This window comes from Conger conger, chromosome 14 (assembly GCF_963514075.1).
Source record: "Conger conger chromosome 14, fConCon1.1, whole genome shotgun sequence".
In the NCBI taxonomy this organism is placed as follows: Eukaryota; Metazoa; Chordata; class Actinopteri; order Anguilliformes; family Congridae; genus Conger; species Conger conger.
The window spans coordinates 21,201,103-21,325,847 of record NC_083773.1 but is presented as its reverse complement, the minus strand read 5'-3'; the positions used below and the strand labels follow the sequence as shown (position 1 = coordinate 21,325,847).

Below are 124,745 nucleotides of genomic sequence, written 5' to 3'. Positions count from 1 at the left end.
GAATTAGTCGTGTAATTTATGCCACAATAAGATTATACACAGCCGTTGGGCCCTTGAGCAAGGCCCTTAACTCTGCATTGCTCCAGGTGAGGATTGTCTCCTGCTTAGTCTAATCAACTCTATGGCACTCTGGATAACAGCGTCTGCTAAAATGCCATTAATGTAAAGTAATGCCATTTGCATCATACATTGAGGGTGACATTGGCTCAGATGGTAAGAGCAGTCTGGGGGTTGTTGGTTTGATCCCACCCTGGGTGTGTCTAAACGAAGACACCTAACCCCCAAATGCTCTTGACGAGCTGGTCGGTGCCTTGCATGGCAGCCAATGACCATTGGTGTGTGAGTGTGTGTATTAATGGGTGAATGAGAAGCATCAATTGCACTTTGGATAAAGGCACTATATAAATGTCAACCATTTTCCATTCATAAGGCAGTTTTATATAAGTTTAGTGCACAAAATGACTGTCTTAAGTGTTTTATTCTTAAGAGTCTTAAGACTTAAGATCGTATTTTTTCCTTCAAGTAGAGAGCTTGCTTGTTTAAAGTTACTGTTTGCTTGACAAATGAAATTCTCTCACCCCATTGGCATATCTTAAAATTAGTCAAACCTCACTGGCAATGTTTTTGTGTTATTCAGCAAAAAAGTAAAAGAAATAAGATTAAATCTCAATATAAGACTAAAATACTTGGCAAGATACTGACTTTTAGTTTTTTTTTTGTAGTGCGTGTCTTTCACAGCAGACTAATTTGGTCATGGAATCCATAGCATCCCTCAGCCCTAGACCTCCCTAATGGAGGCCTCATTATGGATGACTCCCAGCAATTACACAAACCCGGGCAGGTCTCCCACAGCCTTACCTCACGTTTTAATCGTGTTCTCTACATAAATGTGGCTTAATGACAGTTAAGCGAACATGCCTTAACTCATTCACCCCGAACGGCTGCACACAAAGCCTGCCAGTGAGCTGCAGAACCTTCGTGTTCGCGTCGAGTCGAGTCCCTCTTGACAAGGAATTTCCCATGGCTCGGGCTATCAGCAGCAGACGAGCTGAGTGATTGCAATTATATCTACTCAGCTGCTAACGGCTGCTTTTTTCCTCCGGTCTGAAGGAAGCCCATGAATGGACCCATTGTGAGTATGTGATGATTCTGCCAGCTCGCAATTGTGCAAACCAGCATAGTTTGTCTTGTAGCTTTAACGCAGCCTTAATTAGCGAATTCCTGCTTCCCAACACTTCCACAGAGAGGCCTGCACAGAAACCTCTCAGATAAGAGAAGTTCTGGGAGTGTTTGACATTTGGCAATGCCTCCCTCAATGACCTTATATTCTTGGGGTCCTTTGCGTCCAGTTTATATTACATGTAGAAACATTTCAGTTTATTAGATTCTTGAACACAACACAAAAGCGAGTGGTATAATAGCCTATGCCAGTGAACTGATCTGTAAGACTGAATATTTTTTGATATCAGTTGCATTTTTTGTTTTATAAAACAAATCCACTGTCAGATTACCATAATTTACCTGTGCTGTGGGCCCCCTCACAGTTTCTGATGAGAACATCCCTTGAATAACTCATCTTATTGTCAGCGAGGTTACCCCTCGACAGCGATCTCCTCCACTGGAAACACTTGTCATGCTTTAACCTTTTTCATGGCGGCCATTTTATTCCAAACAGCCTCTCGTCGTCTCTTGCTTATTGATATCAGGCCTTCGATAGACCCGTTGCCATGGGTACCACTGCAGTCCCTCACGTTGAGGCCTGGTAGGAGGAATAAATGGATCACATGCATTATGCCCACCCCCTACCCCCATTACCCCCACCCCCTCCAGCCAGGCCTTATTTAGTGTGGGAGGCTAATAAATGCACGCTGCCAATGCTCTCAAAGCTTATTACAGTCTCCAGATCTGTGAAAGTCTGGAATGAGGAAAGTACACAAGAGCACAGGCATTTGATTCTCCTATAAAGTGTCTTATGAGTAGGAGGTACAAGTCATTTCAGGCTGCGACGCTTACATGGACCAAATTCCAGTGAAAGGACTCCATTTCAGTATCTCAATGCTCAAATGGGAAAGGTCAGCAGAGTTATTTCAGGTACCTTAATTTCAGCCATTATAGCCCTTTATGTGAGAGGTTGCCGGTTTGATCCCCACTGTGGTATACTTGTGCATTTCCACATCAAAATGGATTGAAGTTTCCAGATGACAGTTTAAAGAAACCAGAAATCCAAGCAATTTTGTACATTATACTTTAGGTGCATTATACTTTAAAGAACCCAGGTTAAGTTTGACAGCAATTAGTGTGATGAACTGAGCACTGTACCACCAAGCATTAGACTGTGCCATTGTATGGTCTTGAGGTCTGACATTGTAAGTGCATTATGAAATCCTAAGCTCTTAGCTGAATTGAAGGTGTTTTAATACTCAATACACACATTGAGCGATACACATTAAAGCATTCCAACCAGGCCAATCGGTTAATCACTGGTAAGTAATAACAGGATTGGCTCTGACTTAAGTGTTCGATGTTGCCTTTTATCATTCACTGGAAATGGAAAGGTGAAGAAAAAATAGTTTTCTGTTTAGCTTTAATGCTTTTTAAATTTGAACACATTTCTACGACAACCTAACCACCGTTCGGAGGTTATCCACCCCCCTGCCTCTGTAAGACATGCGTTTATCTGATAATGAGATAATGAGATGGCTGATTGCCGCAGCCGTTTCCCACAGGGAGGGGGACATTTTGTTTGGTGCCTCGTTCCTCAGAGCTGGACAGGGCACTGCACAAGGCCCAATCCGGAGCCATCGGTTTGAGATCAGTATCGTGTTATAATGGGGCGGCAGGCTCCGAGACTCACTGCTGGGAACCCAAACGCCGCACTGGAATGCAGACCTGAATCAATGTCATAATTACGGCCAATTACACATCCCACAGGGAGACATCCATTCAGCAAGCCTAATACTCCTAATATGTCCAATTGAAAACCGAATCATTTTTTGTTTCTCCATTAGTTGTGCTTGTTTGATTCCTTGTTTGTGATGGATGAAGCCATTTTGTCTTCATGAATGGCTATTAACATGCCAAAAAAACAACCAAAAAAAAAACAGGTCCGGTTTCCATCTTGGTTTTATTATTATTATAAATCAAAGTTATATAAAAAAAAAGTTTAAAGTTTACAATCATATGATTGAAGGTCCAAGAGGCACATAATCCACTACAGGAATAAATAATGTCACTATTGCTTTTTTTTATTATTAAACTTCAGATATTTGATTAAATGAGCAAATGGGTGCAACACAGGCTTACAATGCCTGCAATGCAGGGCAACACAAAGAGCAACTAAATTTAAACATTCCTGTGTATATTACAGTGGGTAAACTGGTATGTGTATATTACAGTATCTTCTGAGACGAGTTGACAAGTGCAGAAAACAGTGTGCGTACTGTTTTTCTCAGTGAGTGAGTTCAGTCTGGATGTGATTTATTGAACAAGCAGGGGGTTTTTGCCCTGGGTGTATTACATAGCTTACACACAGATAATTATTCAGCAGGTTATGTCACGGTGCGGTCCAGGTTGAGTGTCTTGCTGACAGACACAAGTTTCTGAAAACTGAACCTGCAGCCTGCTGTGAGGTAAAACTTCTGTGCCGTACAGAACGGTATACAGTGCAAAAAACAAAAAAAGAAGTATTTAGTCATATTTAGATGTAATCATATTTGTATTACTTCTTTGCTAAATAAGACGAACATATTGCCAATGAGGTTACTATTTTTACCTCAAGGAGAAACTGACTACGGCAGTGAAAGTGTTCAGCAACTATTTTAATTCAAGATAGTGTCAAGATTATGGCCGGGGAGTTAGTAGACAAAGCAATCCTTAGCAGTGGCACCAGGCATTCACCCAAACCTAAATCAGGTTCAGCCGTGCCACGTGTCTGACCCCCATGGCCCACGCCCTGGAGAATACGGAGCCTGTGACTGCTAACCTCATTACACAGGGCCTCAGACCTGCACCCTCCCGAAAAACAGCGTTTCCAGGGCGGACGAACAGACGGGCCAAGCCGCAGAAGAATGGCGCTAATAACGGTAAATCTCCCCCTGCTCATTATCTCTGACTCTGAGTGATAAGAGACAGGGCGGTGTCGAGAGCGAGACTCCGGACCCCTGGGTCCCGTCTCAACGCCGGACTGGAGAGGAGAGGTGTCTGTTGATGTACGAAACGCTAATCCCAGACTGGCAAAGACCACAGGCGCACAGAGACAGACAGGGATGGGGGGGGGGGGGGGGGGGGGGAGGGTGGTCCTCCTTCCAGTAGGAATATAATGGTCATTTTTCACTGCGTCTCCCCCGCTCCACGAGGCTCCGGATCAGGAGAGACGAGCCGCTCGGCCCCCCCTCGTCTGACCTGCGAGACGGGCCGGCGGGATGATCCGGGTCAGCGGGCGGAGGGGCGGGGAGGGGGCGCGCAAAACCCAGAGAAATCACCTTCAGCTCCTCTGGCGTCAGCCATGCCATTTCCGCAGCAGCGGTGAAAAATCAGAGCTGGGGCAGGAGAGGAACCGTCGTCTTTCATCTCAGAACTACATCTGGTCCGACTGGCACAAACCGCCAACCAGGGAACATTCTCTCCAGGTCAAAGTACAAACACAGCTGTTGGACATTAGTATCAGACTTAAGGTTAGGAGCACAGAAAATGTGTCTTACGCAAGTTACCGGCATGAAAACCAGCTTCTGTCCGTTGTCTTCTTTTACAATTGCCCCAATAGCAACTCTTACAATGCTACAAGGAGGTTCTATGAGAACATGACCAAAGTGGTCAGATAGTCTTAGGAACTAACCGTGTATTGGTCTGATGCCTTTGAATGTCAAATTGTAATTTCAAGTAGATTAACAATATTACTTGAATTGTATGAACTAGGTTTCCCAAATTATTATTCTCATTGAATATTCAGAGTGAATCCCTAGCAGCTTTTAATGCTTTGGGTCTGGACTTGGAAACTGCATTCCCTGGTGGATACAGGATACTGTATGTATGAGACTTCCTGTAATATGCACATCTATGCATTCTTATAAACCATGTGAAGAATTGTCATTTAAAGGTACAATAGGTACGTTTTTTGTGTTAAAACATTGTTACAAGACTATTATAAATGTTTGTAGTCCTTAAATTTGGGTTTTAAACTATGCAGTTGATGGGCTGGCACTCTGTACCAAAACATCATATAACTGTACAATAATTCAAGCTCATTGGTTGAAAATTGGTTCTAATTGCCACAGCCAATGGTGTTTCAATGTCAGCACGTTCACAGAGAAGGGGTGGGATAAACAGTGTTGTGGTTTGAGCGTGTTTGTTGCTGCAATTCCTCTCTTGACCATTAGAAGTCTGAAATTACCTATTGTACCTTTAAACCTGATTGTTCACAATCTTGTGAACTCATTGGCAGAGGAAGAGGAAGGCTTTGACAAATCAGGCTTAAGCATCTTATTCCAGCATGAATGGGAAAATTTTGCTGCTATTGACTTCACCAAGTGCATCACTAACACAATGATGTCCCCCATGATTATACACAAACCAGTTCCATGAAATTTGATGAGAATTTTCATACGGCATTCCAGTCTGATTAAACCACTGTCCCCCATCTAGGTAACATTGAAAAGGACTCTTGGCTTCATGGTTGATTGGTTTTTGCTCACCCCCCTCCCTCCCTTTCTTCCTTGTAAACTCATCATTTGCTTCTGGAATGCAGTGCCGCTTTGACACCACTTTGTTCAGCTCTCATCCGTCTTGCATACCACCGCCCAGCCCCCACTCCTCACTCTTTTGCTTGCTGCCATGCTAAGACCCCAGCTTGGAAGCATCCAACCCTGTTAAAATTAGAGAGCACATTCCAGTCTTGTTTCAGTACTGCAATCCTGTTTGGAGGTGCCATCCAGGAGACCCTGACCAACAGGGTAGAATTCTGAATCTCCTCCTCAGACTTCATTGCTCACACATTTCTCCCAAAAACGTCATGCATGTCTCGTGTGCTTTCCATGAATATGGCCATCACCTTGCACTGACTGTATGGTTTCAGACAAGAGCACATGAGTGCAAGATACGATCAACCGCATGTTTGCATCATTGTCAAAGTTCTTAAGGGTAATAAATGGCCTGGTCTGCTAACAATATGGTCAGGATTACATGGTTGAATCCATGGGCCTTTTTTCTATATAGACAGGCATCAGTGATTGATGGAAAATCACTGTGGTTGTCTTAGTTGTTTTGTGGCCTGACTAAAACAGGTTCTCAGAAAACCATGTATAATGAAATAAGAATAAGGTATAAAGATGCCCAAACTTTCCACAATTTACAGGGGCCTGTAAATTGTTCTGTGGACATCAATTTACATAACAGCATTATAATATGTGCCCAGCTCATTAACGTCAGTCTGGGTAAACCAGAATCTAATCTACAGGAATCTAATCTAATATCTGATGAGATGCAATCTAATCACAGCTCGTATAGTTTGCAAATGGAGGATGAATTGAGTGGAGATGAATGGTGATGAACAGAATTGCACATAGCTGTATTTGAAGGACACCGTGATCCCTGTTTTATGTCCAGTCGTATTTTTCTCAACGTATAACATGTTATTCTGTGTTAATTATCCGAAGGGTCTCTGTGGAAAGCGCACATATTTCAACAGTGTTTACATAGTATTTTGCTGTCCGTGACAGGAGTCTCTGGGATAAGATGTGAGTGGGAGACTGCTGCAACCAAAGACCTTAACTTAACCTTGTGCTATCTAGAATACTCATTCAATTTCATATGAATGTGCGTTTTAAAAGGAAACCGTCATTTCACCTTCTCCAATCACTTCCTATGCATAGACGCAGTGGAAAAAAATATCCCAAATCCTTTGGCAGTCAAATAAACTCATTTCTAAAAAAATCCAATATTTGTGGACATAATTCTTGGAAGGCGGGACAGGTTTACAGTCTCTCGTTGGCAGAATAAATTCCTGAAATAAACTTTCCAGGCTCCGGGAGTGAAAACAACTCCCCCTTCTTTTGTCAAAAGCAGCCAAGCTCTACCCCGATATTCATCAGTGGGGATAACCTTTGACCCCCCGAATCATATGACATTGAGTGCGAGAGATCCCGGTGTAGCCAGACAGTCTGACTGAGGCAGTGTCTCCACGATGTCACTTCATGTTTGCATTGTAAACATGTCTCCCCCCACCGCCCCCCTACCACATTTCCAAATCCCAAGGAGAGGGCCCCTCTTCTGAGAGGTCGGCTCTCAGGGAATACACGAAACTCTTAGTGCCCAGCAATTATGAGCAGTTAGGCTCTGACAGAGGGTTTTCACACTGTGTGACAGCCTTAAATGGCTGCTGACAAACCTATTTTCCTTTTTCCCCCCACCTTCCCCCACCCCCACATTCTCTCCTTGCTCCTTTCCTGCCTGTCTCCATCTCCTTGACAGAGATTCCTAGTTGCTGCCAAAAAGGATTTGCCGTATTATTTTGAATTGGGGTGGGGTCGATGATTCATAAGAAGAACTCAAGTATTCATAGTTTAAACTCTTAGTGTTGTCTGAAACGGGGTTCTACGGTCTTGGAGCTTGTTAGCAGGCCGTGATAGTGATAGTTATGTTATCACCCCTGTTATACACTCACTGGGCACTTTATTAGGAACACTGTACCAATACTGTGTAGGGCCTCCCTTTCCTCCCAAAACAGCCTCAATTCTTCATGGCATGGATTCCATAAGATGTTGAAAACATTCCTTTCAGATTTTGTTCCCGGTTGACATGATTCCATCACAAAATTTCTGCAGATTTGTCAGCTGCACATTCATGCTGTGAATCTCCCATTCTTCCACATCCCAAAGGTGTTCTTTTGGATTCAGATGCGGTGACTGGGAAGGCCACTGAAGAACATTGAACTCACTATTATGTTCATGAAACCATTTGTTTGAAACTTGGTTTGTGATATTGTGCATTATCATGCTGGAAGTAACCATTAGAAGATGGGTACACTGTGGCCATGAAGGGATGCACATGGTCAGCAACAATACAGAAATAGGCTGTGACATTCAAGCGATGATTGATTGGTATTAACGGGCTCAAATTGCGCCACAAAAACATTCCCCACACCATTACACCACCGCCAACAGCCTGACCTGTTGGCCCAAGGCAAGTTGGGTCCATGGAGTCATGCTGTTGTTGCCAAATTCTGACCCTAACATTTGTATGCCCAGCATTAGCTTTCTGTGGAAAAGCTAACATGGTCTTCTGCTGCTGAAGCAAAGTTTGACATGTTGTGCATTCTGAGATGCTTTTCTGCTCACCACCATTGTACAGAGTGGTGTTCTGATTTACCGTAGCCTTTCTGTCAGCTCTAACCAGTCTGGCCATTCTCCATTGACTACTCATCAAGGCTTTTCCGTCTGCAGAACGGCTGCTCACTGGATGTTTTTCGTTTTTTTCCGCACCATTCCGAGTAAACTCTAGAGACTGTTGTGTGTGAAAATCCCATGACATCAGCATTTACAGAAATACTCAAACCAGCCCAACACCTTAGAGTGCAATACAGTTACTGGTTTTATGGTGAGTACTGTAGGCTACATCCCTGAAAGCTGTGGCTCTCCTTTTGCAAGAGTGGCACAGTAATACCTTGAGGGTTTAATGGCAACGATGGGGAAACGATGACAAAAATGATGCATTTCCATTCTGCGCAAGAAAACATTGAAATCTGTGTTGGCGCTTTAGCAATGCAAACCCTTTTTTAGAAGAGAAAAAAAAGTGAGAATGAATGAGTGCTCACCCAGTGCGGTCTCAGACTGCGGTCGGCTGCCTGCTGGGTAGCCGTGCTAAAAGGAGAGATGCATTAAACTCGGTCTGGAGCCTTAATAACGGAGCCATCATTCACTGCTGCGTACCACCAAGCCAACAAAACGCAAAACTTTAATAAGTTTCCCCCTGACTGAACCGTATTCATTTTCTACCGGCATTAACAAAAACATCCTGTGGCTTTGACATTCCGCTTAAATTATTCCTGTATTTACGGGAACGCTGAGCCAACGGGGTCCCAGGAGCAGCCCGAGACATGCCACTGCATCGGAATTAGCGCCACACATGAGCCAACAAGCTGATACGTACATACAGGTGAAATCCCAGAACATTAATTCTGTAATTAAAGCCTTACAGAAATAATGGCATGCACAGGACTGTTTTTTTGCAGCTTTCTGCGAGCTTATGAAATGACAGGAACTGGATCAGTGCTGAAACTTGTTATGTGGCAAACGTGGCGAGAAATCGGAACCCCAGGGCCCTCAGGACGAAATGGGGCAAAAAGGTTTTCAGTACAGAGCAATTCAGGCTCCGAACCCATAGCACAGATTGTCCTTGAACAGAAATGATTCAATTCCTATTGGAATAATTCGGGAACATTAATTAATAAAGACCCTACTGTATAAATTGGTGGCAGAATTTAGGTCACACATAACGGCATTAACCTTTGAGTAATCATTCATTGTCCAAATGCAGTTCTTCTCATGCTTGGGACATTAAGGGCAGCATGCAGGGTGTATAGTAAACACTGGGGATACACTTCCTATGGTTTAATTTACCCAGTTGTAGCGATGGTACATATGAATGCTGGGGTTTCCAGTTGCATCTGTGGTACATATGAGTACGTTCTGCTCTGATTAAGGAAGTATTTGCCTTCCAGCTCAACTGTTGAACATTTGCTCTCTGAGCAGACCGTGATTGGTCAGGATTTGACATTTCCCAAGTTCCACACAGTAGCAGTCAGACAAGGCGAATCACAATCAGCTGACTGCACAAGATCTTTAGGGCTGCAAGATCCTATTCAGTCTGACAGACAAGTGGCATTTAAACAGCTAGTGGAGGGATGGGAGAGGCAGGGTAGAAGAGGTTACCCTGCCAAAAAAAAACACAGCTCAAGCTAGGTTTTGAAACTGCTGATAGCTGGTTGACCAGTTCAGACCAACTGCATACTCAACATGGTTTCACCAGCTCAAGCTATATTTTGAAACCGCTGGTCATAGCTGGATTTTACACCAGGGATAACATTGGAAAGCTGGCAGAAGAACATGGATGAAGAAGAAAGGACTGAGGTTGAGGAGAGGAGAGGAGAAGAGAGATACAGCAGGGCAGCGTAAGCTTGAGCTGCCGGGCAGGGTGAAGACGAAAGCCGGGAGCTCTGAGGCGGGTGGGGGGAGGGGGGTGGATTCGTAGACAAGTCTCTGGGACTGATTATACACACGGGCGCCCCTCAGGCTGGGCCATGGACAAGCAGGGGAGCAGCAGAGTGTTACTAATAAGGCCGTGACTGTTACGTGGGCTGACAGCGGGAGAATGGGAGGAGAGTGCCTGGCTCCAGAACGCTTAGTCAAGCAGAAAGCTCCCAGGCTCCAGGGTCAGAGCAGGTCAAGTGATTTGGCACCTTGGGTGTTTTAAAGCCATTTACAAGAGGCAGGAGGATTTATGGGATTTATGGTACTTCAGTCCAGCTTGCGGTTTTGGTATGACCTTGTTCTAGGTGGTCTTGCTGTCTGATTTACTCAGACTCTATCAAACATAATTGAGATGTTTTCATGCTTGCCCTTACCCATATACGACATGGGGGCGACATGGCTCAGGCAGTAAGAGCAGTCGTCTGGCAGTCGGAGGGTTGCTGGTTCGATCCCCCGCCCGGGCTGTGTCGAAGTGTCCCTGAGCAAGACACCTAACCCCCAAATGCTCCTGACGAGCTGGTCGGCGCCTTGCATGGCAGCCAATCGCCATCGGTGTGTGAGTGTGTGTATGAATGGGTGAATGAGAAGCATCAATTGTACAGCGCTTTGGATAAAGGTGCTATATAAATGCCATATACAGCACTATACATATACTCGCACTGTACAATAAAAATTGTGGTTCAAGACATTTAATTGCTCTACAGGGAAGAGGCTAAATGAAATAATAGGTGCCATTTGAAGAGAATTCTGAAAGACAGAGGAGTCCACTAATACAGGGGTAACAAAAACTAAAAGAAGAGCAATAATCTCATCTCCAGCTTCTCTTTTTAACAACTCTTCTAACAGCTTCTCTTTAACAGCTCGTTCTTCAGTTGCCCTCTTTTCGTTCAATCACACGGCTTTTACACGATACCAAACATTTGGGCAGAGAGTACTCAGACGTATCTGCCAAAATTCCCACATGCAAGATCACTCAAGCTAATGAGCTGACAAATATCATGGTCTTAAGACACCTGTGGCTGATCAAACACAGGTGAGCTATATCAAACTGGCTCTGTCCAATTAGCACCAATAGCAAGGAAGTTGCCCTTCCCACCAAGTGTAGACTTCAGGAAACTCATTTTGATTTCAATTTCTCCCCCTGCCAAATTTTCACTATAGCTGCAATACACAATAAACAAACAAGTAGTATATCTACAGTCACACAAGGGTAGTTTCCCCAGTATACAACATAAATGGCAGTTTAAAGGTATAATAGGTAAGATTTTTGTGTTAAAATATTGTTACAAGACCATTGTAAATCCCTTCCTATCATTGAAAAAGGCTCACTGACATGTTGACTCACCCTCTACCTGGGTTTATAGTCTTTAAATTAGGGTTTCAAAATATGCAGTTGACGGGCCAGCACTCTGTACCAAAACATCTATTGCTGTACAACAATTGAAGTTCATTGGTTGAAAATTGGTTCTAATTGCCACAGCCAATGGCGTTTCAACTTCAGCGTGTTCACAGAGAAGGGGTGGAATAAACAGTGTTGTGGTTTGAGCGTGTTTGTTGCTGCAATTCCTCTCTTCACCGTTTAAAATCCAAAATGACCTATTATACCTTAAACATTTAATTCCACTACAGAGAAAAAGCAAAATTCAGTAATTTGCCACTTGAAGAGTTATGGCCAATGGTGCCCGCTGAATAGGGATAATATAACAAATGAAAAACTGAGCATCTTCTCTAGATTTAATTTATAACTGAAATCTTTGTGTTTGTTATTTAAACAGTTTTTTCAGTTTCTCACATTATTTACTCAAAGTTTTCAACAAGAAGCTTCTGCCACTACCCCTACATGCAATACCACTCTCAACCAGGTGAGCTGCCTGAAAGTCTGGCTTTTATCACCTCTGGCTGATCAAACGCATAGGGGGCCCAATCACCCTGGGTCTCCCCAATCAGCCCTATAAGTGGGGAAGTGTCTCTGCCCACCATTTGCAGACATGGGGAAAAACAGCCAGAGAATTTCGCCACATTTCCAATTTGAAGGAACAAGAGCTACGGTCTTTATCCATAACTGCATGCACACATACTAAATGTGCTCACAAACACAACAAAATTGTTTGTATCTTTACTTAATTTACTACTGCAATACAGCATAATAAAAAACCCACGAAATGTATATTTTCACAATATCATTGATAGCGATATCAGAGAAACACAAACACACAAAATGCAATTAAATCTGGATGATACTCTATGAGACAGGGACATGCAGTTTGAGCAGGTATGGTAGGTGTGATGAAAATTCTGCACAAAATTAATAATTTATACATGTGTTCATATACAATGGTATTTTCACAGCACATTTTCTGCATACATATCTTCATCAGTTACATGCATGTTATTGTGCATTGAGATACAGTATGTGGTTAATCACTTTGTGCACATTCCCCATCTGGCAACCTTTGTCCATTTTTGCAGTGTTCTACTTTGTAGCACTGGGCTTCACCACTTACTGTACGTATCTCTACTAACCAGCTACCTGAATCATGTAATGAGCTTAATTTTTATCCTAAATCCCCTGACATCCCAAGCCAGTGTCAAAGAACTAGTGGCAACCAAGGCCGACAGTCAGATCGCTTTGATTCACCTCATGTCGCCCATATAAAAAACGCCACAAAGACTACAGCTGATGGTCGACATGCACATACTGCATGTTCTGTGATTGTGTGTATTCTGTATTCGCAATTTTTAAAAAAATAAAACTGAAAAATCTAGGCTTGTGAGAAGATGAATGAAAATAAAGTAGTGTTTGGCCGTCATTTTCAGGCGACTCAGAATCTGAAGAACATGTTAAATGCAAAAGAAATGTGACTCACTGTAGTACACATACTTAAACATGGAATCATTCACTCTTATATGTTTTCTGCACTCTAAGGTATGTAATATTTTGTTACGAGGGAATTTAAACACACAATTTCATTGTCTATTACTCCCAATGCAACTGTAACAATATAAAAATGGCCACAATTGAAATGTTACAATGTTAAATGTTATATATTGTAAAGGTTAAATTAAATATAAACCCTGCTGAAAAAGCTTAACATAATTTAGCTGTTTGACCTTTTCAAACCAGCTCCCTGCTTGACATGGTTTGACCATCTCAAGCTATGTTTTGAAACAACTAGTAGCTTGTTGACCAGCTACCAGCTCAGACAAGCTACAAGCACTAGCTCATACCCAGCTAGATCAGCATATAACCAGCTTGACCAGCTCAACTTTTGAGCTGGCCAAGCTAGCATAGCTGGATTTTACAGCAGGGAAATATTGCAAGCAGGAATACATACATCATGTTTGCATAATCCTTGAGTCTGTACTTCTTTCTGCTTCTGATTCACTCCCCAAAATACAGTACATGTTAATATAGCTAGTACTTGCTTTAGTCACGTGAATGAGTCAGCAAAAAGCTTCTAATAACCAGTGGAAAACAAAAATTATGACTCTACGCGATTTAGAATGTAATCATCCAATCACAAGCCTTAAGTCAAGGGCCTACATAGGGGCGTAATCGTGATTTAGCACTAATAAAGAGAGGCAGTTTGGATTTATATGTTGAACTGGGTTGCAGCCTTTGCTTTTAATGAGGAACTAGGGAACTATGGTTTGTCTTTCTGTTGCTGTGTTTGACAAGGCGTAAGATGCACAACCAATTTGTCACTGTTTATCCCTGTTTTTATAAAGGGCATACGGAAAAAAAGTGCAATGACCAACCAGTTTAGCATGAAATGAAAAGCAACAATGTGTGCCTCTGGCTGCTTCCATAACCGTTTTGGTATTTTGAGACAATAACAATGTTGTTTCAAGACATGACAATTGGATATATTTAATGGCGCATCATTCAGTTAACACAGTGTAGACTGTTCATTAAATACCAATATTCACTATTCTATGTTTATGAATTAGACATTGAAAGGGTTAGGGTTAGGGTTAGGGTTATATGTTGTAATGATTTCATAGGATAATAATTTCATATGATTTCTCTAAATAGACACCTATATACGTTCTACTATAACATCTTTTAAACTGGAAATATGTAAGATTCTCTTTTTTGGTTGTTTTCTGCCTTGCATTGGAATAGCATTGCAAATCCAAGGTAACCTTTCAAATATCAACCATCGCCCATATTATGACACAACTAAATAGTCACACACACAAAAAACATCAACGGCCCTGACACACAAAGCCTTCCAGAGCTGTTGAGTGTCGGTGGCTAAACATCGGCCATCGTTTCTGCGGTGTGTCCCACTCCATAGGCACTAATTGGTTGACTGGCTGTTCAGCTTATCGAATCAGTGCACAAGAAGAGATATGGAAGTGAGCAAAGCAAGTAAACATAATATTTGATGGTAAGGTTGATAAGTTCTTTCAACATGTGGAACTGAACAGGAATTCCATCCATCCATCCATTATCTTAACCCGCTTATCCTGAACAGGGTCGCAGGGGGGCTGGAGCCTATCCCAGCATACATTGGGCGAAAGGCACGAATACACCCTGGACAGGTCGCCAGTCCATCACAGGGCACACGCACCATTCACTCACACACTCATACCTATGGGCAATTTAGACTCTCCAATCAGCCTAACCTGCATGTCTTTGGACTGTGGGAGGAAAACGGAGTACCCAGAGGAAACCCACGCAGACACGGGGAGAACATGCAAACTCCACACAGAGAGGCCCCGGCCGACAGGGATTCGAACCCAGGACCTCCTTGCTGTGAGGCAACAGTGCTACCCACTGCACCATCCATGCCGCCCTGAACAGGAATTCTTAAAATTGAATTAATTCTAGCTTTCAAACCAAATTTGGGAAAGCCCCATTTTTTTAAAGTCACATTTATTAGCAATGCTACAATAGTCATAAACAAACCAAAGTATATTCCCTGTCATATTCTACTTTTTTAAGCACACCTGAATCTTTAGGAACTATTGTGTGGTCATTCTCAATTTCCGGTTTCACTGGGGTATAAATATCAGGTGACACATAGGCTAAAACCCCTTAGTCATCCATCAACAGGGTGGAAGATCAACCTTCATACATCAATGGCTACGGAAAAATAGCTTGTTGTCTTTAACAACCTATTTCCATAATTCGATGAAGAGGTTTAAAGCAAATGGAGCTGTGAAGATCCTGGCTGGAAGAGGCAGCCATTGTTGTTTTGTTTTCGGTTTTTTCCCCCCTACGCACAGTGGAGAAGCACATCTTTTTCTCATTCTTTTTGGTGAATTGCTGAAAGTGGTTGCATCTTGGGGTCACCATGTTTCAAAAAGTACAATTAGATGCCTGCTCCAGGCCAACAAGCTGTTCAGAAGGCTTGCCAGAAGGAAGCCTTTGCTGTCATCATGCCACAAACATAAGTGCCTGGAGTTTGCCAAATGTTACTGGAATCTAGATTGAATCTGGGTGCTATGGTAAAACAAGATTAAAATGAAGCCTTTTGGATGTGCAACAGTGCATTTGGCTTAATGAGAGGTGTAGTTGTGTGGAGGATAACCTTATCTCCCCTGTGAAGAGCGGTAATGGAGCTGCAATGTCGTGGGGCTGTTTTTTCCTCCAAAGACCCTGAGAACCTTGCTAGGATACATGGCGTCATAGACTCCTCAAATACCAGGATATTTTGGACCAAAGTCTGGCTGCCTCTGCTAAAATAGGCTAAAAGTACCCCTATTCCCTGTTCTCAACCCCATTGGAAATCTGTGGTGTGAGCTAAATAGTCCCTAAGCAAGGACCAAGGACTCTGGAGAGATGTATGGATGTATTGTGGAATGGCCTCAATATTACTCATCAAACAACCCTATCAACATAATCAATGGTTCATGTTCACATTTTATTCTGATTGCAAAGCCTTAAGCTTCTAATGTGCTCTCTGCATGTGTGGAGGAGCCATTGCAGTAGGACCCTACATGCCTCCAGTGCAATCATCAACGCCTGCCCTGGTTTTCTTTTCTCCCGGGTAATTGATGTTCGGCCAGACTGTCTTCACACCTGACTCCCAGGTAAAGGCAGGGTGGAAACTCAGCAGTTCTCGGCCCTCGAGGATCATCATATGATGATCCCTGGTCTCGGCCTTGGAAACAGTGTGCTAACAATTGATAACTTAACTGACACTCTAGGAACACATCAAACACCAGCAGACAGAGGCCTTCCTGGATTTGAATTTGAGTCCTGTGAAGGGGCTAAAGTGGCAGTATCTATGGAGACATGTTGGGACATTTACCCACCATCCCCCTGGCAGACCAAAGCCTCCCCTCTCCCTGGAGACTAAGTCACAGTCAGTTCCTGACATAACCCAGACTGGAGTGAGCACACTGTGGACCTGGGGGCCCAGTCTGAACCCCTGTTTATTTTTGCTTTTGTAAAATGTACTGGTGACTATAATACAGTCCATATTTGACTATGCTGTTTAATTAATACTGGTCTGGATTGTACATCACCTGACAGTTATATACATTATGTGCAAGTGCTTGTTGAGAATAGTTTTTATCCAGCATTTTACCATGTTCCATTTCAAAATAGGCATTGATTCAAAATATTTTATTGCAGTTTGGCTGGGCTTTCAGACTTGAGCATAAATCCTATGTGCAGTGATCCACCTGAAGGACAAATGCTTTCCTAAATGTACAGAACATTTTGCCGTAATCAGACTGGCCAATACATTTGACCAATTATTCTAAATGGGGAGGGTAGAACTGTGTGAAATAAAGCAGCCTTAAGTCATTTTAATTGATTGTTCATTCTATTGTTCTAGGCTTTAAACGGTCCAATTAAATAAACTCATATGGGTCAATTTTCATATGCATTCATATTACGTACTTGTTTTCAACACTAAATCCTTGTGGTTATTTGTATCATAGCTATTTGATAAAGGTCTTAGCCCTATTTATTTTGACAAATGTTTTATTTTCCTCAAGTACCTTTATCCTATTTGTCCAATGAGAATAATCTTTGCTGTTCATTATGAAAATGTTTTGCTCTGGTGTTTTATAGCTATCTGTCTATCTTTCACATTTTCCTTCAGTAATCATATCAAACACTTTCTATACAGAAAAAAACCTAATAAAACTATAGTATGCGGTGTGATAACCTCATTAGAGAATAGCAATCACATTTGTCATTATAGGTATATGGGTGCCCCAGCATCTTTATTCCCTCTTAGGGAGCCAGTGGAGTCGACTGGTTCATGTGCCGTGTTCTACAGAGCCTGCACTGCCACCTAATGACCAGTGCCCTGTAGTTGCATGTTCTGAGCCTCATAAAACACTGGGGCTCTTCAAGACCAGGCTTGATACAGTGTTCGATTTTTAGGCAAACTAGGCAGTAGGTACACTTAAGGGTAGGAAAAAGCGAACATTCCTGGGCTGAATGGCCCGTTCTTGCCATTACCTTATGTTATGTTATGTTATGTTATGTTATGTTATGTTATATGACCATCTTGAAATTACCAGCAACCAGCTGTATTAAAACTAGAGCTGGTCAAACCGTGTTGAGTGTGCAGCTGTTCTGAACTGGTCGACCAGTTACCAGCTGCTTCAAAACCTAGCTTGAGCTGTTTTTTCAGCAGGGCTGGCTTCTGTATGATGGAGACCGCGATGAGATTAACCTCTGGCTTTAATCGACTTTAGTCTGGCCTTTAGCCCCTCCTGATATTTTATTTTCTGAGCCAGTCTCAGTCTCCTCAGCTACGCTGTCAACCAGCTACAGCAAGTTTCAGGGAAATATTAGATTGGAAGCAATTCAGTTCTCTTGAGAATGGAAGTAGAGAAAGGTGGTAGAAAACAAACCCAAAAAATGTCATAGAAACTGTAGACACTGCACGAGGGGGGCCCAGCAAATGGGGTGTAACTATTTTTAATTTGTCACAAATATTGGGTGGGCCTCCCAATATATTTTGTCCCGGGCCTCAGAATTCATAGCTGCAGCCCTGCAAGTGAGTTTAAAAAACAAGACTATAACAGAGCAACAGCCCCACCTGCTGACCTCAATGCCAGGCTAATGTCAACGCACGCTCTCATTTGCAGGAAAAGCATATAAAATAGATCAAATTAAAGTTTCAGTTCATGAAAGATGGTGAGAAAAAAACAGTACTTCCCCGATAGTGCAATCAAAAAAGCCTTTATTCAGTATCCAGAGTGTTTGTGCTCTTTGCATTTTATACACAAATACAATCACACAAATTATGGTGTTCACCATGTGAAACATCCTAAGAATACCTTGAACTTTTGACTTCAGAGTTTTGGCCTGAGAATATCCACTGCACCATGATGAATGTCAAGAGCAAACGTTAGAAAAGACCCCCATGTGAGCTAGTTATGTGCAGCTTCCAGAAAGTTCTCCAACTACTCCTGGGTATTATGGTGCTGAAACAGATGTCAGGGTCACCAGCAGAATGACCTACCATCCAATAAGACTTTTCACCGCCATCAAGCTCCGTATTGCCATCACTTACATTGCCCTATGAAATGATGCCTAACTATTGTTGGCAAACGGTGTTTATAGTGGAAAAGGGCAATTACAGGCCACCAATTCATGTCAATGAAAGAGCGCTCACAATAAGTCCTCTATTTCAGTTATATAACTGTAATACAGCTCTTTTGATGTGGCATGCTTTTTTCTACAGACTTTGGAAACTGTGTGCAAGATTCCCCTCTGTTAACTGTGGATTCTTAGGAAGAGATTTTTATCTTGTAAGAGAACAGTTTATTTTTCCTTCAATATTATTTGGAATACAATGACTTTTTATTCAGATATTTTCAGACTTATATATAGTTGAATGGATTCTGTAGTGAGCCTTTGGGACCATAGAAAAAAATATTGGCTTGTTTGTTTCCTTACGGAAATGAAAAATGTCTTGAAGTATCTGAAGAACATGAGAGATTTATAAAAGTCTCTCCGTATTGTGGTGGTCAGCGCCCCAGGGAAACAGCTGTGCTGAATTATTTATTTTTTGGCGGATCAAAAGTTCATCCACTGTACACTCGAACAGTTCAATGAAGTGTATGTTTTAAATCCACACACCATAGACTAAACACAGCTACAAAGACTCCATCGGAATTTTAATAAATAAACAGAGAAGTATTGGAAAAAGACCTGCTTGGCTTTTCTTGCTTAAAGTTCCGACATTAATATTTTACACTGATATTTACTTAAATCTGTAAATATTCCCTATCCCTAAAGTATATTCCCCTAAAGCTAAACATATTTATTAAGCAGAAATCTATATTTCCGTACAATAGTACATGTAAAAGGATATTAAACCACCTGTGGCACTGTATGTCACATTTACCCTAATAGGTAATCGTATCTTAATCTTATATTAATTTCACCTTAATTTCATAATTCAAATATGTTTGCAAAATATATTAACACTTCACAATGGATTGCATTTAAAAAGAAATTATTGGCATCATCAGTATTGCAGCCTACTATGTTTACTTATGTTTAAATGTTCTGCTGAGAAATGTATCACTACATTTTTAAAAAACCCACATATTTACAGCATTGCGTATATTATTCACATTGTTTATAATATTACTGTACAATTTGAATATTGCATATTCCATATTTGCATGGGAAGGTCAGTTTATTTACCACAAAAAAAAATGAATCAACAGTGAAGAAAGCAGTTAATGGAATTGTGGAGATTGTGGTGTGGTTGTCATGCCATAAAAAGTCTACCAGTGAGACACGAGGTTCACATAAAAGCCGATTATGTGCTGTAGAAATTTTTCCCTGTGGAATATATACTCATCACACTGTGGAAAAGCAGTTGGCTTGTTGGCTGCATGGATATTTAGTGGCTGGTAAACAGGAGTTTCCAACCAGTGCTGAGAAAGTATGTCTCATGTGGATAGACTTAAACAAAAAAGCCTGGGCAAGACCGAAAAAAAAAAATACCATCTGGTTTGGTTGTCAGGAAAAGCTTGAGTTGCAGTTAGCTGAGCAACAGATGACAACGGCAGAAAATGCAGAAACAAGAAGGAACTGGAATCCTTTAATCTGTCTACCTTCAAAGAACGGTAACAAAAAAGTATGTAGTTTCTATTCTGGCCTTAACTTGCTTTTAAAAGTCAGTTTTTCACAAGTTTTCTTTGCTTTTAAAGTTCAAATTAAAAGTGACCAGACCAAAAACTGCCGTCTTACAGTAGACTGCTTTTCTAACTTATTTAGCAGGTGTCCTCATCCAGAGAGACATAACCTTCTTGAATAAAATATAGCTCAAAACACTTTGCACTATGAGTAATGCCTGGGCAACTATGCTATGTCATGGTGATGGATTATGATGACAGGTTACCGTAAACCTTGCTTGGAAATATTTGTATTGGACTTGAAAGAAATTACTTGTGTGCAAGTTTCTTCACTCTTTTGCATAAACACTTTTCATTCTTGTAATCTGTCTTATGTAAACATTTAAGTGAGTGAAGCAGGACATGTATAAAGCTCTGTTACATTTTCTGATCTGATTGGCAAAGGCATCTGCACACACACACACACACACACACACACACACAATGTATTTACCTGCATTGCTGTTTGTAACACTGAAATAAAAGTAGAACAAGCCAGGTGATGTGAAGTTTTTTTTTACCATCTGCTGACATCTGCTGAAGAGATTAGTACACGTGTAGTAGCATGGGGGGGGGGGGGGGGTGTTGAATTGGGAGGGCGGAATGAACAAACAGTTGTGTCAGAGGAGAGAAGCCCCTCCCACCCCACTGGTGAAGCATTCTTGCCGAGCGAGTGAGAGTGAAAGTGGTTCCTCTCTCTTTCTCTCCCTCTCATACACTCATACGCTCTCCTGCAGGAGGACAGACCCATCGCCTCTGACCACAGCCCCCCCCTGCCCTTCCTCACCATGAGAGCCGCCCTCCTGCTCCTCCTCGTCATCACCAGCCTTCTCTGCCTCGCCAGGGCCCAGAACCAAGCTCTGATGGACTACCTGGAACAGAGGCTGCTGGCCATTGAGGTAAGAGCTCTTCCCAGCTAGACCCTTGGATCCCATTAGCTGGCTAGGGTGGGCTGGATTGGCAAACACTGTGGGTTGAGCAAGCGTCCAATCAAATGCAGATGTTGAGGGGGGAAATGGGGTCAAAGGGTACTGTGATCCAGCTTGATATTATTCATGCATTCTCATGCTGTTCATCAAGTGCTGTTAAGCATACACAGGTTTGAGAAAAGAGGAGGATTGTACTTTTGATGCAGTGGAAGTCTGGAGGGGTTTGTATCGGAGCTGGTCACCCTCTAATCTGTGCAGTGCATGGGGTTTGTTCCGCTGTGGAGTCGGAGGTATACCTTCGACTGTTTCTCTGTGGTTACAGAGCAGGGAGCTGTGCAGTTGCAGTGCTCTGCTGAATGTGATTGTGGTTGTATTATCAGCCTTGCGGGGCCGCTTCTCGAAACGCTCCCCAGCTTGTGAGCCACGTCCTGCTGGCTCTCATAACTTGGCCCCTTGTTCTCCACAAACATCTGTTACCTGGGGAAAAGACCTGCCTCTTTGTAGGCTGATGGTGTGCTTATATGTCCGTAAACATGTTGATTCATGAAATTGCTTGCAAGTGCCCTTTTCTTTTAATCCGATCAAGTGACTCAGACAAATCCAAACCTGTTAATGCTGCACCAAGCTTCCTCTGACTGAAGTGTACAGTTTGGTTTAACTCAATGCCAGAATCAAATTCTCTTGACAGTTAACTCCCAGTTAAGTTATTCTCACTGTTTTATTGCAGGGTATTTAAGTCTAAAGAACACTTAAAATGTTATTATAAGTTCAAGCCATTCATGACCATTTTCTTGGCCTTGAGCAACACATTTAAGTCAACAAAAGCTGCCATGGCATTTCCTGCATAGCACATTAATTTGAGGTGCCACTCACACCTTCTTTGCCTGGCTCACATTACCCCAACCAATTTGTCGCCCTGAATCCCAGCTGGCGAGTCATAACACGACCTCTGTACTAGATGTAATAGATGTTTTGTACAGTTTTGTACTCAGGTTACCAATGCCAAAATCACTCATTTCTGACCCACTAATCGATGTAATATCGACCTTCATGACCGATGTTGATTAGAGGTCTAACCAATGTCAAAATATTTGATGGGTAGTGTCTCATACCCTACAGCCTCAGTTCCTTAACCTCACGGACCATAAATATTGCAGCATTTATTGAAACCGTAGTATAACCAGATTTTTGTGTACAGGGACATACAGTGTATTTGTATTTGGATTGTGACACAATTTCTATGTTTAAAAAGGGTTGTAATTCCAACACAGATCACCCGATATGGATGTCAAATTAAAGTCTGCACTTTAACCTCATGATTATTATTTCATTTCAAATCCAATGTGTTGGAATACAGAGCCAAAGGAACAGAAATTGTTCCAACTCTCCAAATACTTATGGACGGCTCTATATATATGCTCTCCCCACAGAACCGCATCTCCACTTGGCACGAGCAGACCAACCGCTACGCCCATGAGCTGCGGGAGTTTAAGCAGCAGATGGTGGGTCTGCTGGAGAACCAGGACAAGGACCGGGAATTCATGCGCACCGAGCTGAGCGGGGTGGGGACGCGAGTGGACCGCATGGAGAGGGAGATGGACTACCTGGAGACCCAGAACGGGGCGCAGCCCTGCGTGGATGTGGACGAGAAGCTGGTGGAGCAGGAGGTTACTGTCGTCAAGGAGAAGAACAAGGCCAAGTACTCCAAGCTCACAGGTGAACCTGAGGTTTTGAAACAGCTGGTGGCTGATTGACCAGCTACTGGCTCAGACAAGCTACCAGCTCTAGCTGGTTGACCAGCTCAAACCCAGCTAGACCAGCTTGCACATGCTGATTGACCAGCTTATACCCAATTAGACCAGTTTAGACAAGCTGGTCAAGCTGGCATAGCTGGATTTTACAACAAGGTTGTTAAAAATTCCCATACGACGGAAAAATATCATATACATATTAGGTCGAATTAAGAACAGTTAATAGCTTCTTACAATGCAGAGGTTGAAACTGTGGTTTAAAAAATGTATACAGAGGGGGTCCCAGGACTTAGTTTGAGAGCATCTGTGCTGAACTAAAGAGGTAGCATGATGATTTGGTTAATTTCCAGTCCTCCATAGTTTCAAACAGGAAGAGTGGATTTTCCATGCATTCCTTGTGCTTCCGTTTCGAATCAGCTGGCCTACGGAAAATCAACCGAACCCTGCTTTTGGTGGTTGATTGACGTTAAGAGCATGTGTTTCATACATCTCCCCAAAGCCTCGCTCAAATTAATCAGCAGCATGGAGAACCGGCTGGAGGCCACATTTATATACGTAACTTCTTTTCTTTTCAGCGAGAATCTGCTGACTTTGACCGCGTTCCTCCTCGAAAGAGACTTGGCTGGCTGTGTGTGGGTGTAGTTAGCACAACAAAATTAGACATCTCACCAACCTTGGCTGTCTCTTTACTATTCCGTTTACAACTGGAAAAATGGGAACAAAAGCCCTACTGAGTGCCTCAGTCGAGACACAGTAATGGAACATTATGTCAGCTCTGAAATGGCTTCCTTACTTGTGTACTATTTAAAGACTTGACATTACCTTTTCCTGGATGAAGGCTGTCCAGGTGATTTTGTGCAACCCAGTTATTTTGCATGCATATTTTAGGCATGTAGCAGATGTATTTTCCAGAAAAACTCACAGTTTGTGTTTGTATTTTTAACCCTTGAAGAGTAGGTTTTTTTAATGTTTTTTTTTTTCATTCTTACTCTGTTTTAGAACTTCATTGCTTTCAAAAGCCAGTAGTATTTGGTATTTGCCAATACCTCAGTTGGGCTCGAAAAATACTGACTGAGCTCCCCACAATATCCCTTCTTCTTTTATTCATCTTTATATCTGTCAGTTATCTTTAAAAAAATCATGTGATATAAACCTCTTATTTCAGAATGCTGTGTCAGCAGTTTGACTTCTATTGATAATCAGAGGTGGGAAATCCAGGTTCAGAAAGTAGTCCTCCCCAGTATTTTGTTCCAGTCACATTGGTTTGATAATCAATACGATTTGTCAGCCAGGAGGTAGAACTAATTAGTTAAATTAGCTGGCTGGGTTCATGGGTGAAACACATGGCAGAAGTTTTACTTTCTTAAACCTGGGCTTTCCACCTCTGTTGATAATCTACACAGTACACCAAGACCATTCCTGGGCGCTGGGGAAACATTGTCACCATATTGATATCGTCTTGCTTTCCCAGAATGCCGGGACATGATCTCCAGCATCAAGGCCATGAAGATCCTGAAACGTGTGGGCGCACCCAAAGGCATGTGGACCAAGGACACGGGAAGCAGCTCTGCCCGGGTCTACATCTTTAACGGGACCAGCGAGGACACGCTATACGAGTTCAGCTCTGTCCGGGACTTCACCGCGTCCTCCGGGCTGTCCCGAGGGAAGGCCATCCAGCTCCCGCACCCCTGGGGTGGCACCGGCCACACCATCTACAACGGCTACGCCTATTACGTGAGGGAGGGGGACGAGTTCCAGGTCATTAAGTACGACCTGCGGAACGGGTCCGTGGTGGACAGCGTCGTGTTCCCGGCCCGAGACCACGTCCCCGTGTACAGCCTCACTCCCGAAACCTACATCGACCTGGCGGCCGATGAGGAGGGCCTCTGGGCCATCTACGCCACCCGGGAGAACGAGAACAGCATCTGCCTGGCCAAGGTGGACCCCGTGACGCTGGACATCGTGCAGATGTGGGACACGCCCTGCCCCCGGGAGAACGCCGAGGCGGCCTTCGTCATCTGCGGGACGGTGTACGTGGTCTACAACACCCAGCTGGCCAGCCGCTCGCGCGTGCAGTGCGTCTTCGACGTCAGCGACATGGTGACCAATGACGACGCTCCGCTGGTCTACTTCCCCAAGCGCTACGGGGCCCATTCCAGCCTAAAGTACAACCCCCTGGAGCAGCTGATCTACGCCTGGGACGACGGCTACCAGATTCTGTACAAGCTGGCCATGAAGAAGAAGCTGGAGGTGTGAAGTAGACCCCCAAGTTTGTGCTGGTATAATGAGTCACGGTCCCCCTAAACCAGGTGTTTAAACTAAATTCCCAAGGGGCCACAGTGTCTGTGGGTTTTTCTGGTTTCCAGTCAACTGCCAATTAAGGCCTTGAGAACAAGGTGTGTGGATTATTTAGCTAATCAATGACTTAAATGAACACCCCAAAAACCAGCAGACACTGTGACCCTCAAAGACTGGAGTTAGGCACTTGTGCCTTAAGCCATCAAGGATCTGGGCTATGTGGCTTATCTTCTAGTCTAAATGTCCTGCTCTTTCTTTACAACCTTACTGTGAGACTCAAATGTTATTGGGTTTTATTTTCCCAAATACAGTAGCAGACCCTTTAGGTACCTTTCACTGAAAATATAAATGTATATATTTTTTAACATCCTCAGATATATTTAGGAATACTACCTTTTTTCTTGGGTAAGGGAGCACAGATACTGTATGTTATTAAAAGATTAATGTACGTATTTTTTAGATGGACAAGGACTGTTTAAGGGGTCCAGCTACAGAAACTGGCAGCTGCAGCGACATTACAGCACTCATTCATAGTTTATTCCAGTAGTTTTTTCCTTACTGTAAAATCTTGAGAGAAAAAACTAAACCGTGTTATATTTTCCCACTGTGTCAGCATCACAATTTTCGTTCATGTTATTTAAAGGTCAGCTGCCTCTGCCATATGACTGATCTATGCAGATGGAATGCAGTATGCAGAAAATTGCAGTATCATATCTTATCCCATGCCATTTATATTAATATGGTGTATTCCACTATCTTTCAGCAACCAAAAATGTCTAAGTAACAAAAGTTTCATGATTCTTTTAAAACTTGCATCATACAATTTGTGCTTATACTGTACACAAGCTCGTCAAAATAAACAACCATTCCTGAATCCTCCCTTGCGTTCTTGCCTTTGAAAAAAGCGGGAGATGTAGGGACAGGACCCGAGAGGATGTTCTGCTAAGATGCACAATGATTCCCTGAACTTACGAAACCTTTAGCTCATTATACAAGATTGTTCAACTCAAGCTCCCAGTGGCCATCATGAAGAGTGCTTTCAAGCAACACTCAAAAATTGATCTCCTCAAACAATTTTATATCCAGGCTGTGGTAAGCTTTATACACACACAGTGACACACACACATACACACACACAAGCTACAACAGCTTGGACATTACTGGGCATATTCTCTACATGATAAATCTGCAGGCTGCACAAAGAAGGAGCAACATTACTCCTGGAACTTGCCAAATGTCCTTGCTTTATCAAAAGAAGATCCATTTATAAATTGCATTATAAATGGACACAGCGCCCCATCTGCTCATCTGAAATGCAATAGAAACAATGTTCAGACCATCAATCACAATGCCTGTGCGGAGATATGCAAAAAGCAATCTGAATGACTCACATCACGCGGTGCCTGGAGTGGAATCGGAACTGGAAGGACATCAGAAGTCAAATGTCTGCAGTGACCGTCATTTACAATCTCATTTCAAGATCAGAAAAAATAAAAAATAAAAAAAACCCAGCCTAATCATTAGTTTAATCACGTTCCTCAACAGCATTTTAAAGTCTTCAGCTTACCTAATCTGAATTTTGGAGTCGCTTTAGTTTACAGAAAGTAACATTAAGTCTTCTTTCAGATGAAAATGCACCATCTGTAGATAAATGTCTTCCTTTGCAGTCAATCTCATCCCCCACATGGCATCACAGATGAAAATGATGGCATCATAATTTCTATGCAGATGTGTTTTGAATGTATTAACTCAGTCTTTATATATTTTGTTGAATTAAAACAATCAATTAACAAAATGTATGGGGTAATAAACAATCTGCATAAAAAGTTTCACTGTGCACTATAATGCTGATCAGCTAAAAAGATAAGTCTGGTTCATAAATTCCTCTAAGCAGTTGGGATTTTTTTTTGACCCACAGCAAGTAAGCAGTATTTTCCCCTTGACTTTAATTTTAATATTTTCTGTCCCTACTGCTGAGTAGAATATTAAGTGATGAAGTAGTGTGCCTTCACTTCAAAGTCAATCCGCATGAGTCGAAGCTTCACTTATAGCAAGTGGATAATTGATAGGGACGATTAACATTTCACAATGGGACAATTGTTTAACAAGAGGTTTGAGAGTAATCTGACCTTATAGTTCTAGAAATCTTAAGTCAGGGCTTTTTACAGGCCCCAGTTATGAATGCCCCTGCGTAATGTAATGAAATATTGATATCACTGCCATTACTGTACGTCTGTTCCATTTTCACATTGCCAAAGATAATGTGATAGAACTTCTTAGAAGATGAATTGTTCACAATTGAGAAGTTTGGCTGACCTGGCCTTTCCTGGACATAACAGTTTGCATCATTGACATACACTGCTTCTCCTGCTAGAATGTCGATATTTTTTTCCCTTCATTATTTCCAGCGGATCTGAGAATGGTATGACACTCTCAGTGCTACTGAATGCACTGCTGAGTGTCTCATTGCATTGCTGAGTGCCTCATTGCTACTGAATGCATTGCTGAGTGCCTCATTGCTACTGAATGCACTGCTGAGTGCCTCATTGCTACTGAATGCACTGCTTTGTGTCTCATTGCTACTGAATGCATTGCTGAGTGTCTCAGTGCTACTGAATGCATTGCTGAGTGTCTCAGTGCTACTGAATGCATTGCTGAGTGTCTCATTGCTACTGAATGCACTGCTGAGTGTCTCATTGCTACTGAATGCACTGCTTTGTGTCTCATTGCTACTGAATGCATTGCTGAGTGTCTCAGTGCTACTGAATGCATTGCTGAGTGTCTCAGTGCTACTGAATGCATTGCTGAGTGTCTCGGTGCTACTGAATGCATTGCTGAGTGTCTCATTGCTACTGAATGCATTGCTGAGTGTCTCATTGCTACTGAATGCATTGCTGAGTGTCTCATTGCTACTGAATGCACTGCTGAGTGTCTCATTGCTACTGAATGCATTGCTGAGTGTCTCATTGCTACTGAATGCATTGCTGAGTGTCGCAGTGCTACTGAATGCATTGCTGAGTGTCTCAGTGCTACTGAATGCATTGTTGAGTGTCTCATTGCATTGCTGAGTGTCCCAGTGCTACTGAATGCATTGCTTGGTGTCTCATTGCTACTGAATGCACTGCTGAGTGTCTCATTGCTACTGAATGCATTGCTGAGTGCCTCATTGCTACTGAATGCACTGCTGAGTGTCTCATTGCTACTGAATGCACTGCTTTGTGTCTCATTGCTACTGAATGCATTGCTGAGTGTCTCATTGCTACTGAATGCATTGCTGAGTGTCTCAGTGCTACTGAATGCATTGCTGAGTGTCTCATTGCTACTGAATGCATTGCTGAGTGTCTCAGTGCTACTGAATGCATTGCTGAGTGTCTCGGTGCTACTGAATGCATTGCTGAGTGTCTCGGTGCTACTGAATGCATTGCTGAGTGTCTCATTGCTACTGAATGCATTGCTGAGTGTCTCATTGCTACTGAATGCACTGCTGAGTGTCTCATTGCTACTGAATGCATTGCTGAGTGTCTCATTGCTACTGAATGCATTGCTGAGTGTCGCAGTGCTACTGAATGCATTGCTGAGTGTCTCAGTGCTACTGAATGCATTGTTGAGTGTCTCATTGCATTGCTGAGTGTCCCAGTGCTACTGAATGCATTGCTGAGTGTCTCATTGCTACTGAATGCACTGCTGAGTGTCTCATTGCTACTGAATGCATTGCTGAGTGTCTCATTGCTACTGAATGCATTGCTGAGTGTCGCAGTGCTACTGAATGCATTGCTGAGTGTCTCAGTGCTACTGAATGCATTGCTGAGTGTCTCGGTGCTACTGAATGCATTGCTGAGTGTCTCATTGCTACTGAATGCACTGCTGAGTGTCTCATTGCTACCGAATGCACTACTGAGTGTCTCATTGCTACTGAATGCATTGCTGAGTGTCTCATTGCTACTGAATGCATTGCTGAGTGTCGCAGTGCTACTGAATGCATTGCTGAGTGTCGCAGTGCTACTGAATGCATTGCTGAGTGTCTCAGTGCTACTGAATGCATTGTTGAGTGTCTCATTGCATTGCTGAGTGTCTCAGTGCTATTGAATGCACTGCTGAGTGTCTCAGTGCTACTGAATGCATTGCTGTGTGTCTCATTGCTACTGAATGCATTGCAGAGTGTCTCATTGCTACTGAATGCACTGCTGAGTGTGTCATTGCTACTGAATGCATTGCTTGGTGTCTCATTGCTACTGAATGCATTGCTTGGTGTCTCATTGCTACTGAATGCACTGCTGAGTGTCTCAGTGCTACTGAATGCACTGCTTTGTGTCTCATTGCTACTGAATGCATTGCTTGGTGTCTCATTGCTACTGAATGCACTGCTGAGTGTCTCAGTGCTACTGAATGCACTGCTTTGTGTCTCATTGCTACTGAATGCATTGCTGAGTGTCTCAGTGCTACTGAATGCATTGCTGAGTGTCTCAGTGCTACTGAATGCATTGCGGAGTGTCTCATTGCTACTGAAGGCACTGCTGAGTGTGTCATTGCTACTGAATGCATTGCTTGGTGTCTCATTGCTACTGAATGCATTGCTTGGTGTCTCATTGCTACTGAATGCACTGCTGTGTGTCTCATTGCTACTGAATGCACTGCTGAGTGTCTCAGTGCTACTGAATGCATTGCTGACTGTCTCAGTGCTACTGAATGCATTGCTGAGTGTCTCATTGCTACTGAATGCATTGCTGAGTGTCTCAGTGCTACTGAATGCATTGCTGAGTGTCTCATTGCTACTGAATGCACTGCTTTGTGTCTCATTGCTACTGAATGCATTGCTGAGTGTCTCATTGCAACTGAATTCATTGCTTGGTGTCTCAGTGCTACTGAATGCATTGCTGAGTGTCTCAGTGCTACTGAATGCATTGCTTGGTGCCTCAGTGCTACTGAATGCATTGCTTGGTGTCTCAGTGCTACTGAATGCACTGCTTTGTGTCTCATTGCTACTGAATGCATTGCTTGGTGTCTCAGTGCTACTGAATGCATTGCTTGGTGTCTCATTGCTACTGAATGCACTGCTTTGTGTCTCATTGCTACTGAATGCATTGCTGAGTGTCTCAGTGCTACTGAATGCATTGCTGAGTGTCTCAGTGCTACTGAATGCATTGCTGAGTGTCTCAGTGCTACTGAATGCATTCCTGAGTGTCTCAGTGCTACTGAATGCATTGCTGAGTGTCTCAGTGCTACTGAATGCATTGCGGAGTGTCTCATTGCTACTGAAGGCACTGCTGAGTGTGTCATTGCTACTGAATGCATTGCTTGGTGTCTCATTGCTACTGAATGCATTGCTTGGTGTCTCATTGCTACTGAATGCACTGCTGTGTGTCTCATTGCTACTGAATGCACTGCTGAGTGTCTCAGTGCTACTGAATGCACTGCTTTATGTCTCATTGCTACTGAATGCATTGCTTGGTGTCTCATTGCTACTGAATGCATTGCTGAGTGTCTCATTGCTACTGAATGCATTGCTGAGTGTCGCAGTGCTACTGAATGCATTGCTGAGTGTCGCAGTGCTACTGAATGCATTGCTGAGTGTCTCAGTGCTACTGAATGCATTGTTGAGTGTCTCATTGCATTGCTGAGTGTCTCAGTGCTATTGAATGCACTGCTGAGTGTCTCAGTGCTACTGAATGCATTGCTGTGTGTCTCATTGCTACTGAATGCATTGCAGAGTGTCTCATTGCTACTGAATGCACTGCTGAGTGTGTCATTGCTACTGAATGCATTGCTTGGTGTCTCATTGCTACTGAATGCATTGCTTGGTGTCTCATTGCTACTGAATGCACTGCTGAGTGTCTCAGTGCTACTGAATGCACTGCTTTGTGTCTCATTGCTACTGAATGCATTGCTTGGTGTCTCATTGCTACTGAATGCACTGCTGAGTGTCTCAGTGCTACTGAATGCACTGCTTTGTGTCTCATTGCTACTGAATGCATTGCTGAGTGTCTCATTGCTACTGAATGCACTGCTGAGTGTCTCATTGCTACTGAATGCATTGCTGAGTGTCGCAGTGCTACTGAATGCATTGCTGTGTGTCTCATTGCTACTGAATGCATTGCAGAGTGTCTCATTGCTACTGAATGCACTGCTGAGTGTGTCATTGCTACTGAATGCATTGCTTGGTGTCTCATTGCTACTGAATGCATTGCTTGGTGTCTCATTGCTACTGAATGCATTGCTGAGTGTCTCATTGCTACTGAATGCATTGCTGAGTGTCTCAGTGCTACTGAATGCATTGCTTGGTGTCTCATTGCTACTGAATGCACTGCTTTGTGTCTCATTGCTACTGAATGCATTGCTGAGTGTCTCATTGCAACTGAATTCATTGCTTGGTGTCTCAGTGCTACTGAATGCATTGCTGAGTGTCTCAGTGCTACTGAATGCATTGCTTGGTGTCTCATTGCTACTGAATGCATTGCTGAGTGTCGCAGTGCTACTGAATGCATTCCTGAGTGTCTCAGTGCTACTGAATGCATTGCTGAGTGTCTCAGTGCTACTGAATGCATTGCGGAGTGTCTCATTGCTACTGAAGGCACTGCTGAGTGTGTCATTGCTACTGAATGCATTGCTTGGTGTCTCATTGCTACTGAATGCTTTGCTTGGTGTCTCATTGCTACTGAATGCACTGCTGTGTGTCTCATTGCTACGGAATGCACTGCTGAGTGTCTCATTGCTACTGAATGCATTGCTGAGTGTCTCAGTGCTACTGAATGCATTGCTTGGTGTCTCAGTGCTACTGAATGCACTGCTTTGTGTCTCATTGCTACTGAATGCATTGCTGAGTGTCTCATTGCAACTGAATTCATTGCTTGGTGTCTCAGTGCTACTGAATGCATTGCTTGGTGCCTCAGTGCTACTGAATGCATTGCTTGGTGTCTCAGTGCTACTGAATGCACTGCTTTATGTCTCATTGCTACTGAATGCATTGCTTGGTGTCTCAGTGCTACTGAATGCATTGCTGAGTGTCGCAGTGCTACTGAATGCATTGCTGAGTGTCTCAGTGCTACTGAATGCATTGTTGAGTGTCTCATTGCATTGCTGAGTGTCTCAGTGCTATTGAATGCACTGCTGAGTGTCTCAGTGCTACTGAATGCATTGCTGTGTGTCTCATTGCTACTGAATGCACTGCTGAGTGTGTCATTGCTACTGAATGCATTGCTTGGTGTCTCATTGCTACTGAATGCATTGCTTGGTGTCTCATTGCTACTGAATGCACTGCTGAGTGTCTCAGTGCTACTGAATGCACTGCTTTGTGTCTCATTGCTACTGAATGCATTGCTTGGTGTCTCAGTGCTACTGAATGCATTGCTTGGTGTCTCATTGCTACTGAATGCACTGCTGAGTGTCTCAGTGCTACTGAATGCACTGCTTTGTGTCTCATTGCTACTGAATGCATTGCTGAGTGTCTCAGTGCTACTGAATGCATTGTTTGTGTCTCATTGCTACTGAATGCATTGCTTGGTGTCTCATTGCTACTGAATGCACTGCTGAGTGTCTCAGTGCTACTGAATGCACTGCTTTGTGTCTCATTGCTACTGAATGCATTGCTGAGTGTCTCAGTGCTACTGAATGCATTGCTGAGTGTCTCAGTGCTACTGAATGCATTGCTGAGTGTCTCAGTGCTACTGAATGCATTCCTGAGTATCTCAGTGCTACTGAATGCATTGCTGAGTGTCTCAGTGCTACTGAATGCATTGCGGAGTGTCTCATTGCTACTGAAGGCACTGCTGAGTGTGTCATTGCTACTGAATGCATTGCTTGGTGTCTCATTGCTACTGAATGCATTGCTTGGTGTCTCATTGCTACTGAATGCACTGCTGTGTGTCTCATTGCTACTGAATGCACTGCTGAGTGTCTCAGTGCTACTGAATGCATTGCTGAGTGTCTCAGTGCTACTGAATGCATTGCTGAGTGTCTCATTGCTACTGAATGCATTGCTGAGTGTCTCAGTGCTACTGAATGCATTGCTGAGTGTCTCATTGCTACTGAATGCACTGCTTTGTGTCTCATTGCTACTGAATGCATTGCTGAGTGTCTCATTGCAACTGAATTCATTGCTTGGTGTCTCAGTGCTACTGAATGCATTGCTGAGTGTCTCAGTGCTACTGAATGCATTGCTTGGTGCCTCAGTGCTACTGAATGCATTGCTTGGTGTCTCAGTGCTACTGAATGCACTGCTTTGTGTCTGATTGCTACTGAATGCATTGCTTGGTGTCTCAGTGCTACTGAATGCATTGCTTGGTGTCTCATTGCTACTGAATGCACTGCTGAGTGTCTCAGTGCTACTGAATGCACTGCTTTGTGTCTCATTGCTACTGAATGCATTGCTGAGTGTCTCAGTGCTACTGAATGCATTGCTGAGTGTCTCAGTGCTACTGAATGCATTCCTGAGTGTCTCAGTGCTACTGAATGCATTGCTGAGTGTCTCAGTGCTACTGAATGCATTGCGGAGTGTCTCATTGCTACTGAAGGCACTGCTGAGTGTGTCATTGCTACTGAATGCATTGCTTGGTGTCTCATTGCTACTGAATGCATTGCTTGGTGTCTCATTGCTACTGAATGCACTGCTGTGTGTCTCATTGCTACTGAATGCACTGCTGAGTGTCTCATTGCTACTGAATGCATTGCTGAGTGTCTCAGTGCTACTGAATGCATTGCTTGGTGTCTCAGTGCTACTGAATGCACTTCTTTGTGTCTCATTGCTACTGAATGCATTGCTGAGTGTCTCATTGCAACTGAATTCATTGCTTGGTGTCTCAGTGCTACTGAATGCATTGCTTGGTGCCTCAGTGCTACTGAATGCATTGCTTGGTGTCTCAGTGCTACTGAATGCACTGCTTTATGTCTCATTGCTACTGAATGCATTGCTTGGTGTCTCAGTGCTACTGAATGCATTGCTTGGTGTCTCTTTGCTACTGAATGCATTGCTGAGTGTCTCAGTGCTACTGAATGCATTGCTTGGTGTCTCAGTGCTACTGAATGCATTGCTGAGTGTCGCAGTGCTACTGAATGCATTGCTGAGTGTCTCAGTGCTACTGAATGCATTGTTGAGTGTCTCATTGCATTGCTGAGTGTCTCAGTGCTATTGAATGCACTGCTTTGTGTCTCAGTGCTACTGAATGCATTGCTTGGTGTCTCAGTGCTACTGAATGCATTGCTGAGTGTGTCATTGCTACTGAATGCATTGCTTGGTGTCTCATTGCTACTGAATGCATTGCTTGGTGTCTCATTGCTACTGAATGCACTGCTGAGTGTCTCAGTGCTACTGAATGCACTGCTTTGTGTCTCATTGCTACTGAATGCATTGCTTGGTGTCTCAGTGCTACTGAATGCATTGCTTGGTGTCTCATTGCTACTGAATGCACTGCTGAGTGTCTCAGTGCTACTGAATGCACTGCTTTGTGTCTCATTGCTACTGAATGCATTGCTGAGTGTCTCAGTGCTACTGAATGCATTGCTGAGTGTCTCAGTGCTACTGAATGCATTCCTGAGTGTCTCAGTGCTACTGAATGCATTGCTGAGTGTCTCAGTGCTACTGAATGCATTGCGGAGTGTCTCATTGCTACTGAAGGCACTGCTGAGTGTGTCATTGCTACTGAATGCATTGCTTGGTGTCTCATTGCTACTGAATGCACTGCTGTGTGTCTCATTGCTACTGAATGCACTGCTGAGTGTCTCATTGCTACTGAATGCATTGCTGAGTGTCTCAGTGCTACTGAATGCATTGCTTGGTGTCTCAGTGCTACTGAATGCACTGCTTTGTGTCTCATTGCTACTGAATGCATTGCTGAGTGTCTCATTGCAACTGAATTCATTGCTTGGTGTCTCAGTGCTACTGAATGCATTGATTGGTGCCTCAGTGCTACTGAATGCATTGCTGAGTGTCTCAGTGCTACTGAATGCATTGCTTGGTGTCTCAGTGCTACTGAATGCATTGCTTGGTGTCTCTTTGCTACTGAATGCATTGCTGAGTGTCTCAGTGCTACTGAATGCATTGCTTGGTGTCTCAGTGCTACTGAATGCATTGCTGAGTGTCTCATTGCTACTGAATGCATTGCTTGGTGTCCCATTGCTACTGAATGCATTGCTGGGTGTCTTGTTGCTACTGAATGCACCGCGGAGTGTCTCATTGCTGCTGAATGCATTGCTTGGTGTCCCATTGCTACTGAATGCATTGCTTGGTGTCTCAGTGCTACTGAATGCATTGCTTGGTGTCTCATTGCTACTGAATGCATTGCTGAGTGTCTCAGTGCTACTGAATGCATTGCTTGGTGTCTCAGTGCTACTGAATGCATTGCTGAGTGTCTCATTGCTACTGAATGCATTGCTTGGTGTCCCATTGCTACTGAATGCATTGCTGGGTGTCTCGTTGCTACTGAGTGCACCGCGGAGTGTCCCATTGCTACTGAATGCATTGCTGGGTATCTCGTTGCTACTGAATGCATTGCTGAGTGTCTCATTGCTACTGAATGCACTGCTGAGTGTCTCAGTGCTACTGAATGCACTGCTGAGTGTCTCAGTGCTACTGAATGCATTGCTGAGTGTCTCAGTGCCATGTTCATGTCTTCAGAGCTCAGTCATTCTTTACTCTGATGTCATCTTCACTCTCCTGATGTACACAGCCCTATGAGCAAAATCCAGAATCTACATTGGGGTGGAAAGCTAGTGTAGGTTGAGAGACTAGGACTAGCTTAACTCCACTGTAGACCAGGTTTTGCCAAACGATGTTTTCAACCTTCCAATGACATTGCACCACAAAACTCTGTGTCCATTTTGATGTGTTCTATCATTCCTGAACTACACTATTCCCATCACTATTTAGTTAAATTTTTAAAATATGTCCGTCATGTCTCTACCCTGCTTTTGGTCATGTACTGATTGCTGCACCTCTATTTCCTTGCCATCTAATAATAATAATAATAATAATAATAATAATAATAATAATAATAATAGTAATAATAATAATAATAATAATAATAATAATAATAATAATAATAATAATATATCAACTTCAAGTGTATGAAAACAACAAAAGCAACGAAATAAAACAAAGGCAAAACCGTTCAAATAAAGCAAGACATGGCAATAACAGACAAGGTCAAAAAGAAGCTAAAGATAAAAAATGGAGGAAAAATGTTGGAATTCAATCAAAGGTGATGAATAAAAAATTAAAAGTAACTCCACAGGGGATTGCAGTGTTATAAGCAAGTCGATAAAAGTGTGTATGAGTGTTTTTAAAAAATGCTTTAAAAGAGGTCAGAGAGGCAGCTGTTTTGATCTCTCTACATCAACGCTGTTAGCACAGAGTAAACCAACTATGTTATTTAAATTCTAACAGAATTTAAACAAGTCATACAGGGACAAACTTCACTTGTAGAGAACATAACAGTTTGCTGCATGCCATTGTATTCTGAGATCTGTGTATTTCCTAAAATTCAGTCGATAATTTGCTTGAACTTTCCCTCATCTATCTCTTCACTCTTTAACTCAGGGTTACTGGTGCTAGCCTCTGTTTATGCAAAGCTAGAAAGTGATACCCACACACTGCTGTTAATTTATATAATTACTGCTGGTAATATATTTATTTACCTAGCACCTGCGCTAAATACTTTGGATAGTTATATTCGCATCCCTCTTCTTATCCAACATTTAATGCACTCAACATCGCTCGATTCATCTACCATAGCCAACACTGTCCGCATCATTCAGCTAGCGCTCTCATCAGTTTGGAATTGTTGTGCACATTAATCGCCATTTAATTGTTACAAAATGGGGGGTTCCATTATTTTTATTCAGTGTAATTATTCATTCAACAGTCGCAATGTAATCTTGAATTTCATCAGCCTTCAGAAAAAGACAGAGCAGAATAGATGTTTTTTTTACAACTGGTAAATTTACTGTTACATCTTTAAAATACAAGGCGATGTTTTCAAACGAATATATTACAAATACAAATTTTCAATACAAAAGGTTGCCTGGGAAAAGCACATATATATTAGACTATATTCAGAAACACAAAGCACAATAATAATTCAAGCATTAAGGGTTGAAAACAGTCTGAACAATCTGAGCCAACAGAGAGAATGCTCTTCACTGGGAAACACAACGTACAAGGAACAAGGAAATAAGGAAACATGGAAAACAAAGTATACATTTTCATAAAACCAGGGGCCGGTATCTGATCTATTTTTTAATTAGTGTACAACAATGTAAAATTGTATGTGAAACACAAAAATTGTTCAGAACTGATGTTAACCGAAACATGTTTCAAAATGTGCACACTGCCTATGTTCAGCAGTCCGAGTTAAACGTTAGAGCTTCCTAATGCGATATTGACCTCCCGCTCACCCCACCCAAAAGCACATATATCTATATTATGTATATACAATGTGTGCGGTAGGGCAGGCTGGAGAATCGTTCTGCTAGATGCCGCACCGAGAGAGCCAGCATTGAACCCCCCTTTAGCATCAAAAGTGGTAGCACAAATCCTCTCTTTGTCAACGTCTTATTAACCCATAGCGGACTTTGAATTTCAGATCACGTTCGATTCGACCTGCAGTAGTGAGCGTGTGACCCTACCTCCTCCGCACCCCCTCCTGCTCTCGGAATATCTCGCAGGAATCTGGGATCGAAAGGGGAATTTCACAAGCCTTGCTTCTGTCAGCACTTCTCGCTCTGAAAAACCATTCGAGGGGCTTTTGTTGAAGAGGCCCTTGAAGTGGTTCTGAAGTTCAGTGGAAGAAGCATTAAAAAAATATTGTGAAGGTATTGAAAGCAGATCGACAATTTCAAACACATAAGTTAAGGAGGTGAGCCACACCGCATATGCGGCCATATCTGCGAGGTACTGTAATCCCTGTGCTGCATGTCCTTCTCTAGAAATTCACTCCGGCAAAACTTGACCGAGGATTTAAAGAGCCGCTTTTTGATTAAAGTATTTTTAGTCCCAGATTATGGAATGTCTACATCCGTGTAATATCCCAATATCCATCTGATCGCCGACATGGGGATGAAACCCCTGGCCCTTCCTGTCGGAAAACATATTGGTTTAACTTCACAAGGAAAATCCTGCAGAAAAGGTTAAAGCGTTTTCTGTTGTTCATACAAAATCTTCGCAAAAAAAGGTTCAGGTTCATTGTTTAAAACGCTTACAAAGGGTTCACACAGTTTCTGTATCAAGCAGTTTTTAGAAAAAAAAAAAAAAAACATATTTCAAGAGGATTAGAAAGACTTCTAAACACTTGGCATCAGTCACTCAAATTCACACAATATGTTGTTGATGGGTAACAGTATGCTTTTCCGGTAAATGTTCCGATAGGTGCAGGACTATTCAGAATGCAACAGATGCAGTACAGGGGTTGAATTACACGTTCAGATGTGTCCGCATATGAGAGCAGTTATGAGTTGGTTTACGTATAGTAGTTCAGGCCTAGTTAATATAATTTAGCAAGTAAATTATAAAAAGAATGGGATAATATATTTTAAAAAACACACTAAAAGATGCCATGGCTTTATAAATAAATAAATAAATAAATACTTACATACATACATACATAAATGTCACATGGCATTATGCGAACAATGAATGGGCATCGTCAACAAAGATATCTATCTGCAGACACATAACAAATATTTATTTTTTGCCGTGGACAAGATTGTGCTATTCTGCAGAAAAATGAGAAAAACACAACTGATGCTGACACAACCAGTCAAGTGAGCAGAGAACCAAAGCAGAGACGCCAATCCAGCAAACATGAACTGCTTTGTCAGGGTTTGTCCTAATCTTCCTCAACAAAGAGGTAAATCTGTGACTGCTCTGATAATAACCATACAATCCCTGCTCTTGTTCTCATCTGTTTGCAAAATCAAGACATTTCACAATGATCAGGAACATGTAAACACAGCTTATCCCTATCATCATACACTGCTACACAGAAATGCTGTTTCTGTAGTTTTCTTTTTTATTATTATTATTATTATTATTATTATTATTATTATCTTTTTTGAGCAAATCAGATTTTGGAATTGCATTCATTCAAATTGATCATAGTAAAATGTCCAGTGTTAATTATACAGAGTACACAGAGTACATACTTCACATACAGAGCATAGACTGTACATATCGCCCCTATTGGACTCATATAAACTCTGTAAGAGTCCATTCATTGCTAAAGATTCACACAGATTTAAACATTTGGTGTAAAGATGAGTCCAGTACAGCACGTACTCTCTTAGAGTTGATTTAACACTGAACATTTTACAATGTGTTCCTGCCCTTTCACAGTACAATGAGTAGTGCACTTTCCTGTGCGTACTCATCCCTCAAACCCCTTATTAGCCTGTTGGTGTCTCTCTCCCTTCCCCCCTGCGGCCCACCAGCTGAGCTGCATGCCCATGATGCCCAGCAAGCGCCGGACCCCCGGTGTGTCTGCCCAAACGGAGGAGTCACCCTCTCACAGTGGGGCGGGATAACCCTCCTTCCCCGGGCGAGGCGATGCCCAATTATGTGCAGCCCTGTGGGGCGACCCCCTGCGGTTGGCATCGGCATGGTTACGGACCATGGCATGGTAGCTCAGCTGGGTATGCAAATATGTGCTAATATGCGGATTAGTGAAATAGAGTTTTTGTGATTTTCTGTATTTAATAGAACAACTTGAGAGGGAATTATCATAAAATTATACGCATAACATACGTTTTTTTAAAATGGTTATTTTGGTGCACATCCTTTATTATCCATCCATCCATCCATTATCTCAACCCGCTTATCCTCAACAGGGTCGCAGGGGGGCTGGAGCCTATCCCAGCATACATTGGGAGAAAGGCAGGAATACACCCTGGACAGGTCGCCAGTCCATCACAGGGCACACACACCATTCACTCACACACTCATACCTATGGGCAATTTAGACTCTCCAATCGGCCTAACCTGCATGTCTTTGGACTGTGGGAGGAAACCGGAGTACCCAGAGGAAACCCACGCAGACACAGGGAGAACATGCAAACTCCGCACAGAGAGGCCCCGGCCAACGGGGATTAGAACCCAGGACCTCCTTGCTGTGATGCGGCAGTGCTACCCACTGCACCATCCGTGCCGCCTATCCTTTATTATACAAACTTAAATTTAAATATTTGTATTACATATTGTGTTATTGAACTGAATGCTTTACTTGGCACACTTCAACCCTTGAAACCGCTATTAATATTCTTTTTATTTCTTTCATACACTGCTCTCAAAGCTAGTTACCACTACTTTCACAAGAGGAATAATACAAAAAAAACATCTCTACTCTGCCAAAAAGAGTTCTCAGATACTTAAAAAAACATTTCCAGACGAAGTGTACTGTAATCCAATTTGGCTTGGCTCAGTCCTAAGCGTCCCAAGAATTGGAAAGGTCTGTTTTTCCTTTCCCGAAACTGGACGTCCCACAGAAGCGTTAAGGCGGCTCTTAGAGACAGGAGGAGATGTGCATGTGAGGAGGCCGGGCCTCGCGCAGTCAGACGGACAGACTGCAGACAGGAGGAGATGTGCTGACTCAGCAGGAGGTGGAGCAGGTGGTAGAGGCTGAGCTCTCCCTCAGGGGCTGGACGGGGGTCTGGGCGAGGGACAGGAGCCCTGGCTGTCAAAGCTAGCAGTGCGGGCCTTCCACTGGAAAAACACACACACACACACACACACACACACATACACACATACACACATGCGCACACACACACACACGCGCACACACACACACACACACACATACACACACGCGCACACACACACACACACACACACACACATCCACAAACACGTGTGGACACACGCAGACACACGGAAACAGGCAAACACACACACCCGCACACACACACACACATCACATCCACAAACACATGCATGCACACACACATACACACACGTTTTTCAGGATCAGCTTTCATAAAAATGAATGATACAAAGACACAAACTGGGCTTGATGTGCTTGATGGATCTTTTTGTTGGTATCCTTTCAGCAACTGGGGCAAATTCTTAACACATTAAATTTAAATAAATGTTTTCTTCAGGGTGAAATTCAATGAAGACATTCAAATGTAATTCTGTGCTCTCTACAACAAAGTGCCATCTGTTTTTTGTTCATAATATTCATTGCATTAATAATGGCTATCCCCAAAGGTGTCATCACAGCATAAAATTTATCTAAAATTATTTTCAAAATATGTGAACTATTTTCAGTTGGTCTTACTTTACGCAATTACATTACAGTTGCTTAATTCATGAGTTGTCTGACACATGGTTCGCTGTGAAAGATAGGAGTAAAGATGAAAATCAGAAGCACTGGGCAGGAAATATACATTGTATTGTTTGTGTTGTATTGGATATCATACAATACAAACAACTACCACTCATTTGTAAAGCAGAAATTCTGTAGATAGAGCTGCTGAGTTAAGATGGAAATGCTTTCGTAGTCGTATAAGAGAAGTATATTACGCACCTCTTTTTCAGACTTCTTGACCTCCAGCAGAGGGTGCCAGTGAGCAATGGGTTTGCGGGGGTAGGCCAGCATCTCGTTCCAGTGGTCCCGGCCCAGTCCTTCCGCGTTGCTCCCGACTCGGTTCACCCCGATGATTTCATTGTGCCCCACCCTTCACATACACAATCATGAAACGTGTTCAGAACATTATTCCAGAGAAATATTCATGTCCTGCACTTGCTGCTGTTTTGCCAATGTCTGTTATCATTGCCCCAGTGTGAATGTTACATGGGTGAGTTTGCTTTGCTGTCCTTAATGCGTCTGTGTGGAGTGCGAGTGGCAGGGTGAATTATATGAACACAACACCATCACCACGTTGCATGGAGAAGGAATCATGACCAGAAATGCACAGAGCAGGATTTGCATAAACAGTATCACTGTCAGCTTATATTTGAAGACGCCTCTTGCATCTTAAATATAAAGCACAGCTGCTTAACACGTTAAAGTTAAGAATACTGTTCAATAGGGTGACCATATGCTGATTTTCAAAAAAGAGCATGTTGTTCATTTATATACAGTATGGCTTATGCAATGTGCAAGCCTAAATCCTTAACATTTTTGACAAGTCCCTCCCAGAGAAATATGTTCAGTCTCAAAAAGATACTGTTTATGTATGTGTCTGGGGAAAAATAGGACACTGGCCAGGGCAGTAACTGTTATTCTTAGTTTTATCTTTTCATAATAGTTATCTGTTATAAAGAATACGTTTTGGTGTATGTATTCTTTTATCCAGATCACCTGATGGTAACTGTGAAAGAATGGTGTAGGCAGCGGATCACATGCTCACAGGTCATAGTCCATGACGGAGATGTGGAGGCAGACTTGGTCCATGTTCTCCGGGGGGATGTCGAAGATGATGGCCTCGTTGTACGTGGGGTTCAGCGTGTTCTTTTTAATGGTGGTCTTCTTCTTTTTCAAGCGTCTCCCATCACATATGAGGGACACTTTCACATAGGGGTCTGTCAATCAGAGAATGCCAGTCAGTTATGTAACTGTACAGTGCATTACCGGCATTAAAGATACACTCTTATCCAGAGCACATCACAATTTTACAATTTTAAGCAATTCAAGCTTAGCACTCTGTTCAAGGGTACAACAGTGCTGCCCTATGTCGGAATGAAACCCGCAACCCTTTGGTCTGAAGTGAAGGTCTTGACAGAACTGCAGGGGTGTTACAGGAAGGGCGGGGGTGGGATGGGTTGTTAGGGGGGTGTGCTGCTGTCTACACAACCAGGGTGGGGGTTGGGGGGGGGGTGTAATTTCACCCGTAGCCCACCTAAAGACACGCTATGAGAGAATGTGTGATAGTCTCATCAGTGCCTTTTCCAGAACTGAAAATATTTTTCCTTCCCATTTTCCAGTTGAGTGTAAATAACTTTCACAAAATGTTTCCGTTTAGTTGATATTAATGGTGTTCATTATGAGAAGGCACACGGAGCTGGACGGTCAGATGAAGCATTGCTATATTTGTTTAGTTTTTTTTCAGCTTGATGAACAGGTGGTTTGGATGAATCAATGACATCAAAATGGAATGTGTTATGCAAAACCGCACTGGGTGACAAATATGTGTCATGCAAAAATTGATTAAACACACTTCACAGTGGTAAATGAATAGCCTAGCAGAACCATTACGCGTTTGTTATTCTATTGAAATGCTAGTAAGACATATGCTATCATACTTTCTGAAAATATGCATAAAATAGGGAAGCTTTTGCTGTGAGATTGAATTGCTTCAGGGCACCATCTAATAGCTATGGTTTATTTCTCATAAATCTTATTCAATTGCCCGTGGGAACTGTCAAATCTTCAAAGGAGATATTTTATCTGTGAAATGACAATGTCAGAACAGAATGGAAATACACTTTTAGTGATGGGGATGTAAGAATTAAATTTATGTTATATTTGAAATTGAAATGACTAAAATGAAGAGTTTGTGAAATAGACCAGGAGAAGGCATGTGAATAGCAAATGTACACAGGCTCTGTTTAATGTTTATTTTCTTACAGGTTAATGTAATGCTTTATGAAAGATTTCACAATTTACTGTAAATCTATTGTAAGTTAAATGCATTTAATCAAACAGTACTTGCTCTCTGGTATTGGACGACGTTGATATACTTAGCAAAGATATACATTTTCATCATAACGTGATCTTTCAATATGGCAACTGAGTAACAAAAGTAATACTCACCTTCAAATGATAATACATGAGTAAATCATTATACAGTACATTAGCAGATAATTTGTTGGAAGATTAATGACATGCTCCTCTTTGTTCTTGCATATTGTTTTCATTCCATTTCATTTCATTTTTTATTACACTTTCCTATCGCTTCTACAGCTGTCGAATACAAGACATACACCCACTGGCATATGCACAGACTCTCTTACTCTCTCTCTCTCTCTCTTTCTCTCTCTCACACACACACTCTCTCTCTCTCTAGAGCTCTCTCATGCTCTCCATCTCACCGCCTGTATTTAGCAGTACCTGAGTATCCTGTGATGTCCATGGCTTTCAGGTTCCTGCACTTGATGACAGTGAGTGTGAGCCGCCCTGCCGTGGGCAGGTAGCAGAGCGAGAACATGATCTCCCCCAGGTCCACACTCTCCTGTGGGACAAAATGGCTGCCATGAGCTCATTCATGTGAAAGACACAGAGTGAGAACATGATCTCCCCAGGTCCACACTCTCCTGTGGGACAAAATGGCTGCCATGAGCTCATTCATGTGAAAGACTGAGTGAGAACATGATCACCCCCAGGTCCACACTCTCCTGTGGGACAAAATGGTTGCCATGAACTCACATTGGTGAAAGACTCAGCGAAAAATTGATCTCCCCCAGATCCACATTATCATGTGGGACAAAATGGCTGCCATGAGCTCATGTGAAAGACACAGAGTGAGAACATGACCTCCCCCAGATCCACATTATCATGTGGGACAAAGTGGCTGCTATGAGCTCATTAATGTGAAAGACACAAAGTGAGAACATGATCTCCCCCAGGTCCACACTCTCCTGTGAGACAAAATGGCTGCCATGAGCTCATGTGAAAGACACAGAGTGAGAACATGACCTCCCCCAGATCCAGATTATCATGTGGGACAAATTGGCTGCTATGAGCTCATTAATGTGAAAGACAGAGTGAGAACATGGTCTCCCCCAGGTCCACTCTCTCCTGTGGGACAAAATGGCTGCCATGAAAGACACTGTGCTTTGTTGTACAGGGAAAACACAGAAAGAAACAAGATGGAGGTCATGCATCACAATGAACATTTTTGTGGTGAAACACAGTCAAGGCTTTCAAGTGAAAACCCAGCTACATTTTGTGGAAAGTTTTCTAACCAATTAGGATGTAGCCATTCGCTTTGACCTATATTTGGGTTAACCTAGTTCATTTTTGTCAAAACTTCTCTAAACCTAGATTTCCACCCCTCTAGATTGCGGAGGAAATCACAGAAAGGAACAAGATGACGCTCACGTAACCTTGTTCTTTGGTTGTTGTGCTTCAATAAGTGGGAACTTTCTTTTCCTAACTGGCGATGCATTACATTGATTTTGTGCACTGGCAGCCAAACATGTTGCATGAGCTGGTAATGTTTGCTTCAATTTGGTGTAGACAAAGCATATTAACCACGATGTCTTTGAACACTGTCTGAGGGTTTTTCTCCCCTCTGGGGAGTTTGTTTCCCGTCATGTGCTTGCTATTCTGGGATTCAGGCCTGGTGTTTGCCCTCTTTATTCTGTTTGTGTAAGGGTTCACCTGGGCCCTTCCAGCCTCTTTGGGTTTACTCAGTAAAGATTGTTTTTGACCTCACTCCTTGCCTGTGTTCCTGCACTTGGGACCACCTTCCTGAGTTTCCCCCCATGATATTTTGTCCTTTTAGCCTTCTCTGTTAAGCGTCTTTGTGTCTGTTTTCTATAAAAAGCGCCGTACAAATAAAATTGAATTGAACTGAACCGCAGTCACACCACAATCAAAGGCAGCAATGACATAATAATAATATAAATGTCAAACATTCTCTTCCTCAAAATGGATGAAGTTGTTCAGGTCTTCTCATGGAACATTGTTGAAGTACAGTAGTCAGGCAGTTAAACAGCATAGGTAGATGGCTGCATAGGTAGATTCTTTCCACTCTGGATGTCGTTTGTTTTCACCTATCAAAGGGGTCTGGTGGAGCTGTTCTGGGGTTAATGTTTAGGGTCAGGATGTTGTCATAGAAACCAATTAATAATAAGCTGGTGGAAAGCCCATGTCTTGAGAGTTCTCATTACAAAGCACTGTCCTGGTATTTCCATCTGTAGCAGGTAGAAAATGCTTTCACATAATCTTTTTGACACAAACTAATGTTGACACATCAGGTCAACAAAACATCTATAAGCCCTTATACAGAAACAAGTATGGTACATTTAGTTTGACTGAAAAAAAGCATCTTGATTTTACATCCAGTACTTAGCTTGAGGAATTTGTGCTTCTGGTGCTCTGAAACAAATTATTAATGGTGATTTTTTTAAATCACTTGAAATGCAGCTTGTGGCATTAGTTCCATTTATTCTGTATTTGAATTATATTAAGCACACTTTAAAGAGTTTATGATCCTTAACTTGTTGACAATTGCTGCATTACAAAATAATAGAAAATAACATGTACTGTATTATACTATGATGTCTTTGCTCCAGCCAGGTGATAAGGCCAGTTTATCTGACAGTTTCATAAACATGTTTGTTGATAAGATTGAAACTAAATTGAATAGATGGGTTCCCTCAAGCAGAACTATCCTCGATTTACCATAGAATTGAGCTGCCTAACCCAGTTCCTGGACATCTACCAACCCTAACAAAGCACACACCATTCAACAGCTAGCTATTTAGCTGCCAGTGGAATCGAGTGTGCCAAATTAGCCTTACCCTTCAGTATTTTCTGTTTTTTAATTACTTTCATTATTACTATCAGTCCTTCCGCAGCTAACTGTACAAAAGGACAAGCTCAACCACAACCTAACTCAACGCACTGTTTAACCTCATGTAACCCTGTTTCCTCAAACGAGGACTTTACATTTTGGCTTCTCTGTGCTCTATAGAGTATTTCTCTGAACATAAGGGACATTCAATTAAAATTAAACATTTTGTAAAAATAATACAGTTCTCTGCAACATGTTTTTGTCATCCAAGGCACTTGTATTATGTCACAAAAAAAATGTAATATACTTGAGCTTTTTTCTCCTGGGTCTCAGGAGGCTAAGGGTGGCTTTGCCAATTCCAGCAATCGTTTTGCTGCAATGAATAAATTAGAAAAACTAAATTAAAATCTGTGTACTCTTCTGTGCTACCTCACAGTTACCTACAGAATAGAATGTGCTTCTCTGCGCTTCCCTGTGCTTGACTGACAGGAATCCCCGTCTCAAAGCCTGTCATACGCAGCTCCAGAGAGGTCATTCATCATCCTGAACGTGACAGCCGTCACTCAGAAAAACATCTGCTGAGCGAGGAAGACAAAGTGGGGCAAACAAAAGAGCCTTACCTGACCGGCAGGAAACGGTGAACTGATATTTACAGTTATACGCAGAAGTATAGGGTCAGTGGCACCATCTTTGTAATTTGTGTGGGGCTGTAATTCCTACACAGATCACCCCGTATGGATTTAAACACCCTCAAAGTACAGCTGGCAGTCTGCACTTTAGCCTCATAGTCATGGTTTTATTTCAAATCCAATGTGCTGGAATACAGAGCCAAAACAATGCTTTTGCATTTTGCTGTATATATACACTCACCAAGCAATTTATTACGTATTTATTAGACTTATTTTTTAGACTTCTACTGCTGTAGCCTATCCACTTACAGTTATGATGTGTTGTGTGTGCCGAGATGCTTTTCTTTATACCACTGTTGTAATGTGTGGTTATTTGCGTTACTTACAAATTCCTGTCAGTTTTGATGAGTCTGGCCATTCTCCTCTGATGTGCAGAACTGCTGCTCACTGGATTATTCTTTTTTTTTTTTTGCACCATTCTTTGCAAACTCTAGAAACTAGTGTGAATGAAAATTGCAGATCAGCAGTATCTGAGATACTGAAACCACCCTGTCTGCCATCAACAATTATTCCACGGTCAAAGTCACTTAGATCACATTTTATCCCCATTCCGATGGTTGAAATCAACATTAACTGAAGCTCCTGACCCGTATCTGCATGATTGTATGCTTTGCACTGTTGCCACACAATTGGCTGATTAGATAATCGGATGAACATGTAGGTGTAAAGTAAAATTTTTCCTAATAAAGTGTTCAGTGAGTGTATATTTTTAAATGCACTCTGTGGTCTATTGCTCTTTAGTTGAGCAGATCCTCCAGAGATTTTTGTTTTTGATGGATTGTTATGTCCGCCTCTGTTTCCTCTGAAATGCTTATCTTCAGAACTTCAATGTTTATGTGACAGAAGTGGACCTCTCAAGTGTTTTCTTATTTCCTTTCCTTTCGTTTCGTTTCCTTTTTTCATCCCTCTTTCTGTTGCTCTTCCATGAACTCCAAACAGTTCCTTTCATCACAAGTAAACAAGCATTGCTTACGGTAACCCTCTGCACCCCTGCTCTCTCATACGAGCTATGAGGGTTCCAGTCCAACACTCCTGCTCTCTCATACGGCCTATGAGGGTTCCAGTCCAACACTCCTGCTCTCTCATACGGCCTATGAGGGTTCCAGTCCAACACTCCTGCTCTCTCATACGGCCTATGAGGGTTCCAGTCCAACACTCCTGCTCTCTCATACGGCCGATGAGGGTTCCAGTCCAACACTCCTGCTCTCTCATACGGCCTATGAGGGTTCCAGTCCCCAACACTCCTGCTCTCTCATACGGCCTATGAGGGTTCCAGTCCCCAACACTCCTGCTCTCTCATACGGCCTATGAGGGTTCCAGTCCAACACTCCTGCTTTCTCATACAAGCTATGAGGGTTCCAGTCCCCAACACTCCTGCTCTCTCATACGGCCTATGAGGGTTCCAGTCCAACACTCCTGCTCTCTCATACGGCCTATGAGGGTTCCAGTCCCCAACACTCCTGCTCTCTCATACGGCCTATGAGGGTTCCAGTCCCCAACACTCCTGCTCTCTCATACGGCCTATGAGGGTTCCAGTCCAACACTCCTGCTTTCTCATACAAGCTATGAGGGTTCCAGTCCAACACTCCTGCTTTCTCATACGGCCTATGAGGGTTCCAGTCCAACACTCCTGCTTTCTCATACAAGCTATGAGGGTTCCAGTCCAACACTCCTGCTTTCTCATACGGCCTATGAGGGTTCCAGTCCAACACTCCTGCTCTCTCATATGGGCTATGAGGGTTCCAGTCAAACTGCTGTATTGTTACGCACAATGTTTGTGTGTTTTGATTGACACCTGCTTGCTTGGCCCGGGTCAGTGTCTTAAATCGGTTCTCAATCACTTTTACCTTGTTAAATAAAGGTTAAATAAAAATACATAAATAAACTACACTCATTGAGCAATTTATTAGGAAGACCTTTACACCAGCTTGTTAAAATATTTATGCGAGAATGTTGCAAAAAACAAAAAACATCCAGTGAGCAGCAGTTCTGCGGACAAAAATGCATTGTTAATGAGAGAGGTCAGAAGCTGACAGGAAGGTGACAGCAATGCAAATAACCACGTATTACAACCGTGGTATGCAGAAGAGCATCTCTGAACACACAATGTGTGAGTGTGTAAGTGTGTAAGTGGATAGGCTTCGGCAGCAGAAGAGCAATAAGTCTAAAAAAATATGTCTGATAAATACCTCAAAAAGTTCTCACTCACTCACATTTCTTTCATTTATATTAGAGATAATCAAACATCAAAATCCCTTTTCTTTTTTAAAATGTGTGTTTCTGAAAGTCTTTTGTTTTTTTTCAGTGCCGTGGTGGTATAATTGAAACCACCACCCCTCAACAGTGTCTGCATTAAAACCAGTGACCATGACCAAGCACGGTCACAGGCGTAATGCACACATTATTGCAGACTGAATTGTAGCAAATAAACCGTAACCTTTGCGTTTTAGCTGCAATTTGCGGCTTAATTGTTTTTCAATTAACTATCACCATTGTTCATTAAAAGCAATATATCTGAGAAATGGCTACAGCTATTGGTCTCTGCCATAACTACAAGATTGCTAGAAGGCCGTGTCAAAGCTCTGTGCCACTTAATGAATAGGGGACTGCAGCAATGCAGATAGAAAGGAATTCATTTTGCAGAGTAATAATCTGCTCATAAAATATATGGGATTTAGAAATCTACAAAAAGTGACTGGTGAGGAAATATTTCTTTGTCAATTTACTCATATATAATACTGAAACAGACAGTCAGAATTAATTGTACTTTAAGAGTGAGGATCTATCATTCCTTATATTAGATTAAATTATTGTTATTATGTTTCACGAAATGAAACTGTTAAAATTAAGCCATAAATCTTTTGTATCCCTGTTTTTCTATGATGGGTCTAGAACAGTATTTTTACAGTATTTCTTCATGGGAATTCTTACATTTTGCTAAGTTTCCAGTAATGTTAATGTATGCCTTCACTGGGGTAGCTCAGAAACAGTGATGGTATTGTGTTATGTAAATGGCTGATAAATTGTAAGGTCTTCTTACACTGGTGGCGTACTGAATATCCTTCCAGACGAACGTCTCTCTGCTGAGGTCTGACGTTTCAAACAGGTTCTCCAGTATTACTTCTCCGATCATGTCGTGGCGGGAGAAACGGTCAAAGTCGAAAACGCTCATGTGGAGCTTCCGCCCGCCCAGCTCCTCGTAGGGCACGGGGAACTGGAAGGACTCGTCGAAAGTGGGATTGAGGGTCTTGCGGTGTACCCTCGTCTGGAACTTCTGCTTGCGGTCGGGGAGCAGGTAGATCTTCACGTAGGGGTCGGAGCTGCCGCAGAAGTCCTTGGCGGGCAGGTCGAAGGCCTTGAGGACGTTGACGAGCAGGGCCTCGTTCTCGTAGTCGTACTTGAGGGAGAAGTTGATGCGGCCGCAGTCCTTGCTGTTGTCCTTAGACGTCTCCTCCGCGTCCAGAGACTTCTGCTTGTACAGCTCGGGCTTGATGCCCCCGATGCTGGTGGGCTGCTCGTCCGCATCCAGGTACTCACTGCCTCGGTCCAGGCTGGTCACATGGTGCATCTGTCTGGGGAGGTGCCTCTTGAAGGAGCTGTGTCTGGTGAGAGAGGAAGAGGAAGGGCAATATTTAGGGTATTGGTCGAGGTAGGTTGGTATATGACATAGGTTTAGGTGGGTATATCTCCCAGGGCATCACTAAATGTACCATTGACATTTCACTCTTGGTGGATTTTGCATGTGTCGACAATTCCATATCTGCGTACTGAATATGGTTTTATTTTGAGGCTGGATGATGAATGTAGTATTTGAAACTGTGGGGAGAGAACCTCTAGAGAAATAACAATAACAAATTAAAGTTAACTTTATTGTCATTCCACAATATGTAGGACATACAGGGCAGTAAAATAACATTTCTCCAGGACCAGGGTATAACGTGAAGGACATGGACTACTGCTGCTATTACTATGACTGCAGCTGTAACTGCGATACTAAAACGTTAACAGTACAAATAAAGTTAACAGTGCAGTGCAGGTAAAAGTTACAGTCTGGAGAGGGAGAAAATTGAAGAAATCTTTTTCCTTGTACAGTACAAGAGTTTACCTCTTGACTGAACGCTTAATGTTGCGTTTCTTGTTTTTCACCTGTTTCTTTGACGTGCTGTGACAATTCCCAAAACAGCCTTAAACATTATCCTTGATGTCAGCCAGGGAGGACTGGTTTTAGCCTCAAAATGAAGCCATAGTTTCAGCACATCCTGACCTTACCATGACATCAAACAAATAAAAAGATTTACTTGACACAAGCTGCCGTTTTCAATGTGCTGAGGTTGGACGCAGTGGCAAGTGCTGTAATATGTTGTGATCATTTTCCTGACTAATCTTGGCTAATGTCAGAAAATAATCAGAGCTACACTTCAAGCAGTCAATTACTGGCTGGTCTGATTTATTTCAGGCTTGCCATCCTGTCATCTGCAAAGCAATCATACTGCTACACGAGGTATTTAATTGGACAGGCAGAGACCGCTCGACTTGCATTTTAAAAGCATTTCATTTGTTATGAATTCATTCAATTATTGTACATTTGTGTCTTGGTTAGTATAATTGGTCATACATTGAACAGAGGACAAAGTTGCTCTGCCCATTGCAAAACTGTACTGCCTGAAATAAAACTGATTGCTGTTTGCCTCCGGTTTCCTCCCACAGTCTAAGGACATGCAGGTTAGAATAATTGGAGACTCTGAAATGTCCAGAGGTAGTGTTTGAGTGAATGGTGTGTGGGCCCTGCGATAGATTGATGACTTGTTCGGGGTGTATTCCTGCCTCTCGCTCACTGCATATGAATAGGCTTCAGCCCCCAACCCCAACCCCCCATGACCCTGAGGAATAAGCAGGTTAGATAATGGTTGGATAGATGGGTAACTGTAAATCTAATCATTGTGGCTATACTTGCCATATTTACAATTATTTCAAATGTTTCTCCATATACAGCAGCTGTACCGCGGCGCAAGTAGCAGTCAGGTTAGTCGCCTTTGTAGTCCTAATAGCTTCGTAGTTGTACAGAAATGAGCTTTCAGGCTTCCTCTGTTTCATCATTATAATGACTCGATGCTAAGTCATGGGTACCTGCTACTAATGCAACCCCAAGGTCTCCGAGAATAATGCATGAAAGGCATGCACTGAGCGTTGCAGCATAATCGTTGGATGGCCTGGCCTTTCCGTTGATGAATTCTAACAATTAAAGTGACTTTGGCTCTCGTCATTATTAATTCATATTCATATTCCATTAGGAGCTAAGTTTGTTCTTTTAAAAGTTAGAAAAATAATTTCACTTAAGTGCCGTAAAAATGAAACGCAGCGCGAGTATTGGCTTGGACATGTTTATAAAGTACCTGGCCATGGTGACACTGATTTATCTTTTTAATTCTCCTCCAATTTTAGAATGTCCTGTTGTTGTTATTGTAGTTATTGGAAGCCTGACCCATCACTACAATGCTTCCATCAGTTATAGGGGGGTACACTAGCATACTCCTGCACCCTCCAACCCCCCCACCCCACCACTTCTCACTCCCCAGGTCACTGACGCCATTGCCGGGCAGCCTGGCTGTTGGGCTGGTTTTCTGGTGCAGGAAGACCATAATAGCCCAATCAACAAGACAAGTGACTTTTGGGGCGTTGAGGATTTCAGGGTGCAGCTTACTAAAACCCATCCTCTCTGGCTGACACCAAGGTTAATGTTTAAGGCTGTTTTGGGAATTGAATTGTACAGCACATCAAATAAACAGGTGCAAAACACAAAACACAACATTAAGTGTTCAGTCAAGGGGTACGCTCTTGTGCTATACAAGAAAATATTCATTCTCATGAAATATTTCTTCAATTTTCTTCTTTTCTGGACATTAATGTGTTGTTTCTCAGGAGGTTTTCTCCCCACAGCTTCAAAAACTTCATACAGCCTCAAATTTCCTGACAATTTATTGGCAAAACTCAAGTTGAGGACAAACAGTGGAAAACTGAAATTGATATGGCCACACAGAGGCACACAACATTGATCACTTTTTCCAAACCAATCCTTTGGACAGCATAAATCCTTCATCCAGCACTGTAGCAGGTAATGACTTTGATAAAACTCTCCACTGGATAATAATAAATAATCCACTTGATGGTGCCAGGAGCCATTCTCAGATTAAATTCTCTTTGTGACGGTATTGGATCGCGTAAAGCTACCTCAGTCAGCGATATCTGTCAATGGTATCAGAATCGCAGCCAGAAATGGATCAAAAAGACTATCTTCATAGTGATGGTTCATATCCAAAAACAGGATGTATCCGTGTGGTACATACTGTATAACTGTATTGTGTACTGTACATTGATTACATGATATAATATAAAATTACTACTGTACATATGCAGTTAAATGTTAAGTAAATGTTAAAGTCTCGCACATAAACACTTTGGAAGTATCAGACCTGTAAAATTTGTCCTTTCAAATTTGTCCACAGACCAGAGAACACAAAAATCCTAGTATCAACAAAGTTATCTGCTCCCTGTGAATACTGCACAATATAAGCGTCTTTCCCAAAAAAAAAAGAAAAAAACAAAGATGAAAACATGACGGGGGAGGCCCACAGATGGCCGTGGCCCCACGTGGCTGCCGAGCGCTCTTGCCAGCAGCCGGCTCTGGGCGGGGCCCCGCATGGCTGCTGCGCGCTCGGGCCGGGGGCCCACCTGTTTGAGGACGCGGGCTCGGTGGTCTGGCGGGACATGCGCGTGCGCCGCAGGAAGTGGTCCTTCATGGAGAGCTGCACGTCGGCCGGGATGTCGGGCGAGGTGTGGCTGATCTTCACCGCCGCCTCCAGGATGCTCACGGAGTGGGCGGGGTCCTTCAGCTTCTCCGCCGCCATGGTGTCGGAGAGGGGGGGGCCTCTGTGGAAGCCGGCCGGGCTCAGGGCGCTGACGCTGGGGGGCAGGGGCTTGTCACGCCAGGGCACCCAGCACAGCTTCCAGGATGCGAAGATGATGACCCCCAGCAGGGCCAGGCCACACCCGAAAAACACAACCAGGAAGAGGCTGAACGAGAGATCTGGAGGGGAGAGAAAACAAGAACCGTGATTGGAGGATTGGAGGAGGGAGGTAGACACTGGGTATACTGAGATGTGATGATGAAAGGGTCAATGAGAGGGAGAGAAAGAACAAAAGAGAAAGAGAAAGAAAAGGAGAAAGAAAGATAGAGATACCGTAGGCCTTAAAGCCTTGAAAGCTATATCATTTTATTTCAAACAGGAGCAGATTTCAAGGTGACTGGTTTGTGCCTTTTGAGCTGGGCTGATTGAGTTTCCAGTAACACGTAAGAGGTAGTTCACATGATTGACCTTCTCCCAGTGAGGCAATTGTATATTTTTTCCCAAGACTGTAATGGGATTTGGTAGCAACTGATAGGTGTGCAACAGTCAAGTTGTCACACATACAATATTTAACAACTGAAAACAAAGCTGTTTTTACCACATGTACAGCAGCATGTGAAATGATTACATATATTTACGAACATAAGAGACACAAATTGCATCAAAGTGAAAAATCCGTCCCCACTCTGCAATCAATTGATGAATAAAGTGCCGAACACCAGTCATACCCAGCAGACCATACAGTTCTCCTGGAGCTGAGTTTGAGAACCATGTCTTAAACACATACAATGTTGGATGATTGACGTTATTTTAAAATATAATTCCATGTACAGCTCAAGACCTGGTAATTACAACTCTTTCATGACAGCTGAAATGTAGTCGCATTAATTCCACAGAGTACTTACCAAAGGAAGAATGCTGATGGATTATTAATATTCTAGCCCATATGTGCACTTATTTGAACACATTGGCTTTCAAGACACACACACACACGGGGGCACACATGCACGCACACACACACACAGGTGCACACACACACACACACACACACACTCACACATCACCCTAACTGACTGAACAGGCCTGGAGCTGAACATTAGCATAACTATTGTACAATAGACACACAAGGAGCCATCGAACTAGCGCAACATGAAAATAAGTAGGCATTATGCATTCATACAGTTTATGTCTCTGTGCATAATAAAATATATTGTCACACCATGGATATCATATCCGCGTTAGCTTTTCTAATCCTTGCTGGAGATTTAAAAAATAATAATAATATGAAATCATTCTCCAGCCAGGCTGCCCAGCCTCTCTTGAGTAAACAATACCCTGATGGCATTGTATTGCTTTAGGATGGTTGAAGTTCGACTTGCAAATGATGTTTGAATATGATTACAGCTCTACTCATAAAAACGGGAACATAGACTGTTTTCAAATGGACCACAGCCACTTGGGAAAGGCATTGTTGTCTCGGTGTTTCTGCCCAAAGTAGCATTTCTGGTGAAAACATGTGACAGATGAATGTGATTATGTGTTTGCAGAGGCCAGAAGGGGAAATGTAACATGACCATAAATAATGGGATAGAACAGATATCCATTCAAACTCTGATGTGCTCCACCATCACTGGCATCTTTAAGTGGGAGGATTGATGAAGTTTAAAGGTACAATAAGTAATTTCGGACTTCCAACGGTCAAGAGAGGAATTGCAGCAACAAACACCCTCAAACCACAACACTGTTTATCCCTCCTCCTTCTCTGTGAGCGCGCTGATGTTGGAACCCCCCCACACTAACTGTATATTTTGGAACCCAAATTTAAGAACTATAAACACAGGCAGAGGGTGAGTCAATATGTCAGTGAGCCTTTTTCAATGATAGAAGGGATTTACAATGGTCTTGCAACAGTGTTTAACCTAAAAATTGTATTGTACCTTTAATTGAATATGCATAATATATAAACATGGAATTTTCCCTGCAGTCTAAGTTTCATAGATAAATTACGTTTACAGTGAGTAACATATAGGTTAATGGACATTAATAAGCAGCATATTCTACAGTATATTGAACCATCTAGGAATATTTCCATTGACAAAAGGGGAATTTTACATGTACTACTGGGAAACTGCTTCAAAAAAATGCCTCAGATTTCTTATTCATTGCAGGAATGCAGCTCAGTCAGTGGAGACTTTCACTGAGAAGATAATCTCTTAACTCCACTAAGGATTCAGTGTCCAGATTCTTCATCCAAGGATGGCTCTCCAAAAATCCACAGTAAATTGAGCTGGTGGTGTGAAGAATTATCTTAGCCTTACTGGAAATGGGATTTTTTGAGAGAGCGAGAATTGATGCCCCCACTGGGATATTTTGGGGGCACTTTCTTTAGATATTATTATGGCATTACTTTCTGTGAAAATACTGTCTGTGCTGTGGAAAGCTACTGACACTGCACGCTGCAGTGCTGACTGAAAGGATCTGGATGCTTTCTGACCTCCTTATTCGCTTATTTTTGAATTCATTCATTTCTATTGATGCTCATGCAATTTTGTATTTATATAATAATTCAGACCAGTGGCAGATAAAGAAAACAAACAAAGGAAAAGAGATATAGAGGTCAGAGTGCATTTGAAAGGCAAATTATTTCCTTTAATCCTGTCATTCACAGAATGGACAACCAGGTGTTCTCAATGCAATGCTATTATTGTAAAGAAAGTACAAATAACATACAGTATCCTGGGTTCATTTAACTCTAAAAGAAGACATACTGTATGAGTCAAATAGGGACCATGCACTACTGTATGTAAGAATTGATTTAACACTAAATACTATTATACCTATGACATTTATATCCCGAAATGAAAGAGAGAATACAGCTGAAGGTACCATGGTGCCATATAGAAGACAGGGGTCTGCAGTTACTCTGCTGTCCTCAAACAGTGGGAAGCTCATATCACCATCAGGGGTCACAACAGTCAGGAGGCGTGACCCGGAAGTACTAATCACAGAGCTCAAACCAACAAGCCAACTGGATCCAAAAGGTGAGCTGAGACGGCTCCAGGCACGGCTCTAGGTGCTGTAGGTAAAATGGCTAACCCAGGGTGTGGGGTGGGGTTGGGCTGGGCCGGAGGCATGCTGGAGAAAGAGTTTGCGGAGCCGTGTGGCATCCATCTGGATGGATGGCATCCTAGGCTACCGCTAATATCGCCTATGACTACAATCAGCCCTATGGTACAATATGATTGAGCATGTTCTGAAACTATCTTTATTCGGTTTAGCAGGCTGCCAATAATCCACGTCCACATCCATGTAGGCTAAGAACTGGGATTGAATCTTTAGGCAGTGAAACAGTGATTTCTCAGCTTGTATGGTGTGTCTGTGCCAAGTCGAACAATTCTGACATGGCATAATCAAAGTACACTTGGAAAAAATCATTCCTGATGCATTAAACATGAGGTACTTAATTTCCTCCCCTGTCCCAGTCCATCAGTACCATCAGAGGGTGAGTGGAATAACAAATGAAACAGACTAGAACAAATTTCAGATGACCACTTTGTCAAAAACTGAAAATGAAAAATTTCAAATAACAGCTGATCTCCAAAGTGAAGCACTGCCACGGCTATGCCGATGTGTATGACTATAAATAATATTCTGTGCTGTGAATAATAAAGTCTGTGGCTATCTCACATTTCCAAAAAGAAGCCCGTATTATAATTATACACAAACACAACTGCCATATAATTCATAATAAATTGCTTCATAATCCGTTAGTGCTGCTTTCTAATGGCGGTGTAATTTCATGCCGCAGAAAGATACCCAGACCTGTACTGTCTTTTCAGTGCTAGGCATCGCCCCCATTTGTCAATATGAGATTAAATATACATGAGAGAGACGCAAGGTTACTTAGCCATTGCGTGGCTGCAGGTTTAACATATTCACTAAATGACCTGAAGTCATCTCAGACTCAAGCCTGTTTATACATTCCCAGTTGCAGGCAGTCATTAATAATCAGTTCATGACATTATAAATAAGGCATAATCCTGGGTGGCAGTTTTTAGGGGGTTCAGACCTAAAGACCTACAGGATTTGTAGCACTCCCCTCCTTTGAGTTTGAACAAATGTTTACAGTAGAGGTGAAAAATAAGTGTTTTTTCCTTATCATTTTCTAAAATGTTGTCCTGTACAAACATCCAAATTGAAAGTTACTTCATCATTGTAGTAAATACAATTATCTTCTACACGTCATGTGGTGTGTAAAATACAGTACGAATTTAAACACGGCATATTTCTGCTAATATTAAGGAATATCTGTCTTGCTATGACTGGACGATATGGCCAAAATTATATTATATTTTTCATATTATTGACGGTATGATAGTATGTATTTGGTATGTATCACATCACATTTTTTAAATGAAATGATGCACTTTATCATACCACTACAATGTGTAATTTAATAATTATTGGATGAAGAACAATAAAATGCCCAAAACTGCATACCGTTCATACCGCTGTGCCTAAAAGTAAGGTACACTGCCCAGCCCAAGTCTTCTGCTACATGTTTCAGCATGTTTTTGTGTCTCTCAGCAAATTAAGAAACTGTCAAACAGCAAATCTGACACCACTACAACTCTCGCATGCCCAAGACAGCGTGTCTCTGTAAAATCATGGGGGGTGACTTGTGATGTTTCGACAGCTAATCGGTGTTAAAACGATATAAACGCGAGCGTTCTCACTGCACTCGGAGCAGAATGAAATAAGCACATTTTAATTTTCTCTTATTCTCTCTAGTGGAAAGATCTGCCAAAGCCAGACCCAGGAAGGGTTCTGCGGGACCAATAAATCTAATTAATCTTGTTTTTAAGCCAAACTCAGAGAGCAAAGCGCGGACTCCGGGGCCACTGCACAGGTCTTCCCACCTGGTTTCCATAGAAACCTGGCTATTAAACTAAATGTGCAATCTCCGTCGAACATAAATTGTCACATACTGTAAGAAACGCATGCAACTATAAATACATTCTCGCAGCGAGCGAAGATGTTGGTGCAGTAGATGATGCACGTACATGATGCAGGTGAGCAGTGCATTATGGTACGGTGATGCGGCTGTGGACCTGCATGGGCGGGGAGAGAGGAGGTCATCGGGCAGTGCGGTGTGGGAACGCATCTGCAGGATCCGCCCAATTAAAACTCCAGAACAATTAGCACAATACTTAGGGCTTTTGGGATGAGTAAGGGCTCCAGACTTGCTGAAGGTAGAGATGGCGGTTGCTAGGAGAAATGACATCACCATACAATGGGAGGAGGGGCTTTGTGGTGAATAAATCTTCTGCTTAAATCTTCTGCACTGTACAATTTATTCAACAAGGTCTACATTACTACATTTGATGATATGATATGATATGATATGATATGATATGATATGATATGATATGGTATGATATGATATGATCTTTTATTATATTATATTATATTATATTATATTATATTATATTATATCATATTATATTATATTATATTATATTATATTATATTATTTTATATTATATCTAAAATCTGCTATAATATAATGTTAGATCTTGGGTGTCTATAGACAGCCGTGCACTGAGATGATGGAATATGCTGCTGAATCTTTCGGCATCATCTGCACACCGTGGTCTGAATTCCCAGGAGCAGAAGAAGAGGAAGGCGGAATAGGAAGTGATCGCCTCTTTGAGAGGAGATCCGACCTCTCATTTCATCCTTTTGTCAATGTCAATTTGCCTCAACCGCAGCCCGTCTCCTGTCAGAGACCAGTTCACAACACAGGGAGCGCTCTATAGCCTGCTACCCTCAGAAAGATTGGATTGGAGAAAGAAAAGTGATGAATTTCCGGAATTCTATTCATTACAATGTGCCATTCAGCAGGCAGGCTCATCAAGATGTACACAAGTTATATTTTTACACCCCATCCATTTATTCCATTTACACCGCTGGATATTTATGGAAGCAATTCAGGTTGCTGTGAAGTATCTTATTCAAAGGCACAATGGCAATGCCACACCTGGGAATCAAACCTGCAGCCACTGATTGCCCACCATGCTGAGGGCAATTTTTGGAGAGAGTGGGTTTGGAGGGGGGTTTGGAACATTGAGTCATATGGTTTGGAGAGAGGACTTCTGTAAACTTCACGTAATGTAATCCCAGCCTGCTTTCTTACAGTATTTCTTTTTACAGTATCACTTATTTCACTTACTTACACAGGTACAAAATTCAGGACTGAAAGTGAGACTGAGACAGAAGTGACAGTGTTTTATATTCCAGAACTGGGCTTGTTAGGCTGCAGTTTTTATTCCGGTGTGGAGCTCTGCTATCATGCCACTTAACAAGGTATGTTTGCCTCAGTAAACATTTGGCTGTGTCACTGGATAATGTATGGAAGGAAGAATAGACTATATAAGATCCTGTGAATGGAATAAAATATAATGAATACACACACACAGTTAAAACAGCAAGTATAAAATGAAGAAGAATCTTGAAATTGGCACAGAGCAGTTGTTAGGACTGTTGTCTCACAGCAAGAAGGTCCCTGGTTTGAATTCTGGCCAGGTCCTTTCTTCGTAGAATTTGTATGTTCTCCCTGGGTCTACGTGGGTTTTCTCCGGGTACATCAGCTTCCTACCACAGTCCAGAGACATGCAAGTTAGGCTAACTGGAGACTCTAATTAGCCCATACTGCAGTTATGATTGAAGTAGGAAATGGTGTGTGGACCCTGCGGTGGATTAGCCACCTGTCCAGGGTGTATTCCTGCCTCTCACCCAGTGCATGCAGGGATAGGTTCCAGACTCCCCGAACCGTACAAGGAATAAGCGCGTTAGATAATGGATGGATGGACAGTGTCATTTCACGATTGGGAACTAGGCAGTAATGGTTTGTAACCTGAAGTAAAGGGTTGCAGGTTTCATTCCCAGGCAGGACATAGCCACCGGGCCCTTGTGCATGGCATTACTTCAGCACATCCTGCTGCTGTATGAATGGATACTGTGCAAATACAATGAAAAGGTAGTGTGATCCGCTCTGGAAAAGAGGGTCTGTTGAATGCACGGAAAGCAATAAATCAAATTACTCTACAAAAGACGACGTCGTCAGTATCACACATGTGCAAACAACTGTGGAGCAGATGAAAAATGGTAAAGCGGCACATACCATACATTCATTTTTGTATCACATTGCTGCAGTAACATTCATTAACAAAACCAAAAAGTTTACTAAATTGTATATGAAAGCACTAACACATAAAACAAGGGAACATTATAGATGCAGCACCAGGCCTTGTGCATGCCCATACTGCACTCATCTCACTGTGCCAAATGTCTCTGCTGGCACTGAGGGAATCCTTCTACACTGATGATGCTAAAAAAGAGCAAAAACAAAGTTTTGATTTACAGCGTAGTGTAATGTAATCTAATATTACACTCCAGTACGTTGTATGGGAAGGTTCTATTTCATTGCACTCCATTGTCAGCAATTATTTGCTCATAATTTGACGGAATGCACAGATTGGCTGACCCACAGGGCGATGCGCAGGGCTCTGTGTTCAGTCAGGTGTGCGCAGGGCTCTGTGTTCAGTCAGGCGTGCGCAGGGCTCTGTGTTCAGTCAGGTGTGCGTAGGGCTCTGTGTTCAGTCAGGCGTGCGTAGGGCTCTGTGTTCAGTCAGGCGTGCGTAGGGCTCTGTGTTCAGTCAGGCGTCCGTAGGGCTCTGTGTTCAGTCAGGCGTCCGTAGGGCTCTGTGTTCAGTCAGGCGTCCGTAGGGCTCTGTGTTCAGTCAGGTGTGCGTAGGGCTCTGTGTTCAGGCCGTCAGACGCACGTAGGGCTCTGTGTTCAGTCAGGCGTCCGTAGAGCTCTGTGTTCAGTCAGGCGTGCGTAGGGCTCTGTGTTCAGTCAGGCGTCCATAGGGCTCTGTGTTCAGTCAGGCGTGCGTAGGGCTCTGTGTTCAGTCAGGCGTGCGTAGGGCTCTGTGTTCAGTCCGGTGTGCGTAGGGCTCTGTGTTCAGTCAGGCGTGCGTAGGGCTCTGTGTTCAGTCCGGTGTGCGTAGGGCTCTGTGTTCAGTCAGGTGTGCGTAGGGCTCTGTGTTCAGTCAGGCGTCTGTAGGGCTCTGTGTTCAGGCTGTCAGACGCACGTAGGGCTCTGTGTTCAGTCAGGCGTGCGTAGGGCTCTGTGTTCAGTCAGGCGTCCGTAGGGCTCTGTGTTCAGTCCGGTGTGCGTAGGGCTCTGTGTTCAGTCAGGCGTGCGTAGGGCTCTGTGTTCAGTCAGGCGTGCGTAGGGCTCTGTGTTCAGTCAGGCGTGCGTAGGGCTCTGTGTTCAGTCAGGCGTGCGTAGGGCTCTGTGTTCAGTCAGGCGTGCGTAGGGCTCTGTGTTCAGGCCGTCAGACGCACGTAGGGCTCTGTGTTCAGTCAGGCGTGCGTAGGGCTCTGTGTTCAGTCAGGTGTGCGTAGGGCTCTGTGTTCAGTCCGGTGTGCGTAGGGCTCTGTGTTCAGTCAGACGCACGTAGGGCTCTGTGTTCAGTCCGGTGTGCGTAGGGCTCTGTGTTCAGTCAGGTGTGCGTAGGGCTCTGTGTTCAGTCAGGCGTCCGTAGGGCTCTGTGTTCAGTCAGGCGTGCGTAGGGCTCTGTGTTCAGTCAGGCGTGCGTAGGGCTCTGTGTTCAGTCAGGCGTGCATAGGGCTCTGTGTTCAGTCAGGCGTGCGTAGGGCTCTGTGTTTAGTCCGGTTGCGTAGGGCTCTGTGTTCAGTCAGGCGTGCGTAGGGCTCTGTGTTCAGGCCGACAGGCGTGCGTAGGGCTCTGTGTTCAGGCAGACGCATGTCATGTACTACTGGGGGTGTGTTGGGCACCACACTGCAGTTTTGGAGCAGCACATTGCCATTTTGGTGTCAGTGCAGCCTATGATTCATGCCTACACTGCCTGCCTTCTCTGACAATGTCTATGTCTAAGTTATAGTCCTGTATACGGTGAGTAGCTCATTTAAGGGCTCAAGCAGTGCACGCATTATCATTACCACTTCAAAAGCCAATCAACCGTTTTCATGGATCATATGCTGTCGAATTTGACTTTCATGCAAATCCCCCAAGCAGTAAAAATGCATACGTTGCAATTATTTTTCATTGTCTCTTTCATTTTTTATCAACTTAATTCTTGTATTTATTTCTGTTTTTAATTGTTTATGGCTATTTGTATGAGTCTTGGGGGTACAATATTCCATTATTTTTCTTACACCCATCTGTGATGAGTAGAATGACAGTATATGTACACACCCAGAACTTGAACGATCTTTTCATTTTTATTATGTGACTGTCGACAAAATTAATATGTGCACCATGACGCACACAGACAAACATTGGTGTGAATGTCTGTTTCTCCATAAAAGGCTTACTGATTGGCTAATTAGGCTGATTACATCTACATATGTACTGTATTAGGCCTAATATTCCAGTTAGCAAAAGCCAGAATCTCCACATTTAATGACAAAAACTGAGATATGCTTAGGTGATTTTTTTGGTTTTTGGATTCATCGTGATGAAAAGGCCCCAGTGCTGAAATGTAAGTGGTTAAGTATTTCCATTCATAGGCTAGATGAGCTACTTTGTGCCTAGAGTGAGGTGGAAGTGTTGCCACTAGAAATGTTGGCTGAAGGTAGCTATATTAGCCAGCGCTACACTTGAGAGCACTTTGGTCCTGAGCCCAGCTGCATATTCAGACTGCATTTGTCTGTGCCAAGGGAAATGCCTCTCCCCACACACACACACACACACACCCATATCGTCAATAGCTGCCCCTCTACCATCGATTACAAAATGAATATATCATGAGATGCCATAAAAACTCATTCCGCCCCCTTAGCTTTAGGCCAGGTCAGAGCTCAATCAACATTATTCACCGCCATCTTTTAGCTTCTCTCCTCCAAGATGGCCATTAGGAGTTCTGAAAACAGTCTGACACGCTTTCCCCCAGTTTATTTACAAATAAATACACCCAGGGTGGACGTGGGCCAGGGGTGTGGAGCTGGAGGCCTGCAGGACTGCAGTGTCGGCAGGTTTGTGTGGCTCGCTTTCAATTATGCAGGGAATTAAGGTCTCGTGTGGATTCTTTAGCCAATCAATGGGTTTAAATGAATGCCCATGACACGGCGGCCCTCCAGGACTGGGGGTCTGGCTGCTGTGGTGGGGGCGTAGGTCTGGGGGTTGGTCAGGTCTGGGGTCAGTATGCCTGAAGCAGCAAGTTGAGACTTAATGAGTGGAAACATGGACCCCAAGCTGCGCTTCTGTAGACCAGGGCACACGGAGGTGAGTATTCAGCAGAAAGCAGGCTATTGTGAGGGTGTTGCCACGTGCCTTCTGGGGAAGGAATTAGCAGTCGATACAACATGGCTTCCACTGCCATTCTGAGAGCCGTGAAGTGATATGTGCATCCTTTTTTTTTTATTTTTTTATTACTGTGTGATTTTTAGTTTGAACAAAACATCTGTGGATCTGTGGTTGTGTCTGGGTGAGCTGTACAGGGCACTGCATGTCCTGCATCCTACAAACATGAATTTGTCTTTAGTCTCAAAGCTGATACATTTAACATATATACGGTATAGCCAAACAATGACGCTTCTCTACCTGAACTCCTGCTGCAGGAAAATCTGTTGTGAGCTGATAATTAAAAGGAATACAATCTGCCAGCTTCTACCTGTGAATTTGCTTAACACGTTTATGTTCAGGCTCCCCGCCTGCAGATAGCCTGGTGGGCTGGGTCCTAAAGCCCTCCAAATTCTATATACAATACCAAATGTATACTATACTGTATAAACTTTCATATAAATATGCACTAGTGTATAGCACAAATCTCCCATGCTGCTTTACTCATTGATTCCACAAATTGTTTTCCATTTAGCTTAGATTCATATTCCGCAGGCAAATTTCTAGTTTTATTAATTTATCTGCAGTGGCTCAAGGTCTCAGCTGGGGTATTTTGTAACGTATCCACTGTAGAATACAAGGTGGCATTGCCTCTAAGGCCAGGGGGAGGCTTTAGTATTGTAATCCATTCTTGCTTGGATTACTTAACTCCTCATGCATCATACATAGAGGGTGAGGCTGGGAGAGTGCTTAACTCACCGAGGAAATGAAATGTGCATTTAACCGATGTCATTCTACAGGAGACCTTTTTCTAATTTAAGTGCTGCCACGGCTAAGCAAGCATTTTACCACACTTGTTGAGGACATATTCAGGCAATTTACAAACCAGGAATAATGTATGTGAAGGCATTTCCAGCTTTGATAGAGCAACAATGAAAAATGACCAGCCAGCTGAGAAATAGGCTTTGCTATTGATGGCAATGAATAACTTTGCTGTTCTCATTTTATTTTGCTGTGCAATATAAGCAAATTGATTTGTTTATACAAGAATTACCAGGCAAGACGTATATATTGAAAATGGTTTGTTTGTTTATTTATTCTAATTGTATTTGAGAGACGTAATGGCATGAAAGCTTGATTTTTTTTTAAGCAGGACAAAAAATACTGGCAATTCAAAAATTATAATTGTAATACATTGAGCCCTCAGGGCTGCAAACAAAATAAAATGATACCCTAAAATTTCCAATACTCATACAAATAAGGGTAAGGGAGCGGATTGCTGATGAAGATTGTGTCTGTGTTCATATATTTTGAAAAAATAGTGATTTATAAGATTTATACTACAAACATTGTAAATGTGCGGAAGCCTTGCCAGAATTGTGCCGTGCATCCATATTTTATTTCAAGCTTTGCATCAGCTATTTTTACTCTGTTGTTTGTCCTTTACTTTGAATAATCATGGTAAATTTACCACAATACACCCTAAAGCCTATATAAATGAACATTACATCTGCAAACTACATCGTATGATCAAATGTCACAATACAGAAATTTTGAAACTGTTATTTTGACTTTACAATTGAGAAAAACGCTATTTATATCTGAATATACTATGACACTGTAATAAGTGTTATCGCATTGGCCTTGAAATACAATATAATGCACATTGATTGAACCGGGTCAGGAATGTATGTGCAATCATTTGGTGGGTTGAATGTTTTTGGCACTTGTCTGCTCTCAGCAAACTGATACTGCACTTTGGTTGCTAGGAAGACAACATTTAACAGCTAAAACTACTTTTGAATTCTGCCCTTAGTTCTCTGTTATTAAAGCATCCCTATGGCAGGACTGCATCAATATGCTGTATGTGTGTGGGACACCACTGCTCCTGTGGCTGTTTTCTTCAAGAGATGGAAGAATGAAGTCTTTAAAAGCGGAGGCTATTTCTTTATGACAACTTAAAGGGAACATCTATCATGGCTATAATGAATCTGGGCACAGAAATCTCCCCAAAACTAGTGCACCACAAAATGGGGCTGACAAGGAAAAATAGCTGGTGAGAGAAACTGCTGACAGTGGTTCTCCTGAAGCTACGGCCCTTGTGACCCCGCTGACAATAAGGTAAAAGGAACCTCTGTTCCTCTGTGACACACCGCAGTTTTCCTGTAATTTACAGAGAAGCAATTACCCTGATTGCAAAACAGCAATGCCCCCCCAACGTTGCTAGCCATGACCACCATATAGTCTTTCCAAACACACCTGTTTTTTTACTTGTCCCTAGTGTGTGAAATGTTCATTTTGTTCAACAAGTGTGTCTTGTTCACAAAGTATCTTTTCATTGCACCAGGCTGCTATGCAAAGGCCAACATTACATCTGAGCTGCTAATCTAGAGGATGGTTTCAAAAATAAACAACACATCAGTAAAGATGTGTGGTGATGAGAACTTAGTTTGCACTCAAGCCATTGTGATAACACATAATCTTTGGTCTCCAGCAATGCTATAACAATGGCTCTCCCAGGCTTGAGTAAGACACACTGGCTGGAACACACAATAATGTGTGCGTGTGTGTGTGTTGTGTACGCATGCATGTCCAATATATAGGCAACAATGCTGTTTATCACTGGCTTAAGATACCTGAATGCAATCTAGCATCTGCAAGTGTTTGACTTATCCATCCATTCACTGGGATAAGCAAAATGCATAGCAGAAAATGACTCGTAATTTCATCATTAGCTTGCTGGTAAAGCTGTTCCTCTTTGCTCTGGATACTATTATGCTAAATAAATCTTCAGCGGACAGCATCCCTATACTCTACAGGTAGAGCTCATCATAAATCAGTGAGAAAGTATTGCTTTCCCACCGAAAGGAAATAAATAATTATCAAGAGACCTGCTTCATGGAGACAATGTGATGGGAAAAGGGTCTCCAATGCATGAGGCACAATGCACTACTCAATTCTGTTCAGTTCCATACTGTGGGGCAATTCACTGGCTCACCTTTTGAGCCTGAGAGAATGTGACCAATTAGCATGTGCACCGGTGGAGTGTGCAGAGTTCACCTTGAAGATATGAAAGTGCTGTAGGCTTAACCCTCTATGGTGCAAGATCACAAATTCACACAGGATGTGACTGGAATACTTTCACCTGAACACTATAATGCTGACTTTACTATCACTGCTGGCCTTGAAAGCAATGGAGTTCAAGAACGCTGACTTAGAATTGTGAAAAAGCATTCCACAAAACCTACTCTTCAAATTGTTGACTGTGGTGGACACTGAGCCAGAAACACATGTATATAAAATATATGATTCAAATTCAATTTTATTTATACAGCGCTTTTTACAATGAGGTTTTACAGAGTAACAGAGGGGAAGGAAAAAAGGGGAAATACCAGCCCTGAGCCCCCAGACAGCACATGGGGCAAAAAAAAACTCACTCGTGGGAAGAAAAGCACTTGATGTCCAAGACATAAAAAATGAACAGTATATATAGTGATAAAAATTTAGTGCACAGTTCATCCATATTGAAATGTACCTGAGCTGTATGTGTTCTTCACTGCAGTACCTGCAATACACTGTATACTTATTACATAACAATGTGAAACGTGAACCTGTGGGAGTTGGCAGTGCAAAAGCCTTTGTACACAAGCTTGCTCAAACAGAGGTAATTACGTGATTCCATTATAAGGCTGCATTACTCAACATCAATATTTAAAACAATGCCGTTTTATCCACGGCCGGGTTCTTGCTCCAGTCCTTGCTCGCTACTGTACGTACAATTTCAATCCGTCATCTTACGCGCGTAAACTGCGTGTCCGATATCTTCGGCTGAGGCGGCTTGTGTTTTTAGCACTGGCCATATTATCTCTGACTGGGTGATTTTCACCATCGGTGCGTGTCGCTGAAGCGCTCTGCTCGCCGATGTAGCAGTCTGTCCCTGGGACACTATCCCACTCCCTGCAGTCTCCGCTGCTGCTTCCCTCGCTCGCGTGCCAGAACCGCTACGCCTCGTCGTTGGGTATTTGCGTCACGTCAGTACGGACGGGATTATAGTGCGCTTCTGCTCGGCCAATACTACAACACTTCAGCCGGAATGAAACATCAAGGAAACAGCGAGGCAAACATTGCAGTTAAACCCCTGTCAAGTGAAGCAGCACTGTTAAAAACACTTTGGCTACTTTGTCTGTAACTGAAACATGGAACATATACTGTAAGATTCACTTCTCCTAACTGTTCAAGAGACTCTCTGTTCTTCATTTGGATTTACCTAGCTGTGCAGGAAAAAAAACTACATCTCTTACTTGATAGAAAGTCAAATGGGAAGGCATTAACGCAAACCTACAACCTTTAAAACCAATGCTCCTAAGATATATTGACAGATAATGATGCAGTCAATTCCACGTCTAAAAGTAACACTTTAGACGCAGAGACCCAGTAATCACATGGTGCACTGATCCATTGTATACGTATGTAAATATCCCAGGTTTTAAACACAAATAAAAAAACAGCAAGAAATGTATAACTAGGTACCAAATTAAATATTTTCATGAATGTTCTTACCAATTCAGCATTTGCAGAAAGTGAATTTTAGCTACCATTTAAGGCATGATACACAGAAATGTTTTCAAAACTTAGACTTGATACGTATGCACTTATATCGCTTTTGGATACTCATACAACAAACACAATGGCCTCTGTGGTCATTGTTAGTCATTTTTCTTAACATACTATTTTTAGTCTTTGATCAAATAAAGCCTTAATGAACCGTTCAGTGCATTTTCAGTTCATGTGGCAGTTCCTTTACAGAAAGCTATGTTTGCTCAGGCAAGTGCGTACGTTGTCAACACCCATTTAGTCATCCGTTATCTAACCCTAGGGTTACAGTGGAGGGTGGGGGTTCTGCGGCCTATCCCAGCATGCATTGGGCAAGAGGCCATAACCCCCCTGGACAGTTCACCAATCCTTTACCACCAATGCACCTGCCACAACAGCAGTTTGTTCTTGTGGAACTGAATGGGAATCTGAACGGACATACCTATCACCTGAGTTCTGAAATCAGTGAGTGATCATACTCTATATATGTGCCACCACCTCTGAATGCTGCTATGAAGTGTTCAACTGTTAAGGTCCACCAAGTGAACAGAGGATAAAGTAAACGTACGTTATGTTCTCTTCACAACTGACAACAATGAACGATGTTACCAAAAAAGAGGTGTAGGGGGCATACAGTTTTATTCTTTGGCTTTCTTGGTGATTTCTTGAACTGTTCACTCGTTCTACAATACTGTACGTCTTGGCTGATAGGGTGGGTTCTATAAACAGAATGAGCTGTCTGAATGATTTAAATATCAGCGATTACACGTAGCATCTGTGGAGCAATTAGCGGGGGAAAAACAGGCCCTGTGGTTGTACAGGAAACATCTTGTCAGAGACAGCTGCTGTGACGTTGTCGGCCGGTCATCTGTCACTGGCTGTTGGCATTCCCTCTCTCAAGATTGGCTGGTGACGAATGACTCTCAGTGCCATTCTGGCTGACAAATTTTCAGAATTTTGCCAAATTGAACCACAGCTGATAGGTGCTCACAAGCGTAGTTATCTTAGTTCATAAGCGCCAGCCGCCCACGCAGGAGATGCACCAACGCACCACAGTGTCTACTGGATACCTGCAGGCTATAAGTCCCTTAGGGATGATTTCACACACATCTGGCCTGGAACAAATGGAGTTCTGCATGGAGAATTTCCATTCAAGATTTAATTTAGTCTTGGACTAGGCTTAATCTGTGTCTGTGAAACTGGCCCATAGTGCATACAAAGCCTTTACATTTCCACAAATTGTCAACTTATATGTTTAGAGCTATAATGAGGTTTAGGGTCCTATTCATAAATACAACAGCTGCTCTCACATACAGTACCTGTGTCCTTACCACACCACCTCTACCACCGGGGAAGAGGACACGCATCACAGATAGTGGAGTTCCAGGGGATCATTATTCCTGCTGTCCAGTAATCTGATCTTTCCCAGATTTTCCTGTAGGCCGTCACTCCGGCAGCCATCCTGCTGCATCCCTCCATCCCATTTTCAAAATTAATTTCACAACATCCAGCTGAATCCATACATGAATAATCAATAATTATTGAACCGCTGAGATACGGATGCTTCCTCTCGATACATAAAAAGCCTCCGTCCTACACAAAGACAAATAATATTAGAGTTACTTAATGCCTTTTTATGCCTGTCTGAAGCTTGTTGAGTACATCTCATGGCTCAGAACGAAAGCATTTTCAAAAACTAATTGCATTTCGGAGCCACGTGCAGTAAATCATGTGGCAACGGCAGGAAGGGAAGTTAGCGCGCGGCGTATGCTAGCTACTGAACAAGCAACTGCAGAAGGTAGGAAATCTCCCGTGCCAATGCAACAACAGTTAAACCCAGAGCCCAACATGCATAAAACATCAGAGACATTTTCTATGCTTTGTGCAGCACAGGAAGTAAAACACACAACTCTCTGTCAGATTTATTATGGAGCCACCTGTGTAAGAATCATTTCTGAGCAGACACAGATACTGTGTTTTCCATTGCAACAGGCTTCTCGGGCTTTCTTCCACAGCATTATGTGTTTGTTTTTTCGTACAGTGATCAACACATCCTCCACATTACAGCGACCAAGAGGCAGATCTGCACAACAGCTGTCAAAACGAAGGTTATTTTTACTGACTTCAGAATAATTGGCTTTCCCCAGGGGCGTTCACAGACTCACATCTCTCATTTGTCTGGGAAAGGTGTGCCCGAGCAGCGCATTGCTAATTAGGCCCGGGTTCACAGGGTCTTTTTTTCTCCACGCACCGACCGGAGCGAGCACTTAAAACAACGCCCCCCGGCGCCCGGGGCCTCCGCGGGCCGGAGCCTGTCGACGGGCGTCAGGGAGCCGGCCCTGGCCGCTCTGCCAGCCCGCCGCAGAACAATGGGGTCTGCATGGGGTTCAGCTGACTACAGCACCGCTACAGAGAGGGGTGATGAGTGACGGCCCATCACTGGCTGCGTCAGAGCCAGAGACAGAGAGAGAGAGAGAGAGAGAGAGAGAGAGAGAGAGAGAGAGAGAGAGAGAGAGAGAGAGATGGAGAGAGGGAGAGAGAAAGAGAGAGAGAGAGGGAGAGAGAGAGAGAGAGAGAGAGAGATGGAGAGACAGAGAGAGAGGGAGAGATAGAGATGGAGAGAGGGAGAGAGAAAGAGAGGGAGAGATTGAGAGATGGAAAGAGGGAGAAATAAGAGAGGGAGATAGAGAGTGGGAGAAACTGAGGGACAGAGGAAGGAAGAGAATGAGGGAGATGGGGAGAGGGAGAGATTAAAAGAGATAGAGAGAATATGTGAGAGAGAGAAAGAGAGAGAGAGGAGTGAGAGAGAGAGAGAGAGAAAGCAATAACAGCAATAATGGTAGGGCAAGAAGATGAGCCCAGATGGATCTCCCTCACACCCTCAGATCTCACTAACTCCTTTCAGTGGCTGAGCTCACACACATGAATGAATGTTTGTCCATCCTTCCACCCATGTTCAATCTGAAGATATTAGAGAAGTGTGTGTATGAGAGAGAGAGAGAGAGAGAGAGAGAGCCTCCTGTTCTCTGCTCCATTCAGAAAGGTTTGTCTTGGACCTGCACAGCTGCAATGAAAGGGATGCACTGTGGCTTTGAGCCAAGCGGAGAATCCAGCCGCTCCTCCCGCTGGTTCCTCACACAGACCCTGCAGCGGCTTTGCAGCAGCGACCCTTGATTGAACCACCATATATTTCATTTAAGTTGATGAAATCGGACCCGCGGATTTCCGCCCAGCGCGGCATATGAGGCAGTCAGCAGTAAGGAGAACCTCTCCAATGCATCAGATCAGATGTGTGTAACCCAAGCACATGCAGCCTAGTACGTTAATATCACTCATCTTCCATCTCTATCAAATTACACACAACCAACCTCTGCCCAGAAGACATAAAGCCATATAAGTTTGAAATAATCAGCCTACAATAAAGTTAAAGTACAGTAATAGGCTTGAGTAGGCAGGCAGAATAAGACTAAGAATGAAAGAAATGTCCAGTGATGGGCTAAATTTAAAACGAGACCCTCTTTAACAGTTGCAGGCAACCAGACACGCACACTTTAAGTAGTTTTTTAAAAATCATACATAGTTTCTTGCAGCAGAAGAGAAATTTGTGAATGAAAGCGCATTGGAGACCATAAAAGCAGTGCAGAGAGTATCACTGCAGACAATAGTGTAATCTCCAGTTTTCTGAAAATTCTCATATAAAAACCATGAAAGTCAACCAGGAAACTGGACATTCGTTGGGAGGGTGGAAAAGCCACGGCCTCAGCCGTCCAGGTCACAAACTGCCCCCAAGTTTCACCTCACCCCCCCACCCCTCACCTCCTGGATCCCCCACATCCCCCCCCCTGTTTTCCCCAAACCAGCCTAACGTACTCTGCTGCCCAAAACTGATGGACTGACCAGGTTAGAAAGTAACATCTACACTCACCGGAGATGGGCACTCTGCTCCTGCTCCTGATTCTGCTGGCTCCTCACCCTCCCCTGCCCATGCACTGAGTGAGCTACCGCAGCCACAACACCGTTTCTATGGTACTGTACTGTGAGCGAGCGAGCCAGAGAGAGAGAGAGAGAGAGAGAGAGAGGCAGAGGGAGAGAGGAAGACTGGGAGAGAGACTGAGAGGGAGAGAGAGGGTCTGAGGGAGAGGGAGAGATTGTGAGAGGTATAGTGAGAGAGAAAGTGTGAGATAGAGGGAGAGATTGAAAGACAGTGTGTGAGAGATTGAGAGTGAGAAAGCGTTGTGAGAAAGAGGGAGAGAGAGATCAGAGCAAGAGAGAGACTGTGAGAGTGTGTGCGAGAGGGAGAGGCAGTGCGTGAGAGAAAGAGTGAGTGAGAGAGTGAGACAGTGTGAGAGAAAACAGTAACTGACTGTGTTGTGTGCGAGAGAGAGAGAGAGAGAGAGAGAGAGAGAGAGAGAGAGTGACGGTGAGATACAGTAGCAGTAAGTATCAGGGGGCTGATGCCTTCGCCCATCCTGGACAGCAGTCACAAACGGTTCATAAATAACCGGGCGCGAGTCCCTGCTGGCACTACAGCAGTACGGAGCCTGAGCGAGTCCAGTCCCCACTCCTCACCTCTCCCCCCCCTCCGCTCTCATTAAGACCAGCCATCCTTTATTCCTCTCCTTTGTGTGCGCAGGGGAAGGCAAGCAGCATTTTTATTCACTTCATGTTCAGAAAACACAGAAGAAGAACAAGAGAGGCGACCGCGCTAGTGGACGTGCATGAATATTAATGTGAACGTTTTCATGAATATAAAAAAAAAAAGAAAGGAAGTAATAATCATAAATCGCAATTGTGAATAGATGCCCTGAGATTAGGTACTAGGTTTGTGTTGATAAGTAAGCAAAAGAAGTTAAGGCAGTGTGTGTGTTGTGTGTGTGTTTGTGTGTGTGTGTGTGGTGCATGCGCATGTGTGTGTGTGTATGAGAGAGAGACTGTGAGAGAGAGAGAGAGAGAGAGAGAGAAAGAGAAAGAGAGAGAGAAGTGTGCCTGTGCGGACTGGGCTAGTAAAAGTGCCTTTTTGATGAGGGGAATTGAACACGGGGGCCATTATGCCTATAGATTGGTTAGCGGTGGTGTTGTGCGCGTGTATGCTGAACCGCACAGCGCGGTATCATTGATTTAATGCGCTTCATGGCGAATAGCGCCTCAGCCTGTGGCATCGGCCGTGCGATTTTCAGTGCTTTCCCCAGCGGAAAGATAGCGTTCCCGCACAGCGTACTTCAACACAGATTAGCATCAGTGTTTTTTCCAACCGCACAGAGCCAGGGAACGCCGCAGGGGTGGGGGTTGGGTTGGGTTGGTTGGGTTGGGGGGGGGGGGGGGGGGGGGGGGGGGGGGCAGGCATGCCACGGGCCCTGACTCTGGTCATCTTGCCCGTGTGTAATATGCACCGCATTAAACAGACCACATGGGGAATTGCACTAATCAATACAAAGCAATTGTGCGCTGAGAAAATAGTATTGATTCATACAAAATAAGATATTAAACACTGCCACATCTTCCAATGAAATCATCTCTGACTGCGGCAGACTGAACTGCATTTGCATGATTGGATGATTCCGAGGGTGTGTGTGTGTGTGTGTGTGTGTGTGTGGAGGGGGGGAGGGGGGGGCTGAAAAGGGGGATGATTGAATCTATACTAATAAGAAGTGGCGAAATAGAACATTAATGCACAGCAGAACATATGCTAATGCTCAGAGATCCTGGTTCCACGCGTACACCGTCCCAAATGTTGGCCAACATTGTTTATATCTGCAGCGGAAAGACCTCCAGCATTTAGCAATTAAACTGACCGCTTTTACGGCACATATCGCAGGAGAAGGTGCATTTCCGCTCCGGATAATCCCGTTGCACTTTACGCTGTATCTCGCAACATTCAGTCACAACGAGGCTGATGTTTATCTCGTCGCACGCATTGCTGTGCTGTGTCTACACATTAACAACAATCGTCCTCCTTCTTTTTCCCCATTCTCTCCTACCTTGCTGCAAAGAAACACACCCTTGCTTGTTATTTAAACAACAGCAGGACATCTGTACCAGTCCATTGTTGAGGCCGAGTGTAAAATAAAAGCAGAATCCATTCCAGTGAACAGCTTTACATACCCTCCTGGATGGAGGGTGTTGAACGGACACTGTTGCATGACACTGTTTTTCATGTCCAGGGTAGGTGTGCTCCTTCAATTGCCCCTGACCAAGGCATTGGCCTCACAACTGCACTGCCAGCTGGCCCACTGCTCCTAGGTGACTAGAATGGGTCAAATGCAGAGGACAAATTACCTCACTGGGGGTTCAATTAAGTATATCTCATATTATATCTCTGACTCCTTGCTCCACCCATTGGAGGACGCATTGGAAAGGAGGCTAGGAAATGGTGTGAAGATGGAGGAATGGAGGAAACATGTATTTGGCAAATGGAATGTCCTTTCTCTTTCAAGGGTTATTTTGAAGCCGTGTCAATTACAGATGGGAAGAGATGGATCCACAGGTTGAGCATTTTAAACTTCCGCAAGGGTTTCCTGGCTCTAGAATCTTTCAGGAGCCTCCTTGCTCCTTGCTCCTACCTTTTCAGTGAGCATTTAATGGGGTGGGATATCCTGGGGGCAACATTGGCTCATTGGCAACATTGGCTCTGGCAGTTGGAGGGCTGCTTCGAAGTGTCCCTAAGCAAGACATCTAACACTCCAACTGCTGAGCTGGTTGGTGCCTTGCATGGCAGCCAATCGCTGTTGGCATGTGTGAATGGGTGAATGAGAAGCATCAATTGTACAGAGCTTTGTATAAAGGCCCTATATAAATGCAGACATTTATTTAAAGATGGCGGAACTCAATCGATTTCTGGATCAGTCGAGGATCGAGGAGACTGGGATGAATAAAGATTATTCTACTTATCTGCGTCTGTGGCTTATTCATCCATCCATCCATCCATTCATCCATTATCTGAACCCGCTTATCCTGATCAGGGTCGCAGGGGGGCTGAAGCCTATCCCAGCATACATTGGGCGAAAGGCAGGAATACACCCTGGACAGGTCGCCAGTCCATCGCAGGGCACACACACCATTCACTCACACACTCATACCTACGGGCAATTTAGACTCTCCAATCAGCCTAACGTGCATGTCTTTGGACTGTGGGAGGAAACCGGAGTACCCGGAGGAAACCCACGCAGACACGGGGAGAACATGCAAACTCCGCACAGAGAGGCCCCGGCCGACGGGGATTCGAACCCAGGACCTCCTTGCTGTGAGGCGGCAGTGCTACCCACTGCACCATCCGTGCCGCCTGGCTTATTCATGCTTCACATTAAAAAAAAAAAATTTAACAAACATCGAAATTTTAAATTTGTGTCTATTGGATGTGGGTTCAACTACAACTTGTTATAATGTATTCCAAATATTCTACAGTAAATAACACTGTAATGATCACAGTGACAGAAACAAATGCTACTAAATTATTCAGTTTCAAGGCTGTCCCATTGAGCGATTTGCACAGCTTGTTCTTGTGTTGCAGGAATAGTTTTATTATTTACTTTGTAGCAATGGCTCCATATCCTTATGAACATTTTTTATCAAAATAAATCCCCAATGGAAGCAGCATTGCCTTTATAGTGTAGCTAGGTTACAGTAGGTACACATTAGGTACACTTTCGTGGTAGGAAAAGGCAAGCACATGCATTCTGTAGTCCAAGACATAACAGCATTATGGCCCAATATCTAAAATATATAAAGCATTGCGAATATTCAATGTAAATGCCTCATGAATGCTTTATGAAACAGAATAAATACATATTGATAACATCCGCATTTATGAAATAAGATGGTCCTCCAGGGGAGGATTATCTCCTGCTTAGTCTAATCAACTGTACGTCGCTCTGGATAAGAGCGTCTGCCAAATGCCAGTAATGTATATGATTTTCCTCAAGATATTCGGAAGAACCCGGGTATTCTGTCAATGGCAAAAGTCAGGTGTCTGCTATCTGGTGTATGACTGTGGGTTTCATTTACTGTAATGGATATAAATGCACATTCATGCCTGCATTCATTTTAATCTGATTGTTTTTGCCAGACAAGGCTAGTTCAAGGCTAACTGAGTTTCAAGGCACTGCTGGGCTTGACTGTAGATTGTTATGTTTTGTGGATGTTTTTTCCCTTCGTCTTCTTTGGAGCCCAAGGTACTGAAGAGACAGAATTGTTACAAGTGACTTGGTGGTGAAGAAATAATTGCAAAGGAAAGACTATAGACAGGAAAAAAGGCTGTTTTTTTCAACAGCAGTCATGGAAACAGGCTTACCAGCCGCCGTTGCGGACTGTGTTGATGCCTTCACATTGATGAACAGTCAGCTTGGTCTTCCTTACTTTCTCATCAGGCTGAAAATGGTCTCTGAATATCAAGTCTCTCAGCAGTTTGAGATTATAGCCCATGCCTGTTCCAGTAACGGCATAAAGCCTGTGAATTTTGACGGCGAACACACACTAACTCGTGGGAAGCTAACAGAAATACAACCGCTTCTTTTTTTTTCCTTGTCAAATAAAATTTCTGTACATTTGCTCGTTCTTGACTCGAAGCAGTCCCTGAAAAGCTAATCGGATCTTCGATTAAGATCCTGTGTGATTGTTTCTGTCAGCATTCGGTGTGCGAGGTGTGCCCTGCAGCACACGGAACAAAACAGGAAGCGCGGCACACGGAGGAACTGCTGCTTATACGCGTCTGTGTCAACACTCAACGCAAAGAGACGGAGAGGGGTGTGGTGGAGGCTAACGGACCTGGGGGGGCTCAGGGAGACAGGTCTGGAGTGTATGTGAAGCACCCCCCCTCACCCTCCCCCCTGACATTAATCTTTCTAATCTACTGTACATCAATTCCAGGTTGTCACTTCCTGGTGTAAGCCCAGGTTGATCTCTCTGCCATCGCCTGTCTCACTTCCTGGTGTAAGGCCAGGTTGGTCTCTCTGGCATCGCCTGTCTCACTTCCTGGTGAAAGCCCAGGTTGGTCTCTCTGCCATCGCCTGTCTCACTTCCTGGTGTAAGCCCAGGTTGGTCTCTCTGCCATCGCCTGTCTCACTTCCTGGTGAAAGCCCAGGTTGGTCTCTCTGCCATCGCCTGTCTCACTTTCTGGTGTAAGCCCAGGTTGGTCTCTCTGCCATCGCCTGTCTCACTTCCTGGTGAAAGCCCAGGTTGGTCTCTCTGCCATCGCCTGTCTCACTTCCTGGTGAAAGCCTAGGTTGGTCTCTCTGCCATCGCCTGTCTCACTTCCTGGTGAAAGCCCAGGTTGGTCTCTCCGCCATCGCCTGTCTCACTTCCTGGTGAAAGCCCAGGTTGGTCTCTCTGCCATCGCCTGTCTCACTTCCTGGTATAAGCCCAGGTTGGTCTCTCTGCCATCGCCAGTCTCATTTCCTGGTGTAAGCCCAGGTTGGTCTCTCTGCATCCCCTGTCTCACTTTCTGGTGTACTTCCACTGGGAAAATGTGGACCATAGTAATCCAGCTTCAGACACGATCGAGTTCCTCCGGGCCAAGTCAGCAGAAGAAATCAAAATCAAAATCTGCTCGTCGTCATCCAAAGGTGGTTTCAAGGAGATTTAGCAGAGCTGTTGCAAATCTCCTCTATCCATCCAAGACCCTGCATGGGACCAGTCCATTTGCGTTGGGAGACAACCAGGGAAGGAGGCTTTACAGGAAATTATTTTGGCTGTGTTTGTGGAATTTAGCCTGTTATTATTCAACATTATTCTTGGAATAATTCCCCTCTTTGTCTCAGGGATGTAGTTGTACACGGTGATGCAATGATGCCAAAATGTGTGTTAGCAAAGAAAGTACTCTTGGCCTATATATACAGCTCTCGATTTGTAGCTCTTCATTTATTTGCAATAAATCTATTTTTGGGTGTTTTCAGGTCTGTGAAAACATGTTAAATGTGCAATAGGGCACTCAGCTGTTACCAACCATCCTACGTATAACCCAAGTGGAAGGAATTGGCTTGAGCCTCTGCTTAAGTCCATAGTTTTTGTGCACCCAAATTCCTCAGATTTTGTCTGTGACTAAGGCTTTGGCATTAACAGTGGTGCAGGAACCCTAAAAAGAATATGGAATTTTGTCAGCCTTTTGCAAGGCTTAAGTAATACCTAGCGACACAGTATACATCAAGCCAAACCAGGTAACAGTTAATACTAACATGAAGGAGATTTGATCCTGATCAACAATGACTGAAATAAGAGTACGCTGACAACCCCCCCCCCCCCAATCACACACACACACACACACACACACACACACACACTTTCAAAACATAACAAAACATTTTCAGTCATACGCAGACACAAAACATGTTGCTTCAAAGATATGCTCATACATTGAACTGAACTGAAAGCAGAGCCTAGCACTGGGGATAATAAACCACAACATAACTATTACAATCAAAGTGACTGTTACATAAAAACACATCATGCAAAGAATATCACCTTTAAACTGGTGAATGCAAGCACAGAGCCAATCTACAAAACCAAATACGGCACTATAGAATGAAAAGCCAAAAATAAAACTGGTGATAGAGTATCACGCATATTTAATGATTGCCTGAACACCTTAAATATGCCAACTCCATGGTGTCTAAGAAGTACATTGCAAATGCGTAAAAAAAGACTATGAGTCAGAGGGGAAAGCAGATTAATTAATTAACGGCTGAATCATATTATTTTAGAGAAAATCATTTTAAAACACTGGGTTATAGCGTCAAATTTAAGCTAATAGCAGTCATTAAATGATGTGGTGTAAAATGGATGCCGTGTCATATCATCAAGTATTTAATGGCTTCATAATACAAATGCAAATTTCCTCATTTTAAGCATTATAATGGATAATGGATCTTTGCAACAAGCAAGGACCGATTTGATGTAAGCATTAAAATCAGTAAGCCACAGATGCTCATGTGTGTTTCACAAACCATTGACGCCGTGATTTTTTTCAATGAAATGAGAAATCCTTCATCAACAACAAAAAATAACAAAAACAACAACAGCAGAGTGAATGAGAGAGAAGGAGAGTTTACTGTATTCGTTACTGCCTGTTTGTTATGTTTGTTATGTATGTGTATGTGTTGGCAATGTATGCGTACCCTTACCATGCCGATAAAGCTTATTTGAATTGAGCTGAATTAAATTGAGAGAAAGAGAGAGCATTTCAAGCACTGACCAGTTAATACAGCCCCATTTGTAGGAAAAAAAGGAAGGAATACCTCAGGGTTTGGGCTAAAGAGGTGAGATGGAGCCTGCGAGATTCAGCAACAGAAAGACGGCAGGATACAGTAACAAGAGAACCTGCAGGCTGATGCTTCACCCGCAGTCACAAATGATTCATATACTATAACCATATAAATAAAATAAAAAACTACAACGATACAAAACACAGATGCATGTACTCTAGCCAGGAAGCGGTCACACAGCGTTGTGAGACAGGCAGCCCGCAGCAGCGTCCTGTATGGGGAGAAATCGGTTCACCTGGGAGCAGCAGTGGCACCTCCCTGCCCCCAGGCTAACCCCGGCACATTAAAATGCACGGCGCGTTCACGGGGCTGACCGCACTGACCCCCGCAGCCGGCCTTAATGGAGAACCGCGCTCTCCGTGTGATATTACATTTTTACATCGCAGTTTTTAATTATGTTTCCTGCCCTCCCCTCTGCCATGGCCGGTTCGCGAGCGTTAATCCAACACAGCGGCCCACGACTTGAAAGGACTCTCCAAACTGAATGCAATTCAAAAGCCCATTACACCCAGAACGGGAGCAAAGAATAGCTTTCCCCCATTTTCTCTTATTTATATATTTTGTGAAAAGTACCTTTCTTTTAAAAATAGGGGCAATGTTTTCATACTACAGTACAGTGAAAGGCTACCCTGGGCAGAAACCACTGTACAACATTTTAATGCAGAACAGGAACTCTGTGACAGTAGGAGAAATAGATGTTTTATAGAGAAATACCGTATGTTATAAAATACTATACAAAATAGGAATTGTCTTTACATCATATAGAATAATGAATATGTCGTACACCATGTCACCATTCAAATATAGCAATATTGAGCAACACATTCAACTTACATAACAAGACTGTTATAAGGTGTGATTTTGCCCTCCTACTGTACAGTGCAGGAGATAAAGTGAAATGTTACTTTCATTTAAACCATATGGTGTACATGTGTGAGTGTCACATTATCATGGGCTGTTAAATGACTCAGTCCTCATCTTTGGGTTTAATTAGATGCATCGCAGAGGGTCACCTTGAGATAATGGCATGCCCAATGACACATTGATATTTGAAACATGCAGAACTGCCAGGGAACTTTTTTAAATGACAAAAAGGTCCCAAGGGGAACCATTAATTATTCATGAATGAGGTATTTTGCAATTGGAGATACAGTAAGAATAGTGACATCATTCCCCACTGGTCTGTGATGTGAATGGTATATGCTGTGGTAGAGGAGGACAATGATATTCATATATTTAAACCAATCACAAGATTGGCTTCAGTGCTGTCATCTCTGTCCAGGAAATATCAGCGCAACAAGATGGGGGTAGAGGCGACACGGATGGTGCAGTGGGTAGCACTGCCGCCTCACAGCAAGGGGTTCGAATCCCCGTCGGCTGGGCCCTCTCTGTGCGGAGTTTGCATGTTCTCCCCGTGTCTGCGTGGGTTTCCTCCGGGTACTCTGGTTTCCTCCCACAGTCCAAAGATATGCAGGTTAGGCTGATTGGAGAGTCTAAATTGCCCATAGGTGTGAGTGTGTGAATGAATGGTGTGTGTGCCCTGTGATGGACTGGCGACCTGTCCATGGTGTATTCCTGCCTTTTGCCCAATGTATGCTGGGATAGGCTCCAGCCCCCCTGCGACCCTGTTCAGGATAAGCAGGTTCAGATAATGGATGGATGGATGGAAGATGAGGGTAACATTTCGGACAAGGCTGCCCAACCTTGAAAACCTACAGGACAGTAGATATCCAGGAACAGGGTTCAGCAGCCCTGATTTGGTGATTTGGAGAATATGCTTGGAACAGTAGCCAGTTACAGCCCAGTAGCCATTACATTACATTACATTATTGGCATTTGGCAGACGCTCTTATCCAGAGCGACGTACAACAAAGTGCATACCCATAACCAGGGATAAGTTCGCTGAAAGACCCTAGAGGTAAGTACAATTTCAACTGCTACCTGTACAACAAAGATAAGGACAAGGGCCATTTTTTTTTTTTTTTTTTTTTTTTTTTTTTTGAACAAACAAACAGAGCAAAAGTCACCAAAGTTAACTATCCAAACACTGCTTACCTAGCCAACTAAAATACTGATACACAAGTCACAGAGACAACAATTAAGGTTCACAGGGAGGTAGGGAGGGATGGGGAGAGGTGCTGTTTGAAGAGGTGTGTCTTCAGCTTGCGCTTGAAGGTGGGGAGGGATTCTATAGTTCTGACCTCAACGGGGAGTTCGTTCCACCACCGTGGAGCCAGAACAGACAGTAGTCGTGAGCGTGAGGTGGAGGTTCTGAGAGGGGGAGGTGCCAAGCGGCCTGTGGAGGCTGAACGAAGAGGTCTGGCAGGGGTGTAGGGTCTGATGATTTTTTGCAGATAAGCTGGGGAAGACCCTTTAACTGCTTGGAAGGCTAGCACCAATGTTTTGAATTTGATGCGAGCCATGACAGGCAGCCAGTGGAGGGAAGTAAGCAGGGGGGTGACGTGTGAGTATTTGGGAAGGTTGAAGACCAGACGAGCTGCTGCATTCTGGATGAGTTGGAGGGGTCTGATGGCAGACGCTGGGAGGCCAGCCAAGAGGGAATTGCAGTAGTCCAGGCGGGACAGAACCATCGCTTGGACCAGGAGCTGGGTCGAGTAGGGGGTGAGAAAGGGGCGGATTCTCCGTATGTTGTATAGGAAGAACCTGCAAGATCGGGTCACCGCCGCAATGTTCTCGGAAAGGGACAGTCTGCTGTCCATCACCACGCCGAGGTTCCTTGCACTGGGTGACGGCGTGAGTGTGGTATCCCCGAGGGAAATGGAGAGATCCAGATGGGGAGAGGTATTAGCAGGGATGAATATCATTTCAGTTTTACCTGGGTTGAGCTTTAGATGGTGGTTGTCCATCCAGCTCTGGATGTCCCTCAGGCAAGCAGAGATACGGGCTGAAACCTGCGTATCAGACGGCGGGAACGAGACGAAGAGTTGGGTATCGTCCGCATAGCAGTGGTAGGATAGCCCATGTGCAGTGATCACAGGGCCAAGGGAGCGAGTGTAGAGAGAAAAAAGTAGCCAGCTGTCCAAATTATCATCTGTCATTGTGTCTAATGATAGGTGGCAGTGTAGCATGATGGGTAGGGAATTGCAAATACAAGGTAATATTTTCAATTCCCACATGGAGCACTGCTGTTATACCCTTGTGGAAGATACTTCATCTGAATTGCTTCAGTAAGTATCCATCTATATTACCTATGTGATGTGTGGTGAGCATTCTGGTACAAAATGGCTGCCGTTGCATCACCCAGCTGGATGCTACACATCGGTGAGGGTTGAGCTGAGTTTCCCCCTCAAGTGTTGTGGGTGGCCGGCTGGTGAGAAAAGCGCTATATAAATGGAAGGAATTCATTAATAATGAATATATGAATGCATTGTATGTAAAATAATGTAAATAACTGCCAAAATAAAGAAAATGCTTGAGTAAATAAGGAATGCAGAGTATATTGAAAACAGGTGCTTCCACTCAGGTGTGGTTCCTCAGTTAATTAAGCGATAAACATGTCAGGTTGGGCAGAGAGGGCTGTTGTTTTGGCCGCCATGACAGTGAAAGAGGGGTGGATGGCGGGGCATGCCTGGCGCTCCAGTGACTGAGACTGCTGGACTTGCAGATGTGTCCTGTGGAACAGTAGCTAGGATGATGTTGGCATTGAAGTCTGAGGGAAAGACATCATTAGGGGCGATTGAGCGTGAAAGCACAAGGTTACAAGATAATCCAGCAGTAGCGTATTTGGAGAATGAAGACTGCTTTGAGACAACCAACAATGTCTTCTCACATGGTAATATTGAGCAAAAGATTAAATTAAATTTTAAAGATGCTTTTTAGTATTTTAGATGCTTGCTCTCTAACTCGTTACACATCATCAAATTTGAATACGGGGCTGAAATGTCGCACCCGACACGACTAGTTTAAAACCTCACATAAAGGAGGAATTCACGAACACATTGAATGAAGATTGCAACAATCAAATGGTTTTTTTTCCATATGAAAAAATTATGATTGACACTTTAAATATTATCAGAAAACTTAAGGTTGTGCTATAATGTATGGTACCCAAAAACAGATATCGTCCTATTTTTTGATATTGCCATATAACAAAATCAACATCAGTGGAAAATTTCTGTCACTGCCTGTCTGGGTGGGTAGTTTTAGTTACATGTCACTCAAGTGTCACTCAAGTGAATTAATATTGCAACTTCAAATGTTTATTTTTTAATATGAAACTATTATGGATGGACACGTTAAGAAGACGTGAGGTTGTGCCATACTGTCTGCAAATTCAGTGGCACCTAAGAACAAACATACTGTATATTGCCATATAACAAAATACGCATCTGTGTGAAAGGCGTTAAGCCGCTGCCTGTCTGGGTGGGTCGTCTTAGTTACCTGTCACTCAAGCGAGCCGGTAGCGGGCATAATCAGGGATGAAATGTCCGAGTGGCACTTGTCGCGTAGTCTGTGGCCAAAATTAGATTTGTCAAGCAGGGGGTGATTTTGATGCGCCTCACCTTCCCCGGCACGTCCCCTCTCAAACCGCACCCACCCCCCCACCCCCCAGCGCAGACTCTTATTCAATTTAAAGGCGAGCCCTGGACATTTTCTGAATTGCCCTTGCGTCTCCTCCCCCCTCCTCAGGCCAGTGGCTTTTAACGGCGCTTCACCAAAACCCAGCAAACACCGCACAATGGATTCCAGGAAATTGGACCGATAAAGACTTTAGCGGCAACCGAGCGGGGCGTTATGCACGGCATTCTGGGATACTGTTTACCCAGCCTGCGCCAAAACAGCGGAGCCCAGGGGGGTTGCAGTCCTTCTTTGTGCTTGTGGCGTGGCTGGCAGCCAGCGGTTTCACAGCTGAAAAGAGCACAAGGGCCTATTAACCAAATGCCTGTTCCCTGTATCGCCACGTCATTTCTGATGTTGCCAATATGAAGCACATATGAATGTGAAATGAATTCAGCAGATAATGAGTGCAGCATAATGCTTTTACAGACGGTTACAATGTGTTTGGTTCAGGGGTGGGTGTCTTCTGATATCATTTTAATTTTCATTTTTGTCACTGCATGACCAGCCAGATTTCTATGCTACACACATGCATACACACACACTATCTTTCTCACACTCTCTCTCACTAACTCACTCACTCACTCACTCACTCATTCAGAGTCACTCGAATGTACCTTCCCAAGGGTCCTGAGTGAGGTTTGGGTTTGACTTGCTGAATCTTTCATGCAGGACCCATGTTCACCCAATTAATGAAAAGGTGTTGTGAGGCACTGGCCTCTCTTCATCAATCTTCCACCCAGCTGCTGGAGAACTGAGACAAGTCTGGTATTGATGCCAGCCACCGCCTAATGTATTTATACAATCATTAAAGTGTGAATATCCCCACTTAAAGGCAAAACCATTGATCAGCCACTGGCCAACAAATGTGTTTTATATAATTTGTGTCCTGGTGAGTTAGGGGCCTCATCTTATAAGTCACACAGGGAATACCTGTCACCAATAAAACGTCTCCTGTGGCTCCGTTCCCCTTCATGAAATTGCCATTTTGGACAATATAAGTAGAATCAGTAGGATGTCATCCGTATTGAGTAAACAGATAATAACCTGTGGAGTTTCTAGTGTATAATATCATGCTAAAGAAAAATATGCACTATAAGCAGTGGTTTCTTGCGGGTTGGGTTTGCTACTTATCAAGCAAATGAACACAGTAAAATAAAAATGTTGTGTATTAATTCAACTCCAACAACTCATATGAGGCCACTCTGGCTATAGTGTTATAAGTTATAAATTATAAGTTGAGCCACTATTCATGTGGTAGTTCAAATAGTACTACAGCTACAATTATCTCCTCCTCCATCAAATGTTAAGCAGTTGTTTGAAGTCAGCCCAGACACCTTGATAAGCAAATCATATTCCATGTGAACTTACGCAACAAGTGATAAGGCACCACCACATTTTTTGACCCATCTGGTTCCACCATGGTTCCGGGGCCACCTCTGCGCCCACCTGTCTGGTAATGAACAGATCCATAAGAAAATATTTGGCCTCCAAATCCGAACAGCTGGTAAACCCAGCAAGCCCTTCCGTGCGACTGAGAAAGCCTGCTGAATTATTCACGGGCACAAGGGGACGGTAATCTGCAGTTGAGGAGACAGAGTGCGCTCCAGTTCTCGGAGGATGTACGTATAAATACTGCATCTTGGCTGTTTTCTGGGCGGCTGTACCGCGGCGCAAGGTTTCATTAATTCATGGAAAGATATTGCAGCAGTAGCGCTGGGGCTGAGGCGCCGGTCTCTTTACGGTTTGTAGCACTTTAGATCGTACCCAAACAAACTCATTATCTGTGCTACAGCAGATGTGCTTTTCATTACTCATGAAGTTAAATGTAAAATGAAAAAAAAAGTACAACTTCCAAAATGGAGACTTGAATCTGCGGTTGACTCTCCTCGTGATTGATGGTGGAAGATTTAGAAAGCTCTGGTAGCATCTGAGAGGTGTAATTGAGTTACGATGACTTTATGATGAACCTCCAAACTCCCTCGAATCCAAATCCAGCCCTGGTTTTCTTTCCTCCCAGGTAATTATCTGAAAATCTAGTGCTACTGATTGCCCAGATTTCACACCTGACTCCCAGGTAAAGGGAGGGTGGAAAACCAGCAGTTCTCAGCCCTCGAGGACCGGGTTGATGATCCCTGCCCTAGGTATTCTTTTAAATATTTATTTTCCATACAAATGGGGCTGTATTAATTGGTCGGTGCTTGAAATGCTAGAATGATCTGTCCAAGTGGGCCACCCACGGGAGTGCATAGCTCATTAGACTGAACTTTGTGTTTGAGTGCTGGAGGAGCTAACACCCCTCCCCCTTCCCCACTGTCTATTGACCTTTCTCAATCAGATAACCGATGTGACCGCATGCTTCTCCCAGCTACTTTATAGAAAATACACACTGCAACAAGAAATGCAAAATCATATTTTTGTTTGAAATGTGCAGTGCTAACATACTGCTATTTTGTTCTGTGGTAACTTCTTTTGTTTCCGAACAGGTTGCCAAGTAAATCGCTTAAGTAAAATGGTTAGAAGGATGTTGCAAACAAGATCACGGCATTGAGGGGAATTATCCAAAACAAATTGTTTAGCCCTGGCTTGATAAACAATGACTGCACGACCCATTATCCATCCACACTAATAGGAACAACAAGCTGACTTAAAGCACCTTAATTAATGACCCAATTCTAGGCAACGGTCATGTCCACTCTGCCCAAGGTGTCTAGCCTGATGTAATTCAGCTGGTGGAGTAAAGAGAATTAAAATCATGTTAAACAGGGGCCTCTTACTCTGAATCGGCTCCTGCTGAACCGTGAACTCTGAGACTCCTGAGTATACAGTACCTTCATGGGAAAATACAAACAAACTACAGTAGGTACAGTACATACACTCACTGAGTACTTCATTAGGTCGACCTGTTTTTACTTTAATGCAAATATTTAATCACCCAATCATGTGGCAGCAATTAAATGCATAAAAGCATGCAGACGTGGTCAAGAGGTTCAGCTGTTTTTGAGACCAAATGTCAAGATACACACCAGGAAATGTGATCTATTGATTGTTGGTGCCAAAGAGGGTGGTTTGGACAACTCGGTGCCTACAGTTACCAGGCCTTTCGAGGCTGCTGTCTAATGCTAAATGCTAACTGCATTCCAGCCAGTCTAATTCTATGTGCCTTTCCTTACAGAGGTAGCGCATAGCATATATGAGACTCTTTTCACAGACAACTTCACAGGGACGAGCTGGACATGAGAGGCGGTTGAGCACACAGAGCTCAGGGAAATGCACTCTGTTTAATGGACAGGGGAGACTGACGTTTCAACAACATCAAACAACGCCCTCAGAGATTGTTCTCTTTTCGCTGGCTTGTAGCACATGGGTATTCTCCTTTCTGTACCTTATAGCATGTCCTTTCTGTGGGAAAATTACACTAGGTATATCGGGGGTTCAAAGAAAGATGGATGCTCTATTTGTCCTATGCACCTCCAGTTGAAAATGGCTTTCCACCCCAACCAACAGACTCATATGGCCATACAATCCCTGTCTGTAATTGGAGGACAATCAGCATGGCTATCAGGAACCCAATTCCCTTTCCCCCACAGGTGTTCTGTGTTGTATTGTAATGAAGCGTCAGGTTAAGATGGGCTGCTGCCAGGGTCATATGTGTTATGTGGGTGTAATGTTGACTTAATGTGGAAGGCAGTGCGGCCCCATGATTCTTTGCTGATGTGCGTACGGTCACTTGGAAAAACAACGGGCTCAAAAGCCCCAGAAACACATCAGTGCAGTGTGGTTCATGTGCAGTAGTCTGAGTAATGATCCCTGAAACAGAATGACAACCAAGTCTGTTTTTAGAGCTGTACAAATAAAGTACTGTAGGCTACATTTTTCTTGGATTTTCCACAGTACCACATTTAAAATATCCATATCCAAAAAGTAACTACTACTCCATAGTAAAGCACCTCTAAGATGCGGTGATGTATTTGATGAATCATATGAGGATATAAAAATGAACGATGAGTGCTGCCCATTCAGCTAAACTAGGCTCAAATGAATATTCTTTACCAAGGTGGCATTTATGAATATGATTATGCTCTGTTGGCATACTGTGTGTGTGTGTGTGTGTGTGTGTGTGCATGCGTGTGTGTGTGTGTGCGTGCGTTTGCGTGTGTGCGCGCGTGTGTGTGTGTTTGCGTGCACATGTGCTCATTTTGTTGTGTTCCTTTAATTGAGGAATTATGCTGCAGGGGTTCTTCATATTCATCTAAATGCTTAGATCATCGATAAAATCTTCCATATATTCCCAGCCCTCTCTCTCCCCCAAATGCCAGACTCATCCAAATTGGATGGGAAAAGTCCTTAGTTTTCATTACAAATTCTCCCGGCCCAAAAAAACAAAAACAAAAGAGCATCGTCTGTTTAACCTGTGTGTGGCGGGAGTGGTTCGTGTCACCGTGCCGATGACAGAGATTGACGTTTCGTGTCTTTGCTGTTCGGAGGGCCTCTCAGCGCACCGAGGGCCGAGACGGTGACACAGAGTGACAGGAAGTCCTGCGTCTCCGCGTGCCACACGGATTCCCCGGGCGATCATCCATCTTGGCTCAAACAGTGCCTGGATGCAAGCACCATCGCCTGCCAACAACAGGGGTTCTCAGGAAACTCGATCCTGTCACGCCCTAGACCTCTTTTTTCATTGAATGTTTTCAGTGTTTTTTTTACATTCACCACACTATGAGAATATTTATATATTACAAGCTAGTTAAATACTGTAAGCTAATCAACCTATTTACTGTGATAGATGCTTAATTATATTTGTTGCCATCCATTTTACCCTTACTTTACACTGGGCCAGCCAGTGGAATATAGTCTTCCCCTCCAAGGTCAGGTTCCTCCTGAGATTTCTACCCATCAGGGAGTTTTTTCTTTTCTTTTTCATGCTAAAATGATATACACTCTGGTTGTTTATCCATATGGATAGTCAAGGCATTTTCAGTAGTCCTGGCAGTAACTTGTTGTACGATTTATGTGGCTTGAGCAAACTACAAGACAGAAATAAGCAGGGTGCCATGAACTTTATGCTGTGCCATTTTAAAAAAAGGAAAATTAACCATTCAGCTTCTCCTATTTATTTGGATTTGGGGATTTTGTATGGAATTTCTCATGTCCGGGGGAAGAGGAAGGTATGTGATGACAGTCGAATGGATGAACATGAAGAATCCGTCACCTGATAATGCACACACACACACTCCCACACACACACACACATACACACACACTCCCACACACACACACACACATACACACACACTCCCACACACACACACAAACACACACGCACACACACACACACACACACACACTCCCAGACACTCACACACACACACACTCACTCACACACTCACTCACTCACACTCATACACACACATGCACACACACACGTACGCACAGACACTAACACACACACATGCACACACACTCACACACATGCCACATGCGCGCACACACACACACACACATGCACAGACACTCACACACACATGCACACACATATACACACACACATGCACACACACACGCACGCACACACACTCACACCCACACATGCACAGACTGGACATGCATTAAACAATGCCCCCGTTTGCTGTTAGGATGTATTACAATGATAAGCCATGGTAAATCCAGCCACAGTGCCAGAGAAATTTGGATGAAGGTTCACCCACTGGCCTTGTGAAAGTTTTAGAAACCTACTGTATAGTAAAAAAAAAAAAACAGCATTAAGTGCCATATATTTTCTGTGTCATTTAACCAGTAATGTGCCACTGAATGATATGTAGCTCCTTTTGGATATAGCAACATACAGAAGGTCAATATTGTATGTTTTATAGCTGGGTAATTTAAACCATCGTTTCCAGTAAAACAGCTATGAGTCAACCCTAAATCTGTCACTCGTTTACAACTGAAATACAGATTTCAAAAGACATTCAGCAGTTGGAGTCACGGGTCATTTATTTAATAGAAGGATTCAGGTCTGAAAAGCTGTTTAATTAAACCAGTAAGAAATTATAAATGGATCATTGACTGAATTCATTTAAATAAGTTCTTATTAATTGCACAGAAAATTGTTTCTTGAAAATTACTCTGAATGAAGGCCTATATACAATAAGTGAAAAACTGATTACAAGACATATTCCTTTAAAATGAAGACTGGGATAAATTTTTGTACCACCCAAATAGTATACAGCTCATTATCCGTTTAACCCTTTAGTCTTTGGAATGCTTTTTTCCCCAATTCTAAGTCAGTGTTCTAGTACTGCAGTTGAAATTGTACTTCCCTCTAGGGTTTTTCAGCAAACTTATCCCTGGTTATGGGTATGCACTTTGTTGTACGTCGCTCTGGATAAGAGCGTCTGCCAAATGCCAATAATGTAATGTAATGTAATGTACTCTATGGATTCCATTTACCAGTGTATCAATTACCATATCATCATTTGAATGTTCAGTTATTAACATTCTAATTGCATACTGTATTTGTGATCTTACACCAAGATCACAAATATGTGATTCAAATGATCTCACCTGAACATGCTAATGCTGATGTAGTAATCACTACTGGTAATTTAAACCAATGGAGTTCTAGAATGCTAATAGATAAAAAATAAATAAAACATTCCAAAAAACCTACTCTTCAATGGGTTAATTGTATGATAATTTTGAACAGCCTGGGCCTGTAATGAAAGTATAACGTACCTGTACAAAAACATTTTTTGTTTTCATTCCAGCATTTTCAATCACATGGCCGCACTGTAAATATTGATAAACTTAATTGATTTATTGATCAGCTGGAAGCAGCCATGAGTTTCACAGAAAAAAGCTCAATCAGAATTAATTAAAGGGAACATGGAGCTGTATAACTAAATATAGAAATGTACTATCTTTCGTTATAATTTAATATGCAATCGATCTGAACCTGTAATTATTTTCTGTCTTCGGGAAAAAGTGTAAATGTATTTGAACATTTAAGTCAATGACGATGATTGTGTAAAAGTGTGCGATTAGAATGATCTGAACTGAACGATCTCGTGCTGATGTAAGAATCTTACATGTAAGAATGTAAGAAAACAAAGTTCTGGAATACTGGCTTATAATTAAAAAAAATTTTTAACATTCCAAAAAAAAAAAAGAATTCTGCAAACAATATAACACAGCATAGCATAGCGTAGCATAACATAACAATAGCATTTTCCTACCACAGAAAGGGTACCAAGTGCTCACCGTTTCCCTAAAGGAATTCATGCATCCAACCAAACACTCCTTTATATTAAGCAATGAAGTTTATTGGCTCTGAACGTATGTAAGTCCTGAAATCTGGAGTACTCCTCCCTGAGTGAATCGCCCACCTTTATCGGTACCTCTGGGACAGACAGCCAGCAAAGTAGCGTGCATTATTTCCTCCTCCCCCTGGTGTCTTGTAATGCCTTAGTGTCTTGTAGTACCATTTTACTCATTTTATTACTGCACCACACTCAGCTTTCAAGAGTTACACTTTTTACTGCAACGCCTGAGAAATAGGAGCGTTACTTCCCTATTACTGTAGCCGTGCGCTCTTCTGTTTGACACCAGAGCTTACAGTGCTAGGAACCTGTCCTATAAAGCCTTCCCTATAAAAAAAATAATAATCACCCTCTGCAATGAAACACCACGTCCGCCAACGGGAAAAAGTACAGAGCAGCAGACTGCTCTGCGAGATGAAAGATAAAAAAACCTGTTTGCTGATTCCACTCAGCCCTCCACGCTAAGAGTCTCCGCGGCAACGGAGTAGCAGAGCGTTGTTCTAAGACTGCTGAGAAAAGCAACTTTTATCTTTTTTTTTTTTCATTATTTTTTATGATTAGAGTTTCCGAGTTGTGGTGTCACCTGATCCGTTGAGGCTGGAGCTCCGGTTGGTCAGCAGGAGGAGGAATTCCTGGCAGGTGTTGGGGTCCAGGAGGGGGTTGTCCTCCAGGCAAAGGTCAACGATGAGGGCCAGGGCTTTCTGACAGCGCGTGCCGTACTGCTCTCCGCCGGACCCCATCGCCCAAGCCGCATCGTCCGCTTCCCGCTTACGAGCCAGAACGAGGGAGCGTGCTCACACACACCGCTCCGGATCAGAGACAGACTCCACTTGTGCTTCCTCCTCGTTTGCTCCTGTTCTCATCCCCCGATCCCCAGGGTGGGTGTGTGTGTGTGCGCGTGTGTAGGTCCGTGGGGGGCTAATGAATCATCTGAACTCCCCTCCAGGTACTCCAGAGGAATTGCCTCACATGAATTTTACAGTCAGTTCCGAAACGAAGCTACAGATCCAAACGAGCCCGCTGGCTGGGCTATAACTGCTGCACGTGCGCGCCAGTGTCAGGGAACCCGGCCTGTATCTACACACTCTCTCTCTCCCTCTCTCTCTCTTTCTCTTTGTGTCCCTCTCTCTTTCTCTCTTTCTCTCTCCTTCTCTCTGTCCCACTCGCTCTCTCTCTCCCTCCCTCTCCCTGATGTGAGTGTTATAATATCCCTCCAGGCCCCCTCCATGCATTATGTGTGTGTGTGTGTGTGTGTGTGTCTGTCTGTCTGTCTGTCTGTCTGTCTGTGTGTGTGTCTGTCAGTCTGTCTCTGTGTGTGTCTGTGTGTCAGTCTGTGTGTGTGTGTGTGTGTGTGTGTGTCTCTGTCTGTCTGTCTGTGTGTGTGTCTGTGTGTCAGTCTGTGTGTGTGTGTGTGTGTGTGTGTGTGTGTGTGTGTGTGTGTCTGTCTGTCTGTCTGTCAGTCTGTGTGTCTGTCTGTCTGTCTGTCTGTGTATGAGAGAGAGTCTGTGTGTGTGTGTGTGTGTGTGTGTGTGTGTGTGTGTGTGTGAGAGAGACTGTGTGTGTGTGTGTGTGTGTGTGTGTGTGTCTGTGTGTCAGTCTGGTTGTCTGTCTGTCTGTCTGCGTGAGAGAGAGAGTATGTGTAGTGTACATAGGCTACTTTATGGAGACAAGTGGACTTATGAGGACACGTGCCCAACGGGGACATTTACACCCATAGGATCAAATGAAGCAATAAGACTGGTGAGAGGTGTCACCACAAAACTCTATAACACCAGGGTTGTAACAAATAGCAATCGAGCAAGAGCTATGAACACACGCTTTCTCTCTTTTCCTTTGCTGCTTTTCTGTCCATTTTATCTCCATCAACGCCATGTTAGCTGGCCTTGCGTCAAACAGAGCCTTGGAACCGTAAACAAGCCTTTATCGAGTGTCAGAGCCATTTGTTGAAGATAAATTCCTGGGGAATCCAGGTCATTAGCTCAATGAATGGATGTGATTTCGTCTTTCCTGGTTTCAGAAATGGATGTTTGCCCTTAATGTAATCATAATAGGGAATTGCTGTTATTGAAAGAAAGGCCGTAAATCGTTGTTGTCATCAAGTACCATAGAGATAGGGAACACCACCAGCACATTAAGTAACTTGCCCGTGCTTGTGCAATTGTGTTCTGCTTGACTGGGAAGCAGTTGGGGAATATCAGTGCAGTCTAGATAGAAGATTGATGAACATAACATGGATCTGTGGAGTTAAGTTATTTTCCCAAATGTAATAAAAAATATATATATTACTCATGAAATCAGTATGCCTAAAATGCTATCCAATAGAAGAAGAAAAAAACTATTTCCAAAGAAGCACCTTTATAGACAATTTAGCCCTTTAGTCCGGTCTGTGAATTAATGACGAAAGAAGTGGATCTGAGTTAATCACTCTCCCTAATTGGATAGTCTCCTGTAGTTAGCAGGGATTTCTCCATCTCCAGGTTTGTGGTTTTTGTTGAGGCAGTAATTCTTGAATGCTCACACAGACTCCGATCTCCCAGCTTCTCGAATGTTGAATTTTTCTGCTGTAATCAAAGGAGGTCCATTTCAACGCTATCAACACAGCTCCGGTGGGGGGCACTTGAAGCGAATTAGCAGTTACCCATCTGTTGCGGAAAATGAATAATGCATGGCAGATATTTTTTAGAAAACATCGTAACGTCGTCACAGATAAACAGGCAGTGATAGGAGAGCGAGTCTGAGTGATCCACAAAAGTGGGTGGAGCAACTGTTCTGACCGTTAATAAGTGGATAATTCCGATAAACGTGAAAAGCTAACAGCATCCTGCATACTGCAACTAATGTTATTGGGATTGAATTCTGGGCAGTGTGAAAGTTGCTGCTGCCTGTGGCAGCGAGAAGAAGGGGAAAAAATCTGCATGAGATATTATGAAGGTCTTTACTAAGCTAATATTATTACTGGTGGCAGGAAGGTATCATCAAATATCAATCACTATAGCAACCCCTTATTTCTTTGTGCTCTCTCTCTATCTCTCTCTCTCTCTCTCTCGTGTTTCCAAGTATTATTTCTCTAATTACCAATGTGAAAATTGCTCTGAAGAAAAAGAACAGGAAACAAAGCATTAAGACGGTAAGAAAATGATCTCAATTTGTCTTCATGCTGCGCCAGATCCCCCCAGAATGCCCTCGCAGCACAGCTGCAAATTTGCACACAGATAATGTTATTTACTGCAAATCTGATTATTTCTTGCTGACTTGGCCAGTTTTTTGTTTTTTTTGGAGGTTTCACCCAGGTCCTCCCTTCCCAGACTGGAGATCGAGAGGGCGCCCCTTCCCGAATCTCTAATCGCTGGTATCGATTTACCATTTCAGGTTTTGCACAGCTTTATCTAAGAACAACAGTCGGGTGCTTTTGTCTCTGATCCAGCCGGGCTCCTCTGTAACATCATTGGAATGGCGGACATTTCAGTCACATACCATGGGCAAGAGGTGCCCTGCTGTGGGCAGTCCATTTGCCACATCTAAATCAATGGAGACTTGCCCTGACATATCCTTTGTCCCTCAATAATGTTTATGTTCCGCCATTTTGTGTGCCAATGACAGTTTTGACTGCTAGGATTTAATGAAGCCTATAGCCTTCACTACCCTCCATTAATTGAGGAAGGGGTACACATTAATGCAGACCCTGCTACTGGAAAGCAGAAATATGCATCCGCCATTCTCCCGTTGTTCTGTAATCGTTTGACAGAGCAGCTAAAGGACTGCACAGCTGATACTCTTTCCATAGGTAGACCACTTTCATCTCAGCAAACAGAGGAGTCACCATTGATGTGACTTCAAATATTCGGGTCTAGTCTCAAATCAACAAAAGATAGACCCTAGCGATGCCACTGCCTATTAATGAAACCTGTGAGACTGTGTTAATGCACAGTGTGCACTGTCTGAGATTTGGGCCTAATGAAAAGATGTCACATTGGTTCCTACCCTCAAGGCCACCTGAGAAAATCCTATGTTTTGAGGGCCTCTGGCATTCTGGGTCCTTGGACTCATCATCCCCCAACCCCCCAAAGCCATCGCTGTTGAATGCAGAAAGCACCAACATGGTTAGGGTTCAGTCTCTGATTTCTGTGTTTTAGTATTCATGACACATCCCTGTTTGACAATCTCACAGAACAATTATGGAATCAGAATGGTCTTGACCCCACCCCCTTACTACATGGATGTCAATTTTCATGTAACTCATTTTGACTTTAGAATGACATTTTTCAGAAGCCCACGATGTCAAAAAGAAAGGTACGAAAAGTGCCTAAAAAGGTACGTTGTCACTGGGGTGGTACTCCACAGGTACATAAAATTACACCCCAGCCATACATAATTCATTTCTATTTCCACTGCCTGTAAAAGGTACTTATTAGTTCCCAAGGAACAGTATCGTACCTTCTAGGTACATTTGGGAAATTAAATTAATTGGTCCTTAAAGAAAGAGTGCCATACAGTTGAGAACTTTTCTCTCTGCCTTGCCTTTAACTTTAAGTACAAAAAAATAAAAGTTCAAGTGGTGGACTTTCAATTCTGATACCACTGCACACAGCTGGCTGGGCTGACACCAGAGAAGGGAAAAAATGTGGCCAAACCAAAAAGAATAACTTGCTGAAATCTGTTTATCAAAATGATCAACAGAGCAATTTGCAGCCAGAATACTGAACTGGACCTCAGAGAGGAGAGAGGATGTTTATCATCACCGTGAAGGGAAAATAATTAACATACACGACCTTCACAAAGATATGAACGGCTTATGATTTATTGTTCGTGGTAACCGAGTTAAAATGAGGGCTGCGCTTCCGATCATCTCAAATGTGATAAACTGTTGCGCCGCGCTAATGCTTAAAGCAATCACTCCGGGAGATTAGTCATGAAGCGGAATAAAAATGATGTTTTAATATTCGTTCAAAGCAAACAGAAAAAAAAAAAAAAAACAAGATAAAGACAGCCATTGAAATACACACAGACAGTATGCACAGACGGTTATAATTATAGTGCTGTAATTACATACCTTGTATCAAATGAAGCACAGCTCCAGGTTAATTGGGGTTTATTTGATTATTTAGCTTAACGGGGTCTTGTGAGGGCATTGTTTTCTCAGGGAGAGTGTTTGACGTACAGCACAGCTGAAAGCGGTGAAATTCCAATACAATAGCCGTCGACTGTGATGTGACACAGAAAATGTGAGCCCCGAAAAGCTTTCCCTTCAGCAGAATGCCACACGGAGCACATCATCAGCCTCTGACTACACAGAGCACAGTTTGCATCATCACTTGACAGCCTCAGATTATATTTTGTGTCTTAATCAGAGGTATACAGTCCAGGGGTCAGGAAGTAAAAGTCCTGCCCTGTGTTTCTTCCACCCATGAACTCAACCAGCTGATTCCATGAATTACATATAACTCCTGGGTGAAGAATGGAGCTAATTAGCAAATTCCGAACAACAAAGTACTGGAGGGACTTGTACTTTCTGAAACTGGATTTTCCTCCTAATTAATTAAACCTGACTGTAGTAAAGCAGCATGAAGCTATGTGCATGTGCTGTTTAGAGGACATTCAGATGTATCATATACATTTTTTTATTTAACCTATTTCAGAAAAGAAATAATTTCATGCTATGACTAAGCAAACGTCATAGCATGTTTCTTACAGTTCATTTAGAATTTTATTAGCAGTTAATGTGTGAAAATTCTAATCAGTTCATGTTTATATTGCTTCATTTGACTGCGTAAACCAATTACACAATACTGTATAATTTGTTCTAATAATATATTGTATTAACAGCGAGTCTGCTCATTTTTATTCTAGTATTTTGCAGGATGTACAGTACATCACCCACTCATACAGGAATTGCATATCTGTGAACAATCTTTCCTGTTATTGCCCAACAACTTACATACAGTACATCATATGGTATCAATGAATGATTCTCTATGTACACTCAGTGAGCACTTTAATAGCTTGTTAATGCAAATATTTAATCAGCCAATCATGGGGCAGCAACTAAAGGCATAAAATTATGCAAACAGGGTCAAGAGGTTTGGTTGTTTTTCAGACCAAATATCAGAATAGGGAAGAAATGTGATCTAATTGATTTCAGTATCTCAGAAACTGCTGATCTCATGGGATTTTCACCCACAACAGTCTCTAAAGTTTGTAGAGAATTTTGTGAAAGGCATCCAGTGAGCATCCGTTCTGCAGGCAAAAACCCCTTGTCAATGAAAGAGGTGAGAGGAGAAGGGCCAGACTGGTCAAAGCTGACAGGAAGGTGAAAGTAACACAAATAACCATGCATTACAACATTGGTATGCAGAAGAGCATCTCTGAACACACGACACGTCAAACCTCTAAGTGGACAGGCTACGGCAGCAGAAAGCCAACAAGTCAAAACAATATGACTAATGAAGTGCTCCGTGAGTGTATATACAGTACTGTACACCACATTGGCTTTAATGATGGCAGACTCCGGCCTGCCAGCTCTGGTCGCCTTATGGTTCCCTCACTACGAGCACCTGGTCGAGCTGCACGTTCACGCCTGTTTTCCGTTCTGGTTCCTCAGTGGTGGAATGACTTGCTTACCACTGTCAGGACAGCAGAATCCCTCCCCCTATCTCGACGCAGTCTAAAAACACACCTTTTCAAACTGTACCTTAGTCCTACCACCTGATTTCCCCTGCCCCCCTTTCTGTAATCCCTATCCCTCTTGTCTAACCCCCCCAAAAAAAATGTGGATGTGATGCTTTAACTTGTGGAATAACCTATGCACTTGTAAATCGCTTTGGATTGAAAGCGCCTGCCAAATGACAAAAAAGGAAATGTAAATGTAATGAACAGATTATTTTTCACGTGTAGCTACTGTACACACCTGCTTTACCAACCCGTGCAAATGCAGTGCTTGATAAATATGTTTTGAGAGAGCCTTATTGGATTTATATCCTGTAATGCTCACTGCAGACAGGGCTTTGAGGTACACATTTGCACTAGATTTAGAATAAAACATCGCTTACTTCTGTCCAGCGGGCTGTACTTTGGAGGGTGTCATTTTTCCATTTGGACCGGAGCCACACTGTGGTCACAACGTCCAAATAACACTTCCCCTGTGATTTAGTTTCTAAAATGTATTGATATTTCCAGCAGAAAAAGTTAAGAATCAATTGTAAGAGTGTGCTATTTCATTGCATGCAGTTTCTCCGGTAGTTTTAAAACCAATTTAATATCTGGCACCAATTAAATGCATATGTGAGATAATGGCTGCAAGCAGGGCTGGACCACTCTGTGTTCACATCCATTAGAGGGGTGTGTCAGTGGAAGGCAGGGATTATAGCAGTTGCAAATGCTCAGATTTCAGATCCATTGCTGTTTCTTCAAGCGTGTTTGCAAATTATATTTTGGTCATTTTTGTGATGATCTGTTAGAATCACGAAAATAAAATAGCTGAAGTTAACTAAAAAGGTTGTGATTCAACCAAAAGTCAAAGCTGTTGGATTCAGTACCCCCCACCCCCCCAATGTAAGCCATATTTCTAACATTGAATTTCACTTGTGTTTTTTCTTTTAAAGGAGTGAAGCCAGGTGGCCCAGGCTGATAAACCACTGATTTGTGGCAGTGCTATAGGGGCCCACTGTGGCTGAGGGCTTTATTCATTTGTTTGCTTGTTTGTTTTTTTGTTTAACCAGGATCCCATTGAGATTCAAGCTATTGTTCATTGTGGTTGTAACTGTTGTTTTGGGCACTGGAGGCAAAACAAATTTCAACAGATAATAAAGAACAATCTAATCTAATCTCTTTTCCAAGAGAGACCTAGCCAAGAATATATATATATATATATATATATATATATATATATATATATATATATATATCATAAAAAGAAAAAATTCAATAAAATTCACATCAAGACAACAGTTAAAAATGACACACACATTTTAGTATGGCACGTTAATGTGGTGGTGTGTGTTAGCCCTTGTTGTGTTTGTTCATTTATAATTAAAACCAGCTTGAAAAACAACTTAGAGGTTTTCCAAAAGAAGATCTACCTGGAGGATCATGCCCTGCACCTTTTCCCATGCCAGTCTAGTGTGCATTAAAAGCAAGGACTTGGCAACACTGGTGTAAATTTAAATCAAATAAACAAAGGCATTAACTTACAGCTCTTGAAAGTGGTTACTGTAAAACACTGAACATGGATTGTACCAGCTATATGAGTTAGCTTTGTAATTGAGCTTTTATAAAATGTCATATGAAGTTAATGTACACTCAGAAATAAAGGTACAGTACAATGGAGATATAATATAATATGTTCTTTGGATCCTAATAAGTACCTTTTACAAGCAAAAAAGGTACTAATTAATTATGTATTGCTGGGTAAGGGTACAATTTTATGTACCTATAGGATAGCACTCCAGTGCTCCAGGACGGCTCCTCAAAAAAAACAGTAAATCACCAGCCTTATAGTTAAGATTTAAAATGATTTAAAATCTGAAACAAGGTTCCAAAAATTGTTCAGTTCACCATACCAGACATGCAAAAGAAAATCACTGCTGATTCATAAATGTCTGGTATGTCCATTAAAACAATTTCTCCTGACACAAAGCAAAAAAGGCAACAAAAAAAAAACATCTTTCAAGATTGGCTGATGAGATGGGCTTTGATCCCAGATCCATCATCAGAGAGATGCATCTTTTGAAGGTTTGTTCAGCGAAAGACCTGCGTTTGTTCAGCGAAAGACCGGTGCTTCTCATGCTAATACGCTTCCCCCTCAGACTCATTACTCCCAGGGCCCCAGCAGCTCAGCCCGAGCTGCAGGTGCTGAACCTGATTTCAACCAGCAAATTATATAAATAAATGTGCCAACATAAAAGCGCTGCTCACTCAAAGCAATGCTAATCAACCTTTGTCTCCCGCCCTCCCACACCTATTCTCCTGGCAGACTCCGGCGAAGCAGCAGAATGATTTATGGACGTGTGCGGCTCCCTTGGGGTTGCAGGGCTCCCTGCGGATTTCAGTGGAAGATGCACTGATTTAGCGAACCCTGCTGAAAAAAACAGCTCAAGCTAGGTTTTTGGTAGCTGGTTGACCAGTTCAGACCAGCTCCCAGCTCGACGTGGTTTAGCTGGTTGACCAGTTCAGACCAGCTCTCAGCTCGACATGGTTTAGCTAGTTGGCCAGTTCAGGCCAGCTCCCAGCTTGACATGGTTTGACCAGCTCAGGCTATGCTGGTTGACCAGCTACCAGTTTAGACAAGCTACCAGCACTAGCTGGTTGATCAATACCCAGCTAGGCCAGCTTTAATGACCAGTTTGGTCATGCTGGTTCATCAGCTCATACCTATCTAAACCAGTGTATGACCAGTTTGACCAGCTCAATTTTCAAGCTGGTCAAGCTGGCCTAGCTGGATTTTACTCAGGGAATTCTAGCCACATGTTTAGTCAAACATTAACTCAAACATTTAATTGAGAGGTGGAAAGGATTTTCATGACTAAAGAAATCTGTTTCTGAAGTTATCTGTATTTGAATGTCAGAGAAACTTTTACTTGTCATCAGCAGTCTTTATACCAGCTAACCCAATCAGTCTTTCATAGACCAGAATGTGTTTGTGTTTCCAAGCAAGCCAGGCAGACATTTTTATATGACTGCGCAGAATAAAAAGTAGAAAAAAAGGTTATAGCTAATGTATGAAAAAATATATATTTCTTTTCCATTACATTACATTAATGGCATTTGGCAGATGCTCTTATCCAAAGCGACATACAGTTGATTTAGACTAAGCAGGAGACAACCCTCCCCTGGAGCAATGCAGGGTTAAGGGCCCAACGGCTGTGCGGATCTTATTGTGGCTACACCGGGGATTGAACCACCGACCTTGCGGGTCCCAGTGAGGTACCTTAACCACTATGCTACAGGCCACCATTCTCCAATTTTATATCTGCTAATCTGGGGGTCAGCTGTCTATTAAAAACTTAAGTGGCCTCTATCAGTGAGCTTGAATATCAAACTGTTAAAATACTGTTGATTTATTGACTGCTGGATTATCCTCAAGAAAATCCTCATGGGAATACTTGCCTTACACAAGATGGAAAAAAATCTACGAAAGGTAACAAAGCCTCATCCATCTTGTTGTAGCTGTGTCTGTTATGCCAAGAGCTTGTTTCTTTCTGTTACTTGAAGATAAAATCTGAAAAATTGCTTCAGAGAGGGCCCATATTGTTTAAAATAAGAGCGTGAAACACTTTGGCAGAGTTGTGTAACACAACTTTTAAAACGGCGCCTTCAGTGCTTTCCATGAGAGTCTTTAAATGGAGCTGCTAAAGGAGCTTGCATAATAAGTACTACAGTTTGGATTGAAGTATATCTGAACTCACAAATTATTTTTAACCCGGGAACAATTTCCGCACATATTAATGAATGTCTGCCATTTTGTGGGACATGTGAGTCATTAGACCCCTGTCTCTGCTTCAGTTTACGGGATTGGATTGCTAATCGGCTGAGAAAATGAGCTCTTAATTAGGTCTGACACAGAGGACTGGGAGATTCACCAGTACTTTTATGACAGATTCAGAGCAAATGCTAAAATGTACTATTTCTCTAAATGTGTTTAACAGTCAAGTAACAGGAATTACAGGCAAATTGTTATTTATGTAAATTACTTGCACTTTATGATTGGCAGATTTTTAGTTCAAATCATTATATTCAAATAAAATGCCATAATGCGTGAAATCATAGCAAATTGGAGTGCCAATGATTCACATAAAAAAGGCATTTAGATCAACTTACCAATACAAATTATTTATTTGGATCCACGTATTAATTGAAAGCTGATAATAAAAAGGTTCTTCTTTTGGAAGTAGATAAGAAGGTGAGGTATAATATCTTCATAATTTGGTTACTCCTATATTCCTGTTCATTTAGCAAGAATTGCAAATATCTGAACAACTAATCTGAAACAATACTCGCTCCACGTAGCATCTAAATGATGTTTTAAACGCCTGTGTGAATCTTTCATGAACACAATAGAATGTTCTAGCTGCTCTGGGTTGCTCCAACACAAAGCTACTTATGGAGAGACCGGCTGAATAAGCCAAAGAGGAAAAAGTCAGGTTGATTTATCGGACTAATCTCTTATCTAATACGGTGCCCCAAAAGGTGCGGAGCTCCCCGGATGTGATGCCTAATTCTCAGAAGACCGGAGGCTCCGATGAATTGAGAAGGGGTGAGCATTATTCAAAGCAGCTCTCTGAGGTTGTTCAGAAGCACAGTGCAGGTTTCTGTGGGCAGCACCGCAATATTACGAGTGTTAAATCAAGCAGTATTAAATTAACTCTAACAGAGTCCATTAGAGGCAGTATGCACTCTACTGGAGTTGATTCTACACTGGTGACTGTGTACCTTACAGAATGTAAAATCATGAATGTGCTCCTCAGAATCAAATGAAAACAAAAGCACGGGCTATTCAATTCCGCTGCTTTTTGCAATTAACATTATTTTTATTTTTACTTTATAATAAAGAGCCCGATTATGATTGTTATCTCCTACTTAAAGAAAAATTGCATATAAATACAAATACATGAACACATGCAAGGCAACATTAAAATGGCAATACAGTAAAGCGGTGATTTTAAAACAAGCCTTTAATCCTTAGTCTGCGATATGCATGAAAACAGGTAATGTCTTCAGTCGCGGTACTAAAAATGAAACCTTTGAGCTTCACAAATGTCTGTTCCTGTAACATTTTCCAACACCACGGTGTATAACAATTACAAGCTGTCTCAACAAGATCCGATCATGGATTTCTAAAGTAACAGCTTATTGGAGTGAAGCTGCCATTCTGCAACATTCCAGGATTAAAAGACAACACGGCTCAGTTGGCAGCGTTCCTGTAATGGCCCCTGGCACACACATTTGAGCTCCTTTCTTCCCCACACATTCCACACATTATGAATTTGACATTATAAGATTAATGAAAAGGTATTTAATTAAGATTAACCTCATGTTTGTCCACAGGTTTCCTGTGTGTGAAATTATTACCATAATTTCTGCCTGTGATTTACTTACTTACTGATATATCTGTTGTCATCTTTTTTTTAAATCCTTTATTTAACCAGGGAAGGTTCATTGAGAAGAAGTTTCTCTTTTTCAAGGATGCCCTGGGAGAAATGCCAGAGAGAACAGAGGGACAGAGAGGGAGAGAGAGAGAGAGAGAGAGAGAGAGAGAGAGAGAGAGAGACCAGGGGTAAAGAGAATAACTGAGATAAGCCCCTGGCAGAGATCTTTATTTTCGTATAGGGACCCAACTTCATCTCTTCAGATACAAATCAGCATGCCTGTATGCCCACTAGGGGCTGGAACCAGCACCTCTACAGTCTCCAGTCAAACACATTACTGCTCGGCGGCCCTGCAGCCAAAATCTCCTCTTAGGTGAGTGAAAAGTCAGATCTGCAGGATTTCCACACACTTACCACTTACATTTCAGAGGCCTCTCTTTCCCCGGAGCTTCAAAATGGCCGCCGTATCAGCACCCTGACTCGGCGTACAGGGATATTAAATGTGCATTGATTTTGGTGCCTAATGGGGATTCATTTTGGAGATTATATCTCGCCCGTGTCTCCAGCCCGAGCTGCTGCTCCACACAGGGGCTCAGCACGGCGATTCGGCATGCTCACGCCGGCTCGGACGGTCACCCCCGGGGTCGGCTCGTTCTCCGCTGGTAATATCCTAAGATATAGGAGCCTGGTGTCACACTGCACAACCCCTATGGGCCCCTCCTCCAAGAACTCATAAAGCGCTGTACCATATGAATAAAATGCATCTTTTTTTGCCATTACAAGAAGCACCTCAAATCTACCGAGCATTTGTCGAGATGCAAGTCATCCAGTCCTGATCCGTCCTGGAATATTGCTTCATCTAAGAGTAATCTGTGGGCCATTATCAACATTATCAAATGTTTGAATAGATTAAGATACATTAATTGCGGTTTAGTAACAGAATAATAGGTGTGCTTGGAACTTCAGGTATTCAATAAGTGTTATAAATGTACTTCAACAAGTGTTAAGTACATTTTACAATGGTTCTTGTGGGAGTTGAAGTCCAGATGAATAGGATTCTGAGTATAGTTAAGATGGATCAGGACTTCACCTCCCATCAGCCACCTTGCATATACATCTTGCCAGTCAAACCCACCCCAGCTCTCAGAATCCCAGTACATAAATCAACTGAGGTTCATTTAGAGTGTTGTGCTCAGAACAGTGTGGTTTTTGTAGTAGCCTTGTTCCCATAACATGGTCTCAGGCTTTGATTGGAGATTGGAGGATTTGATAGGAGGATTTTTAATAACCTTATTTGTTTTACAATTTTATTTTTTTTACTATTTTTATTTTGCTTTGCGAATTCTGCAGTATAAACTAGTGTTTTAATAAATCTCCATTGAAGATGGACCATGTGTTTGTTTATTTGCTATTATAGCAATATTGCTCTCACAATACAGCAATGCTCTCAAATTGCACAATGCACAAAATGTAATTGATGTAGGGGTAGTTAGCTAATTCCCTTACCTAGAGTGAAAAAATAATTGACATCATTATATTTGCATCAAATCAAAACTACAGTACCCTTAGTATTCCATATATAAGCAACAAAAATCTGATCAAAGTCAATTGCCTGAAATATGTGATTACAACTGGCTTTGATCCAATAAACGTCATCAGATATACAATATTATTATTAGGGTATATGTATAACCTGAGGTGAACTGGAACAATGGAATGGCACTGCAGTGAACACCATACAGTAGAAACAACAAGCCACTTTACCTCTGCTGAACTCAACTGTTCTGAGGCAGAGTGTTTTATTTGGGTGGGGGGTGGGGGTTAAATTTCGTAAAGTGTATCCATGCATTGATGTTTTTTCATCCCACGCCAGGTGAGTCATCATGGCCTACACTCAAAACTGTCCCTTCCATTCACCGGGCACTTCACGCTCTAATCCGTTTTTACATCCCCCACTGTTTACTGGGACATGACCTGCGCAATCTCCGCCAACACTGCACTGTTATAGTTATTTAGCTCATGCTTTTATCCAAAACAAACTACAGTTGATTAGACCAAGCAGGGGACAATCCCCTCTGGAGCAACGTGTGGTTAAGGTCCTTGCTCAAGCTGTCCGGATCTTATCGTGGCTACACCGGGGCTTGAACCTCCAAGCCTCCGGGTCACAGTCTTAGCCACTAGGCTACAGGCTGCTGTACCAATGTTACCATTCAGTCCAATTAAATCAATCCATCAAACAGTTTAATTTATGTTGTGCATTTTATAAAGAATCTGCCCTTTACAGTATGTGGCAGCTTAGACCAGAGCTACAGGCGTGGTGAAGCTCCCCGGTGCGTGTGTCTGCAGAAACCATGGGAGGAACCAGGCTCATTAGAGGAACCCATCCTCCCCAGGCTGGCTCAGGGCGTGGGTTCATAGGGCTATCCGGAAGCACGGAAGATAAAATGAGATTGTGTTATTGCTTGACTGAGGTTAGGAGTTCTACCCCCCCTCTGAGGCAGTAGTGGGAGGGGGTGGGGGGGAGTGGTTCGGTATCAGGTGCCAACGCCACAGACAGAGCTTGTTTCATCAGTGGACCGTTGTCATAGAAGCTTCTGGAATGGTCTGTTGCATTCTTGTGAATGTTTCAGGTGTACATTCATCACAGACCCATCCTCCCAACCCCCCAGCAGTGTATTGCCACACACTTCATGACAAGATGATTAATATGTTTCTTGTAGCGTCAAACAAGCATGGCGATGCCTGTGGAATATTCTAGACAACCAAACAGAGGAGGAAGAGAAGAAAGGTTTGTTTAAAACCCCCCGTTCTCAATGACAGAGGCAACACTTGATAAATGCCACCAGCATAATGACAATAAACCGTCTGTTTGTGGAGGAAACAAAGAGGAGTGTTTTTTACAAGAAAATAAATTCACCAGAGAAATTTTATTTGAATGTTTTATTCATGGTGGGAAAACGTGAAATATTTTTTCCCAATACTCTTCCAGCTCATTTTGAAATCTATCAAGTACCGAGATGCGCACAAGGCTGCTCTGCTAAGGAGCACGGAGATTGGGGAGTGAAAGGTAACCCTGTAGCAGAATGCGTTAATTCCCAGTTCTCTCATGATTACAGTTTTGCCCAAAGAAGAAAAAACAGGGATGGTGTAACAGGTGTAATTGAGCTAATCAAATTATTTAAACTGAATTGCCTGTGCGCAAATTGGGCTGGAATTCTAAGAAAAGTATGTTGGATCTCCAATTTAATTAGCTAAATAGCTGAAAAACAACAGCAACAAGCCCTGATATCTGTATTACTGCAACTGATATTATTTATCCACCTATGACCTGGCAGAGAAAAGAAAGTTTAATTCTTGTGACATAATGCAAGTGACTTTGATGTCAAATGCATGTTACAGCAAAAATATTTTCATAAAAATACAGGGAACGAAAATGAATTGCCGGGTCTTTCAAGGTTATGAAACCCGCTTCAACACGTGACTGTTAAAGCAGCGAGGCGTTTAATCTGTAATTCATTAGTTTGTCATTTATAAATGATTAGCTTGCTAACTAATGCGCTAACCTCCCACAGCTCAGCACACAAGCCGACTGGCTGCATCCACTCATGATTCTGAGCTCCCATCTGCGATGACGTACTATGGCTCCGAACATTACAAAACTCATAACAACACACTCACCACTCACTTTACCATACATTTTCTTAACACTAGCATAAACATCAGGTCATTTGTTAATACACTACTGGTGTATTTACAATTTTCAAAAAAAAAAAATTTTTTTAAAGCACAAAATATCTGTCTGACTGCTGATCTTTGCAATCTGTGATGCCAGTTTCATCCTACAGTATGCTGTGCTGGTCAACAAGACCCAGTAAAGTCAGATATTGTTGGATCATTGAAGTGCTTGCAACTCTAACATACAGGTTACAGTATGATCTTGAGACCTCTCACGTGCGCACTTATGTTTGTATGATGAAAAAATGTTGGCTCTCGTCACCTTAGTTTTTCATCGCAAACTTGAGCCAAATGGTTGTGCTCCCCATTCCAGCATCCACGCTGAAGGGTCACCCTGGGCAACAGTCTGATTGAACATAACAGAGCAACTACTGTAAACAGTTTAAGAATTAATTAACTTCTGCAAGCTGTTCCCAAACAGGTCAATACATTTTAGCGCAATATAACGCCCCTGTATTCTTTCTTTATCTACGAAATCAGTGCAAGTAAGGTCCAATATTGAATATAAACAATAATTATCATTATCTATGATCCGGTGGAAATAGATTCATTCTGAAATGTATTTCCAATTGCACCTGGGGCAGCTGATGGAATTGAGGGGTCATTTGCACAATCTATGCTTTTTGAAGCATTATAGGTTTTTCTTAATGCACTTTTAATGCACAGGCCAGTGAACTGTGGAGAGGCAATGCTGTGTTTCCAGCTGCAGAAAAAATGTAATTTATTAAATCGTTCCCATTTCTAAAAGCACAGAAAATATTTCTATTAATGTATTATTATACATTGTCTTTTTAAAAGTTGTTTCAAAAGTCAAAACAACTGGTTATATCTTGTGTTTCTGACACCATCCCAGATATTTCAGAAATGGGTTATGGCAGAAAAGTCCATGTATTACACCAGTTCCCTGTCAGCTTCATAAAGTAGTAAGCTGTTTGGCTACCTTCCCAGCTGTTAAAAATAAATCTCTCTAACCTTTAATGCTTAATAGATCCCTCATCCGCGTAGCATGCCTGTTGATAAACTCACTGCGTGCTAGCATATTTTGGTTACTGCTAAGGATTCTGGGGGTTTTCACCTACACCTACACCATGGCTCAGGTATAGGCCAAGCTCTGTAATTAATCGCTCTCTAACTGAGGTCCTTCAGAATGTGTTTTCTTCTCTTCTCTTCTTTCTTTTCTTCCTTTTACAGGTTCCCTGCCAGAATCCATCAAGAACCAACACCCACCGCCATTTTAACTTCCATCTGGGTCTGCCCATGAAAGCTTCAGCCTCGATCGATACACTGACCCTGCTCTACTCCTATTGTATACAAAGCACTCGAGGTGAAGCATCTCTCTCCTTTCTGCAGTGATCTTTAGCTGTAGATTGTATGGACTTATGTAAGCATTTGTTGCAAGTTTACATCAGCTATAGACAGCAGCAGTGAAAGACTGCATGTATTAAAATGTAATTAATTTTGACAGTGTGTAAATCACTCTCATTTTTCCCATGATATTATTACAATCACTGGGCAGGTGCTCTTATCCAGACTGATTCACAGAAGTGCAGGGCATAAGGACATTTGGTCTCAGGAATAGAACAGTGTCAACAACTTTTAACCAATCAAAACAAAAAATGAATATTGTAAATGAAAGTAAGTACCACTACTGTTATTCCAATAACATTATCCCGAAAGGACAAGAACGAAAGAAATAAAGAGAAAGAAATGTTAGCTAAAGAGGCTCTGGGGAGCCATGTTGTGCTCAGTGTTCTCAGATGAAGGAGAGTGGTGATTTTGGGCTTGTCGCGCGTTCCTAAGCGCAAAGAGGATGAATAGAACGTGGGCGGGGATTTTCAGACCCTTTCATTGTTGCAGGGTTCTATTTCAGATTTATTTCTGGGTACCTAAATCTGGGTAAAAATAGTTCACATAAGATATGCTTTTAATTTGACCTTTTGAAATAGAAGTGCGTTATAAATGTTGCAGACAATCGCGTCTGCTCTAGTGGATTTTTCTCGGGTTACTCATGACAGAAAATATCAAAATGCCCTTTTCCATATAACTATGAAAACTATGAAATATCAAAATACCCTTTTCCATATAACTATGATAAAGGGCAGGCTTGTTAACCGTTTAAGGTATAACATTTTCTTCACTGAACATTCTAATGCTGACATAATGGCCACTCCTGGTAATTGATAGCAATCAAGTTCTAAAATAATATATAAATAATTTGTTATTTAGCTGATGCCTTTATCCAAAGTGACTTACAGTTGAGCAGGGGACAATCCCCCCTGGAACAATGCGGGGTTAAGGACTCATTTAGCATATATTTGTGTGCTTACTGCATTCTTCTGATGCATGTACCTTAGTATACAATATGATAATAATCATATGTAGCCAATACCACAATCAAGTCATTTGTTTAAGTGATGTAATTAATTGCATACCTTTGCATATCTCCTTAAAGACAAGTTAAAATGGAAGTTAGAGCACAGAAAAGAAAACAACAATTGTAATCACCAGCAGGCCAGCGAGAGTGTCCACAGAACAGCTCCCAAACCCAACTCCCTCTCAGCTGAAAAACCCAGGCCTCCTGTAGCCCTCATAACGAGGTCATTGGGACCAGCTACAGTGTTTGCAATGAATCACAGCTGTGGTCATACCTGCATGACGGGCTGGTGCTGCCACCTGGTGGACAGCACCCTACTTTCCCTTCCTAGCGCCACAGCTGACAAGATTACAATACCATCATCTACATTACATTACATTACATTATTGCCATTTGGCAGACGCTCTTATCCAGAGTGACGTACAACAAAGTGCAAAGTGTATACCTATAACCAGGGACAAGGGCACAGAAAGACCCTAGAGGGAAGTACAATTTTAAGTGCTAAGGCTACAAGAAAGATAAAGATGTGGTTGTCAAGTCAAGTGGGTCCCAAGGACTGGAGTTGAGAAACACTGCCCCATACCTTCGTTCTGATTTAAGCACTAACTGATACAATGGGGAGTCCTGTTTCAATTAGGCAACCAAGCCAGTCTGTTGACATTGACTAAATGTGATAATCACTACATGAACCTCCCATTAAGATGGCTTTCATTCAATGGAGCTGTAAAATGCTGAATTCTTTCTCTCCAGAACCGTATACTTGGAAACGTTTCATTGTTAAACATGTGCTGAATAATAGTGACTGTTTTACACAATTCTGGAAAGGCAAAATTTCTGAAGGTTCCTGTAGGTTGTAAAGAAAACAAACATTCCACAATTAGATGCCTCTGGAGGAAGCCAGGAGGGGATTGTTCAGATTGATTTCTCACCTCAGAGAGATTTAAAATCTTCATCTCCCGCAGCGAGGGCCTGCGACTGCCTTTTTATTGATATTCACACCCACGCCCCGCTTTAACCATAATATCAATAATTTACACGGACTGCGCCAAATTCCTGAAGCTCTGTGCTCAGTCCAGTGCCATCTAATTCGCGTTATCGGATATCCTGGGATACGACCATTAATCACTCTTGTTGCAATAAGTGACAGGTGTAGTTTTAATGCAATTGGGAAACGTGCCACACAGCAGGTAATATCTCTCATTTATCCAGATATGATCGGCTTTGCACTCCTCTCATTCAAGTATGTTTATACATTCCAAAATAAGGAAATAATACCCGCACACTGTTGTGAATGCTCCCTGGTGATATTTACTGAAGTGAGCTAGACAGACAATGTCCTTACTTTGCGTTCTTCTTTTTACCTAGCACCTGGGCTAAATACTTTGGATGTGCTCTTGCTTCTGTTATATACGAGCCATGTTTATACATCCCTTTACTGATATTTACTCTGGGATTGGAGAAGAAGTATGATATTGTGGCTTACATATAGATAATTTTAACAAAAGATGTGTTTTTTACCTCAGTATATAGAAAAGAGGATAATAGGAGCAGGCAAATAGGAGATAACAGACTAGTAATTCCTTTCCTTCTTGAACAAAACACAACCCAGGGTATTACAGTGCTACAGCACCACCAACAACTGAGGTCCATTTGAGGCGATATTAGCTCAGGAGCAGTTGAAATTGTACTTCCCTCTTGGGTCTTTCAGCGCACTTATCCCTGGTATGGGTATGCACTTTGCACTTTGTTGTACGTCACTCTGGATAAGAGCGTCTGCCAAATGCCATTAATGTAATGTAATGTAGGGAAGAGCAGTCAGAAGGTTGGCACTTCAATCCCTCAGCATGGGTACATCAAAATGTCCCTGAGCAAGACACCGAACCCCCAATTGCTCCCAGCGAGCTGATTGGTACCTTGCATGGCAGCCTATCGCCGTTGCTGTGTGAGTGTGTGAGTGAATGGATGAATGAGAGACATCAATTTGTAAAGCGCGATATAAAATGTTGTCCATTCGTAATCTGCCCAGTGAATGGTGATAAAGCACAAGCAGAGGTCTAATTGCAAACTCTAACTGACAAGTAGTTTGAATAAATACTCCTCTGGAGAAGACAGATGTCGATTGATGTTCTGAATGTGAGAGTGACGCAGCCAAACCTAGACAGAGACAAACAGCCCCCTTAGCAGAAGCTTTGAGCTCAGTAATTGTTGTCCAAGGGTCTCAACAGACATCTCACTGTAGTGAGCCCTGGGCCATATTCAGCCCCGACAAAGCATAAAAGCGAAGCGTTTATTTAAACAGAAACGGGCAGACTGACTGACGTAGAACAGTTTGCTCTGATGGCGTCTGAGAAGGCTTTAAAGCCCAGGCCTACGTCATTAATGATTGAAGTTACACCCTCGACACACCCACCAAAGGGGTGTAAACATACCTCAAGGCCTGTTACAAAATGTTGCACACCGTTGGGAGCAAGCATATCGCTCAAAACAGAAACCGTGGCAACACTTTTTCTGATTGAACGTACCCCTGGTTTGGGCTCAAACCTTAATTACATGGTGAAGGATTGGACAACCTTATGCACATAGTTTGGACGAATCATCTGGTTCTGCAGAGATCGTTATCTGAATGGCTTCTTGTCTGTCCCCTTCCACAGTTTTGGTCCTATCTAAGAAAAAACATCAGCAAGTACAAACATAGTACAGATGCATTAGACAGAGGCTGCTAAAATAGAATTAACTGTATATATAAGTCTGGGGTTACACTGAACTCTGTCAATAATTGATTGTTTTAAAAAACAGAAGTGACATTAAAATTTGATCAGACAAATTATTTTGGGCTAACAGGGAATCTTTCTGGCTGTAATTGGCTAAGTGCATCTTCTGCCATTTTTAATGTCTGAGGAGAGGCATTTTTTACGTGTCCCTAAAAAATAAGTTTGTCAGATGAGAAGAATCAGAGTACACTTTACATTTTAACAGCTGTGCCCAACAGCATCTGTCTCTAGATGCTGACAATAATTTGAGGGTGAGAGGCATGAATTTCTTTGTATATTTTCATTCTTAAAATTAGAGAATTTACCAGTACAAAACTCTATATATACATAATTCTGCTCAGGCTGGTTACATGTAATGCTTGTTTTGGGCACAGAGCATTTCTCATGATTTACACTCTTTAGTCAACACCATACATGGAGGTATAAATTCTTATGTCATGGAAATAGAGAGAATGTTCTGGTGCAATGGCAGACTTAGATAAAATGTAAATGGTGTCTTCTACATTTCAGCGTAAGATTGAAAAGGCAGAAATGTTCTGATGAAGACTGTGGCTCAATAAACTCACCTTAGCATACAGTATGTCGTGAGTGTGCCTGTTTTTTCCTTTCAAACTTACAAGTGTTTTTCATTTCAGCCTGTTGAATGATATGGATGTATGTACTGGGGATGCTTGCACCCTACAGACGGGTGTTGGAGGAGCTTCTTCTGGTGTATTTTCTTGCTTTCGAGTGCCCCTATACCAGCCATTGTAAAGCTGGGCAAGAAGCTTCTAGAAAGACTTCATTATACACACAAACTGCCTTGGCGAATTGAAAACATACCCTAAAGTGTAAATAATATCCAAAAGCCCCAGGTAGTGAACCCACAGAGGGTTGTGCTTGCCAGCAACACTCACCAACATGCTGACTACCGGCTTGCAAAACTTCACTGTTCACTGTTACAGACATGTCAGACTTCTGGTGTTACTATGTCAAGTTGTCAAAAAGGCATTTCTTGTGAAAACCACAATTTTTTCTACAGCTGAGGCAAGGTTTTTTAAAAACCACAGTAACCTTTTTCCTCTTACATTGGATGGTATCCAATGACATTTAATGGATCTTCCCACCCAGTGTACCTCACCAATTTCCTTTGTCAAAATCCACTGGGGTGGGGGAGGTCAGGTGGTCACGGTATCTGAAACACCTTCAGTGTGAATCAGCAGTTAGATGGTCGGCCCCTTGCCATTTTCGGGAGGGAGTGCGACTCCCATCCTCCACCGGCTGACCTTATCACTTTTTTTCCATCGTCTGCAGAGGTTCTGGTCTGGCTGGTGGGGGTGACCTGGGCACCTCACATTTTAATTATGTTTACCAAGGTTTCTGCCAAAAAGAAATGGCCCTTATCGTGTTCAACAAATGCACTGCACTGCTAACATTACTGTAGCTATCTCTGCATCCCCAGTTCAAAGCTTTGAGTTTGGTGGTTATCACAGTCAATCACAATGTGATCAAAAAAGCTCAAGGAGTTTCATTCCAAAAATAAGGCCACATACAGCTCATTTAAATGTCTGGAGCCATTTTTCTTGAACTAAAATATAACTGGCCACTTTTTCATACACTTCAGTAAAATTGCTCTTTTGAAAAAAAAAAAGTTCAAGTATTTGTCCACTGATTTGTCTTTTTTTTTTGTTCCACTGTTGCTTTTCAGAGAATAACCAATTATGCCCATTTTAGCTTACATCAATCAAACTTTTAAGTTCTTCAAAGGCTAAATCAGTATTTGGCCAAATGAGAACAGACAGCAACTGCAGTTTTTATTTCTTTGTTTATTGTATTTTAATTTATGGAGCTGGACCCCAAATGTTTGAACTCCTTTCAGACATTGTTTCTTTGTAGTCCCCTGTGCCCTCGAGTTCTATGTGCTCTAAGCTCTGTAGAATTAACACAATTATTCTGAATTAAATTGATTATTATGATTCAATTATGTACTAATGCTAATGCACTAATGCTTCTGCCATAGAAATGAAAGGATGGTCTACTCAAAAATGCATGTCAAGTGGCAATACTTTCAGTATGGAGGCTCTATTTTTAAATATTTGAGCTGCTTGTGATGGACAATGAACAAACTGTTCTTTCCTATACTAATTAAGGTAACTGAGATTAGGCAAACTAAGTGACATCAAAATGCCAACATTAACATCAAAGGATAATTGTCTCAGACCTTAAAATACATAAATGAGGTACATTACATGGAGCTATATGAAAAGAGGGTGACCATTTTATTTATATTTATTCATATTTAGCCGAATAATAAATATTGGGTTTTTTTCAGTGTTTTGCTATTGTCATTGGGTGTCATTTACTGTCATGTCCTGCAATGCATCAGGTTGGAGATAAACAAACAATTAACTCCATCTTTCCAGAGTATGGCTATACATTTGTGCGAAAAAGCTTGGCAGCTTTTGAACAATTAATCTTAATTTTGCAATAATTCCAATTCATAAACGATTGGCCATATGTTAAGTAAGACATAGGTACACCTTCTGCAGTTGGGCTTACATTCCTGGCAGTCACCAAGCGACACTCAGTCTAATGTTGTTAAGATCCACACCCAGCTTTTTTAAATCAGAATGACAGTTTGGCTGGGTTGTGCTGACGAATGTCAGCGAGCCATATTGTGAGTTATGTTTAGTCATTGGCCGTCTGAATTATGGGAATTACAGTGGCGCTAATCACCATACTGAGGGGATTAGTGCCAAGAGGTCAGGGTCCCCTTTATTTCTGGCAGGGGTGCCTGTGGCTGTCCCATTAATCAGCAGGTAAAGCAGGGCTGTCAGAATCCTGGCCTGCAGTATCCCCTGCTTCTTCTGTTCTCATTTCAGACATTGATTGGTTAAAGTGTCCTTGTACTGGGGCCTTCAGATACTGCGGCCTTCCAGGCTGCGAGTTTCACTCCCGGGAAGTAGAGGGTGTGGAAGGTCATTCCGCGTTAGGAGAAGTGGCTTGGTATTCCGTGCATTGTTGCTGTGGATCTGGGTTGCGATCGGCTAATCCAGGGATAATGGCAGCTCTGGCCTTTGCTGCCCCCTGGAGGTCAGAGTATTGAACAGCAGGCCGGAGCCCGTTTCCCTGCAGAGCAAACTTGAAGGGCAGGGAGCCTCTTTGGAGGCTCAAGAGACCAGAGGCAGCTTACTTTAGGATTAACTCTCCATACAGTTCTCCTTGTGTCAGAAAGCCGATGCCACAGACACACTCACTGCTCAAGGTTACAGTCACAGGCACTGCAATAACACCAGAGGGTCTTTCACACGGAGCTGAGGTCCCCCCCAGAGAAGAGACTGCATAGTGAAAAAAACATGGACTTGCTAAAGCGGGTGTGACCAGATGAAGTGCCTTTACAACTGCACAAATCTCAATATATTTCACAATTAAATTGTTTTTTTGTTTTTTTGAGTGGTTTCAGTAATCACCCAACTTAATGAGAAAATGTGTATTCATACTTAAAAACACTTGCCTGTGATTTTACAACAAAATTATGCACAAATGTTAATTAAATACAGCCCTAAAGCTCATAATAGCTGTATATGCCATACATAACTTACGTATCTCTGAATAGGGAGCCATTGTCTAAATGCTGTTCCTCATTTCATTGCTGATGGTGGGATATCATTATCATCCCTACATTATTTAACTAGTTATTTTAATGAATATGCATAAATGAGGTAGTGATTTCTTCTTTTAAATATCAGTGTTTGGAGTTTATTGAGTATAAGAACCTCGTAGTTTACATTTTCCCAGCTAAGACAGACCAGCCTGTTCCCAATCCTGAATAAAGTAGCACTTTCTGACTACTCTCTTTTGGACCAGTTCTTAAACACATTCTTAAAGGCATTCCACCGCTCAGTAGCCAACAAGTTTGTGGAATAATTGATATTCTTAATTCCCTGTACCCTGTGAAATTGGATTTCCTGTTCACTAATCTCTTATTATTGCCAGAGTATGCATCGAAATCTCCCTCTTTTTTGCCTCTTGCTTTTGAATGAGGAATCAAACCAAGGAGATTATCCCTCCATTTCGGCCTGCCATGCTGTCCTCCTTCACTAGCTACCGAGGCTAGCACTCACAGACTATTTCTGATGTGCAAATACAGTCTATGTGCTGTATTCTTTATCGCTGTACTGTGTATCAATAAACACACATGACCCTTTACCTCTGCTCTGAGAAAAGCCATGACCCTTTACCTCTGCTCTGCTCTTTCCTGGACTTTCCTGGGAGAACGCAGTGGATTACTACAGTACAAGCTATCGATTCTTTACTCTCACATGACATTACATTACATTATTGGCATTTGGCAGACGCTCTTATCCAGAGCGACGTAACTGACGTACATGAAAGATATGAATGCTGCCACTAAATGAAACTCTGCACCCTGCTTCCCATACAGAATAATATCACAATTGTTTGCAAGGCGATTTACAGATAATCCCCCTCTGGAGCAATGCAGGGTTAAGGGCCTTACTCAAGGACCCAACAGCTGGATCTTATTGTAGCTACACCCGGGCTTCAACCACCAACCTTCCGGGTCTCTGTCATGTACCTTAGCCACTAGGCTACAGGCTGCCCCCAAATTGGTATGTTAGTTAACCCTTTTGGGTTAATGTTAATGAGGAATGGTGCTTGTCTAATAATTCATATCTTAGTCTTGCGCTGTGTGTTAAACTTGATTGGCAAAATAATGTTATCTGTAATGAATTTACCATTAATATGTGCATTTAGTTTTGTTGCAGCTTATACATATTCTTCACTGGGGAGAGGGCTTTGCAAAGCTGGGCAGCTGTGTGCAGTGTGGGTCAGAGCGCTGCTTTCTTGGCCGGAGGGCAGTGGATAGAATATATGACAGGACATTCCTGCTCTCCCCTCGAGATCGGCCTGAATTCAGTAATAACTGTAGCACATGGCTGTACGGCCTGCAAAACAGAAACGAGAGGGCACTTTTTCCTGCACCAAATAGAATTGCATGTTGAATGAATAGCATAAAATATCATGGCATCTGAAATAAATGTCACTAAAACATACTTGATGGCATATAATCCTCTGTGCTCTCCCGGAAAGTCAGATTATTTCTCAGATTAGGGGTCACGGGTCATGTCTTTCAGGCTGACAGTTCAACAGCTGGAGAAGTAACCAAAGACCCACCCCAAGGCCACCGTTAGCCTTTCCTCCGCTAACTGGAGGTGGCTGACTGCCTCCCCCACTTCCATAGCCTTGCCCAGGGGGATACAAGGGCCCAAACACCCCTTGGAATTGTGGGTCAAGGAGGCAGGCAAGGCAGTCGGTCTGTCATTGTCAAAATGTTGGAGACCCACACACGGAAATGTGATTACTCCTCTTAAACCTGCAGTGCAGCATTTAGGCCGTGCATTTGTATTGAATTCTAGACACATCAGGCAAGCTATGGCAGAAGGATACTTAGTTCAAACATAAAATCCTTGATATAAGTAGTAGCCTACTGTCATAGCTCCTTTGAAGCAAAAGATTTGTACTAGGGTAACAATATCCTACAGCACCATTTTAATGTATTTACTTATTTATTAATTCATTATTATTTATTTGTTTGTTTCTTTCCAGAAAGCTTGGGCTACATTTGACACAATACTGCTGTGTCAAATTATTTTCAAATATTAATGTGAATATGTTAATGAATTACATTCTATTGTGTTTTTATTTTATCTTTACATCGAGGGCACAGTAGAGAGCAACATCAACTCAACAACAATACTCAATAGTGGTCATCATCAGTGATCATCAGCAATCATCAGTGATCATCTTCATCAATAGGTATCATCAGGACGCGGAGTTGAGTAGCGCTGCGGTAGAGAGATATAGCGACTGAATTAAAAATTAAAACTTTAATCTGGTCATCACCAGGGGGCAGCCTAACATCAAAAGATGTTTTTTTGTACATCACTCTGAGTAAAAGCATCTGCTGAATAAAGTGTAATGTAAAGTAAAAAAAACACAGCAGCATGCAGCTGCAAAGGCTAAGCTTCTGGAAGGCAACGCTGAAACCAAGATCGGCAATGAAGTAGGCTGCCTGACTGACTGACCCTGAGACAGTCTTTCTGCCTGCCCACTGGGCTTTTTATCCTCCCTTCCTCCAGAGGGATAGAGGGAGGAAACGAGGGGAGGGAAGGTGGACGCCTTCATTCTTTGAGTATTGGAGTTCACCCACTGTCTCCTCACCATCGCAGCAATGGGGAACGCCTCCCTCAGCCCTTAACAGCACCCTGCAAATGGCCGTGTTCTGCTGCCGAAATGAACCTTGTTCTACCTGATTTGCTCCAATGGACCCATTTCAGTTAAGATTGCCTTTCCCCAAACCCCTTGGACTGAGCTGAAAAATATGATTTGATCATTTGTTATTGTATAATTTTTTTTGAAAGTGAGCAAACAGAGGGAAAAAAACAAACTGGTGAGCCTTGAACCCTGGTCTCCTTCATGAGAGACAATCACACTAACCACACCAAATCTGCTGGGAGCAGATCAGGGAAATCGGTTTTTTTCCCTGATTTATTTGCAAACATGCTGGCATGAGATTACAACGCAAGATGATTCTTTTGACACGACCGTCTGCCCCCAGGCTGCTGATGAGGGCAAAAACACAGCTAACCGCCAGCGACCCCCTATTCCCACAGCTGTGACGTCTTACCTGCTCATTTACCAAAAGTCATAAACAGTAGGCATAGTATAAGAAACACCTGCATGCGAAGCCAACAGAAGCTGTGTGAATTCTCTCAGCTCATTGTCTGACTCAAAAAAATGCATGATGTATTCAGCCAATAATAGACAAGGACCCAAGAGTGGACCGGCAGGCAGTGTCTGAGAAATAATAATGCTTAAAGACCACCTAAAGCTGCTCTCAAACGGCCTGTGCCATAATCTGTGCAGGGATTTATCTAGCCCATTAAACTGGGCGCTTATTACAGGAGCAGCTGGTGAGAGTCAGGTTTTGCAGGGACTTATGGGAAATCCCTTCCCTGTGCTTACATGGCACAGCTTCCTTAATGGGCCGAATAAGTCAGGGCCGCCATTTTATGTCTGTACAACAGTTGGTGATTCCCACAACATCCTGCTTTTTAAAAGGTTCAAAAGATAGCCATTATCATTTAGTTATACAATCGCAACTGAAAAACCACTTTTGTGGTGTTATGAGGAATATGGCTGCTGTCTTTTTTTAGCTACCCCCATGTTGCAGACAAACTGTTCTCAGAAGGAAATTATACATGTTTGGATCTTTTCTTCTTTTCAATTTCATTGCTAACAACTTCATGCAGTGTTGAAGATTGAATAAATATAAACTCCAAAGGGTGGTACATTCATGAAATTATGTAGTGTTCGTCCTTCCCAAACAAAAACAAATCTGGATTTCATTGTGATGCCGCAAGAACTTACTAACAGGATCCAATAATGTGATCGACCGCTGTGTATCACCTTTCAACATGATCTGTGGCAGCCATTTTGTACCAACTGTGGTGAAGACATAGAGGTTTAATTAGGCAGTAAAAATAAAGGGATAATTATATTGCTGGATTCAGAGAGTAGTTGTTTATCCTGAACAGCAGGGAGTATACCACCACTCACTGTGAAAGGTGCCAATATAACTTTAATGGCAGTGGTGTGCTAGGGCCCTGGTTTAATGCCCTGCTAAAAATAAAACCGCCTAAGCTAGGTTTTGAAGCTGTCTGCTGGTTGACCAGTTCAGACCAGCTCCCAGCTCCCCTATTCCCTGGTTATAGGAGAATGGTTGACCAGCTCATACCCAGCGAGACTGGCTTATGACCAAGCTGGTCAAGCTGGAATTTACAGCAGGGTGTGAACACCCTTAAAACCATGCAGCAATCTTGCGCTAACCCGGGGTCCCTTAGGTGCCGATGCCCTGTGCTTGTTCCAGGCTTGGTCAGAGTAGAGCTGCCTGGTTAGCTTAGCCTATAGCCAGGTGTAGTCACCTGTATCCACTCCACCTGCCCCTTTCATGGCTCAGTCCCCTGCCAGGCCCCCAAGCTGTGGGGCATCTCTGGGCTTGTTGCTAGGACAACAGGGGTGTCTGTCTCCACCGTAAGACTTCTATCTCTGCCAGCACCCAGCTGTCTCGACTCTATTTGGTGTTTTTATATGAGAAATCTGTAGGGATCTGAAGACATTTGTTAATGCAAAAAAAAAAAGTGGTGGAAAAACATTTTGCTGATAAACTGCAATCCATTGCTTCAAAGGTAAAAGATAAGGTAAAGCTCTTATTGATATGCAAACAAAGATTTGTCAGTGACCATCTGGGTTTTGAGGGCTTCTGAATGTATAATGGTTTACATTTGAAGATGGTAAGTTCCATTCCTGGAAAATGCTGAAAAAAAAACTATTCTTATTCTGGATTCATTTGTCTGGACAGGAAAAAAGTGCCATCATCCCAGGTATTACTGTATTTTTATATTGTTACCCTGAGCAGGGGGTTGTGGGCATTGCACAGCACATTACCATTCAATGATTGTGGTCTGTACACAACATGAAATCCTTATTACTGTAATAATACAGTATGCTGAATTGAGTTTCACTTGTTGACCTGTTTCAACCACTAGAGGGCACTACAGAACGGCACGACAGCGTATTGTGTCAGTGGCCTGTATAAACCTGTTATCTACAGCGAAAAATGAAGAAAAAACACATAGTTTTGCATTATGCGGTTTGCAACCAACTTTATTTGTCCCTGTGTTATGAAACTGTGATTGTACACAGAGCTGGATGAATTTAATGTGTGTTTAATAGAAATGGGGATGGTGGGTTTTTCAGGACACAGATAATATGCTACCTTACAAAATGTCCTCCTGGTACACAGGGGCTATAGTAAGCTCCAGGAAGCTTAATTTTGTCCTGACATCTGTGTATTACCTGAACCTTTACTTGTCCTGTGCCTGAAACATTTTAGCATTTGTGAAACCGTTAATCATGGTTGATTTTGAATGTAGTTATTGTTCTCCTCGACTCAAATGTTTTCATAAGTCTTGGTGCTCTTGTGAACAAGTGTGCATAGTTACAGGAATGTAGTGAATAGGCAGCACCAAAAAAACTGCACACAGCCATTTTGCTTTGCAAGTCATAGTCTAGCATTCAGTTGGTTTACATTTGTTTGAATTAATACATGATTAATATGGTTCAGTTTGTTGGCCTTGTAAAGCAAAAGTTTGCTTTAAGCACTCAAGCCTGTCCAGATCTTTCCGGAATCCTCACGCTCCAGTGCTTACTTCAGCAGTCCAGATGAAGGATTCATTTAAACAGAAATGGCAGTTAATCCAGCTAATTCTGCCCTGATTTAACCACGTGTGCATGTGTGGGAGAGAGGGGGGGTCCGGTGGGGGTCCAGTGCCATCTGTACTGGTAATATTTTGATCAAATCCAAGAGACTTAGCAGCAGTGGATGCTCGGTTACACAGGACTGAAGTAAAAACCTGGAGCCTGGTTACAGCTTTGACCTCACAATCTATACAGTTTGTTGGTTGAGCATTTTAGCTGGATTTTACACCAGGCCACTCCCTTATGCTCTGCTGGTAGCAGACAGGTTTATGGGGGTTTAAGTGGGCCCGACCATGGCTGAGGATTGCTGTTATCACAGTGAATTCAGCTGTCCACCAGGCCCACGGATGAACGGGTTTAGTTTGTTTTAACAGCCCTGTACCCAGCTATGCAGCGCACAACAACGTGAGCCTCCGAGCAGACTCTTGAAATGCCAAGTGATGGCTTTACAAAGGCTGCTGGCTGATTGGTGCTTGTTTCCACAGCGTTTTCACCTCGGAGAATGTCCCAGATTAACATTCCTAAACGGCCTGACAGACGACATATTCCATTATATAACAGTGACTGGCCCAAGAGCAATGTCTGTTACTGTTTAATGCCTGTTTGCATTAAAAGAAGCAAGGCAAGGTACATGACTGGGACCCAGAAGGTTTGTGGTTCAAGCCTCGGTCTAGCCACAACAAGATCTGCCCACAAGGCCCTTAACTCCGTATTGTTACTAGTAAGTTGCTTTGGATAAAAAAGCGTCAGCTAAATATGAAGTTATAAAAATGTCCTTGTTGGGCTGGATGGTTAGTGCAGGACACATTTGGCCTTGAGGTGACATACAGTACAGGAAGTGTGTGAGAACATTCCCCTGGGTTTCCTGCCTGTTAAAACGGACTCCCAAATGAGGAGGAAAAATGCACCAGCCTTTCCAACTTAATAAGACTCGCCTGACACTTTGACTACAGTGAGCATTGATTTACTCCTCTGTTAATGCCACCAACGGGGAGATACCAGGCAGGGGTGCTGCATATATTAGGAGATTCATATTACATATTACAATTAATATTACAGTAATATTACATATTACATCTTTTGTTGGCAGGGGGGTCTGCCCACTAAAATGGTTGATTGTTGTAGCATGCTTTGTATATCACATTTTCATTTTCAGTTCTTTTTTTTTCATCTTACAAACCCCTTTTGAGGTGGCCATCTTGGGATGTAAAGTTCTTCATGGTTGGTGGTTGAGGATTTGGAGTTACCTGCACAGTACTTTATTAACATTTATCCTATAACAGTTCTTAGAAAGGTAAATGGTTTTCTAGAACATATTCCTGACAATAGAGTGCCTTCCCCATCATATAGACTGGGTTTATTTTGTAATTTATCTAATATACAATCACATAGATACAACCTGTATTGTCATCGGCCTCTTCACAACTTCTTCAATGATTCAAACCCACGTGGTGATTTGCATACCAACTACCTTAGCAGCATCACAAGCACAAGCAAAACTGATGAATAGCTTCTACTTAGGCCTTGCATGTCATGTTCTTTGAAAGCGTCCACTACCAAGCAAGGAACTGTGCAGACACCCTTCGTCAAATGTGCATTTTCCACAGTCTTTGCACAGTAAATGCATTTGTAGATGCTCCCTTTTGTTTTATCTATATAGGGAAATGAAATTATGCTATGAACATGATATGAACTCAATTGTGTATATGAAAGTGTCAATAGCATCAGTTTCTGAAATGTCCCGTGCTTTTGTGTTGTAGTTCACTTCCTGGTTTCTCAGTTTCTATGTGTTTTCTGTGTTTGTGTTCCGTTTCACGTTTTCCCTTTTTCCCCGATTGCCTGTCCACGCCCCCGTACCTGATTTGTGTTTCCTCTGTTGTAATCATCTCACCTGTTCCTTGCTGTCTCGTCATTAGTGTTGCATATAAGCCTACCTGCTTCTGTTCTGTGCCAGGTCGTCTTGTGCCCTGCAGTTGTGCTGAT

The 124,745-nt window shown here is 42.7% G+C and overlaps 2 protein-coding genes across 3 annotated transcripts; one reads left to right on the top strand and one right to left on the bottom strand.

The window, feature by feature from the left end:
- Window positions 1-21,026: 21,026 nt before the first annotated feature.
- Window positions 21,027-26,203, top strand: olfml3b (olfactomedin-like 3b). Its single transcript, XM_061220579.1, has 3 exons — window positions 21,027-21,250; window positions 22,711-22,996; window positions 24,503-26,203. The coding sequence occupies exons 1-3, from the start codon at window positions 21,140-21,142 to the stop codon at window positions 25,285-25,287; spliced, it is 1,182 nt and encodes a 393-aa protein (XP_061076563.1). The 5' UTR covers window positions 21,027-21,139; the 3' UTR covers window positions 25,288-26,203.
- Window positions 26,204-40,939: 14,736 nt separating this feature from the next.
- Window positions 40,940-93,221, bottom strand: LOC133110139 (synaptotagmin-6-like). Of its 2 annotated transcripts, XM_061220023.1 has the most exons (8): window positions 93,065-93,221; window positions 69,611-69,638; window positions 54,192-54,533; window positions 50,503-51,064; window positions 44,364-44,484; window positions 42,664-42,835; window positions 41,838-41,988; window positions 40,940-41,011 (listed from the first exon to the last, which is right to left on the bottom strand). In XM_061220023.1, exons 1-8 carry the CDS (start codon window positions 93,219-93,221, stop codon window positions 40,940-40,942), a joined length of 1,605 nt encoding a protein of 534 aa, XP_061076007.1. The 2 variants fall into 2 exon arrangements, with proteins under 2 accessions (XP_061076007.1, XP_061076006.1); XM_061220022.1 differs by lacking the exon at window positions 69,611-69,638 and having other exon boundaries at window positions 54,192-54,546.
- Between the last annotated feature and the right edge of the window lie 31,524 nt (window positions 93,222-124,745).

Excerpts from the sequence above, each read along its gene's own strand:
- olfml3b (XM_061220579.1), top strand. The coding sequence starts at position 21,140 with ATGAGAGCCGCCCTCCTGCTCCTCCTCGTCATCACCAGCCTTCTCTGC. Across the intron at positions 21,251-22,710 it reads AGAGGCTGCTGGCCATTGAG|AACCGCATCTCCACTTGGCA; the intron begins GTAAGAGCTCTT and ends CTCTCCCCACAG. Across the intron at positions 22,997-24,502 it reads CAAGTACTCCAAGCTCACAG|AATGCCGGGACATGATCTCC; the intron begins GTGAACCTGAGG and ends TTGCTTTCCCAG.
- LOC133110139 (XM_061220023.1), bottom strand. The coding sequence starts at position 93,221 with ATGGGGTCCGGCGGAGAGCAGTACGGCACGCGCTGTCAGAAAGCCCTG. Across the intron at positions 69,639-93,064 it reads CTCCAGCCTCAACGGATCAG|AACCCCCACCCTCCACTGTA; the intron begins GTGACACCACAA and ends GATAGGCCGCAG. Across the intron at positions 42,836-44,363 it reads GGACATCACAGGATACTCAG|ACCCCTATGTGAAAGTGTCC; the intron begins GTACTGCTAAAT and ends TCTGATTGACAG.